This window comes from Anoplopoma fimbria, chromosome 4 (genome assembly GCF_027596085.1).
Source record: "Anoplopoma fimbria isolate UVic2021 breed Golden Eagle Sablefish chromosome 4, Afim_UVic_2022, whole genome shotgun sequence".
NCBI classification, from domain to species: Eukaryota; Metazoa; Chordata; class Actinopteri; order Perciformes; family Anoplopomatidae; genus Anoplopoma; species Anoplopoma fimbria.
The window spans coordinates 17040897-17181923 of record NC_072452.1 but is presented as its reverse complement, the minus strand read 5'-3'; the positions used below and the strand labels follow the sequence as shown (position 1 = coordinate 17181923).

At 40.5% G+C, this 141027-nt stretch overlaps 13 protein-coding genes and 1 non-coding gene across 18 annotated transcripts in view; 9 read left to right on the top strand and 5 right to left on the bottom strand.

The window, feature by feature from the left end:
- zdhhc9 (zinc finger DHHC-type palmitoyltransferase 9) overlaps positions 1 to 2211 on the bottom strand; it is a 25978-nt gene extending 23767 nt beyond the window's left edge. The window contains exons 1-2 of the mRNA XM_054597468.1: positions 1691 to 2211; positions 1400 to 1601 (exon numbers count right to left, since the gene is read on the bottom strand). Coding sequence (XP_054453443.1) covers positions 1400 to 1563 — 164 coding nt within the window. The 5' untranslated portion in view covers positions 1564 to 1601; positions 1691 to 2211. The remainder of the gene's footprint in view (positions 1 to 1399; positions 1602 to 1690) is intronic.
- Positions 2212 to 4378: 2167 nt separating this feature from the next.
- On the top strand, positions 4379 to 8252 carry trmt12 (tRNA methyltransferase 12 homolog). 2 transcript variants are annotated; one of them, XM_054597938.1, is made up of 7 exons: positions 4379 to 4512; positions 4714 to 4882; positions 5003 to 5189; positions 5277 to 5427; positions 5551 to 5660; positions 5913 to 6070; positions 6622 to 8252. In XM_054597938.1, exons 1-7 carry the CDS (start codon positions 4460 to 4462, stop codon positions 6982 to 6984), a joined length of 1191 nt encoding a protein of 396 aa, XP_054453913.1. In that variant the 5' UTR covers positions 4379 to 4459; the 3' UTR covers positions 6985 to 8252. The 2 variants fall into 2 exon arrangements, with proteins under 2 accessions (XP_054453913.1, XP_054453912.1); XM_054597937.1 differs by having other exon boundaries at positions 4991 to 5189.
- A 499-nt stretch (positions 8253 to 8751) lies between these two features.
- sytl4 (synaptotagmin-like 4) lies at positions 8752 to 19990 on the top strand. Of its 3 annotated transcripts, XM_054597858.1 has the most exons (19): positions 8760 to 8789; positions 8895 to 8979; positions 9084 to 9120; positions 10756 to 10928; positions 11525 to 11740; positions 12197 to 12306; positions 12500 to 12614; positions 12708 to 12875; positions 13691 to 13805; positions 13881 to 13971; positions 14114 to 14208; positions 14879 to 14971; positions 15660 to 15838; positions 16219 to 16321; positions 16821 to 16982; positions 17950 to 18055; positions 18138 to 18243; positions 18323 to 18531; positions 19158 to 19990. In XM_054597858.1, the coding sequence occupies exons 4-19, from the start codon at positions 10795 to 10797 to the stop codon at positions 19298 to 19300; spliced, it is 2145 nt and encodes a 714-aa protein (XP_054453833.1). In that variant the 5' UTR covers positions 8760 to 8789; positions 8895 to 8979; positions 9084 to 9120; positions 10756 to 10794; the 3' UTR covers positions 19301 to 19990. The 3 variants fall into 3 exon arrangements, with proteins under 3 accessions (XP_054453836.1, XP_054453835.1, XP_054453833.1); XM_054597861.1 differs by having other exon boundaries at positions 8752 to 8979; positions 13691 to 13760; XM_054597860.1 differs by lacking the exon at positions 9084 to 9120 and having other exon boundaries at positions 8752 to 8979.
- Positions 19991 to 20145: 155 nt separating this feature from the next.
- Positions 20146 to 27368, bottom strand: srpx2 (sushi-repeat containing protein X-linked 2). Its single transcript, XM_054597862.1, has 11 exons — positions 27283 to 27368; positions 27099 to 27154; positions 24469 to 24546; positions 24094 to 24285; positions 23353 to 23529; positions 22898 to 23021; positions 22686 to 22807; positions 22407 to 22586; positions 22162 to 22295; positions 21928 to 22049; positions 20146 to 20575 (listed from the first exon to the last, which is right to left on the bottom strand). Exons 2-11 carry the CDS (start codon positions 27142 to 27144, stop codon positions 20395 to 20397), a joined length of 1356 nt encoding a protein of 451 aa, XP_054453837.1. The 5' UTR covers positions 27145 to 27154; positions 27283 to 27368; the 3' UTR covers positions 20146 to 20394.
- Positions 27369 to 29259: 1891 nt separating this feature from the next.
- On the top strand, positions 29260 to 35187 carry tspan7 (tetraspanin 7). The gene is made up of 8 exons (XM_054597646.1): positions 29260 to 29519; positions 31957 to 32145; positions 32232 to 32306; positions 32398 to 32502; positions 32785 to 32940; positions 33113 to 33196; positions 34182 to 34266; positions 34473 to 35187. Exons 1-7 carry the CDS (start codon positions 29433 to 29435, stop codon positions 34248 to 34250), a joined length of 765 nt encoding a protein of 254 aa, XP_054453621.1. The 5' UTR covers positions 29260 to 29432; the 3' UTR covers positions 34251 to 34266; positions 34473 to 35187.
- Positions 35188 to 36199: 1012 nt separating this feature from the next.
- On the top strand, positions 36200 to 38838 carry mid1ip1l (MID1 interacting protein 1, like). Of its 2 annotated transcripts, none has more exons than XM_054597679.1 (2): positions 36200 to 36304; positions 37479 to 38838. In XM_054597679.1, exon 2 carries the CDS (start codon positions 37575 to 37577, stop codon positions 38079 to 38081), a length of 507 nt encoding a protein of 168 aa, XP_054453654.1. In that variant the 5' UTR covers positions 36200 to 36304; positions 37479 to 37574; the 3' UTR covers positions 38082 to 38838. The 2 variants fall into 2 exon arrangements, with proteins under 2 accessions (XP_054453654.1, XP_054453655.1); XM_054597680.1 differs by lacking the exon at positions 36200 to 36304 and adding an exon at positions 36838 to 36992.
- Positions 38839 to 50114: 11276 nt separating this feature from the next.
- Positions 50115 to 72634, bottom strand: bcorl1 (BCL6 corepressor-like 1). The gene is given in 13 exon segments (XM_054597886.1): positions 50115 to 53731; positions 54491 to 54662; positions 56020 to 56097; positions 58113 to 58258; positions 59296 to 59462; positions 59563 to 59780; positions 59783 to 59828; positions 60067 to 60254; positions 61225 to 61683; positions 62003 to 62135; positions 62419 to 65046; positions 65148 to 65232; positions 72589 to 72634. Coding segments are annotated over 12 exon segments (4626 nt in total). The 5' UTR covers positions 65154 to 65232; positions 72589 to 72634; the 3' UTR covers positions 50115 to 53346.
- Positions 72635 to 78689: 6055 nt separating this feature from the next.
- Positions 78690 to 78762, top strand: trnav-uac (transfer RNA valine (anticodon UAC)). The gene has a single exon. It is a non-coding gene; the product is annotated as a tRNA-Val (tRNA).
- Positions 78763 to 81110: 2348 nt separating this feature from the next.
- cstf2 (cleavage stimulation factor, 3' pre-RNA, subunit 2) lies at positions 81111 to 91457 on the top strand. The gene is made up of 13 exons (XM_054597095.1): positions 81111 to 81207; positions 81457 to 81535; positions 82310 to 82479; positions 82570 to 82706; positions 84287 to 84406; positions 84588 to 84710; positions 85025 to 85172; positions 88121 to 88220; positions 88879 to 89078; positions 89576 to 89700; positions 89961 to 90044; positions 90290 to 90449; positions 91169 to 91457. The coding sequence occupies exons 1-12, from the start codon at positions 81111 to 81113 to the stop codon at positions 90413 to 90415; spliced, it is 1509 nt and encodes a 502-aa protein (XP_054453070.1). The 3' UTR covers positions 90416 to 90449; positions 91169 to 91457.
- A 40-nt stretch (positions 91458 to 91497) lies between these two features.
- On the bottom strand, positions 91498 to 98938 carry nox1 (NADPH oxidase 1). The gene is made up of 13 exons (XM_054597094.1): positions 98838 to 98938; positions 98499 to 98594; positions 97683 to 97793; positions 97234 to 97318; positions 95725 to 95870; positions 95266 to 95459; positions 95046 to 95172; positions 94818 to 94910; positions 94479 to 94720; positions 93759 to 93921; positions 93467 to 93613; positions 93248 to 93372; positions 91498 to 92563 (listed from the first exon to the last, which is right to left on the bottom strand). The coding sequence occupies exons 1-13, from the start codon at positions 98880 to 98882 to the stop codon at positions 92437 to 92439; spliced, it is 1701 nt and encodes a 566-aa protein (XP_054453069.1). The 5' UTR covers positions 98883 to 98938; the 3' UTR covers positions 91498 to 92436.
- A 28-nt stretch (positions 98939 to 98966) lies between these two features.
- Positions 98967 to 108344, bottom strand: xkrx (XK related X-linked). Its single transcript, XM_054597096.1, has 3 exons — positions 107492 to 108344; positions 102071 to 102330; positions 98967 to 100930 (listed from the first exon to the last, which is right to left on the bottom strand). Exons 1-3 carry the CDS (start codon positions 107845 to 107847, stop codon positions 100065 to 100067), a joined length of 1482 nt encoding a protein of 493 aa, XP_054453071.1. The 5' UTR covers positions 107848 to 108344; the 3' UTR covers positions 98967 to 100064.
- Positions 108345 to 112255: 3911 nt separating this feature from the next.
- Positions 112256 to 116142, top strand: arl13a (ADP-ribosylation factor-like 13A). Its single transcript, XM_054598116.1, has 10 exons — positions 112256 to 112275; positions 113392 to 113508; positions 113885 to 113955; positions 114054 to 114306; positions 114479 to 114584; positions 114669 to 114871; positions 114993 to 115101; positions 115476 to 115752; positions 115852 to 115971; positions 116087 to 116142. Exons 1-10 carry the CDS (start codon positions 112256 to 112258, stop codon positions 116140 to 116142), a joined length of 1332 nt encoding a protein of 443 aa, XP_054454091.1.
- Positions 116143 to 117951: 1809 nt separating this feature from the next.
- tmem35 (transmembrane protein 35) lies at positions 117952 to 120068 on the top strand. Its single transcript, XM_054597991.1, has 2 exons — positions 117952 to 118165; positions 118903 to 120068. Exons 1-2 carry the CDS (start codon positions 118046 to 118048, stop codon positions 119266 to 119268), a joined length of 486 nt encoding a protein of 161 aa, XP_054453966.1. The 5' UTR covers positions 117952 to 118045; the 3' UTR covers positions 119269 to 120068.
- Positions 120069 to 121560: 1492 nt separating this feature from the next.
- Positions 121561 to 134469, top strand: cenpi (centromere protein I). The gene is made up of 20 exons (XM_054597661.1): positions 121561 to 121897; positions 123092 to 123229; positions 123786 to 123904; positions 124270 to 124377; positions 124791 to 124839; positions 124963 to 125009; positions 125269 to 125358; positions 125463 to 125588; positions 125887 to 126030; positions 127229 to 127349; positions 127614 to 127708; positions 127866 to 127983; positions 128196 to 128260; positions 129112 to 129221; positions 130173 to 130308; positions 131309 to 131433; positions 131886 to 131934; positions 132463 to 132681; positions 133533 to 133574; positions 133734 to 134469. The coding sequence occupies exons 1-20, from the start codon at positions 121726 to 121728 to the stop codon at positions 133866 to 133868; spliced, it is 2208 nt and encodes a 735-aa protein (XP_054453636.1). The 5' UTR covers positions 121561 to 121725; the 3' UTR covers positions 133869 to 134469.
- The last annotated feature ends 6558 nt before the right edge of the window (positions 134470 to 141027 follow it).

Genomic DNA, 141027 nt, shown 5'->3' with positions numbered 1-141027 from the left:
TGATATGCAAACACGCCCACAGTCAAGAGGGGTTACTGTGTTACAGAGCAGGCTTTTCTGCCAAATCATTGTTCCTGATTTGTCAGTTAAAAACTGGTCAGAAAAGAAAGAAAAATGAGGAAACAAGTGGGACAAGGATAGAAAATGAATGCAACCTAAATGAGAAGCAGCACTGCTTTATGGTCATCATTAAAGCTCATGTTCTTCACTTTAAAAACAATCTCTGTGCAGCCATAGCTGACAGGATTTGGGTTCACAAGCTGCATCAGAGCCAGTGTTCGCACACTGCTAATGAGTCCACTGGGTTTGTGCGGGTAGTGGTTTGAGACAGAAATGCCAAGACAACAAAAAAAAAAAGCCAGCTATCCCTCCTTTAGCTGGAGGAACAGCTGAACAGATATAGGGCTATTAAATATTTAACACCTGAGTATGCGGTCAATCATAAACCTTTCTCTCTGTCAGGGACTGGATTCTGAGCAAAAGGGATCCACAGTGTGTTTGTGAGCTTCTCCAGACAGAAATTCTATTTTGTTACTATTGAAGGTTCTGGGCGTTCAGGTAGCCGAGGCTTAGTCCAGATAAGCTCAGAGCGAGGAGGCAGACTTCACAAGACGACACTGATCCAACGAATCGCTTTATCTTTAAGTACATTTCTGAAGCTTAACAATGTCATTTAACACTATTGCCTATCAAATATATACAACCAAAATAGTTGAGATTAGACTTTCATAATTTTTATAGTTTCTAGTGTATGACAGTAACCTGGATATATTTGTATAAAACAAGACATTTCAATGCACCACCTTGTGTTGTGGGAAAGGAGATTATTTTTCCACTACTTTCTGACATTTATTTGACATAATGATTCATCAGGAAAATGGTTGACGAATCAATCCATAAACATAAGCAAAATAATCTGTAGTTGCATCCCTATACCAAAAGTACCATGATTAATCTACATTAATATGAACAATTGACTAATCGTTTAGTCATCACAGCCATCAGAGCCCCAGGTTGTTTTATTTTGTCCAAAATCCCAAAGATATTTCGTTTATGTTTATAGAGGACAAAGAAAATCTGAAAATATTCACATTTGAAAAACTGTAATTTAGAATTTTTATATTCTTTCTCAAAAACTGACAGGAAATGAAGCTATTATTAAAATATCTTTCAACTGGATTTCTGTCAATCAACTTATACATTTATCAAACTGATTGTTTCAGCTCTAAAGTTGGATAAGGGTTTCTCACTACAAAATACTGCCAGCTACTGTAGGAATATTGGGAATTTGGGGATTTGGAAAAGGCACAGACGCCTTAAAGTGACTTGTGAGCACTTTCAGGAGCAAATCATAATCCATAATTACATTTAATGAGTCAGAAACAGGAAATGAACTCACTCGAAAGCAAAGAAGAGGGAGCAGGTCCCGACGATGAGGAACAGGGTCAGGTAGAAGACTCCCTTCTGCCGGGCCATCATCACCCGACCGTCGCAGCAGAAAGTGTTCTTCCCCGGCAGCTTCTCCCATTTTCGCACCTTCCTGGTGATCATCACCGCCGACATGGTGTCCTTCTTTTTTTGGGTGGATGTCAGCTGTTATACTGCAAAACGTATTCAGACAATAAGATGATGGCTCTCGCAAATATACTGTGTCACAGTCCACTGGCAGAAAAACAAACAAACGACTTACTCAGTGATTTTAAAGATTTCTGCACGAGGAGATGGTTGTAAAGCATTTCCCTTTATTTTGGTTTAAAGTGTCGCAGTCACATCGTTGTTTTCTGATCCATTATTATTTCACAGTTCCCCGTCTTCACTGCAGCAGGTCATTCCCACAGCGGAGCTCCCACGCTGCTCACAACACCGACAATCTCAATCCTCTCACCAGGAGAATATGAAATAACATATATATATATATTAATTAGAAATTCATCCAAATGCTTGTGTCATATGTTTCCTTGTAGAATCTAGAGAATCCAGCCGCTGTTGCATCTGGAGCGCGGACCTTGACCGATTGACATTCATATCATCTCGGGGGAAAAAATCATAAATGATCGTTCAGGCGTTCACAGACATGAGACTGTGACCGCACTGCTGGGAGTGATCCATATGCTCTCATGTATATAAAAAAAGAAAAATCCTTCAGGAATAAGAAATAACCTGCAAACATGTAAAGCTTTTTTTTTTTCCCACCCGCAAGATGCCAGCTCTCGGTTTTAGTCAATGGCAGCAGGAAACACGCCTAGATTGAAATGTCTGATCTTAAAGGGGCAGGACAGGTAAAACTAGAAGGAACAAAGGACACAGATGAAGGTCCTGTTTGGATCACATTAATATGCTGAGGTGATCGCCTGTGGTATTGTTACCCAGGGGAGATCACTGTGAAGGGGTGTATTCATGAATATAATTAATTATGGACACCAGATGCATTAATCCCCCAAGTGTTGCTTCATGGCTCCAGAGAGAAAGAGGTAAACACTGCAGAGCTCCTCAGAGTGTTTCACCTTTTTAATAAAAACACTACGGAAATAAGATGTCTTTGCTGTTTTTAATGTCATGCATAACTTATTTATTGTGTTTCAGGCTAGGCTATTTATTATATTTACACTGACAAAGCAATGACGAGCAGTATAATAGCCGCTGCTGAGTCTCCTTAAAGACATAAAAAGTGATATTATCACTGTTCAATATTGGCTCAGCTCATAGCCTCCTTGTGGCTACACAGAGGCAAGAGGATGTCTGACGCACAAGGAAAGGCTGGACCATAAATGACCCAGAGAGTGCACTAAACATCCCTTACTCTCATTGTGTCATGAAGCTATGGACCAGAGGTAAGAAAGCTACTGTCTGTCTCCATTACTCTATGCTGTTTTCAATCTACTCCAGAGGAGAATATTATTAATACAAGACCTGTCAGATGCTCCTCTGACCAACCTGCCAACTCAGTTTCAAATGTTCTAATGACAGCAGACAGCTAAAAGTCAGAATTTCAAATGTGGTGCCACTTTCTATTACATAAGTAGAGATCAGGGGAAATGGGGTCGACCTTGTTAAATCTTACAAGCAGGCGAGCTAAAAGGAAGCGTTACTGATCTAATGTGCAGCAGATAGATACTGTAAGATGAGATAAGATAGAACTTTATATACCTGAAGGGAAATTGTTGTGCAGTAGTTGCAGTGCAAAATAGGAAAGAGTGCAAAAATTAAAAAAACAATTAACATAAAAATATAAATAAAAGGTGCACCTAACTTTAACCCCCCAAAAGGTAAATGGTTTAATATATTTGAAAGACTTCCAATACCACTAAAGAACAAAGACAAAAATGCATCCAGTATTACAGAGAACATATTAACACGTGTACTAGCACAATGTTTGTATGAAACAATTTCAAATATGACTTGAAATCTCAAGTATTTTATCTCTTTTATATCTTTTGGACTAAAAGTCGGGTTACTCTGGCCTCTGTTTCAACCATTTTGACTTTTTTTTATTTGTTTCTCTGAAGTACAGCCAAATCACTAGAGTGACCTTTTAATGAAATGACTTGCACAAAAAAGCAACAGCACAGTGTTTTCTGGTAACTTTAGTGGTTTTGATATAATATTAGCGAATCCTGGACTACATACAAAAAATAATAAATACATTTCTCATCCTTATAAGATATATAGATATATATATATATTATAATATATATATATATATATATATATATATATATATATATATATATATATATATATATATATTTGGCTGCTGTTACTATAAAGTTATGTTTATTTAATTTATTTCCCATTCTTGTACCTCATGATAGTAACTGATAGGTGTAGATGACCATGATGTTTCCTTTTTATTTACTGTTTATCAACTTTTCATTTCTCCTCTCTACTATGTAACATTAAGTTGCCATCAGCTTTAGTTAACTCAACATCCGGGGCTTTGAGCAGTTTGTCTCCATCTATCGACGCCGACGAGCAACTTTGTCCAAACTGCTACTGCTTTATTCCTGCTGTTCTCCAACAAAAATGTAATAAATTAAAGACATTTCAATCTTTTTTTTTTTATTATTAATAATTGCTCCTCTTTTGCGTCAAAAAGTCTTAGAACCGTGATGTTTTGATTTAACTGTCAATGTTTACAATAAAGATTTGTATTTTGAAACGTCCGTCCTGAAAAACAGTCCGACTAGAAACACGCCATGATTGAACAGTGACAGGTGTAGTGAAGAAAACTGTTTCCCAGTCGGTATGTGTGTCTCCCTACATAAACATGTATCAGCCCGTATGCATAACCGTAACCACCAAGGGGGCGCTATCGTATTACCAGCGGAGAAACACTATCCGAGCAGGGGACGCATTTTGGCACAACACCTGTTCCGGTATCTGTCATTTCGTTGCAGGCTAAATTGGGGGTTTTAAACCGTCAAACATAAATACTTGAGATTTGTTTGTATGCTTGTAAATGGACGCTGTGCCTTGTGTTCGTGTGTCCCAGTGTCATGCGCAGCAAGTCAGGTAATCAGCAATCCAGCTGCTTAAGCTAAGGAAGCTAGCAGTTAGCATGGGAACCAGATACACTGATGGGAACCAAGAGCAGTGTGGACTGAAAAAATGTTTGATTGACAAGTTGAATGTGTTTTCTGTGGCTGTCTGTTGTAATTTTAATAATATTGTTTGAATTCAAATTAATTAATTAATTAACCTCTTATTTTACAGGAGATGTCTACAGTCCAAAGGGGCTCTTGATCTTAGTTTGTCTCTGCTGAAAGAGTCAGATGAGACAGTCCTCTTGCCAATTTTACAATCCTGTCTGCCACAACTTGACCCGCTCTCCCTCAGAACAACAGTGGATTCAAGTGGTACCTGTGAGATAGTTTGGAGTCAGGTAATTAAGATGATATTCAGTGGAATATAATAAATAACAGGTGGCACAATGGTGCAGCGTTTGAGTATTTCTGTGTATCTTCTGTTGTCTGTCCTGTTTACACCACAGTCTCACCTGCAGTTAAAGAAAAAGAGAGGATGGACACGTAGCAATAAACTCGAGAAAATCCTCGGGGAGGTGTTGGAAGCTCATGGTGAAAGATGGACAGAGGAGCTGAGGGAGGACCTCCCTCGCAGCTTCCAGAGGCACGGAGACCTGCTCCTGCTGGGAGACAACTGCTTCTCCCTGCCACTATGGAAGAAGATGGGTACTGTTCTCAAACTCATCCACACCTTTCTGTAGTAATTTGTGTTCCAAAAAATTGATTGCTTTTGACTTTTTTTTTCTTTTTTAGATCAACAGATATGGAGTATGGTAGCCAAAGGACTGGGAGCTAAGCGACTGGCAAAGATTAGTCGAATATCCAGAGATGGATTTAGGTCTCCCGTGGTGATGATGCTATTAGGAGAGCACAGCTGGGTCAAACATGTGGACAATAGGATCAGGTAAGACTCAGTCCTAATCAATCAGTGGTGATTTGCAACATGAAAGGGTCTTAGGCACATTAATGAAAAATAGGACTATGACTAAAAACGTCTGAACTTTTAATTTCTTCACCTTCGTTTCAGTTATGAGTTTGATGTCACCCGATGCATGTTCTCAGCTGGAAACATAACAGAGAAGCTCCGGGTGGCTGGATTTGACTGCAGAGGGGAGACTGTGGTGGATCTGTACGCAGGTGGGATAACTGACAATGTTTTTTTTTTTAACTTAATGATTAACAAAAGAGGAATGATAAAAATGTACATCATACAATGGGCACAATCCTAGATGTTTCAATGGATTTCTCTGATGGATTCTCTCTTCGGTCCAGGTTTAGGTGTACTTCCTGCCCCATCATGTTACTTAAACTGTGTCCAACCCTTGTACTCTTCAGTGGTACTTAAACATAATTTTAATTATTAACTATCACAGCTGTATCCTGTGTCAGGTATTGGATACTTCACCCTCCCATATCTGGTCCACACGGGTGCCAGTCGTGTTCATGCCTGTGAGTGGAACCCCAACGCAGTTAAAGCTTTACAGAGAAACCTCGAGACAAACGGGGTGTCTGACCGCTGCACCGTTCACCAGGGAGACAACCGACAAGTAATGTTTCCATACACATCCCATACTGCTTTTGTTACGTGATCTTGCATTTCAGCCCTTTAAATTAGATTTATATCATGAAACTTGAACTAGATCGACCCAAAAGAAAATTGCTCATCAGATTTTTAATGATTGATTTTTTTTAATGCCATTTTTGGTATTTCTTTTTTTCATATATTTATAACTATTAGAAAGTTGCACAGCAAAATTATTGTACCTATCTTATTCCAAGTGCAGCCTGGTTGTTTTGTATTTGTTTTGCTTAGTTTTTTTCTCTTCAAGAGTAATGCATCACAGCTTTGGACATTTTTATTTCCACAGAGTACAAGACATCTCAATATTCATTTGCACAGTACAAGTAACTTGGTTTTAAAAATCTGATTGGTCATTGTTTAATCTGAATCTCCTGAATACGTCCAATCATTGTAAATCGTGACCTTTAGCAGGATTCACAAAGTCAATCTATTCTATGTAAAAAGGCAGATGCACCAAGATATTTTGTGCATTGACTGTGCAATATTAAATCGCTTTTTATTTTTGTATTTTTTTAGCTCCAGCTGTGTGACATTGCCGACCGAGTGAACCTTGGTCTCATCCCGAGCTCTGAGGACGGCTGGCTCGTTGCCTGTCGGCTGCTGAAGAGGACAACTGGTGGCATTTTGCACATTCACCAGAACGTTACGTCAGCGTTACCGAACACGATCAGTGATGCCACCCAGAGGACTTCTGGGAAGAAAGCTGACAGAGAGGCGTGGCAGGTCTGGGCTGATGACACAGCAAACCACATCGCCTCTCTTTTAAAGGACATCACTGGCGCACGGTGGATAACAAACAACCGGCACATAGAACACGTGAAGTCTTACGCACCTCATGTTCACCATGTTGTCCTGGACTTGGAGTGCAGACCATCCTGAACTGAGGGGATGAACACAAATGCTTTGTGCATTCATAATTTAAATATGCTGCTGTCTTGAGAAGAAATATGCAACTTTGTTTTCTAAAGTTTCCAATGATACCAAACACTAAAACAGCACTTAATTAATCTGTCAGGTAGTCAAATCAGCTGCTTCTCTGTTTTTATAAACTTTTATTTATCCAGGGCAGGTTCACTGAGCACGAATGCAGTTTTTAAATTTCTTTTTAAGTAACACCCACCATGCAAATAAAATCCAATCACGAAGCCGCCAAGCTGTAGCACAACCACAGCCTTATCTGTTGGCCACTGGACAACAGTGGAGGGTTAAGGTGCTTTGCTCAAGGGCACCTCATTGGGGTGTTAAACTCACTGTTTTCCCCTCCGCTGTTTGATCCGTAAAACCCCTTGTGGTTGGCTGAAATGAAAAAACTTTAGACTGAGACATGATCACTACTCCTGACTGTAATTACAGGAACGCACAAACCTATAAAACTCCCCCAAGAAATTAAACAGGACACATATATATTTATATATATATTATATATAAACATACAATATATTTATTTGAACCTCAGGCATGACTGTTCACTTCTGAGCAGGTGGCAAATTAAAGGGAAAATAAACTGCATTAATGAGTGGAGGGACGGAGTGCCTTTGCTTGCATACCTGGGTGTCACTGAATGTTTTCATTCGGATGGAAATGATGTGTATCATATGATATGCCTTTCACAATCAGCAGGTCTGACCCAATTGAACAGCGTTAGGAGATTTTGGACCCAAATAAGGGAATGTCTTCTGGATGACTGGCATTAATCCCTCCAGTAGAAAGCTATGAAGCTGCTCCAGTAGCTTGTGGTGTTTACGAAGACAGCTAATGTTGTTTTTCTCTTCCTTTGTCAGACATTTATATTTTATCTGGGGGTAGCAGGGGGTGAAAGTACAAAATGTTTCCTTGTACAACCTTCCAAAGTAGCCATATTCAACAAAAGCAGTTGGATTTTCATAGTGATCGATGCCCCATATGAGTTTTGCCTTAAGTGCTGTACTAATCAATGAAATAGAAAGTCAGCAGAGATATCCAAGGTCAGCTCTGTCCATTCTCTGTCTAGAAATAAGTGGAGGCACCTGGTTGTGCACATTTAATTAGTTGGGACTAGAAGCAGTGTGTTTCAGACCCCCTTGCACCTGTAGTGTGTTGTTGAATATCAGCCTGTCAAGCTGTCACAGTCTCTGCGAAGCTGTTTTTTAATGGATAGGAAAGTAATATTTTGCACTAATAAAGATTTATATTTTGAATATATTGTGCTTCCTGCGTGTACATGCCTTAACGACGTCTGAATCTGTTCACTGTGGCTTTAGGGTTCTACAATAAACATTTAATATTTAAATCAACAGACGCTCCTGCTTAGATAAGATAAGAGACCATATGAGGTTATTCATTTATAATTTTTTGAGAGATAAATTATCTCACACTGACCTCTTAGATACCAAAGATTTGTTTGAGTCTGGGTGAGACTTTAAAACTTTTTTTTTACAGGCTGTGTAATCATTTGCTTAACAATGTGCTTTACCATCACTTTGCATACGCCTTGACAATAAATAGTAGCATAGTGTTTACGCAGGAAAACCATCTCTAATGCATTCTTTTCTCAATAGCAATAAATGGCTCACTCTTTGTTTTTTTAATTGCCTTTATCACTGAACTTTAAAAGTAAAAGCCTGCAGTTTTCCTCAACTGGGAGGATAAAGGGAATTAATGGACTGTTTCAATGGGTCAAATGTTCCACATCCAGCCCTCCTGTGGTAAGTACGGCTGAGGAAATGCACCTGTCATGGAAAATGTGGAGAGGCGCTCCTGCCCGGCGGCTGCAAACTTTTCTTATCTTCCGGTACTCGGGACTCCTCCAGCGCACAAAGTCAACAGGTTTTTGGAGACAGGAGGCAAAAGAAGAAGCCAAGTGGGAAAGGCAGGGCTCTGCTGCACACAAAGACCGTGAGTACACCAGTTCATGGACACACGGAAATGTTACAATGTTAAATGCATTGAAAGCTCCTCTGCTACTTTTAACCTTTTTTGTTGTGTTTTTTTTTTGTCAGGAATATCTCGCTGTCGTAGTGAGTCGACTTTTAACAGGTGTGTCATTTTATTTATAGGATCTATTTCACTATTATGTGAAAGCACATTTAAGACTTGTTCATGTGGTCAGAGGGTCGAATCGTTTCCCCCAAAAAATCTTCATCCTGCACAGTCGGATAAAAGCAAAGTGTTTAATGAGACGCTACGCCGTGAATATGGAGTTTGCGTCGCTTTAGTTTAATTTCCACTTGGCGACGTAATGTGCGTAAACGTTCGACCGGTTGAGCTGCAAGAAGCACGTTATGTACCGCCGTTAATGACATTAACTAGTTACAAAACAGGCCTTAATGTTTGTTTTAAACGAATTCCTTCTTTATTATCCCCTGTTTAGTGTTTTGTAAAGGATGTTTCCAGTTTGGGCACTATCTCTGTCATCTGGTTCAGACGCATGCGCCATTTCCTTGAAGGTTAAGTTTTACCTTATCGAGTTGCCTTGCAGGTATTATTGAACTTCTGTTAGAGTTAGTGGACTCCAGGCATTCAAACAAGGAGGAACAAAGTTATCAAAGCAGTTTTAAATTGCAGCTTTCCCACTTGTAATGTACTTAACAGGCACAATTCCCTCCTCTCTTTTATTTATTTTGATGCAATTCAAATGCAGTGTAAAGTTTTAGAAGGGAGCATGACAGACATGGGCTGATTGTGAGACAATGTCTGCCTCTGGACATTCAAGAGGCCCTTCACAGGAGAAAGACACACAGACTTTACAGTTGTTTTGCGTCATATAGTGTCTCTTTATAGTTTGTTTTGCCGTTGTTGTGACACTCTTTGCAGCTGTTTTGCATCTCTTTGTGTTGGTTTTATGTTGCTTTGCGATCATTTTAACTCTCTTCCTGGTTGATTCGTGTCTCTTTGGGGGACATTTTCTGGGTAAAGGTCAGGGGGGTCTCTGACACTTTGGGCCCCTGGACCTGTGCCGGGTTAGCCTGTTCAGTAATATATATCCTTGATGACAGGTGACAAGTTAGGATTAAACAAATGGTGAAGTTACTGAACTCCACCCGGTTTCTGTGTCCTTAGAGGGTGGGAACCCTTCATAGTTGCCAGATTCATGTTGTTTTGCCTGTCGCACTCAAAACAAACTTTCAACCCGGGCAGAGGCTTTCTGTGGGAAGTTTATAAATCCTCCAGCATCCTGGTTCCATTTAATCATTTATCATTTTTGGCACGCTAGATTCGGCCAGTAGTTTGCTCATAAGCTGAAGACTAATTCCTGTCCTTGTATAAAATGGAAAACACGCCTAAAAATCAGTGTCTGTTGGCTTACTCGTTATCTAGATTCCCACGGGCAATTCTTTTTTTGACTGGTGGACATTAGGCTTTTAAAATACAAGAAGGAGGTTACAACTGTTGTACTGCAAAGTATGGAGCCAACAGGAAGAGAGAAATGTGGCTCACTCGTTTATTAGTCATTTTATTAAGACCACACAGCTGATTCTGCCTGTCTGTATCTTCATCACAGCAGACCATCAAGTCAACAAGTTCCTCTTTTCACTGCAGAGCTCTACTTGGGTCACCTTACATCAGATCATCAAAACAGCTTTTCCAGTAGTAAAGTCAATTTTTTTTAAATACAGGACTTTGCAGTAACACAGTGGAGAGATTATTACAGATGTTTTGATTTGTCTATAGGAGATCTTTTCGATGCCAGTTAACCTGCGCTGAGGGTTCATGGTCAAAGGCACGATGCCCGAGGTCGCTGACATGATCAACCTGGGCTTCCTGTCTGACTCTGAGCGGGACCTGATCCTGGAGGTGCTGCAGCGGGACGAGGAGCTGAGACAGGCTGAGGAGCAGCGTGTGCGGTGAGAGGAGAGCACTTCCTGTTAATTGTAGTAAATGGTTAACTTGCTAACTGTAGTTTTCCCCACTTATCATTGATAAAGGTACGAAAAGACAGAAGCTTATCACAAATCCGTTCAGTTTAAGGTTATACTTATTCTAACTAAGTCATTCAATTTAAGATATGTATGTATGTATATGTAAAGTTATTTGCCACAGCTTTGACATTTCTTTTAATATTATTTTTGAATGGTATGTGTTCATGTAGGTATTTGGTTTGTTACATTATCTAATACAGTATGTCTGTTGTTTGGTAAAGCTGGTTATTGAACCTCAGTACTTTTTGTATACCATCCAAAATGAGTCCATAGAATCAAGTATAAAAGTTGGGATCGGAAACTTAGTCTGCTTTTTATTCTTGTTTACTTGTTCTGTGATAAGGATGTATTTTAAAATTATGATTTTGATTTAATTCTACTTACTTTTATTAAGGCAACATTCTTGTATAACTGCTTGTATCAAGACAACATTACTTGAAACATTGCACAAAAGGAAAAACGTGAAGAGGTTGCTCAAAGGACGACTTCTCTTCTTCTTTAATATTTGTGTTGTGTCTCAGGAGTTTGAAGACAGAGTTGCTGGATGTGAAGAGGAGGGGGGCCAAACGTGGCAGTGGAAGATACAGCGATCGTAGTTGTGGCAGATGTCAGCAGCCTCTGAGTCGACTGACTGTTTTCTCCAGCCAGTGTAAGATTTGTAACCACCATGTGTGCAACAACTGCCGAACAGTCCTCCCCGAAGGATCCTGGCTGTGCAACGTGTGCGCCAAAGAGTCGTAAGGGATTGTTTTGTTTATACTCTCCTTTAACGTTAGAATAATTGTGTTAGAATAATTGTGTCTGGATAAAATGAGTTTGTCAACATATCCTGAGAAGCTCCAAGCCCATCCTTGTCTCGTGAATATGTAAAAGTCACACATAAATTGTGCTTGTATTTATAATCTTAAATTTGGTCAATGAATATTATAAAAAGTGCCATCGTCCCTCACAATTACCAACTATAGCATATGTTCCTGACTGTAATAGAAGTATATCTGAAAACCCAGAACTGTTATTTTTAACAATGTGAATTGTAACAGAAGAACACAATATATTGCAAAATATTAATGAGCTCAGAGCATGATAGGTAACCATTAACATTTTTCTAAATCTGTTATTTAACTGAAGAATGAGTGTCAATTCTGTTCAATTTACACCTTTTTTTTTAAGAAAGTATTTGTGTTGGATTCTAGGGATCTAAAGAAAAGGACAGGTGACTGGTTCTACGATCAAAGGATCAACCGGTTCTCCATGACGCCTGGACACGACCTCGTGAGAGCCTCCCTGAAAAAGAAACCTCAGGGTGAGTGCAGGAAGAGGAAGTGGGTATCGACTGTTCAGCCGGGAATGTAAACAGCTCACAGCCGGGGCCAGTTGAAATGCCCACACTCACTGGAATGTGGTCCCAGTCCAACAGTAGGAGGAGAGGAGTGTTAAAATACTGCATAGCGTTTAGTTTAACTGGTTTACGATTTAACTTTTGTTCTGTGTTGTAGGGAAGAAGCGTGAGACAACGGGAGAAATTCTGTTGAGAAGTACTGAAATAAAACCAGATCCTCCTGTTCCTGTGCCACGGGTCAAGCAGACAACTCAGATAACAGATGACAAAGGGTGCGTCATCATTCTTAACATCGGTTTTGTCAGTTTTATAAATGTTAATCGATTCTCAGATTAAGAACATTTCAACCTTTTTCATATTTACAGTCCTTTAAACGAGAATTCAGGATCGATTGCGTCAAAGGAATCATTTGAATCAAAGGAGGAAGTTTGGTCAAAGTCAACACACAGTGACTCAGAGTCTGCAGAGAACAACAGTATAAGTAGCAGTAAAACAGGCACAGTGTCCGGCCATGTGACCCCTGAGCAACAAAGGTAAACTCACCTTTAGTTATTCTGAAACGTCCAAACACTAAACGTTAACTTCAAAGACACACTTTAATGGTAGGAGGTCTAGTGTTTGTCCCTCCTTACCCATAGTGGGTCAGCCAGTCTAAGGCTGAGACAGCCATGTAAGCTGTCATTCTAAAATACAAACTGCATTGTAATTTGTTCCAAAATCCTTTTAACGATCAGATAAAAATGTAGAATATTCACAATATTATTTTTTACATTTGGATTTGTTGGACTGAAGCCTAAACTTCATAGCTCCACTTAAATAACACAAAAGCGGTGAAGTGGAGACATGCAAATCATAAATAGGTTATTTAAATTGCAGTAAAAAAATATTTCAATTTATGTAGTTTCATTAAAACTTGTGGAGGTAGTTGTTTTGTTTTGGGCACCTGACCTTATTGTTTGTGATTACACTGTTAAATTGAGAATAATAATAAATCAATACATTCAGCTTAATTGTATGTAGGTGGACGTGGAATCCTGAGAAGCAAATAATCCCAGATCATGAATAGGAGAGCACTTTAATGAACGCTGAACAATGGATGTTTCAGTCTGTTGTGTGCTTTCACGATTAGGAATCTGCCTGGAACCTCCATGCTTGAATAAATAAATAACTTAATTGAAGTGCTGTCATCTGCATCTTATTCGGGTTAAAGTAAAACCAACAGGTTGCATACAAAATTTGCTGAGATGTCCCATTGCCAGTTAGAGACTAATTGGGATGAGACATGTAATTTTACATCTATTAGAATGTGTTGTAGCTGTTATTAATAATGATTTGTGTCATCCCACAGGAGAGAGAACCCTTCAGTTCCTTCCAGCCCAGCAGGGTCCACTGTTTCCAGTCTGAACGCTCCAGTCAAAGTAGATACCTTTAGCGTTGACAGCGCCAACTTGAAAGCTAAAGATGTATGTTTATTTCAAGTGTCAGGTTCATGTTTCTGTGTCAAACCATCTAAAAAAAATTTTTTTCTGTCACTGCAGGCCACAGAAGTAAAACATGTCAGCCCGAGCCCGGAGATGGATGTCGATAGACTCTTCAAGAAGAGCATCAAACGAGACCCAAAACCTCCTGGTTAGCATCTGATCTTACCATGTGTAATTATGTTGTGTTACTTCGCCGAGTCGAATGAAAATATATGTAATATATGTATATATATATATATATATATATGTATGTATCGCAGCTTAATTGCTGGTCTGACTGTTTATAACAGACTTTGTATCGACACTGGACCTGCGTGATGGACTTGACACAACAGAGACCTCGATGGGCAACAGGAGCCGGTCTGTACCGTTCCTAGACAAACCGGTAAGAATCTATTTTTTTTTAATATACTGATTTGTCATGAATCTGATAATTTATTTTTATCTTTCCCATCAACTGAAATGCATAAAAGTGTTTTGTTTTTTTCTTGCCACATTTATAAAACATTTTTCTCTTTTTTTTAACGTTCTGCAACATAATAAGTGTAGGAACACTAAACTCATCTGTCTACTTTAAAAAAATAAATGATATTGTGATCTTTTTGGGGCACTTCGATATACTTCAGGAGAGGTTTTCTACATGTCAAAGAATAACGCAGATTTAGCAAGCCAGCAGCAACAGAGCAAAAGAGAAAAAGTGTCCGTCAAGCCTCTTAATCAAAACCAAACATGTTTAATGGCTACATCAAATGTGGGTCTTTTGAGGCTATTTGCATGCTATCTTTGCTTCTCCTGTGGTGCTTTATTTCCTGTGGTTATTCTTAACACGTCACTGCCGAATGGTGGCCATCCTCTGATTGCAGGAGATAACACTGAACCCGGGCGTTTACGGTTGATGTTTCACATAGTTTAACAGTTTTATGCTTTTTAAATTGACTATATTGTTTTTTGAACAAACCAAGCCTTATTGTTGCTTACAACAAAAGTCTAATGAGAATACAAATCCCACAGTGTGTCTTTGATTAAGCTTCCAAATGTTTATTATGTTTCCACAGGAAGATGGAGAGGAGGAGGAAGATATTGACAGCTTGGTTAGCTTTCATAAAAGGACAATGGCGTCAAGCTCCTACAGCCTGCATGGCTCAAAGGTAAAAGTATTTACATTTCTCACAGCTCGCATTAGTCCTCAAAAGGCTCTTTGAAGAGCAGCTCATTATGTCTCTCACAACGGAATAGATGTTAGATAATCTAGACCAGCATCTATAACATCAGGATATCCTGCAGCAAGTTAGGAAGTGTGAAATTGATGTGTAACGTCTGCAAAATGTTAATATAGTTACCAAAGCTACAGGGGAAAGCAAAGCGGAGGCCAGCATGACTTTCACGAGGTCAATCTGGATTCAGATATTGACAGAAACTTCCTAATCTTTGCAAAATCATTTATCACTCTCTGTTTACCCTCCAGCATTTATTTATTTACAATTGTTATTCTGTGAGATCTTGTTTGGTCTCTTGGTTAATATGAGTATTGTGTTGTAAATTACTTGTTGTAAATGTCAGCAAACTTGTTTTTGCTTGTTAGGTTCACATAGAAACTTTAGTTTATTGTTTATGCCTTGGTTCATCCTGAATTATACTAAATAGCATTTATGTATATTGTATGATTTATTTGATTTTATGTCTATTTTTAACTGTGATCTGCAGCATTTAACATGTAGAGCGTGTCTATCTAAACATTAACCAAATGTCAGTATTTGGTATTAATGAATCTTGGGACAAACACAGGAGTTTTTGATGATTATCTATTTAGGTGAAGTGTATGTATGTTTTCTCCAGAGCACACTGGGCAGCATGATGAGCATTTACAGCGAAGCAGGAGACTTTGACAGTGTGGAAGTGAGCGGAGACCTCGTCTTCTCTTTGAGCTACGACGAACACACCCAGAGCCTCCACGTCCTCATCAAGGAGTGCCACGGGCTGGCCTACGGCGACGCCTCCAAGCAGCATTCCCACCCGTAAATATTAAACAAATTTGTCTCCAAGTGTAGCCGTAATGTGGAGCTCCACGAGGCAAAACGCATCATTTGAAGCACAGTTTGCTCAAACTTTTGGCTTCAGAGGGCAGATTGTGGATTTGAAACAGACACATGGTTGTACTGCACACAAACACACCCCTCAGTGGCTTTAACACAGCTTTGATCAGCGCAGATAAGAAGTTGCTGTGTTTACAAAAGTCTTGATACTCGCATCCCAGAGGTGATTACTTGAGCTTCACAGGAAATTGAATGTCAACAGATATTTTCATAGCATTTAGTCAGGAAATAGGGCAAAAGAACCAGCAGTCACGTCCGGGAGAAACAGTTTGTTCTTTTTTTTTTTTTTTTTTTTGTTCCAGTTACGTCAAATGTTATCTGCTCCCTGACAAATCTCGCCAAAGCAAAAGGAAGACCAGCATCAAGAGAAACACGGTCAATCCTGTCTACAATGAAACACTGAAGGTGATGGTTTATAACGTCCACCTCTCTACCTGTACTGCAACTGTTGACCTTATCGTGTGGACTTAAGGACACTCCCTGATTAGTGACCTTGCGCCATACCTGCTGCAAATAATGACCACACCTACAGAGACTTTAAGATTGATATTGACATTGAAGATTAGAATAGCTTTTGTCAAATATTGATTTTGGTCCAATGTAGCGTCTTAAATACAGGGACAAACAGAAGTGCTGAAGGTGAAGCAGCTGGATGAAACAATGTGTGCAAAATGACTGTCATTTTAGACTTTCTCTTTAAAAGAGGAAGATGGTCATTATTTAGATTGAATATGGTTAATGACATTTCTGATAAGATCTGTATTCATCTTCTGCTTTAATCTATGATCTATGATTTATTTAAAACTCACTCAGCACTAGAGCATTAAAGTTATATAAGGTTTCAGTATTGAGATAGGCCTTTGATCAATCCTGACGTCTTCTCCTCCTCATCTCCCACTAACAGTACTCGATCAGCCGCACTCAGCTGTTCACCCGCTCCATCTTGATATCGGTCTGGCATTACGGTCGGTTCAGCCGCAACGCCTTCCTTGGAGAGGTGGAGATCGCTCTGGACACCCGAGACCTCGATTCCCCGGACACGGACCGGGTGGTTCTCATGGGGAAGGTAGATCAGAACAACTGGATGTAGTATTCTTTAGCATACTGTTAAAGGTGACATCTGAAGTTTAATGTTTACATTGAGTGTTGCTCGCACAATCGCACTATATCAATGGCTAAGGTCTGAGGAATGTGATAAACACATATCCTTCCACAGAAAAAAAACTCTATGAAAGATGCATTAAAAATAATTATTGTTGGTTAACATGATGCACCATGTTATGTTTACTGACAAGCTGTCTAATGGAGGTTAGGAACACCACATGATACCACCTGTGGATGGATTTAACAAAGAGTAAACACCTAAAGGAAAAGGACTTAAAGGTGTTTGCTTATCCTCAGATCCAACAAACGTGTTGAGTTTATTTCCATCCTCACAGAACGTTTGCAAGATTTTTATTTGCTATTTTCTTAAAGGTTTAAAGCCTGCATTGTTTGCATAAGTGTTAATGAGCCAGCAGTCTTCTTCTTCCCTGTCTTTGCTGGCGCATTTCTGTGTTTCATAGAGCATCACTGTGACATGTAGATCAGTGAAAGAGTGTAAAACACTTCATCTGCATGCAACTTTCAACATCAAACAAAAAGGGGGACCCGCGCTTTTTTGCTGCGTATCGCTACAGTGATTAAAAAAACTGCATGGGGTACATGTTGAACTCATGAATATGTATTATAAATATTGTTACCAACATTGTCAATATTATGTGTAGTATCGTTATTCAGAGAAAACAAAAGTCTGGCAATCAACCCTTTGTAAGTGAGTTGTCAAATGGATAAGAAAGAACAAAAAAGGGCTCAAAAACAGCACAATCATGTGTAACAAAATGAACATAGACTGGGTATATAAACTGAGGTTAAAGAGGACCTAGACAGTCTCAAAAATAATGATAATAATAATTTTGGTGTTGAGGCCTGTTTGTCAGTATGTGTGGTTGTTTGGGTTTGTGACCTAAATATGATGTACTTTTCTTAAACAGTCAGCCTCTGGTGTGCATGCTTCAGCTTTTGCTCAGTACAAAGGAGAGTTGGTGATCTCCTTGAAGTTTGTCCCACCTAAAAAGCCAACAACCGAGAAAAGCAAAGGTAAGACTATAACAGGAAGCTCTGACTGTGTTTGATACACTTTCCCTTGATTTTCTAAGAGTGTCCCTCTTCTTCTCCTCAGGCAAAAAGTCTGTGACTGCTGGAGGAGAACTGCATGTCCTTATTAAAGAGGCAAAGAATTTAATTGCGATGAAACCAGGAGACACCTCAGATAGCTTTGTAAAAGGGTGAGTGATAAACTCTGCAGTGTTTCAGTAACATCTTGCATTTCTCTTTTCAAGACCTAACTTGTTTGCCATTCTGCAGGTACTTGTTCCCAACTAAGGCAAAGACCACAAAGAGGAAGACTCCAGTTGTGAAGAAGAACCTGAACCCCCACTACCACCACACGTTTGTGTACAAGGAGCTGACTCTGGAGCAGCTGCAGGAGATGTATCTGGAGCTGACCGTGTGGGACCGAGAGGCCATGTTGAGCAACGAATTTCTGGGAGGAGTTCGTCTGGGCTCAATAAAAGGTAAAAGATAGAATTTATTAAATCTTATAAATACTTTATGCTTTTCCACCTGGCTTCCAAGGCTAACATGTGAGAAGTGCTTGTATGAGAATGAATCAGATTTTTCCCTGTGTTACTAAGACAATTATTCTGTGAGATCTTGTTTGGTCTCTTGGTTAATATGAGTATTGTGTTGTAAATTACTTGTTGTAAATGTCAGCAAACTTGTTTTTGCTTGTTAGGTTCACATAGAAACTTTAGTTTATTGTTTATGCCTTGGTTCATCCTGAATTATACTGCTTCAACCTTTTTGTAGAAGTAACCTTTATTGTTTTGTTGCACTCTAACCCCCTCTAGATGTAGGTGTAAAACTGGAGGGAAGGAAAATTAAATTACCTTCATTAAAAGAGAAACTGTAACCCTATCTACCCTTTTCTAGTTTAAATAGTTTTATTACCAAAGCGTTATTGCCTTTGTGAGAAAAAAGACAAGCTTAATTTTAGATTACTGTTTAAGCACCTCCAAGGCGTCCATGTGTTTTTCCCCAGTGAGTGAAAATTCAGCGAGTAAAAGGAATTTGCCATCATTAATAGTAAAAAAAATACTCTGCACTTCATTTTACATTCATGTAATTTTCGCTCCTGCAGGCTCTGTAAAAACAGGGAAAGTGGAAGTGGAAATGGACTCGGTTGGAGAGGAAGTCAGTCTGTGGGAGAAGATGATGCAGTACCCGGACTCGTGGGCAGAGGGCACTCTTCCACTGCGCTCCACTATGGTGAAGGGCAAATGAGAATAGCACACAGGCCTGCAACCTCGAAAGGAAACCAGAGACTAAAAGGAGGAGAAGCTGTGGGGTCTGTGACAAATATGAGATTGTGGATTATTATATTTTGGCCATTTAATCAGACGAGTAGCTTTTCTACTGAAGGAAACCTGCACACTGGTTGGCTGTTTGCAGACACACAGCTCACTGGCCGGCTGAACATCTGCCTCCCTGTATGGGGTTTATCTTTAACACTGTCCCCCCGACTGAAGGCAGGTGTAACTGTTGGAAATGTGCCAAAACATCACAACACTAAACGTTGGATTAATTTTAAGAGCACTTAAACAGTCATTTTATGTTTTTAAAATTCAGGCTGCATGTATTATTGCAATTTAAATACATGCACGAAACTAATGACAGAAAAAGTGTTGTAATGCGTCACCTTATTATTCTGTACAGAATTACACAGATACGTGGGAAACAAGTAATTTTAAACTGGTATTATACAACACATTATATTTATATTAGTTGCATGAAAAGCCTTATTTTAATTGATTAAATTTGTCTATTTGCTGATTTTATATGTAGATATTTAAATTTTAACTATGTGTGATCAGTCTTGTTTACCTCAAGGTTGCCGTGAATATTCTGATCACCCAATAAAAAATGTACCAAACCCAAAGATGTGCTTGCTCGTCCTATCCATCTGGATTCATAAACAATCTGTCCACTCAGGAGTTCCTCAGTAGTCTTTTGTTGAAGTCATTAAATCATGAAATATCAGATCAGAACAAGGGCTCTTTGACAAAAATACTAATCCACATCATGTATCGCACCTAATTTTATCCATGCTTCAAAATATATTCAATATTTTTTTAATAATGTGTTTTACTGTCTGCATTTGTGATGACCATTTTCTGGATTCTCTGAGAGAGAAAATGGTGCTAGAACTTCAGTGTTGTTAAGTGATCACATTTGAACATGAGGAACTGCCTTCTTGTCCTCTTCTCTCTCCTAATGTCCTTCTGGACCTGGTGTCTGGTTGTTTGTCCTCCTCCCTCATCTTGTGTTTAGTAAAGCTGATGAGTTTATCGCTGTGGCAACCATAGAGGTTTGTTAAATCAGTCACAGAAGTCCCTGTGGAGCTCCAGTCTCTCTCGCTCCTCTTCATCCAGTAGGAAGCTGTCGATGTAAGAGAACAGCTCATCTGACGCCATCGGGGTGATGAAGCGCTCTCGGTCCGATCCGAGGTCGTCCAGCAGCAACATGCTGAAGTAGAATCTGGAGATTCTGAACACTTGTCTACAGAGAGACACACGTAGGGACACATTAAAGTAACACCAACAACATCTCATACTTTGATATCATTAAAGCTGCTATAATCAGTATTTTTATAGCAAAGATTTAGGGGGGTGCTCGTATTGACCGATCCACTGATGATTATAACGTGCAGTTTCCCTCAGCTCTAATGAGCTTCATAATGTCTTTACACTCAAAGTTTTGATTCTCTGGTCATCAAATTTACTATTTTAGTTCACTTTCACAGCTCATATGGTATTTATGGCATGCAACTGTTTCTGGCAAAAAAGGTCTCATAAACCAACAATGACAATGACAGACAAAGTTAGCATTTAGCTGGTGAACACAGTGGAGCATTATGCAGCCAAAGAGACCGATAATTGGTGGAGTTGGTGGTGACCATAACAGAGCTAGAAGAAGAGTGATAATTATACTCAAGGTCACCACGTGGCCAAAAACACAACCACAAATAAAAGATAATGTTGCTCCGAAAGGGAACCAAACAGTAAAGCTATCAGCTTTCAAAAAACAAAATGATTAGCTTAAAGATGCTAAAAGAAGTCTGTACAGCTGAAGAAAATGTATTGTATAAAAGTAATATAGAGTTGGGTGATAATTCTCTCTTTTATAATACACAGTCACCTAATCCATTACTAACATTAAAATATTCATAAGTGTACATTTAATCTGAACTCTATAATGCTACTTTTAATTACATTTATGGTGACATCCTTTAAGCCTAAAGAGTGTTGATCAGATGTAAACAGTTCCCTCTACTTCTTCTACCTTAGTGGTGTCTGATTGTCTGCATTTCCCAGAGTGCTTTGCATTACACTCAAAAAATCTGCCTCAATATGCCAAGGCTGTGTGATTTGTGTGTCAGTGGAGAGACTGAGGAGATTTTCCAGCCTGGAAAAAGTGAGCAGCGCCCCTTACTCCAATTACACAGCTGCTGGAAAAATCTATATCTTTCTGTCTTCTAAGACAAACTCGTCCCTACATGCTGGTGTTTGTGAAGAAATGTGGACATAAAAAGAAAATCCCTTACTCATTGATTCTCAGGAGAACCAGAGCCAGGTTTTGACGATTGATGCTCTGTCAGTCTCGTCAAATTCCCATTACTGCTATGCTGGAATTATGTTGTTGCTATTTTTAAGTGTTAATCCTTCAAGTGGATTTTTTTCCACAGAGGATCCCTTTTTATTAGGAGGCTCCTGACATTTAAATAGTGTGAGGAGAAACAACCCCTTACTGTTATGGGAGTTATATAAAGCCATAAAGGCACACACACGCCAGAGGATGAACCATAAAACTGCTGAATAACTAGGCCAAGTGTTGCGATATCTAACTATTACCTCAAACCCTCGATGACTTCAGAGCTGAGCAGACTTTCTTTAATGCGACCCGTCTCTCGAGGCGGTGAGCCGAGGAGCTCGATGACGGTTACGTGTCGCAAGTCTAATCCACAGTCTGATTTCTGGTTGAAACAAGGAAAACAAGGAGCAGATTTTGAGGTTTATTTAAACTTCCTGTAATTTTTTGTGGGGGAAGATTCATGTGAAATCACTGGCAGCAAAACTTTTCCTCACTTGTATCATGAGGTTCTGCAGCTGGTAGTCTGGGTCAGATATGTTGGGCGCAGACATGATCAGCAGCCTCCTCTTTTCATAGAACTGATCCAGGAGAGCAGAGACTGTCTTCACATCTGATTTAATCTCCATAGCTGCAAACACACACAGTCACATTTGCAGCCTGCATTAATACCTCACACATGTATACTATTGTGTTTATGCTGCAAATTCAAGTATGATTGGAATTTTCCGTGCACACTCACGAACACACTCAGCAGGGCTTCCTCCCCAGCTGCGGTTGAACTGGCAGACACGACTAGATACGCCCCTCCGTTCATATCCTCCGTCACAGTGGTATTCACATGTTGCCCCGTAGTTATTCCCATCAGAGGAGCAGGTGAGGTAGCCGTGCAGAGGTGGAGGTAGAGCTGCACATCTTCTCACTGGAGGGAGGACACAATGCACATTAGAAATCCAGTGTGAGATCCACGTTATAACCCTGTGTTAATGTGTATTTAAACAGATTTCATAAGTCAACGTACCCTCAACACGCACAATAAACTTGCAGGCTGCTCTGTTTCTGGCTTGATCATACACTTTGTATCGGATGACGATTGCTCCCTCTTTAAAGTCGGTGCCTGGCTGCTGGCCTACCAGTATCACACTGCAGAGAGAGACGTGCAGTGAAGGCTGAGTGTTTTAATGCATTTTAAGGTGAACAGGAAAAGGGATGCGAAGAAAAGGAGCGACATACTCAAGTGATTTATCAGCAGTATCTGTGGCAGCAGGGGGGTCCCAAGTCACCGTCGCAGTTAGTTTTCCAGGCTCGGCGACCTTGAGTCTGGATGGAGGACACTTGATCTTTGGAGGATCGGTATCTGAATGAACAGAGATTTTGCAGAAGGAAAGTCATCCAGATGTAGCAGTCATATGGAGATTATGAAGACTGAAAGACAGAAGACCACATTCTGGATTCAGTCCAAAAACCCAAGGAGCAGGAAATATGCTTGTTGTTGTGTGACTTTGAGACTCGACACACACTGGCTTGTGAAAGAATAATTAAAAACTAGACAGCAATACAGACAGCCTGACTTCAGGTTCATTTCACGGCAGTAAGTTAAACCTCTAGTTGACAGTTCAACAAAGATTTATGAGTTCAAACATTTGTTTCGCTTTATGGATCTGCAAAAATAAGACCTTAATATGTACCTTCACAAACTGGCTGCGCTCCGCTCCACGAGCCGCTGCGCTGACAGGTGCGTGAGTGCTCCCCCTCGATGCGATAGCCGGGTCGGCATTTGAAGTCGCACCTGGAGTCCACCATGAAGCCATGAGTGCAGGTGTATCTGCCGTATGGAATGAGGTGCAGCAAATGGCAACGCATCTCTGAAGGAACATCGCCACACATACATGAGTGTTAGGGTCGAAACAATCATATAATCAATATACAGTATATCTCAAATAATGAGGCTGGTGATATTTTATATTAGTTATTTTTGTTGGTTAAAGACCAAAACCAACAATGTGTTGGTTTGTTTCTCAATACTTTTCGACTTCATAAGTCTACCTGTTGCTCTTATTCCTCCAAGCCGATTCATTCCTACTGAAGACTTTAATCTTTAAAAGCGGGTCACAAATGAATACTTCAATTTGAGAATAAAAGAGGCTCAATCATTTCCTAAAACAGATGGGCACTATAGGTCTTAGCAAATGTAATTTAAACACCAGTTAATAGTGCATTTGTAAAGGACTACTTTAAGCAGCGGTTTAATACACATTTAGGACACTGTTGAGCTTTTACAACAGCAGGATGGTGTAGTACTCTGCCCATGTTTATGGTAACAAAGGAACATATAAGTCAGTGCAATGGTGTATTTTGAATAAGTAAAAAAGTAGAATAACACCAGAGTCATCCTCATATATGAATGTAAAGTCTCAACGTCCACATACTGCGGCAGTAGGCCGTGCTGGACCATCGTCTGCTGGCGAGGCACTGAATGGAGCTCTTGCCCACTAGTCGGAATCCTCGGTCGCAGCTCATCTCACAGCGGGTTCCCAATGTGCTCCTGTAGGCGGGGCCTCGAGGAGAGTGGCAGGTCAACTCGCCATTGATCAGACCCGGAGAGTGACACCAGTGCGGGTCTGTGTTTAAAGAGTAAAACACAAATCTGTGTGTAGCAGTAATGGTGGAAAGCAAGGTACTGAAGGGTCTTATACTTGGGGTTAAAGGGACACCTGATAGTAGACAGCAGTACTGTATAGTATCTGATGTTATATTGTCATATCACCCAACACCCGAGTGAGTGTTTGTAGTTCCATACGCACTTGTGTAGTCCAGCTGAGGAGTATTGTCTTCTTCTACAAAGTCATTGTAGCTGTCATCCACTGTGGTCCCAGAGCAGGCTATAAAAACACACATCAGACAAAAACATTAACATTTCTAATGTGACTAAGATTCTCCCCACACAATCTCTTTTCCATAACTTCTTTTCAGGTTTCCTTTAACACAAGCTCATAACATTCCAGTCCATAGACACCTGGATTTGCAATCAGTGCTGCTAAAAAACAACACCTGAGGGTTTTAAACCTGTGAGTCAGCTCAGAAAACATGGAAATCCTCTAAATGATACAAAGTTTACGTTGTTTTCTTGAAAGGGGCAGGAATACAATTAGATATGAGTGCAGAGAAAGCATGGTAAACAATATATTCTAGTTTTATTCTGGGCTTTTATATCGACAACAGCGTTCACCACAAAACAAGACACACAGCATGTTTTCATTACTCCCTCTTACTCATCTCTTTTTCATGTAATAGGCAGAAGGCGTACGTTGTCAACTGTAGGTTACTGTGGCCTCTATTCAAAATTGTGTCTCTCTTCACAATAAATTCCTTTCACTGTTATCCTCCTCTCTCAGCAGTTGTGGTTCAGGAACATAATCCATTTTGAAATGACTCCATGTTTAGAGCTGAGTGCCAAACTTTCCAGGCTGTCAACCTCCACCCCCATCTGAAGGCACTTCCTTTGCTGCAGCTCAGCCCTTCTGTTTTCTGGCCCTCAAACAAACAGAGTCCACTTTTAACAGTTTCTAATAATAATAATCGTCCATCAAATTAAACGTTCCCCTCTCTCTTCTCTGGAAGCTGCTTCAGATTGTTCCAGCGATGTGCAAATTAAACCAATCGTCAGCAGTTTTTTCTCATAATGAGCCCGATGTTCCACTCAGTAACATTCCCCCAGACTAATGTTTCCCAAGTCCCCCTCACAGAGAATTACTCACAGAGGAAACAAACAAGCTAAGCTCATCAGCCTGATGGTCTGCACTGCGGGGCCCAAGAAGAGACAGACATTACCTCGTGCATGGCAATTAAAAGTCAGTATTTTTAATTACATGCAGGTATAACTACCCCGGCGATGAAAGGAAACCAAACACATATACCTAATACCTCTATACTTGAGGTACTTGTGAATAACTTGAACATTTAAATCTATTTTATACTTCTATTCCACTATTTCAGAGGGAAATATTGTACTTTTTACGGGTTAGGGTTATAGGCTATATTTAACTGATGGCTCAAGTACATCGTTAAAGATTAAACCAGTGGTTTTCTTAAGTGTGTGGCTCATGTCAGCTTACAAAAAAGCAGGACTGCAACTAAAGATTATTTTCATTTTCGATTAATCATTTAGTCTCAAAATAGCCCAAAACAGGGCTTAAACTTTAAGATGATTATTAAAATAGTTCAATTTTCTGTCCACAGCTAAAAGACTAATAATTGCAGCTCTACAAAAACAGTGTCTCTCTTCTCACAAGGTTTCATCTTCAATAAAAAACAAAGCAAATATCTGACAAAAATGCGAGAAGTAAATTGTAAATTTTTAGACCAGAAGTTTTTCCTTCATTCCTACTCCATTAATCATGTTACAACTATGATTTCTCTTCTTAGCCTTTGAAGGGGTTGACTCACAGGTATATAGACTGTATATAAAGTAGTTTAAACTGGCTGCTTTAATTGATGCATCAGTATCAATATCTAATATCTGATAATATATCCATCTCAGGGGCCATTTTTCTGCATAACTAGCAGGCCTTCTTTTAATTTATGTAGCCGATAATACTTCTGTTCTTTAACTTTAGTATGATTTTGAATACACGATTTTTACTTGTGAAGCAGTATTTATACATTGTTGTACTGCTACTATTACTCAAGTAAAGGGTCTGAATACTTCTACTACAAGTGTAGAATACCAAGACACTGACACTGCAGCCACACGGTGCATCATGCATCACTCACAGTAATGTCTTTACACAGAGACATGCAGGCTGTAAGCAGAGTGAGTCCATGAGGCCGAGATGAGTCACACCAGAGGAAGGTGTGCAGTTTGACAAATGTTGCCTGTTTGAGTAACAAAGGCTTCATTTATCTCTAATGACAAAGGTGTCCAGCATCCTTTCAATCACTCGGCATTATCATCTGAGGCTTCTGGGTGGATCTCAGGTCACGCTATTATCTCTGCAGGATTAAATGGAGGCTTCTGCACACTTGGCCCAGAGGGGGGACTCCTCACTAATTAACTGGCAGTGATTAGAGCCGAGCTGTAATTAAACCGCCTGGTCAGCAAAAGCAGAGGGGCTCCTGAGGAGGCAGGCAGCTCAACCACAAGCCTTAATTTAAGTTTATTCTGACTTGATTCTGCTGTATCACTTCAGCTCCATTTGCATTCATCCAGTGGCCACAACAATTCAGCACATCTGCATCTAATACAGATGTTATTACTGTTGATCTGAAGGCATTTCCCTACCGCAGGGACTGGAAGTGATTTCATTGTTTGAGTGACTTTAGCAATCGTGATACGATTTTATTTTTTTATTTTTTTACTTTTTATAGAAGATTAACAAATAATTGAATGATATTACGACTAAAGAACGTGTTTTTACTTATTGTTTGGACTCACCTGTGAAGTATAAAATGAACACAGCAACAAAGCGGATGAGAAGCATGTTGACAGTCCTGAAAAAAAAAGTTGTTTTGCTCAGTTTGGTTCAGATCCCGAAGTCCATCCGAAAAAGAACAAAGTTATAATCCAGAGAGAGTTTACAATTAGTTCAGCATACGACTTTTAAAAAAAAAAACTTAACTTTTTTTATTATCCCCGCTGAAGACAATAAGCGCTCCCGTCATACCAGAGTCTCCGCAGTTTTTTTGAGAAGGATCCTTCTAGGTCATCATCAAAGTGAAACACCACCTGGTGGCGCTGTTAGATCTCGTCTGTTAGTGTGTTTCCTCCCAACGCTGCATTAAACATGAGGATTGAGCCACTTCTTTCAGATCCGCCCCTCCCACGTCCCATGAACCCAGAAAGTGAAGGTTATTAAAGACACACATGAACATATCCATACACACTGATACCAGGAAGAATCTTTCTCTTTCATATTATAAATTAACTGATTTCATCACTAATAAGATCCCTGGTGGCTTTTAGTGATTTATAGGCTACATTTTTAATCTCCCCTGATTATTATAGGCTTATCATATATGGTAACTTTGTTGTTATAATAATAATAATAATAATAATAATAATAATAATAATAATAATAATAATAATAATAATAATATATACTTTATGTATGTATAGTACTTTTTAAAAACAAGTATACAAAGTGCTTCAAAGACATGAAAACAGAAACGACACTTTGCAATTACATAATAGATCCCACAGGTCTGTTTTAATATATCTAATGTCCATTTACTCGATTTAATGTGCTTCTTTCAAAGTCTCATTTAGTTTGAATGTGTCCCAGAGGCAGCCTGAAATATGTAATGCTGTAATAGAAATAAAACATATATCCGTGTTCAGCTTATGAGCGCCATGTTATGATGCTTTTATTTACATAGCTAGCTGATGTAATTTAGCTCATTCAACTGTGTCACATCACCAGAGACATAATGCATTTTATTATGAAGTCAGACAGTACCAGACAGGAAAAAAGGCTACTGCCCTCAAAATAAAAGCATGTAATTGAGTAATAGAGTTTGACAAACTTGGTGGTAACAGTGACTCTAAAACATTAAGCAAGGACTCTGTCTGAATTAGTGGCTGGAAGAGATCATTTCTAGATTGTTGGGAAAATTGAGGCACACTTTAACCATGAAAAGCTAAAAACATACTCATGTTAAGGCTAAAACAACGAGAGACAACATCAACATTACACCTTACTATGTCATCATTTTAGTTAAGAAGGTGAAATCGATTACACACATTTAAAGCCACAATGTAAGATAGAAAGTCAAAATCTAGACTTGACTCAAAATGAGGAGCTAGTATTGAGTCACATGTTTTATTTACTGAATCATAATTGACTTTGACCTAACAAAATGATCACATAAGCCAAATGCTGGGTCAAAATTATACAATGGAAAGTCAACTTTTTTTTTTTACCTCTCCATTAAAAAATATAAGATAATAAGGCTTCTCATGAAAGTATATCATACTTTTGATTTACCATGAATTAGGAAAGTATTATGTAATGTTGGAAATGTTGGAACTGTACAATCAACATCACCAAAATGACAAACATTTGCTTATTCCAGCTTGGAAGATGTGAGGATTTTGATGTCAAAATGATGAGCTAATACTAGAGAGCATTTTTTATTTACTATCTCATATTTTGACATAGCAAAAATATAAAATTTATTAATAGAAATGTATAAGATGAGTCAAAATATTTGACCTTTTGATAAAAAAAAAAAAAACATGAGGTAGTTATTTCAACGTAACATTATGTCATTTTTACTTTTAATCTATAATAACTTTACATTCACATTTAATGGGACAGTTTGCAGATAAAACCTCTCTTCATATTAAATTGAACTTATTGTGTGTTTACAACAACGTTGGTGTTTTATTTTGAAGCGGTTCGTTGGTGTTTTATTTTGAAGCGGTTCGTTGGTGTTTTATTTTGAAGAGGTTCGTTGGTGTTTTATTTTGAAGCGGTTCGTTGGTGTTTTATTTTGAAGAGGTTCGTTGGTGTTTTATTTTGAAGAGGTTCGTTGGTGTTTTATTTTGAAGGTTGAACTTGACGATGGTGTGTAACTGATTCTAACCGCTGACTTGACTGGCTCTTTTGTGGCTGTTTTTTCCTTCAGGAAAGTGAATCTGCGTCGGTGACGACACTTCCCCCCTCTCTCCCTCCCAAGGATTTATCCCTGAAGTTTTCTCCCCTTCAGGGCGGTGTGAAGTCAACTTTTTCTCTCTTTTGTTTTCCAGATTTAAAGTAAAATCACAACCATGTCGCCGCCGTCTCGACGGCTTCAGACGAAGCCGGTGATAACCTGCCTGAAGACTTTCCTCATCTCCTACAGCCTCATATTCTGGGTGAGCTGCGTGTCATGTCGCGTTAATGGGGGACAACAGGCTAAAGCAGCAGCAGCGGCTACCAGCGGCGCCAACAAAGCAACCGTCACGTCCCCGACCCCCACAGGGTCTCCCCGCACGGACTTAGATGTGTGGAGTGAATGCGACTCAGTTTAAATAGAGCCGTTTTTTTCAGTTGACTCAAAGAACCACTTGTTGAGAACGTTCCGCCCGTTGGCAGACGTTGGCAGACGTTGGTGTTGTCAGGTTCATCAACGTTCTCAAAAACAGCCGTTAAGTAGCGGTTTGATTTAGTGAAACGTCCCACCTAACGTGTAAACTACAGCGTGACGTAGCTACTAGAAGAATGCTTATTAATGAAACGTCATATTAAACACTTGTTGTAGTTCTACTGACCAGCTTAATTAGTGCTCGATGTTAAACTGCAACATTAGTCGATTAATCGATTGACATAACATGTATCGACCTGTTACGTCATTTCCTGTGAGGAGTTAATGATAGGGTGGTTGTCACCGTTGTTTCTCTTTATTAATCATTTAATCATTTGGTACATGATATTTAAAAACACTGGAAGTACAGGCTGTCAATTCAGCACTCACTTTAGAAAATAAAAAAAATAATAAAGTGAAATGTAAACCCTTATTTTCTGATTGTTTAAGTTTTCATTATTGGAAACTTTATTCTCCATATATATGTTACATTGAATGCTTTCATAAATGCACATTTCACAACTTTTTTAATGTTAACAGTTAATTTGAGGTAGTTTTAAGGAGTTTTAATGTACCACTGATCTACAGTACTGGCACTAACTTAAAATACTATGTTAGGCTACCAATTAAGTGAACTTCATTAAATAGCTGGAGTATTAGCATCAACACTTTCTAATTGCGTTAGGTGACATTATTAACAGTCTAAATCACAAAGATATTCAGATTTATTGTCACATAAGACAAAGAAAAGATGCAAATCTTCATATTTTGAGAAGACAAGAGAAGGTTTCTAGTTGAAAAAGGACTCAAAACAGTCACTTTTCTGTCAATGGACTTGTAAATTAATCGATTAATTGTTTATTAACCAAATTATTAAATTAAACAAAAATCATCAGAATACTTGCTAATGAAAATAACTTCTAGTTGCAGCCATAATTACATGTATGGGAAATCTAAACATGAGCTCGGCTTGAGAAGAAAATGAGCAGACACGTCTTCCCCTCCGTTAATCTTTGTACTGAGCAAACAGCCATCTCAGGCTGCTGCTGGGACAAGGTTTAGGTCAGTGCTTTTATCTAGCAATTTATTGCTCTTGCCTGGTTGAGCTGATCCCTCCCCTCCGGCTAATGACTTGTGTGGGCAGTTAAAAGATGCTGTGACGATCAAACCTCAGGCAGAGGCTGGTGGAGTGTCCCAGATGTGTTTCTACTAAAATGTTGACCCGTTATTTATAAATTCATAATCTGCTGCATCTGAATCCTGTATTTTAAGACTGACACAACAAGGGGTTAAAACATATATGATTGTGAACAATATTAGAGGTTAGTTTTTTTTTTTATTCAATGCACAATGTGAGTCAGAGCTCCAACACCCCGCTTAAGCACATCTGCATTTCCTCCACTGAGAGTAAATTTAATGAAGGAAATCAATGAGGGAAATTGAGTTTTATACCTCAGTATGGTTGTTATTTATAAGTATCCCTGATATTGGCCAGATGCAGTTGCAGATCACTGGTTTATCTGAGTAGGAGTTATTATAATGATTGGAGTAGGAGTTATTATAGCGTTAGTGTAGAGTAGCAGTTTAACAAAACATGATAGCAGAGGTGATGTAAAGAGAGCTGGTGTGAAAAGTTGGGTTTCAATTGAGGGCTGCAACTAATCTGACAAATATTTTCTGGATTTATTTATATGATTGTTTGGTCCGATAAATGGCAGAATATTGTGAAAATGGCCATCAGAAGTTCCCATAACCCAAGATGACTGCCCAGATATTAAATGTACTCTCATATATCACAAAGAAACAGCAACATAGCATCAAAGCTCATATATGAACATGAAACCAGTCACTGTTTTGGAATTTTTGCTTGACAAATAGGTTCGATTCAATTATATATAATTTATTTAGTATAGCACAAAATCACGATTTTGCCTCAGAGGGCATTACAATCTGTACACATGCAACACCCTCTGTCCCAAGACCCTCATATCGGAATTCATTTTCTTGTGTTTCAGTTTTATATAGATTCATTTTTAAAATCATTCAAAGAGAAACACTAAATACTGAAGATTTGATAATGAATCTGTTTTGTTAAAATGCTACTTGACTTTAACTCTACCAGTGTGGTTTTGAGACTTCATTTTCAGGTCTTGACCTTTTAAAACCTGCACATTTTTCTCTCTGGCTCTTTGATGCCGGAGCTGACTCTCCCTGCTTTCTCTCTTCAGTTCACAGGAGTGATCCTGCTGGCCGTCGGTGTGTGGGGGAAGGTGAGCCTGGAGGCCTACTTCTCTCTGGCCTCAGAGGAGAGCACCAATGCACCATATGTCCTCATCGGGACCGGAGCCATCATCGTTATTTTCGGACTGTTCGGATGCTTCGCTACATGCCGCGGCAGTCCATGGATGCTCAAACTGGTCAGTGGAGGTGCAGCAAGTTCCCTGAGATATTCCCTTTAGGTGTGACCTTCATTTAATTGTTTTATATGCATTGTTTCCTTCAGTACGCCATGTTTCTGACCTTGGTGTTCCTGGCTGAGCTGGTGGCCGGTGTCTCAGGCTTTATCTTCAGACATGAGGTCAGTTAATCCTCAAAAACACTCAAATATGTTTTTTAAATGGATCACATCCTCTCCCTAAAATATATAATCTTTGTTTTGAATTCACCAGATCAAGGCAAAGTTAGGCTTTGCCTATAAAAACGCTGTGAAGACCTACAATAGCACAGACAGCAGCAGCAGGAGCAGCACTGCAGTGGATGCCATCCAGATAACTGTAAGTGGGCTGTTTTCCATCAAACTAATGGTGTTGCTCTTATCTGAGTTTACTTGTAACTCACTTTATAAACCAAAGAACTCTAGTTCATATAAGAACTTTTTAAAAGGCCAACTAAACACTTAACCCACAGCACAGAGAAGTGTTGCTCTCTCTAGGTCTAAACTTTTAGGTATGTTGCTCTTGTCACTGCAGGTCTGAACCAAAACATCTCCAGCCATTAAACAGATTTATTGCATCACTGTATTCATTTTGTTGCTTTCTTTCTTTATTTCCATATAGCTGCATTGCTGCGGGGTGAACAATTACACTGACTGGAACACCACAGATTACTTTAAAGAGAAAGGTATCCCTGCCAGCTGCTGTAAAGAAACCACCAACTGCTCATCAGAGATCCTGAAAGACATGAACAAGGCCGGGAAAGAGGTGTACACAGTGGTGAGTTCACTGCCTCACACCGAGACGACACCCAACGACATGTTTGTGTAGTTTGAATGGCTTTAAGATTGTGTTTTTCAGGAACAATCCGGGTAATCGGCTCAAAAACTGTCTAATTCTGTTTGTAAAAAGCTTTAAAAAACATCTCTATAACTGTGTATTTCTGCTGTAGGGCTGCTTCGCACGGGTGACCCATGTGATGGAGTCCAACCTGGGAATCATCGCTGGGATCTCTTTTGGGATTGCATTCTTCCAGGTACATCACATGTTTTTTCAGACACTTGGTCTTTTTGTAGCTTTGGTTACAGAAATATTTAAGATGCAGTGACACAGGCAGAAAAAGAGTCTAGTAGGGCAACATCTGGACGGATGACTTTGTAACATCTGTTAACCTTTTAGCTAATTCTGTTGCATTTCCAGTAATGAAAAAAAATAACGCGAGCATTCAGGAAACCAGACATATTTTTGATACATTTTGGTTTTAGTCTGGTGGGGGACATTTGTTGCATGTCATCCCCCCTTTCTCTCTCCCCACCCTCATTATCTGTCTGCTATATATGGCATACTGTCTAAAAGGCGAAAATGACTACTGTGTTGAATTTTTTAGAATATGACGATAGAGAGGGTTCCAGCGGGATTTAAAGGGGTAGTTCATATTAAATTGTTGTCTCCTTAAAGCGTGTTGCTTTGTGCACAAGAATAAACAAAACTGGGACCCTCTCATAAAAACATTGCTCCATAGTAGTACTAGAGGTCAGAAACTACATTATTTAAAATAGTGCACTGTATTTAAAATCCCAGTTTTTGCTCACTATAGAATAAATTAAGTGTCTATTAAAAGTATTGAATAGTGAACACGTTTTTCACAGCCATGAATTTAAGACTTGGAAAGCAAAAGTGGCAACACCACCATGTTGATTATAACTGCATTGTAAGACAACAGGATGTGAAAGTTGAACCAGATAGTTTATGTGCAGAACCAAATAACATTTACAACCTTCCCTTTTCGCTTTTAAAAAAATGGTTTAGACTTTATAGTCTGTGAGCAGTTATTTATATTCTGTCTGAGCAGTCGCCATATGCACAGCTGTGTCTGTAGGACTCTGCAGTTAAGTTAAACATTGACTTTTGTACTTAGAACTAATAAAATGCTTTGTTTCCCTTTTTAAGATTAATCTGTTGTGTTTTAAATAGTGTCTGAATTGATTAATCTACATTTTGTTAAATGTGTTTCCTCTCAGCTCATTGGGATATTCCTGTCCTGCTGCTTGTCTCGATACATAACCAACAACCAGTATGAGATGGTCTAACAGTGACCTTCCACAGGTGAGACTTGTTATCTGCAGTTATAAAATATTGAGGATGTGAACTGTTCTGAATTGCTGTTCCTAGTTGGGAGACTAAATCATCATGTACAAGGCACAATTTGTGAACAGTGATTTAAGGATCCAATTTGTTAATGCAAATACACATTAGCTGCTTTATGCCGGCGTCTAACAACCTGTCACATGTTTTTCGTTCCGTCTTCGCAGGTCTCTGATGGGCAGCTCCTGATGCAAATTGAGTTGAAAGAATCTCCTGTGATTTTAATTTTGTGTGCGTGTTAGTTGATATTATTTTAGAAAGGGAAAAACACTCACTGCTTCTTCTTTTATTCACCAATGACAAATGAGCAGAAGGGGAAAAAATGTAAAAGGAAAACCCAAAACTGGACGTTATCTGCAGCGTAGTCTGACCAGAAATTTAATGGGACCTCGACATTCCAGAGATCATTTGTCACTCGTGAGATTTAATTAGGGATTTCTATTAAGCGTAGATGTTACTATATTTCAGTTAAATGACCAATTGTCAACATTTCCTTTTCTTGTGCCTTTGTATAATGCAGCTGCCTAATTTTGTAATTCTGCTTTGGAAAAAAAAGTATAGACAATTTGTATAGACAAATGTAAAAGTTCTCTGTAACACTAAGTGAATTTCTGTGTGTGTGAAACCAAAATAAGCCTGAGAGATGGACGAAGAGGTCGCCAACCTGAAATCAAGTTTGTGTGATTCACAGAAAGGACTTGGAAACGTGCCTTACTGATTACGTAGGCCAGTATTGTTGAAAACCAGCATTCATGTGTGCCAGTTACATTCGCCAGACAACTTCTTATCACAGTCTTCAGTGTTAAATTGTTATTCTTCTTATTCTTGTGGATGCATGTGAAATACTTGACAAAAAATAAAGGTTAAATTTAGTATCTTCAACAGCGTGTGTGCTCAGAGATCTGCATGCAGCTCAGATGTTTGTAACATACGTTCAATTGAAGACATGCAAACATATTTTGGCGGATGAACATCACTCCATACAAAATACATCAGGAATTTAGTTTCTCAATATCTTGGGAAACTTTTGAAGTAACTTCAGCTCCATGTTTAAGGATATAACAGATAGATGGTTCAGATGCCTCAGTAGAGTTTGTCGAGAGTTGTTGGTATTAATTCATTTTGATTGGAGGAAATCTAGAAATGCATTAACTGTTTAATTCCCTCAGTTCTAACATCATTGTTGATAATGCAGACTTTTAAAATAAAAAAATAGCTTGTCATTAAATATAGAACGATAGGTCAACCACAATTCACATAGTCTATCATATGTATACATTCTCCAGATGCTATAGCTGGAGAGAGGGGACTGAACTGATGTACATTTCTGAGTATGAAGCCAAAAGTAAGTAATAAAATAAAACTTTTATGACTGATTGTCACTAGATAAGTCTTTGATTATAAGTTTTCTGTTAAAATCAGTAATTTGATTAGAAACTAACGTGGCGTGTGTGTACTCATGTTGAGTTTCCATTTAATACCACCAATGATAACTCAGTACTTTGTTGATATGACAAAATAAATATTAGTCAAGACTAATTAAACACCAAAGGGCCGCAAAAGAAATGTCAAGGGTTGATTGACAAAACGATTAACATGATAGATTAACAAATCATTTTCTGCAAAAGATAATATAAATTACGAAGCTTTGCACAATTCTTTGCAGTTGTTCTGTAACTTAATGGATAAATATTGCTCCAAAAGCCTCTAGAAATTATTCAAACCGAGAAAAAGACTATTCTTGAGATGACTGCTGGACTTCTGCAGGTTCCAGAGTTTGTCCTGTCACACAGCAGGATGATCACAGGTGTAACTAATAACCTCAATGATGCTCTGACACTGCCACACCTTAACATGATTAACTTAATCAAATACACCTGTGCACTGCAGCCATGCATGCAGATAAACATGAAGGTTTGACACCTCAGTGTTGAGGATCAGTGTCAGTGGTTCATGTTGCCGGTGGACAAGCTGGAGCATTTCAAGCTCAGACTTTCAGGTAATACCAACAACTTCCTTTGGAATAATCAAATATTGTAGTGGGAAGTTATTATTGTATATTTACAGTGATTATCAGGTTATTATTGTTTTAAAAAGTATGATTAGTTTCTGTTCAGACACTTGGGGAGGGGAAAAAGATTTAACAAAGTCCAACCACCAGGTGGAAGTGCTGTGTAAGATAATAAACGGAAGCAGCAGAGACATGAGGTGAAACGGGGGAAAAAATACAAAAACCATAAAAACTTCGCATTTATTTTTCATAATACAAAGCCACATACACTGAAGAGCACCGTGGCCACCTGTGCAAACCTGGCTCGGTATCGCCTGCAGGCTGCAAACGGTCTAGAGAGGAGAGGCTGCAGACAGACCTGCACACACGTAATTGACCGGCGGCTGCTCTCTGCTCTCTGATTGGTCCGTTTCGGATCAGATGCTATTAAGAGTCCGCCTAGACCCGAGCTGTCCAATGGGCTCGGTAGAAACACGCAGGGAGGGCGGACTGTATTGTTCATCCTCCACCCCCTCCCAAACCCGGCTCGTCTGGTATAAAATCTGAGTTCAGCCGGCAGACTGTTGAGGAAATTTTGACTTTCCTTCACGGCGGGTGGTGTGCAGATCCTGAGAGGACTTGGTTTATTCAAGCAGCACGCCAAGACTGATTCTCCTCAGGTCACCTCGTGGTTCAGGTCAGTCTGCATCCTTTCATATCCGAGGCCTCTGACGCCAATACTATCCTGTTATTTCTAAAGGCCTCTGACGCGAATATTGCTCTACATGAATACAATTTAAATACCAGGAAATCAAGGTCATAATAATGTGATGTGTTATGTTACAATGCGTCAAATTGAAGGCGAACTTTGTCGAAATACATTTTGTGTGTGTGTGTGTGTAGGGCGTGTGTGCTAGATGTTGGGTTATGCTCTGTGGATGAGGCACAAGCTTCCTCTGTTTCATCACATTTCCTGTCTCGCTGCCCTGAAGTGCGTGTGTGTGGTTATGAGCTGGTTTCCTCTGCGTCCATGCTGAATGCGTACGTCTGTATTTCAAAGTGCATCAGCCTGGATTTGCCTCTTTTGTGTGCAACATTTCATCATTCGCATGACTTTTCTTCTTTCTTTTTTTTTTTTGTTTGTTGTTGCTGCATTCTCATGTTTCCTCTCTCCCTCTTGCAGATCAGCCACCTCCAAAACACACCACCTCTTAACACCGCCAGCTCTACACTGTAACCAAGCAAACCTAAAAGGGGGGAAAAACAAAAAGCCTTCAAAATGATGCAGATCAGCACCGACTCCGCCAGCAACAAGCACTCCCTCATCAACGTCATGCACCGCTTTATTGCCGCCGCCAACAACATGGACGAGACCATCATGGTGCCGAGCCTGCTGCGGGACGTGCCGCTGGAGGAGCGCGCGGCCGGCGAGCTGGAGCCCAACAACAACAACAAAAGCCACGAGCCGCCGTGTCCCAACAAACAGAGGGACATGTACGAGCACTACCTGCTCCTCAAGTCCATAAAGAACGACATGGAGTGGGGCCTGCTGAAGAGGGAGATGAGCAGCGGCGCCAGCTTCCTGGAGATGGCGGTGAAGCAGGAGGAGCAGCAGCAGCAGGGGGTCACCGGGGACCTGCACCCCGACGAGAACACGGACCTGGAGAACCAGTTTCACTATCACCTCAGAGGACTGTTTGGGGTTCTGTCCAAGCTCACAATGCAGGCCGACCACCTCACCAACAGGTACAAGAGGGAAATTGGAGGTGGAAACTTCATGAGATAGAAGTCACTACATTTTTTTCTTTTTTTTTTTTTTCCTCCCCCCCCCACCCCCTTGGACTGCTTGACCTGCACAATGGGGATGTGTTGAAGCCCCCCGCCCTCCCCCATCTCTTCCTGATGGATCTCAAGGGTCAGTGCACTGACCAGGGCGACCACTCTCACTCCTGAGCAGCGGCACTCAGAACTTCCCCCATCAAAACACACCTGAAACCAGTGACTCCTGCATGTGTCCACTCTGCCTGTCTCAGTTTAGAGAGGACACTTTGTGTGGCGGAGGTTTATTGAATCTGTCGTCCCCCATCCCGTCCCCGTCCCCCCTTTTCTCAAGGCCATGTGAAGCGCAGCGCTGGTTTATGGAGAAATTTGCTCTCCCTTTTGTCTTTTTCATTTCAAGTTTGAACATGAATTGGTCATCGGATTGTGAATAAAAGAAGGTTTCTGACTGTAGGAGAAATTGAATGCTGGTTATTCTGTCCCTCCTTTTTTAAAAATAGCATTTTAACGCTGAGCTGAAGGGCTCTTAAAACCTGCTGAGGTTTTTAAATCTTTCCACTTGGTATTACTGTAACATGGTGTGCCTTGACTTTTCTTTTTTTTTTTTTTTTTTTTTTTTTTTATACCCCCTCATGACCTGTTCAGTTACTCCCCATTGTCTGACTGCTTAAATGGTTCATCAAGTGTGCTCATGATGAATTGATTCATTTGTTTGTCCTTGGATATTTCAAATTTTATATTGAAACAGTAAAGCTGAAATAAATAATTGGAATCTTTATTTGCTTTGTTTTTGTCACTGTGAACAAGAAGGATGTTGGGGGTGTTGCAGCCTTTTTTCTTCTTCGTAGCTCAGTTAGAAAAAAAACATCAGTGCTTTGGGCTGCACAGGAATGTGTTATGATGCATCTTGACCTGCAAAAAACATGTAAACTAGTTGCTTGACTCACTGTTCTTTATTTAGTGCAAGTTTAGGAGCTTAAGTTATGTTAAAGGATTTAAAGTGCTTTGCTTAGGATTTACCTGAAGGAGACTATTTAAAGACATGGCAGCTCTAAAGCATAATTTGTTAATTAAACATGTTTGTTACACTGGAGTTTTAATGCAGATAGGCAGTTGTACTTAAAGGCAGCTTGCCTCCAAAAATGTCTTGCGGCTTGTTTGACCTTAAGAGTGCAGTAAAAGCAAATATTTATGTAGGGGGTTTTGACCTCAATGTAGATGCAATTTAGCACCAGTATACTTTTTAACAAATGTAACTATTTGGTTTTAATCTTTAGAAAATGGCTACAAAAATTCTTAAAACATTTGAATGGTAACACTGGGTTTTGTACACGTTTCTTACAGATGAGTTTTTTTTGTTTTTTTTTGTTTGTTTTTTTTAAAAGAACTAACAAAATGAAATTGTGGCTGTATTGTCAAACACACATTACAAAGTATCAAGATGTAACAACCATCAGCACACAGCCTGTTTTTGTTTTATTGGCCATCTTAATCTCATAATTTTGACATTTACAGTCCACTAATCATATCAAACAGTGGGAACAAAGCTGTAAAATGCATTGACTCATCAGAAGTGATAAGACTTTATCTAGGTGAGACAATAAATGTGATTAAAACAGATGGCACAGAGAAAATAATCTTCAAAACCTCTGCAAAATTTTGTCTAGATTTGGAGGATATTGATCACATGTCTGCAGCTTTTTCACAGTGAACATGACTGCAGTGGAGTCTTAATGAAACATTAAATTGATATATATGTTGCTCAAACTGGCCCTTACCAGCTGCCACATCTATCCATCACTGAGTGAAACCCTCCCCTTAGCAACAGCTCCACCACAAGCAGCCAATCCGGTCGCAATGATTTTTTTTTTCTTTTTTCTTTTTCTCTCCCTCTCAAAGGCACAGCGGTGATGAAGAGATTGTGGTGTGATGGAGGGCATCCAAGAAGCCAGTCGAGGGCACACATGGTCAAACAAACTGGTGCTCCTCTGACCCTCAGCAGCGATCACGTCTGGGCTAAAGACTTTGCATAAAACATGCTGCATGAACACTGGTGCGAGGCTGCACTCTATTTTTTTTTTTTTCTCTCTCACAATGGGCCAAACAAATCGCTGCAAATCAAAATGGCTGTGCTGGTCAGTGTGCCTCAGCCCACTTAGATAAACTGGGTCAACCAAACTGGTGACAGCTGGCAAGACAGTAAATGTGTATAGAAACAGGGTTTTCTATTCTTACACCATTTTAAACTGATCTAAAAACGGTTTACTATTGAGTCTGAACTTAAAGCGAAAGCTCAACATTTTAGGAAATCTGCTTATTCATTTTCTTGCCATGAGTTAGAGGAGAATATAGATACCACTGTAGTCTTTGTCTGTTTAATATGAAGCTACAGCTAGCAGCTGGATAGCTTAGGTTTGCATAAACACTAGAGACGAGGCGTAACGGTTAGCCTGGCTTCGACCAATGGTGACAAAATTCACCTACCATTACCTTTAAAGCTCACTAATTGACATATTACATCTTGTTTGTTTAATTTGTGCAAAAAAACATAAATTCGCTGTGTATCAGACTACTTTAGGGCTCAGAGCAGTTGCCAGGCAACCAGCGAAGGCTCCAGGACATTTCTGCTTCTAGTCCAGCACACAATTTGCTTAGGTTTTATTCTTTATTTTTTTGGACACAAATGAAAAAATGTGTTAATTAATGAGCTTTAGAGGTTACCTTCAGACAGTGAGGTAGCTATGTCTCCCCTATGTCTAGTCTTTCAGCTAAACTAAACTAAAATAAGATAAGATAAGATAACCGGCTGCTGATATGTGCTTTTCTTTAACATACAGACATGAAAAAAGTATCAATTCTTATATAACTGTATATCCTATCAGACTATTCATTTGACACTATGAACTGGCTCAACCATGGTTTTAAGAAAAATATAAAAGCTACATATAAATTATTTGTTTAGATAATAGTTACATTAAATGAGTGTTATCTCCTCAAATATATGCTTTCAAATTGTATTTTCCATTGCAGGCTCCAACCAAACAAATCTCAAAGAGCCTGAACCATGACACTGATATTCTGTAACACAGCGCCGACTGCCTGCATGCACAAGTCTCCCAAGTCACGTTCTTGTCTTGAGAAACCCGAGAGCAAATCGCTGCAACCGCTCAGTACATTGCAGACTTGAATTGGCTCCAGAGTGGAGGTTAAACTGTGCTCTTTCATCAATTTGCACAGCAGCTGTTAAGAAAACTGTTTCAAAGTCCATATTCTTAGTTTAGATGTTTGATACTTTTGTCAATGCTGGCGTGTCGTAAGGGGTTTTGGTTTCAGTGAAATGTGACCGACAGATCTTGGGACATGGCAGACATTTGGTGTTGAAAGGTCTCTTGAAGCTCCATGTTGTTGGCCCACCTTGACTTCCAGCATGAGGCTGCGTGATCGCAAACTTGGCAGACAGTGGCAGTACTCATCTCAGCAGCAATATCTGTTACTCAACAGCTGTAAAGCTCCTACCTGACAGAGATAAAGCTTCAGACAACCAGACAGAGCATAGATAATTACTTTGCAAGGCAGGTCAAGTTCACATGATACAGGTAACGTGTAAGGGTCAATAAAGTGATTCTAAATAAAGTTTTATACTTTTTTAGCAGCGCTTTAACAGCACCAATATATACCAGGCAGCCACACCTAAGCCCTGCTTGCTCAGGTCAGCGTTATTCTTCACTTTCCTACGGTAACAGCGCTGCTCCCTGAGTCAACACCTGAGAGCATTCACTGTGTTGTTTGCTTTAATACTCAGTGACGTTTCAGCAAATCTTTGGGTTAACTTTGAAATCAAACAAAAGAGACAAATATGTGACTGTCAGCTTGAAACTGTGAGAAGATTTGGATTCAACAAAGAACACATTTGCTTTATTCGAAGAGGTCTGCGGCAGTCTATTAACTCACTGGCAGTGGTGGAAGTAGTATCAAGTTTCTTTAAAAATACTCCTTAATAAGCATCCAACATGCAGCATTTAACACAAGTACAAAGATATTAGCTGCAACATGTAAGCAGCATTTTTATTGTTTTAGCTTGTTGCAGTGGAGCTAATTTATAGCATCATATTTTTAGACACATAGCCATTAGTTAAGAAAGTTAAAAATAGTTAAAATAGTTGTTGTTTTTTTCTCTGTCTGTAAATATAATATTTCAGTTATTGTTGTTTTTTTCTACTGTTTTTTATTGCTTATTTATAATACTTGTTTTATTTTATTTTTATTTTTTATTTCTTTATTTTTTATTCTTAGCTTGTCTTCTTCTACTATGTCTCTTGTGTGCACTTTACCCTACGCTGTTGTAAGTCTGCAAATTTCCCCGCTGCGGGACTAATAAAGGATTATCTTATTTTATCTTATCTTATCTAGCCATTTGATACACTATACGATGCAGTTCAGCACAACACCACCACTACTAACAACCTCACAAATAAACATATCTGTGGTAAAATATGCTAAACTTTTGACCATATCTTATAGAGTTTGCTCTGGTGGCTGTTGGATACGTTTGAGAGCTCCAGTATAAACTAGTGTGTGAGACCTTAAGTTTATCATAAGTTACATGTATTCTCAAGGTAAAAAAAAGGTTTCCAGCATAGAACAATATTTTCTTCTAAAATATAATCTAGCAGAACTAGCATTAAACAGAAATACTCAAGTAAAGTATCTCAAAATTGTTCTAAAGTGCAGTCTGAGTAAATTAACTTCAGCCGGGTAAACTTGAAGGTCCCCTCCAGCATGTGTCTAACTTGGTTCCCATATAACTGTTGCTTGTGATTAAAACAGGTTTGTTGTTGTGTAATGCTATCGTTTGTATGTTGCCTGCATAGAGTGGAGTCAGCGTTGCTAGGCGTTGCCATGGTGTAAAATTGTCTCATGTGAAAGACGGTGAAGCCCACATTATTGTGGGCTTCACCGACTAACAATATGCTGCCTTGTTGTGCTGCAGGAATAATGACAACCAGCACGCTCACTGATTTCATTAACATTTCTGTGTGTTCAGCATCTCACTTACAGCACAAGAGTAGTAGAAAACATCTGTTAAGAAAAACTGAGTGTCTCCTCCAGCTTTGTATGACCTTATATAATAAAAAAGTAATATTCTGAAAAGAATATAGTTAAAAGTACGTACAATATAACTAGAAATGGATCAACCACATACAAGGAAGTGAAAAAGACTCACTTCAAATGCTCTCTCTAGAGACAATGTTTGGTTTGTTCTTTCTGGGCTACTGTAGAAACATGGAGGCCCAACATGACGGACTCTGAAGAGGTCTGCTCCCTATGTAGATTTAAACAGCTCATTCTAAGTTAACAAGGGGATTATACATTAGTGAATACATAGCTATGAATATTATATTCAATTTCTGCCAATAAATCCCCCTTAATCCAACCCACTGTTCCTTTATATATAAAACTATATCAATGAATAGCTGGTACTTGTACATCTAAGTGGCCTACAGCCATGGTCAATTTATGAGAAAAAGGGCCCCTGGAAACAGACATGTAAAAGGCCCCTCAACCCTTCTACATGGAAAAAAACATCCTGACTGAAAGACACACACAATGTTTTGTATTTTTTCATTTTCTTGTCTCGGGTCATTTCAAAATAAGCCAAACTGCATGATGAATGCTTTAAGTACATTTTGCAAGTAATACTTTTACTTACATTTTTAATGAATAACTTTTTCGTTAAATGAGTATTACATTGTGGTATTAGTACTTTTACTTAAGTTAAGGGACTGAATACTTCTTCCACCACTAGTACTGCAGACCAACTGACTGTTATTTGCAGCCAGAATGTTTTTGGTAACTATTCCTACATTAACATTTTGTCATTTGAACAAGGCCTCGCTATCAAACTTTGATTATGGAACAAAAAATTGCAGATTATGTCTAAGTGTCTGTCTGTCTGTCTGTCTGTCTGTCTGTCTGTCTGTCTGTCTGTCTGTCTGGTCTTTCAGCTTTAGATCAGTTCTCTTGTCAGCATGGAGACTCGGATGTGAAGCCAGGAACACCATGTTCTCTTTTAGGCAGAGGCCGAACCCCTACAACACAGAGCCCCCCCCCCTTCCTCCTCCATCTCCTTCGTCTTTGTGATAACCTGGCCTTGACTGATAGCTCTGAGTCCTCTAGTTTTGGGAAAAGAACCACTCAGGGTGTTGTTTGGGTTACAAAGGACTTCCTCACTGGTGAAACTTGGTCCTCTGACATGGAAGGAGAAAGAACTGAATTCACTCAAAGCAAATGAAAGCCTATTTGTTTTTTCACAGCAGAAAACCCATCTTCCCACGTTGTTACACATGCAAACCCCTGGAGAAAACTACACTCTGTCATCGCTGGTGAACACCCAACCAGGATCAGTATGTGGTGGCTCTGTGCAGAACATATAGGGGAGGGATGTATGAGGTTATGTAAAAGCCGTGTGGGTGTGGAAGTCCAGCTGGAGCAGCTTACAGCCTGACACAGAGCGTCCCTGAGAGCGAACAATCCCCTCTGCCCGGCAGTGTCTGCTGCTCTCACACACTTTAAGTGCTGCTAATATAGGTCAATACAACCTTCTGTCATGCACACAATGTGCACACGCATATAGAGTCAGGTGATTTGTATGCATGTGCTTTTATCTTTGGGTGTCTATTTTTCCAAAGATGAACTCTGTGAGCTGTTTGCAGAAGTGGTAGAAGCACAAAGAGCGTTTATTTAAGTCAAATTATAAAGAAATAGCAAAAAATTCTACTTAAGTAAAATTATGCAAGTATTATCAGCAAAATAATAATAATCTTTATTCATATAGTCCATTTCATACAGACTATGTAGCTCAAAATGCTGCACATTTAAAAAAAATGAAAAATTCTAAAATAAAACGAAATAAATGAAAACAGAAAATTCCCATTTTTAGTACAATTTAAAAAATTCCACAGATGAATAAAGACTGAAAATTTGAAGATGTGGCACTATGTGGAGTGCACATAAAGTGCTGTTAAAAAGAAAGGCTTGACGAAATAGCTGGGCTTTTAAATGAAAATGTACTCAAAGTATCAAAAGCAAAAGTATTCATTCAACATAATTGCTCCATTCAGAGTGTTGTGTTGGTAAAGTGTGATACATAATAATGCATCACATTTTAGACGTTAAAATGTTTTGTATGGAAAAGAATATTCTGAAAAGTATTACGCACAGCTGTATGATGAATGTCGTGGAAAATAGAGGGAATATTTACTCCTAATTGTACTGAAGTAGAAGTATAAAGTAGAATAAAATCTAAAAACTACTTTCCACCGCTGGCCTTCTTGAGTCTAAACAGTGACGGCACTCTGCTCCTCAGGTCCTTAATTAACTGTAATTATCAGGCAGGTGATAACCATCACGGTCATCCCTTGCAACTGAAGTCCTCCGGGTCTGAACTACGAACAGATAAAGACTTGAGGTTTCTGCAGGTCAGAGCCTGTGTCCATCTCTGGTTGGTCGCTGCATTTAATCCAATCTTCGAGACAAGAGGCGTGACAATGGCTGTGTGTGAGTGCGTTCAGCAACAATGCAGCCCTCTGTTATTAGAGGAGCTGTTGGAAATCGCTGCAATCCACAGGAACTACAGTGATCAAATTTCCCACGTCAGAGTGTTTGTTTGCAGCTAAAACTTTATCTTTCAGAAGAAGATTTCGGGGTTATCAAGTTATTTTATTATCATTCTTCGTTGGTAAGAAACTGACATGGAACTGAAATGTTATGTGAAACAAAGAACAGAGAAGTGGCCTCAAAAGAAGAGTTTCTCCATTTTAACCAGATTTCATGTCTGGGCAAGTTTTAAAGGCATGTCTGGCTGAAATGTTTGCTGCATACCTAGACAACACCTATTCTTACACTTCAACAGACTATTCGACTGCTTTCAGTGTTCAATGTCAACGAAAATTTCACTTCTGCTGTGAGCAAATACCTTTCATTCCTCTCAGCACCTTCAATTTAAACTCCTGTTAGTGCTTTGACCTAAACGTCGACTACCATCTTTAAATGACAGTTTAACTGCTTTCAGCTCTTACTCTTCAACTGCCAAGTCTCTCAGAGCTTAAACACAAGCTGACAAATCCACTTCCTGTAGCTCTCAAATTGGAAATTTAACAAGCCTTCATATTAGCGCTCAACTCTTTTCACATTAACATTTCAATTGACACTCAACTCCTATCCATGTTTACCTCACTCATACTGACGCTTCAACTTAAACTGCAACTACCGTACAATATTTCAGTTGCAAACAATTAACATTTCAAGACATTTTAACATATTTTTGCACCTGCAATATTATCTGTAAGCAACCACGGCTCTCCCCTCATTTAATCCTCTGGTTTACTTGACCTCCATGAACATAGAAATACAAAGTGCAAAGGGCAAAGTTCATATTTAGTTTTTTTTATGCACATGCAGGTTGGCTGCAACTTTGTTTGTCCTCAGCTGACACTTCGGCTGCTTTCAGCTTTTACTCTTCATTGTGCAAGTGCTTATCTACAAACTGTCACCTCAACTGCCTACAGCACTTAAATTAGAATTGAATATGCTTTTAGCCATGCAGTTCACCTCCTGTAAGTACTTCAACTTAAACTGCAACTCCCATACAATATTTTTTATCTCCTACACTTCAATTGATATTTCAACTGACCTCTCAGCTCCTTTCAGTGCTTCAACTTCAACAGCAGTTTATTTCACAATCAAAATACAAATAATTTTAACACATTTTAATATTTTTTACAATATCTGCACGTTTCACTGTAGTCCTCTTCTAGTTTGTTGACCTTCACATGGCTGTGAACTCAAAGTTCAAATTATTTCAGTCAGATTTCATTACTGTGTGTCTGTGGGACTGAATTTCTCAGGCATGCAAGCTGGCTGAAATGTTTGGACGAATACCAAAACTAATTCAGATGTCTGAACGAGGTCAAACTTCTTGCAACATAGTGAGGGCCGATGCATGACGGTGTTATTTTCCTTGCCCGGGTTATATTTAGAGTTGCCGGGTCGAAACCATTCAGCAAGAGATAGCAACGGATTAAACACCATTAGATCTGTTAAAAAAATAAACTCAAACAAAGGACATTTAACATCCAATGAGAGCATTATTTCAAAGCAGTGCTGCGGCTTGTATGATTTCAATATATTTTAGACAGACATTCAACAGACTTGCTCGTAACCGGCTGTGTAGAGAGAGAGAGAGAGAGAGAGAGAGAGAGAGAGAGAGAGAGAGAGAGAGAGAGAGAGAGAGAGAGAGAGAGAGAGAGAGAGAGAGAGAGAGAGAGAGAGAGAGCACATTCATCTAACCCCCGCTAACAAAAGAGCCCTGTGTATTCTCACGGGATGAAAGCTAGTTTGATCTGTCTCAGGCACTAAAACATTCCCCAAACGTCCAAAGGACAATTCAGACAGATTACAACGTTTATTCTGGTATGTTTAAGATTCTGGTCGGCGAGCTGTTAATGGGAAATGAGAGAAAAGGGAAGTATCCAGGCTGAGCTTTAGATGCAAGCTAAGTGAGCAGGACTTCCCCCTTCTCTGTGCTTTTTTTTAGTTTTTTTTCCAAAGAGGCCTGTTACGTAACTATTACACCAAATGTCCTCGGTGAACCTGAGGCTCATTATCATAACAAATAATATACAGACGGGTACAAAATAACCATTGACAACCTGAAAATCCTTTTGAGGCACGATGGCATGTGTTGTATGGACTGGATTTAAATGACAGGGTTTCATTTCATTGGAAGATTTGGTAAAAAAAAAAAAAGAAACAGAGTATGGTTTATTATAATATATGGTAAGTTTAGGTCAAGGATATATAAACGCCTCCCATCTGCCTATACATACACACACTTATTGTAGTGTGTATACATAAAATGTGCTGTTGTACAAAACCGTTGCTGCCCCTCAATCCCTTTGTCTCCATGTAAGGCTGGCCTCCCTTCCTCTTTCCGTGTCAGTCTGTCAGTAGGTCTTGTGCAGACTTGCCCTCGTTTTCGACCAATCTGACGCTACTGCCTCACAACAGGTGGCCAATGAGAAGGGAGGTATGGCAGGGGCTTGGTGAAGGGGGCGGAGCTCATCCCCCATGTAATGATGTAATGAGTCAAGATTTCCCAAAGACCCCCTCAACTCACAGACATGTGATCCCTTCACTTGGAAAAGCTTGAATCATCTGTATAAAGTTTAACATGAATTTTTAAGTCTGAGTTGCCAAACTCCTTTTTTTGTGAATTTTAGAATCCTTAGATGTTATTATCATAATGAAAATACTTTAATCCGATATAAATCTACATGAAACAGCCTAGAATCTGGCAGCAGCCACATGATATCTCCACTATGAGATAACGCCCTGTGGTAGCAGTGACTGAACTCTAGTAACCTCATGGGGACTGCACAGGTTTCACTGTGGGTCGGATCAACTGCACCATGGGACCCTGTGAGGGGGAAACGACTGGTATGTGACGTCCCAGTACAATAACACATCACATTCCCACTGAGACTTCCAACAGAGGCCCATATGCTCCAGGGCAAACGTTGTTTTACAGTATATTACAGTGGTTTAGACAGTAGTGGTGGCATTAGGAGAAATATGCTTCTTTTTCTTGATTTTATTTTATCAATGTAGTAAGATAGAAACATAAAGTTCAGTTTCCAAATAGAAGGTAAATACATTTTCATTAGGTAAACTGATTTTATCGGGTAACAATATTATATTTAGTCAATAAACATAAGACTTTTTTTGTGGACATTAACTCTTTGTGTGTTTAGTCTCTCATGGCAGATGAACAGCTGCCCTGCAGGCTAAACGGAGGTCATAATTTTGGCTCACGTGATGCATCCTGGTATTTGGTGCTGTTACTTCACTGCATGAGGCTCCATCGTGTCTCGAACAGCAACAGTTACAAGTTTGTTTTTTTACAAGTGCATTTAGAATAGTTTGTAGGAACCAAAAAGTCCTTTGACCATCGCTTCGGATAAGGAAAAAACCAAAAAACTCTAACGTGGGAAAATAGAAGAAACCTCAGGAAGAAGCAACTGAGGAGGGACAGTGTGTACAGAAAAAACAGTATAATAAAACGACAATACTGACAATCCATATGACAAAATGATACAAACAATGTGAACATATTTTATATGAAAAAGATAGATCCAGATGTCAAGCAGCATCCAAGTTGTCTCCACACAGCTACAACCTGGTCAACACGACCTCCTATCCACCAATGTAACCTGGACAGAGGACGAGCTACGCAAACAAACAAGAAGCAAATCTCATCATTCATGCAGATATGAGAATAAAACAAACACACAGAGGGAGAGAAGGAGACAAGAGGAGACGCTGAATCTCTTGGAGGACGGATGTACAGATTGTGAAATGAAGCACCGACAGCCAGGACGGAAAGAGGGCTTTAAGAAATATATTATTATTGGTGTCTGCAGAATTACCAGGCTTACATTAGAGATTGAGACTGAGACCGACCTGCAAATCAGATTAGTAGAGAATAAGCAACTAATTTAAAGGCCTCAACAGAGTCAGACTGATGTCCATAAGAAGATTGTTCCACAGGAAGGGTGTTTGTCTGAAAAATGTCCCTTTGGCCTTCTTTGTTTTACTCTAGGGACAGATAGGAGTCCTGTACTCTGACAGCAGAGTCCTGATTGCACTCTAAGGTTTAAAGAGATCAGACTGGTAGGAAGGGACCTTTCCACTGACAATTTTGAAAGTCATTAGAAGTACCTTAAAGTCTGATCTGACACGGATTAGAAGTCAATGAATGGTAGCTGAAACTGAAGAAATATGCTCATTCTTGCCGCAGCGTTACGAACCAGACTTCTGGTTCTTGCAAGCAGCAGACCTGACGACAAAACGTTACAATAATCCAGACTGGATGACACAAAGGCCTGAATTAGGATCTGTGGATCAGCCGTGGATAAAGAAGACAATATTTAAGCTTTATTTAGCATCGGTGAAAGAGTTGACTCAAACATAACACCAAGATTCGTAACTGTCAATCTTTCGTATATCACACAGTCGTCAAGTATTCATGTTATTTGATCAAACTGGTGTTTATGTCGAGCTGGGCCAATGACCAGCGTCTCAGTTTTGACATCCAGCTTTCACAGTAGAGGGCCGAGAACAGAGCCCTGGGGTACTCACTTTTTCACATTAAAAAATATTGATGTTCTATTATTAAAGGAAACACAACATGGTCTTTCAGAAAGGTGAGATTGTAACTACACAAGAGCTCACAAGGGCTTGAAGAGTTATTTATGGAGTTTTTTCAGATAAGAAAACAATAGAAAGTTAGATGAAATAATATTAACAGTAAAGTCACTACTAACTCATGTACTTGATACAGTTGAGAAACAGGCAGCAAATTGCTCTATTCACTTTTTTAAGAGAGTCACTGTCACTGGTTCCCTCTAGTGGATAAATACAGTCAGAAAACACTGTATGTCTGAGTTATCAGATATAAAATAAGTCACTTTAACATTTCCAGTCCCGAAAATTTATTTTTTGACCCTGGACAAAACAATCTCGACTAAAAATGTCCACAAACTGTTCTCCCTTGTACTGGAGATTTCCACTGAATCAAACAGTCTTTATCAGCAGATTTAGTTGAGCACAGTTGTCTTGGAGACGTAGCTTCAGAGCATGTCTCATCCACTATGGCTTAAAGTGAGACTATAAATACTAAATCCTTCTATAGCTGCGCTCTGACGCAGTACTGACAGTTACACATCAGCATTTATGTAAGACTTTAGCCACCAAACGCTGTAGCAGAGTGTGTGTGTGTACTTTTCAATGATTAACCCTTTTATTTACAAGAGGAATATTGTCTTAATTCTCCTTTCAAAAATTAAATATTGTAACTTTACAGCTTGGAAACAACAGAGAACGAGACAATCTCAAAGAGTCAATCTTCTGATGATAAAGACTGCGTGAGATGATCGAAAGCTCCAGAACAGACAAGTAAATGGACCTTGAAAAGAGTTTTGTTGAGTCAGCACTCTAAATCCTGCTTTATATCTGTGGGAGGACTGATAACTATGTAGGGAAAAAGTATGCACACCCAAAAAACAAAACAAAAACCAAACAAGAGATATCATGACAAAAAGTAGAATCTGTAAACTGCTCTCAGCTTCGTCAGTCTCTTTTGAATGTTTAGAACAATCGGATCTTCTTCAGGCACAAACAAACATCACATCGCAGACATACAAAAAAGGATTTTACAGTCGGTGCCTGAAAAAGCAAGATGTTACAAACACTGTAGGCTGACACTCAATGCAAATTATCATAGAACTCAGTGCTAAATCTTATTTAAGTTGTTGTCATTTTTTCACCTTTATCGAAAGCTTGACAGTAGAGACAGACAGGTAACATGGGGAGAGGGTAAGATGGGCGATGTGCATCGGACTGAACCTGCTAGAACTGAACCAGTGGCGTAGTGATAACGTAATATGTTCACCCTTGACCACTACTCTGGGACGCCCAGTTATGGTATCGATCATCATAGTTCTGAATCACAACTGTCAATACATCTGTAAGATAAAGCTTATTTAAGTTTGAATGTAAAAAGGTTTTCCTCAGGTACAGCAGATTAATTAATATGATGGTTATTCCTACGATTTCTTTGAGGGGAAAAATATCTGTGATAAAAATAATAAAAATACATTTATCCAATAAAATGTCTGAGACCGAACGGATAATTTGAAATGCGCCTGAGTGAGAGTTCTTCCCTGAATATTCAATTCAGCCATCATCATCATAACAATCCAACTGACAAAGCAAAGAGAAAATAACTATGATTCACAATCATGCTTTATTCTTGTTGATTTCTTATAAAAGAATCAAATAAAAGGCTCTTCCCGCACTGCTCAGTCTTTCAGTCGTGCTGTTTCCCCGTTTTAACTAAACTATACTTTTCTTTACACCTTAACTCTCTTCATCTTAAATATCTTTTATTAGTTTGTGACTTCAAACCAAAACATCATTGATTGTCAACACAAAATCTGTCTTAGCACCAGTACAATAAAACTGTACTTTAGCTTCTTTTTTTTTTTTTTTTTGAAATACTGTTCTTGAATGAGGGAGAAAAATGTCAGAATAAAGGGATCCTAATAAGTACATTTCAAAATGAAGCACCAACCATACAAAGCAATTTTTTTTTCCATAGATAGGCTTGTCTGATACACAAGAGGTCAAATATATTAATGACTATTAAATTAAGCACAACAAACAGTGTAAATAAAACACTGCAACACAAAGCACTCTGGGATCTCATATCGGGACGTGGCTGCAGTAAAGAGGGCGTCTCGCCTCCTCGGACACAGGGAGCAGCCTCTGGACTCCAGAGGTGGGACTACTTTTCCTCTAAGAGAGATCCACAGGATTCTGTATCAGTTCAGGAGGAGTGCGACCTGGGGAGCGGAGAACACTACTATCGGTCCAGCTCTGTAAACAAACTCTCAATCTCAAGGTCCAGAAAAGACGTTATTTCATACCGTGAGCGGGGACGTCGACAGCTCAGTGCTGCCCGCGCTCACTTTGTAAAACGTGGAGGGAAAAATAAACATCAAAGCTACTAGGTCCGTCCAGTAACGATGTCTCAAGGGTGATAAGTGTAAAAAATGGAACAGAGGAGAAAACGCAAATGAAGCTCTGATTACATTTGAATATTATGTGCCGTGGTCTTTCTTTTTCTCTGCAGGTCTCCCAGGTTACCAGAGCCAGAACCATCCGGGCCAGCGGCCTCCCTGACTTAAGTGTCTTAGCTTACGCAAGAGTTCACCAAGATAAAAGTCTTGATCTTCTTGAACAAACTCAAACAAACAAAAAAGTCCTAAACATAATTTGTCCTTTTGCCACAAGAATACATTTATATAACCAAATGATTTAACCCTGATGGCAAGATATACATATATACTACCATGTACATACATAATCAATACAAAAAGGTTTGCTCAATAGTTCTCATGTATTCAAATATACCTATAGATAGGAACCTGAAAGCTGCTTAACAGCACCGACCGCTCCCGTGTGCAGGTCCTTGTGATCACTTAATCACCTTCTGTCTGAGGTCAAAGGTTATAGGTGGAGTGTCATTACTGTCGCTGGAGTTAGAACCCATGACCCTCGTTACATCGGACGGAGAGGTTTCCTTTGAGCTGCTGCTTGCAGGGAAGGACTTGGGTTTGACAACAGTTTGCACGGTGAAAAAGAGAGAGAGGCTATCGGCTGCGAGGCTTCCCTGTGTTTGTCAGCGTCTCTTCCTCCTCCTCCTCCTCCTCCTCCTCCTCCTCCTCCTCCTCCTCCTCATCCTCTTGCAGGATGTCAATGGAGGATCCCAGTAGTCTCTGGAGCTCTGGTACACATCGCACCAAATCCACAAGTCCCGCCTCTTCTTCTGCCTTCTCCTCCTCCTCCTCCTTGTTGTTGTTTTTGCCTTTGCAAGGTGAAGCCAGGGTGGAGCTCACCTGGCTGATCGATACCTGCCTCAAGAGCTCGGCTCGCGACAGACTCACCACCTCCAGGTGAGGGTAACGCGCCCGGAAGATCCGAGCCGACATCTTCAGACGCTTAAGGACATCCGTCAGGAGGAACCAGTTGCAAAAGCTGCAAGAGAGAAATATGTCTGATATTAGCCAACTGTCCTCAAATTATCCTCAAAATATCATGACAACAACTCCACTTCATTTTTGTTGTTAGTTGTGATTTTCTGAAAATAATATAGAAGTATTAACTTGATGAAGATGGGATTTATGCAAACTGACGACCGAGTATAAATACAAAACATCACAATGAAACAATCCAGTGACAGAAAGTCATCAAACACACATTTGTTAAAACTACACACTTATGATCCCATCCCACTAATTGGGACTGAATAATTTAAAACGAATTACAGGTTTTAACACATAAAGAATAAAATTATTCTTGACCATATTCTAAGTTATTAGACTGATTTGGTTGATTTTGGTTTTGGTTGATGCTAACATGGTACATAAAGCAACTAGCGGGGACTTGTTACTCCATCCACATTAGTAATCCAGCCCGGCAGGGAGGACTCCAATTTAAAAAATATTGGGTTCAATTATGAGAATTGTATAATCCAGCTTGACCCACATCCACGAAAGTCACATAACTTTATGAAAGTACCTAACTAAATCACTGGGGTACCCCTTTAAATCTGGTTCACGGTGAAACTGAGGTGACACATGCTAAATTTAGTAGCGTTATGTTTATGGTTGGGGCTGCAGAATCAATGGATGTATTCAAATAGCCATAACTCAGTTGTCAAGTGTGACTTTTTTGGAACCAGGCTAAAAACGTATGGCAGTGATATACATACATATTACATCTTTGTGAACTCACCCCTGGGTTAATGACACCTGAACATGATAGCAGGGTAAGAGAGGCTCCGAGGAGAACTCAAACAGAAGGAGGTCTTTGTCCGAGTCCGGCTCAGTCTTTCCTGTTGGATCCTCCTCCAGGTCCTGGTTCTGCTCAGACAGCAGGAAGTCCCAGCACGGCTCCTGGTCGGTCTCTGTGGGGAAAAAGTCCAGAGAGGTGAGATGAAGAGGAGCAGACTGACAGGATGTTTCTGCGCTGACACGGAGTTTGGACGCCTCCTAGTGGACAGTTTATTCACAACAACTATAATACGTCTCGGACTGAAAGCTGGTGAGCCTGTGATCAGTTAAAGGAACACAAACTTTATCACGTCAGTCGCAGCTTGAAGTTAGTAACTCCCTACAAAGAGGCGTATATGAAACTAAGGGATACATTTTGAAGGATTATTTACTAGTGGACTTTTTTTTCTCGTTTCGGTTTAGGATGATGGATAATAAGCAGAATGTAATTCAATGCATTTACTGATATGAAAACTTGGGCGCGATGAATACGACACAGATACTAATTAAAACTTTATGTTTCATGTGATTTTCTTGCTTCAAAAGTCCAAGGCTTTTCCTCAAACTCTACAATAATAATAAAGCTTCTAAAGCCAAATAAATTAGCCTCCCAATCTCTCATCACTCTGAGAAGGCATCACCAGAAATGACTCAACAGTGAGAGATTAAATTACTATGAAATCAAACATATTTTACAGAAATGTATGCAACATTAACAGACAAAATAAAGACTGGCCTCATGGAGGTAAGATTTGGCAGAGCTAGACATGCAGAACATTCTATGGATTATTATAAAAAGTGTAAACCCTGTGGTGGTCATGCTCCTTGGAAAACAAAAATGATGTTTTCAACACAAAAAACTGAGAATTATTTATTTACAAATTGAATGATTTAAATCTGGAGTGGAACATGACAAGTTTAAGATTGAGATTAGAGTGGTGATAAAGTAAAATCAACATCATTGAATGTACTTTGTTGGAAACTTGGTCTTTCTTCCTTCATTATTACTAAAGCATTGCATTTTAATAATTGTAATTATTAAGTTTGGCTTCAGAAGAGTTAGAGGAAAAAAACAATAATTGTAATAAAATATAATAAAAGATCAATGTCCTTGTTGGGAGGGACATAGAAAAGTTACACATCACCAAAAGTCTTTGTCACTTCAGTTTATCCAGAAAGCTTGAGTCCACTTTCTCTCCAGTCTCCCTCAGTTCTTCCATGAAACTCTAATCCTGTTCATCCTCCACTGGATAACTGGCTCCCTGTGGCTGTTTACAGCACGACTCTGATGCTGGTCCACAAGGCTAACAACCCTGCGTGTCCCAGTGTCCGAGCCTGAGTCCTACAAACTAAAATAACTTCCCTGCAGCCACCTGTTCGTCTCTGCAACAAGCCTGAACTCGCCTCCCTCAGGGCCAGCCTTCTGATTGATCAGTCGACTGGTTGAGTGGCAGACGGAAACACAGATCAGATCATTTCAAGGTTTCTTACCAAACAGGGAGCTACTGAAGAAATCCCAGGGCGCGCCGAGATCCTGTTCTTTGCGTCCTTCCAGGTCCGTGAAATATTCTGGGGAAAAAAACAACAATATTATAGATTAGATTTTGAGTTTACAGTTAGAAGTTTCCATGTCATCTTTGTTTGATCTGCACTATGAGTCAATCTGAAAATATGAAGACAGGGCGTCACATTAATGCTTTCCTCTAGTCAAGACCAAACAAAACAAATCATTAATAGTTGCGATAGTTGTCTGATCAAAATAATTGACAATACAAAAATGTGTGCCAAGTATAACAGGGCTAAACAATAAGGATTTATTAAGCGTTTGTCTTTTTTAGTAGCTCGGGAGTGAGCTTTCTTATCTGTTGTATTGTTGTTTTACAACTGTGCAGCATTTTGGTCAACTGTTGTTTTAAACATTCACTATAAATTAACTTAACTTGAAACTTTAGCACTTTCGCTTCCTTGTCATCGATGTTGAGAGTTGCACATGCACAGTACCAATCAGGCATTTGCGAGAAAATAACAATTTTATTTATCCCGTCGTGGAAACAGGAGTTCAGTCGGGCGGCACACTGTAGTGCGCAGTTTGCCGCAAGATAACCACTAATAAATAATACAATATGTACTGGGACAAGTAAGAATTGACCTCGGGCAAGCTGATTTCTGACCCACTAGCTCGACTTGACAAATAAAAAAAAACATTAAAGTTGAACCCTGAACCAACAAATGAACTTAAGATGTAGTTAATGTTGCAGCCCGTTTTGTGCACGTCGGTGTCATCAGAGCTGTATGTTTTACTGCATAACTGAGCCGTCATCTCTCTGTTTACCTGAGACACATGGTGTGAGACAAACACACTCCACTAAACACTGATACTGCAGCCAAGTAGATAGCGAGTGTTTCCTCACTTTCCACAGCTAGGCCAGGAGCCGGGAGAGATCCTTAAAACACCATCAACGGTGATGTGAAAGTAAATTAATTACAAAGCTAAAGACAGAGTTCCTGTAAACAAGCTGGCCTGAGGATTTCAATATGACAAGTAAGAGGATGTCATGCATGTCGTGGAGTTTCGCAGGAAGCCCGGTGTGTGATGAATCACTTTGTCTGGCTCAGTTATGGAACGAGATTGATCATAGGGAAGGACATTTCAATCATTGGGTCTTAAGGGTCATTCATTTAAAAATCAATGGAAGCTTTTAAACACCACATGCATGGTTTTCTTTTCAAGAAAGTGTTTTATTTAAACTAGCATGGGCTGTGTTTTCATCACAGCACAGCGGTCTCCTGACAAGACTTAAGTTTGATTTATTTCTAGCATATCCGTGTGGTCATGAATGACTCATCTGCTCAATCTCTTTACTGTAACTTTTCACTGATAAAAATCCAGCTGATCATTTACCATCAGTATAAAAGGGATGACTGAGCAAGGGAGAGATGGTTAAAGAAGAAGTCACAGTGAACTGGTTGGAGGAGTAGCTGCAGGTGACGCGTGCTTGCATGTTTGTGTGAACACAAACCTCCGAACACGTCATCAAGCCTTTTACTGTGCTGCTCTTTTCGTATATAAAACCACCTGAACGCGTCTCAACTTTATGGAAATCCAAGTCCAGCAGCTAAAAACTTCTGAATGTTACCTTTCACCAGGACAACATCTAAAGTTCTGGAAACCAAATTCAGCTATAAGGCGACAAAACAATGTGTGGACCAAACAGTTAATGCCAAGCCCTGTGTGGATATATGATTTTGCATTTCTCATGTGTGCAGCATGCAAGCCTTTTAGGAGCTCACTGTGCCAAATGTGATGTAGAGGGAGTGGGCACAGGCTTATTAATGTGTTGACACATTGCTTGATGGGTGACTGTTAAGTCGGCAAATACAACATGTCTCAATGCAATTAGCTTTATCACAGCCTTTATGCTGCGTTGTTTATTGTGTCTGAAGTGTTTGTTGATGATGTGAAAAATGAATTTAACCTGATGTAAAACCTTGAGGTAAAACAGCACTCTAACAATTTGAAAATATGTGTATTTATCAAAATAGTTACTGATGGGGAAAATAGGCTAATAAAAAGGTCAAACTACCTGTGAGGAAGGTCTTCATGCTCGGGCTATGTGCCAGTTTGACCGGCGTGTGTCCGGAGTAGGTGGCCAGCGTCGGGTCTGCACCGTGGTTCAGCAGCAGCCAGACTATAGGCAGGTTATCACTCGCCACTGCATCGTGAAGAGGCCTGAAGAAGGAACGAACAAAACACAACTGTCTTTTCGGGATTGTTCAACTTTAGACACCTGAATCGGTCTGCTGTTTTGTGTATAAGGAGTATCATGATGTACTTCAGTAAAACAAATACTTTCTGTGATTAATTACAATTTGTGTTACGATTATTGTATTATGAGTCAAACTCTTTCTACTGGAAAAGTAAATATGCTGAAATAGGCGACAGGAATTATTATAATTTAAAAAAGCATCTCACTAAAATAATCTCCACTTAATCATGACAGTGAGTATGCTCATTCCTGCTCCTAACACCTGTAGAGTGTGTATATTTTCAGGAGGGTAACACAAAAAAACTAAATATACATTATTTCACTAAAACATTTATAACAAATGCAATATACAGTCTCTTTTAAAAGTATTCACCCCCTTGACTTCTTTCCTATTTTGTTGCATTACAATGTTGTTATATGAGTTTCTTATTTTATGTAATTTACCTGCACAAAATAGTCAAAATTGGTGAAGTGAATTAAAGGCTTTCAAAATGTTTTCAAATAAAAAACTGAATAGCAGCGTGAGCATGTGTAGCCACCCCCTTTGTTATAAAGCTCCTAATTACGATTTGGCGTAACCAATTACCTCCAGAAGTCACATGATAAAGTCCATCTGAGTGCAATGAAAGTGTCACATGATCTAACGGAGCACCATTAAATCAATTCTTACAAAACCGAAAGAATATGGCACCACAACAAACATGCCAACAGAGGAACAATAGTCACGGCAGACAAAGAGGACATTAATCAGAGAGGCAGAACCAAAGACCACTTGTCATTTTAGCAAGCTCATCAAAGACTTCGAGATGCAACAGATGGCTCCAAAAAGCTAGTACGTGACCAGTTACTCTAAACTGAGATTATTTTGTCATGCATGATGTTTGCGAAGGTCAAGAAATAACCTCCATGCTCAAATGTGTTACAAAGGTTACACCCATAATACATAGATGAGAAATTACACTTTTTATAGATTCAACAAAAATGCACCACGAGGCCTCACCGTGTCCCGTCTTGGGCACTACAGTTGACGTCAGCTCCGTGCTTCAGCAGCATCTGGACGATCTGAGTCCAGCCTCGAGAGGACGCTTCGTGTAGAGCTGTGTAACCGGCATTGTCGCGCCGATTGACCTCCCTGATGTCCTTTTCAAGACAGTACTGGACTACATCCTGCAGAACAGAGGAAGCACAGACAGAACGTGGCACATTATGATTCAAAGAGGTACGCTAACATGTGACAATACTACATAAGTAAACAGGTGGATCTTACCTGATAGCCCAAACGTGCAGCACGTTGCAGCAAAGTCTCCCCGGCATTTTTATTAACAATCAGCCGCCGGACCTCCGGAGGAACAGGCTTTTTGGGTGGAGACTCCAAGCTGCTGCTCTTCCCCGATGAGCCTTTCTTACTGGGTGGAGATGATAGCAAACTTTTTGGAGTGGTTGGGACGCTCTCTGCTTTTTTTACGTCGGCGCCATCATTATCCGGGCGAGTGAGGCAGCACGCTTACCCAAGCTGCTGCGTTTGGTCTTAACCTAAAAGACAAATGCATTGATTAGAGCAGTAAAGACAAGGGTTTTTTTTCCCCTCCAAGGACCTGTGTAGTTTAAAAAACCAGCTGCCATCATAAATGTGACACACATAGTGTTTATCTAGCCACAGGGGGGCACTGTAAGCTAATGTATTCATGGGTCGTTGTAGATTACTCCCATCAGCCCTGTATGCTTTGAAAATGTTCTACAGTACAACAAGCAGCCTCAGCAAACATCTTACCTTCGGCTCATCGTTGTCACTCAAGTGCTTGCTTTTGAATTTCCTCTTCCCTGAAGGCTTGTCAGTGCACTCTGGAGAAACGTCGCTCTCCTGGTAGCGGGCCGACCCCGAGCGAGTGAACGAGGGTCTCCTCGGAGGAGGCTCTGGACTGCAGGCGGTGGGACTCGAACACTCATCCACCTGTGGATCTGTAATAATAATAATAATAATAATAATAAAAAGGATTGAAGGTTATGTGGAGTGGTACCCAACAATCTTATCTTTGATGTACTGATGCAGCTTCATGCTCTCGCTCATCTGCCGCACATGGAGCATGAACTATATCAGGTAGTGTTTTGAGCCATCATCAGACTGTATGGGAGCTATTGAAGCAAGGGCCCTTGGCTTAGCAATCATATTTACTGAAACAAGTCTGCTTTCTCTGAGATACTCTGCTCTGCTTTTTGCAACCTTGTGTGTCGTAACCACATCAACACGTAGCTGATGTGGACTTTCTGATATAAACATGGTACACAGTCGGCACCTCAAGAATATAAACAAAAAATTGCAAATGCTGTCTTCATAATCTTTGTCGACGTTTGTCAGATGTTAAATTTATGTTAATATTTGTATGTCATCATGTAATGTATAATACCCTATTAATACTTTCCTATGTACTTTTGTATAAAGATGTACATCCTCATAACATGAATTTGCCGATGTCTAATTTAATGTTTTAACTATAGTAGACATTGGCTAAGTTTCTTATGGTTAATTCTGAATTATTTATCTTTATTACCGAAACATATTTTTTATGAACACACTCAGGGCTCACCACAATCAATCGATTGTGTATACATTTTTTTTATAAATTGTTTAATCTGTCTATCATCTTTTCTGGTGGTTTAACAACATAAATATTCAGTTTACATTAATATAAAACAGATTAAAGCAGAAAATCCTCACAGTGGAGAACCTTGAAATAAATGTTTGATTGGCATTTATGGTTAAAAAATTACTTAAGTGATTAGTCAATTGTCAAAATTGTTACTTTTACAGATTCATACCAGAATGTTATAGTTTTCAACATATCTGTAACTAACAGCTGCACTTTTGATTAAAACTGGGGCTGGAATCTTTTAATTGAAAACTACTGATCTCTAGAGAGAAGCTGCGTACCTGCTGGGACTCCGCTGTCCCGTTTCAGAGAATCAGCTTCTTCGAGGTGCTCTCCATCCTCCAGCTTGTCTTTCTCAGTGATGTAATCCCCGGTCTGATACTTTTTGCTACGACATCGCCGGCGTTTCTTAGGAGCAGGCGTTTCCCCCTCTGAGGTGGCTGTCTTGCCTTTGCCCTGAATCACTCGTTCTGGCAGAGGGGTTGAGCGAGGCCTTCCTCTCGGACGGCGGGCGGGTTGGGCGGGAATCACGGGGGGTGACGGGGAAACTGGGGGAGGAGGCATTTGTGGGGGAGGAGGGGAAGGCGTCGCAAAGCCCCAGAGGTCGAGCCGAGCCTCATCGGCTCGCCGTCGTCCTCTCCTCAGTCTCGGGATGAAGCTCCCTGCAGCGTCGGCCTCCTTACTGGATACAGCAGAGCGACTGATGGACTCAGGAGTCTCTGGAACGCGGCTGCTGCTATCTGTAACCGAGTATATCACATTTGATTGTTATATTCACACAAGCTTCTATGCATAGAAGTTTCACTGACACATAAAACAAAAAACGCCATTGAGACAATATGTGTGACATTTTCTGTCCGGTTCAGACATAAACTACGACAGAGGCTGACTGCAGGCTATTTATCTCCAGAGCTAAAGCTATGAGAGAGTAATCTGCCTGTAAGCTCAATAAAATGCTACACGTCTGACTCAACTGAAAGCATCATTAAATTCGAGATAGATATCAGAAATGTGTCCATGCTGTAAATGTCACAGGATTATAAGAAACAAAGACGTTACCAGATTTGTTGCGGGTTGGTTGCTCCACCTTGTTGGGGCTGATTTTGTCCCTCGGAGTCGGCTCTTTGCTCTGTGGAGAAAGTTTCCCCGCTGGTGGACTCGGCTCCTGCACAGGTGCACATTGTTTCTTCTGCTGGAATACACGGGGGACAGAGTAAGCACGCTGTATTCGATGCTATTGATCACAAAGCTTTCATGATGACAGAGAGCATGAAACAGTCTTACAATACGCCTTTGGAAGTTAAATCCTCAGTCGTAGACTCAGACTTATATTATGAAAGAGAGCTTTGTATCACAAAATCAATTACTAAAATCTTGATCAGATTGGATTGATTGCTGCCTAAAATATTTCAAATTCAACCATAGTGAGATAATAAGATAAAAACAAAGATATTTTAGACGTAGAGATAATTTACCTTTTTCTGACAAGACACCTTGGTCGGAGTGTTTTCTATGTCTTGCTTTTTCTTTCCTGCAGCCTTCTTTGATGAGTCCGGCGCTGTCTTCTCCTTCGCCGGCTTCTCCTTCGCCGGCTTCTTAAGACTGGTCTTCTTAAGACTGGTCTTCTTTTGTTTGACGGCGGCAGCTTTTGCTTTGGTTGGCAACTCCTCTTTGGTTCCGTTTGTTTTCTTCTCAAACTTGTCGCCTCCCGTCGCACGCTGGCCTGTGAGAATAGATGCGACCATGCCGTCCAATTTTTCACTGGCAGGACTGTCTGACGCCCCAATTTCTTTCTTCAACATCTCCCCCTCTAACACCTGGGCTAGTTTGCTCTCCAGCCTGTTCCCGTTTGTTGATGCATTGCCAAAGAGGTGGCCAGCAGGCTTTGAGAAGCCTTGCTTCGCTGGTAGGCCGGCATGTTCTCCCTGGCTGGTGTTTAACTCCGCATTATTCTCCGAAGGCTCAGTGGCGTTTGCTTTCTCGTGCCTCTTCTTAGCTGGAGTCGAATCCTCTTGGGATGGCAAACCAGCCCATTTTCCCCCAGACCAGTATGCTGGGTATTCAAGAGCAGATGTTTGTTTGGGTTTGGTGTCTTGGCTCCCAGAGAGTGGATTCAGAACATCAGCTTTTCTTGATGCAACAGGTAAAGTTGGAGCATTTCCCTCGCCTGTCTGTGCTGTCGTGTCGAGAGCTTGCTGCTTTACGATGGACGCCAGGTTGGACAGGGGAGACTTCATCCTCTCCCACTTCTCATCCTCAGAGTTGGACGGGCAGTGATGGGCGCTCTGAAGCTTAGATCCTTCTGCAGCTGTGGTACCCTTCGTCTTTGGAGATCCTTGTGCGCTTTTTCTCTGAACAGACGAGGCCTGGTGCGACATATTAGGCGGCTGCTGCCAAGCTGGACTGACGACGGTGTTAGAGTATGGCACCGCTGCTTTGCCAGCTCCAGATTTCTGAGGAGTCTGAGCGCTGGCAGAGCCTGAAAGGGCGGTCGTTAGTGCTCCTTTAGAGGTACAGTTCTTAGTTATGGCTATGCTGCTGTTTTTAACACGCTTGACACCGTGTTGGTTGCCCTTCGTCACACAGGATGGCTTCTTTCCTCCTGATGACAGATGCTCTCCTTGGTCAATTATAGATATAAACTCCTGCTTTGCAAAACTCTGAAATTCATCTGCAAAAGTCCCTTTTCCGTCTTTGCCCCGTAGAGTAGAAGCCAGTATCGGGCTGGCCACACCAACATATGTTCCAGGGATGTTTTTTATGGGGTCTTGTGAAGACCCCTTACCCCAGGTTGGTTTGGGCTCTTGGACCTGGTGGTTCTGAGGCCTATTTAATTGCTTTTGATGCGATCCATTTCTGTGTGTGTTGGGTAGGATCGGGTATTGCACAGCTGAGCTATACGTTGTAGAATTAGCCTTCTTTGAGTTAAGAAAATCTCTCTGATTTGACTCATTATTAGGAGGCTCGCTAATCGTTACTGGGGGGTCACTTAAGCATTTTGGGCGTTTCGATTTAGCCGATAAATCAAGAGGTACGTCTCTCGGTTCAACAGGACAAGCTGTATGGTCGTCTGAAGCAGAGGGAGGTGTCGTTTTAAGAGAGCCCGTGGTCGCCTTGTCTACGCTGTTGCTTTTCTCCACATGGTTCAGCAGTCTGCTCTGAGAGGTGATGCTGGCCAGAGCAGAGCCACAGCAAATGGCAGCAGTGGGAGACAGCGTGTAGCGGGTGGGTGCTGCGGGAGTTAATGAAGGGTGCTGCAATGGTAGGGCAATAGCTGGTGAGGCCACAACTGAGGCTAAAGATATATGCTCTCCCACAGATTTGGATTTCTTATTGGCTGAATGGTTAGATTTAAGTTTTGACGATGATGCGCCGGCTTTTTTCTCTGCAGCTGGAGTCCTGCCCACCGAGAACGGATATGGATAGGTCCGCAAGAGAGGTGTCCCTCCGACACCTGAGCTTTGAGGCGGAATCTCTTTCTGAAACTGACTGGCTGTGGCTTCTCTCAATGCCGCAATCTGACCCAATGCTGGTGGAAGAGTGATTTTACAAAGTGGAGAGGGGAAAGTAGTGGAAGGAAGGAAGGTAACAGGCTGGGCTGGTTTAAACATGGTGGAGCACTGAAACCCAGGTGGTGCACTTTGCACAGATTGTGTTTGCGGTTGTGATTTCTTACTGGATGTCACGTTGCTGTGCGAGGGGCTGAGTGAGTCCTCCCGGCTGACTTTTACGCCACCCGACCACTGAGGAGTGGGGAAGACCCCCGCACCATCCGCCTTGAGTTTAGGGGCCTCTGCCCTTTTGTCTGCTCTCTTCTCTGAGCCGCTGAGTGCTGAGCCGGACGACGGTGCATTGTGGGGCTGCTGAGGTGGAGACAGCTCAGGGCTGTGGTTGTAATTGCTAGTGTCCAGGCAGGCTTTTGCTGTCTTACAGTCTGTTGTTGGTGTGGTCTGGTTTTGCTGACTGAGGGTAACATCTCCTCTAAACTCAGGGGGTAGCGTCTGGGGGGGGTTTCCCACCATACTAGCAGACGCTTTATTTGGAGCACTGATCTCTCTGCTCACCGTGCCTCCATCCCCTACATTCATTAGTGTAGGATCCACCTGAGTAATAAGAGAAGAGCATGAGGCCGTCGTTAATTGCATAAGAAAAAAAAAGGATGCTCTAATCTAGAAATCTAACTAATGAAAAGAAAAACAATTACCTGCATAGGTGTTTCTTTAACACAACATGCCTCAGCGGTAGCTGAGTCAGTCAGGAGAGAGTTTTCCTTGAAATACAGTGAAATGCTGCAGAACACACAAGAAAAAGACCAATTAATATGATGACTGCTTGTCTGTACTGGTTTCAATTACAAAGATGAGTTTCATTCAATTCTTCATGAAGGGACAAGACATACTCTATGCATCAGTAAATGATTCAGAGTAACCAACATTGGGAAATCAAAAAGTTGCTTTCTTTCAGACGGGCTCGGAGGCCAGATATGTTACAATTTCCTCAGAGCAGAGAGACAATTCATAGAGCAGACAGAAGTGTGGAGAATTGAAGAATGTATTTGTTTTGTTGTTCCCTTTGATGTTATTTGTTTGCTTGTAGGGAATACTAACAATTTGTCGGTGTTGATCAATCTGGAGAGGGATTTATCTTAACTGAAAATAGGATATTCAGTGAATGAAATGAGACTTAGTGCGTTGCAACATGGACAGATTATGAACCGACGGGCCCGTGGCAGAGACACATAAAAGGACACAACTCCCAAACACCACATCGCCCCTTCGCATTGCTCGCAGCCAATCTCTGCTCTATTTCCAGGTTAAACTTTACTGTAAAGTTCTGTTGATAGTTTAAACTATTTTGTTGGTACTGGAGATGAGGAGACGCTGCCTATATCCACTTCAAACCCTCCTGCCACAACAGATACACACTGACACTCCCTCTCCACACAAATCATACTAAATAGCATATGATACAAAATATGAAAGGAAATCTGTGTTATAGGTTTTCTTTCTTCAAGAAGGGATTTCTGCTGTCAAATATCTAAATTGCCTTAGTATGCAGCTGTTTTGGGTTAAAAAAATATATAGTAAAAACTAAAGACTATCTTGCAATGGGATCACACTGGCCGGCAATGGACCATTCCTCCCTTCTAACCACCCTACTTCTTGCACCCTATAACCACTCTTCCAAATCTGCCATCATTTTGATCTTAACTATAAACCTGTTAAGTTTTGTGATGCCAAATCGGGCCACGGGAGTAAAATGTGGAGGCCCATGGTTCCTTCCCCACCTCTGACCCCCCCGACTTCTGACACCCCTTCTTGGACCACACCCATCTATGAAAGTATGGTCCATTTTGGTCGCAACTACACACCTGTACAGTTTGGTGACTGTATCTTTTGAGGTTATAATGCTAACGCGGTGAAAAAAATCTGTCTACAGACGCACAGAACTATAAACACTTGGGTAAGCACTCAGAACCGCTACTGTGGTTGTAGCTGCTACTGTGGATGTCTCCAGTACCACATTTAGCAGTGATGACACACACACACACACAGACTCACAATGTGAAAACAATACCAGCATCACTGTCACAGCGGCTGGTAATAAATACTAGAGTGGGTCTGTATCAGCACATACTAAACATTAAAGGATCAGGATAGAAAAAAGTTAAATTCCCAGTGTTGACTGAGTCCTATGACTTAAATGAAAAATGCTTATAACAGTTAAAAACAGGGAGTGCGGCTTGTGCCCTTTGATCCCTAGGGCCCTTGTTGGGCCCACTCAGTAACCCATCCACGAGGTAATCAGCTTTAACTGCTCAAATGATCTTTTATTAGTCAGTGGCAGCCTCAAAGTGTTATGCACACTGGAGAAAATATGGATGACTGGAATAGAGCAAAAGTTTTGTTTCTTATACATCACTGGACAGTTCATCATGTGTGATTAAAGTAAAGCAGCCGACCTCAGTTGAAAACTGTTTTAATGTTGGGTTCATGCAGTGTGATCTAAAATTAGACATTAAATTCCACCCATTGCTCCTCCATTAAAAACTCACCAAAAAAAAGAGGACATTTTCACAACCAAATCCATACCTTCCCCTCACAAAACACAGCTAACCATCCACACAATAATGGATAATAATCAAACAGCTCATCTATCCTGATATCATCTGTTAACGCACATTTGAAATACCCTCATATACACAGACGACACACGGCACCCTGGGTAGGCTATGTAGGTGGAGGTGAGCGCATCTGCAAGTAAATGAGACGACTACAAAACGGTACTGGAGGCAACAACAACAAAAAATAAAAAAATCTATGTCAAAGCTTTTGGTTGGATGGAAAAATGTTCCAACCCCGGAGTCAGTGAAACATAACGACTGTGATGCACATAATGACTGACACACACCGATCTCTGCGGGAATCTGCCGGCACGGACTGAAGCGATGCAGATACGGCTCTGCGCGAGGCAGGGTCTGCATCCATCACCCGCACAACAGTTTGCTTACAGCTAGTTTGCATTCATCAGCTCCGATGTAGGCCACTAAATGTATGCAGCAGTCCGGCAAACACGCCGTGGGCAGCAGCACCGCTCACACAAACAACAAAGTCAAGCCTGACATCATTTTGGAGATTTAAAAAAATAAATAAACCCAGATTGTGTTGTTGTTGTTGTTGTTGTGGCTCACTTCAGACCGGTCAGTTCACTGTTCAGCCCCACACCGGGCACAACACACACATGTACCACTGTCATGTGTGTGTGGGGGAGTGAACAATGCATGTTGTGGCACTGGGGACACTCTGAAAACATTTTTTTTTTTTGTCCTATTGTTAATATCAGCACAGAAGAACTCTGGAGAGCTCCGGAGACGGAGAACAGTCTCCATGATGAGAGAGGACCGGCTCCCCCAGGTGATCAACCCGACAGGCAGCACGCGGAGCCGGTCTCCCTCTACGGGCATCACCTGGATGACGTAGACAACGTTGGATTGAGACGAAGGACGGTGTTTGGGCACATTTAGGGTGACAGGAGCTGGAGCTGGAGCTACCCCCACCCACACCCACCCACCCCAACATCCGAGGGGCTGCGTCGGAGAAAAACACAATGTGGCAATGTGTCACATCTCCGCCCGATAAGGTAAGTCAATACCAATGCAAAGCCGGACAGAAAACACACAAGGGGGAGAGAGCCAGCCAACACACACACACACACACACACACACACACACACACACACACACACACACACACACACACACACACACACAAAAAACTCCCCCGTTTCATCAGCACGCGAGCACCGCGACAAAGTATCACTGTCTGCTACAATGACTCACAAATAAGAGAAACAAAGTAGCCAGCTGGACAACTCACACAAGGGCCGGCTGACACAACTTATTACACACAATTGTGCTGCCGGAGTGCCCCCCCCCCCACCACCACCACCACCCCCCGAACGGGAGGGGAGAAAAACAATGTATTTAACTCCACTGACCACCACGGGAAGCTCGAGGTTCGTCGGCTCCCCCTGCGCAGCGGAGTCTACTCCCGTCGGTTGTGCGTGTCGAGGCAGGCTACTGTTATTTATCCCCGGCCGACCTTTAATGAGAAGTGCTCCCGTCTCTGCTGTCGGCCCTCCGGTGGACCGACCGAGCCACTTCGGTGTTTTGGGAGGCATTCACCGAGCCTCCCCGTCCCCCACCACCACCACCACCACCTCCTCCTCCACCTCCTCCTCCTCCTCCACCACAAGACTCCCTCTCTGCTGAAATATGGAATAAATCCCCCGAGCTAAAACAGCAGGCGAGATAAAGACACACACACAAAAAAAAAAAAAAAAAAAAAAAAAAAGAAGATGTCTAATGACAGAAACAGTTACGAACCCGCGGGTCCAGATGGCATGTGAACGGCGCACGGGCTCGACTCGGATACGGCCGTGTCCAGACTCACGCGTCTGCCGTCCGCGGCTGCTCACTAATCTCGACGGTTTTTCGGTTCTAAAAGTCCGGGGAGGAGGGAGAGGAGGAGGAGGAGGAGGAGGAGGAGGAGGAGGAGAGGGAGAGGGGGGGGGGGGGTCGTCAAGACAGTCCGTTCCGTATCTCCAGTCTGGTGGAGAGAGAGTGCTCGGTGACAGCATGGGAGATGTAGTGCTCGGCTATCCACGCCCAGGATTAGACGCTGGAGAGGCTGGGAGGGGTGAGGACTGCAGGTACCGACATGCAACGCGAGCTTCTCTCTCTCTGTGTGTGTGTGTGTGTGTGTGTGTGTGTGTGTGTGTGTGTGTGTGTGTGTGTGTGTGTGTGTGTGTGTGTGTGTGTGTGTGTGTGTGTGTGTGTGTGTGTGTGTGTGTGTAACGGTGCGCTGAGCTGAAGAAAGGCTTATCGGGGTAACGAAGTAATAAACTGAGTTTGGTGTAACCGCACGGAGTGACCTCTGTGAGTGTTACTGCGCGTCTCTCTGTGGCAGGCAAGTCAATTAACAGAGTCACAGCAGCAGTGGGTGATGGTGGCTAAACGGAATTGGCAAAAAAATACCAACAAAAAAAGGAGAAAAGAGTGGGAGAGGTTTTTGGGTCTGTTGCAGTGGAATTAACAGGAGGAAGCAATGCTCCAGTAGCTGGAGGCTCTCCAGTTGCATGCTGTAAGCTGCAGACTGATGCAGCCGGGAGAAGATGCAGAAACACTAAAGCCCCCTCTGCTGATTTCTGAGTGGGATTTCTAAACCCATGACTATGAGAGACTTGTTTCAATAAGTTTAACTCATTGCTGTTGATGCCATGGATTGGAGTTAAAAACCTGACGACCAGCTGTTTTATAAAAGCTTACTTTACATGGACTGGTGTGTATGATATGAGCTGTGTAACCATTCCCACATTCGTTTGCAGACCAACGGTGATAATAGCAATCCGTTGGGCAAATATTATGATTCTGATATTTGCCTCCAAATCCTTACAATCTTTAATTGTAAATACAAAAAAAAAAATCCTAAATAACTAGAAAAGATAACTTATGCAGTGACATGGAAAAACGTTACTCCTTTAGATTCATGTTGATTGACGATAATGATGGCTGACACATCCCAGCAGAACCACATGACTTTTCATGGTTTTCTTGGTTTTTTCCAGGCCTGGGGTTTTTCTATGTTGTGAAAACATTTCCTCAGCAAAAACCCCTGATAATCACTGATTAGGAATATGGACAAAAATGAGTGCCACTCACTCTGGGGGTGCATCATCAGTTCACTGTCATTCAGGTCTTGCAGTGCAGTGTTTGCGAAATCACATTTCCTGTTCTCACCGGGTCAGGCTTTAACTGGATTCACGCACACACGGCTCTCTACAGAGAAGTGGGCTCCAGCTTTGGATGCGTTTCACATTGCGATGTTAGTCCTTAGTTCTCTACCAGACTTCACACAAAATCAAGACATGCGATGCCAGTTCATGAAGACAACGTCCTTCAACATAAAGGCCTACTGGAATAATCCAAACATGCTTTTGTCTGTTTCACACAGCAGAGGACAGACGGGCTATTTTATAAACACAAGCCACTAACCAGGAAGATGAAGCCGCTCTAAAGGGAATATGATACAATGAAACCTCTGTGAGAGGTAATCTCTTATTGACATCATGACACGATAATTTAATAAAATCAACTCCTACCTAAAACTTTTTCTATATTTCCCCCTTTGAACAAGTTGAACAGTTAAACATCGGCTCAGCTTCTCCTTAATTGAAGTCTGACTATGAATTAAAACCATTTAAAACAAAGAGAAGGATTGGAGAAGAATCGATGAGGACCAGGCTCATATTTGCAGTTATTAGTTGAAAGGCGACACATCTGCAACTTCCAGTCATAGACAGGTGAACAGATAAAAGTTTCCACATCAGTCTTTTTCGGATTTCCACCTCAGTCTTTTCTGATTCCCCCACAAAGACAACAACCACTTAATATGTAGCCCTCCTAAATGCCATAATCACATTCAGACACAGCAGCAGCAGCAGCAGGCCTACAGGTTACTCTGCTGTAATGAGGCCACTTGTCTTACCTGAGCAGTGTGTAGGCCTGCTGTTTATAAGGGTACCCACTCCTCTAGGCCAACAAATTTCCTACTTTTCTCAACACTTGCGATGGTGAGGAAATAACCACACACACACACACACACACACACACACACACACACACACACACACACACACACACACACACACACACACACACACACACACACACACACACACACACACACACACACACACACACACACAGGCTGACCCACAGAGTTGTGTTTACTACCGTCGTTCCGGAGCAGAAACAGGCGGTGCAGGACACCGATCCCGTCTAGCGGTATGGTCCGCGAGCTCAAACTATTTCGCTGCTTTCCTCTCGCGGACTGGGGGATCTGCGCGTGAGAGCTCTAACGTGCCCTTCGCCATTCGCTCCGTAATGGCTGCGTGCAGGCAGACAAATCGTTGACAGATGGCCAAAATGTGAAATAGGGGAAAACCCCCCACCCCCCACCCCAAAAAAAACGCCGATCGGTGAAACAATAATCACTGATGCCTGCTCCGGAGCACCGTGCGTGGCGGAGAAGGAGGACAGGAGTGTTTCAAAGTCGGCGGCTGACACATCGCATTGTGTCTGAGCCCGGCGACCCGGAGACCTCAACGACCGCCGGAGCTATCCCGGTAGTGACCGGCTGCAAGGGGGGATCCACCAATTATACACGAGTTTGGTTCACATGGTCCACATGGGATGTCTGGAGCTGTTGGGGGGGGGGTTAAAAAAATAAATAAAAAAAACTTGTTATGCATGAAATTATGAAGCCCTCGAGCAGAGATGTGGTATTCCGCACATGATGTGACAACTGCGATAGCACAGATGGAGGCACGTTGTTTAGTCCGGGGCCTGGTTTCATAGAAGGATCGTCTTCAAAGTGGGCATTCGTGGTCCTCTATCTGGGAGTCATGTTGGGAGATTATCGACCCCTGGTTTAGGCCGCCATGGTTTACAGGCGACGAGGATGTCCCGTCTAAGTTGGTGGTTCACCTGGTCAGAGCCGAGTGTCGAGGCTGGGGGAGTTCAAACACCGAGCCGTGTTATTCTTCCATCTTGTGTGTATAAGTGATGAATTATTCCACAGTAAAAAACGGGAGAGAGGATGGGTAACCGAGCACAGAAAACAGTGGCGGGTGATGTGTCTTGTTTGGCCCGATGCGCCGTCCAGAGGATGTTAAATATATCTGCCTCACATTAAAACGCATCACTTCATGTCGCCTTTACTTACTGTGTGTTTTTTTTTTAAATTTAATGTTGCACAGCCAGCCAGCCCTGCACCCACAGCCCACAGCGGAGGACTCAAGTGTGTCATCTCGACACTCAACTTGGGCTGTCCATAGGCTCCATGTGACACGATCCTACATAATGCCGCGGGATACCAGCGAGACATCCCCGCAACTACACCGCGGCTCAGCCCCCCAGGACACCGACAACCGGGGGGGGGGGGGGAAATACACACAAATCCAGGTCAAAGTTTGGTCAGAGTTGTGCTCGCCCTCACCAGCGTTGTGCAATGCCCCCGTTAATGCCCCCTGCTCGCCCGTAACGCCTTTGTTATTAGTAATCGCATGGCATTGCACCGTCTTACCTTGCGCTGCGAGCTGTCTGCAGCCTCGACGCCTGCACACAGCGCAACAAGCTATTGTTGTCTGCACAGAGGCGTCCGTGTGGGGCCGGGGATGTGATCTTTAAAGTAGAATGAATACAGTATGCAATTTTTTCTTCTTTTTTTGGTTCGTCCTCGCGATCTTCCCTTATTGCCAGTTTTCGGTCTGCAGCAGCTGGAGATGAAAATCGCGCACCCTGGGTCCTAGCGCCGGGTGAAAGCCCTACAGGTGAATAACAAACAGGCTGGTGGTGCTCGGGGGGTCTGAGGCTTTAATTGCAGGGTTTCTTCGCTGGAGTCTGATGAAATAGTCTTTCTAGGGCAGAGTTTTCTATCCCCAAATATTCAACAAAAGATTAAGCTATTCTGCTTGGATTACTTATAAATATGAGCTGAGTAAATGAATAATCTTCAAGTGTGATTACACTGAGGAGACATTACTTTACCAATATATTGATGGTCTGCTGTCACACTGAAATGTGTCATGTAAACAAAGCACCAGTTTATTAATGGCACAGCAACTCAAATATAATTTCAAATGGGGCCATATTTGTTTAAAAAGATATATAATATAATATAAGTGTTTATAAATCAAAGTGTCCAATAATCGGAACGTACAGTAACCAGTCAAAAGTTTGGACACACCTTCTCATTCAACTACTTTGAAGAATCTAAAATATAAAACATATTCTGGTTTGTTGAGCATTTGTTTGTTTACCAGATAATTCCATATGTGTTCCTTCATAGTTTGGATGAGGTGTGTCCAAACTTTTGACTGGTACTGTACACCCACTGGTGTATTAAAGCGAAACGTAGGCAGCAGTTACATTGAGTGTTTCATATTTTATTACCATGGCTGGATTACTGAATTGGCCTGTCTGACATAGATTCATGTGGCCAACACGTCAAAGTCAGTGCATCTGTCTGAAGTGACTTTTACAACATTTCTTGTTGGAAAGTGAAAGAGCAAACTAGGTACATCTGGATACGTTTTTTCTTACGGATACTGCTTCAAGTCTTTCAATATTGATCTATCCATACCATCACAAAAAGACAACGCTCCACCGACGTGGTAACTGGTCAAGCAGTTTACATAATGTGTGATATCAATGGCCTATATCTGCTGACAATAGCTCATTAAAGATATATCGGTATAAGTGCCTATATATATATATATCAGTTGAGCAAATTAAATTGAAGTACAGGAAAGCCAAATATATATTTTTAAACAGCGTCACCGTTCTAGAGTTTATACATCAGAGCATAGTGCCAATTTTTAAATGTGCTACCACTTACATTGCTATGGTCGCATATAAAAAAAAGTCAAGAACCTTATAAGAAATTATTATTTATGTTATGCATTGGCTGATAAACCATTAGGGGATTTTTTTAAACTATCAAAAATCCTCTACCGATTGGGCAACATTATATATTGCCTTTCTGGTCTTTGGTCCACTCAAAGCGCTGTACAATACATGTCAACAATCAACCTTTCACACACACATTCATACGCTGATGGCAGAGGCTACCACACAAGGGGCCACCTGCTCATCAAGATCTAATCTATCGCTCATTCATACATTTTGTAGTGTTGTGTAGTATTTGGAATAATATTTTTGCAAAGGGCCGTTGGTGTGGATTTGCTGTGGCAGGAAGCTGGACATGTTTTAGACGATCTGTCTTCATTTCCTGTGTGAATGAAAGTGCAAGTGCAGTTTTCTGAGGTGGGGGGGGCTGAGGGCTTTAAGGTGTGTGCTCAGGGGACCATTGCCTGACAATCAGTCTTATTGTGTTGTAATTTCACAAATCAGAAACAGCTCCTCCTTGTTCTCTTGGCGACATGACATAGACGAACTGAACGAGACAAATTAGATTTTCGAAAAGTGGGCTACAAATATAGACGTTGAACAAAACACAGGAACACAAACAAGCCTCATAATCATCAACAACATAGACGCTGACAACGCTAGAAGAATCAAGTTTTCTAGCATTACTTTGTCTAATTCTTTAGCAGTATTTACACGCAGACCTCCAACAGATATACTTGTGCTAGACACTGGAGACCAGGATATCCTGGCAACTTCTTAGAGGCTTGTGAAAGTCGTTTAAGTCAATGAACAAATCAGGGGCTGCTGTTCGTGAGTTAAAGGCCCAGTTAAAGGGTCAAGACTTAACCGATGGGAAGTGAGAACCAAGAAGGAAGCAGGCATTGGTCGGAGCTTGCTATGTCTCAAATGCAACAAGTCTATGATAAAGTGAATGTTCTCACTTTAGCCTTTTGAAGCTCTGCTGCACTGTTAGGTTGAATCCCCCTAATTGTGCCTCAAGAGACTAAACTGGAGAAGAACCTGAGATGTTCTCTAAAGGTTCTGACAAAGCAACGCTGTCAGAGGAACCACAGCAAACTGAAGGCGTCTGCAGACAACCAGATACAGTACATCATTTAGGACCGCTTACTTGGCCATAAAGGGACATTGCTTTCATTAAAGTGGAGCTAAAAGACACCACCCATCTGAGTAGAGTGCAAGGCTGGGTTCTGCATTTTGACCTGTACAAGCCGGTTATTTTTTACAGACACCATCACTGTCGCTAAACTTGTGGTCATTTAACCCAAAATACAAAACAGCATATGTTCATTCACTGCTTGTAGCCATGGAGATAGTTTGTATTTTATGTGCCCAGCTTTTGAGATGATTACTTCTGCTATTCCTACTCAAGGAGGCTCATTTAATTTAAGGAAATGTGTCATAAAAAACTCAAAAGTGACGCCTCTTTATAGAAACAATACACCTTTTACTCTGGATAATATACAGACCTGTGAGCAAGTTTCATTGGAAATACTGTACGTTCTAGTGAAGAAGCAGACCCTGTGGAAGCTGTTGACAGTGAGGTCTCTGGATTATCCTGAGTAACTGGGACACTGCGGCTGAGTTTTAAAAAATCCTTTTCAAACTCTTTCAGCAGCACAAATAAAACTGTACTCACTTTCGTTCTATTGGAGGTGGGTTAAGAAGTTTCAGAGTTATTGTATTTGAAAACACTGGCACATAAAACTGATAATAACCTGTGTGGCAAGACATCACCAGGGCTGATTGATGAAATGCTTTTGTGTAATTCTAGTGAACTGAGAGGCAGGTGATCGTTCTTAAGTTGTTTCCTAGGAAGAGCATGCAGACGGGACCAGTAATAGTAGACGCTCAGGAGAGGAGGCAGCAGATGCTCCTGATAGAGACGGCATGAACTGTCTGAGTGGACTGAGATGGTCCCTGCAGGCCAGCCTCTCGGCAGGGTCTACAGCGTTATAGGAATCACAAGAGTGTGCAAGGAGAGGGCTGTCAAAATGGCTACAGTCATGCAACAGTAAATCATGTACCCTTAAACTGGGAACCCACTGTACATGAATGTCCGATCGTAACACAAATTTAGTCCCAATGACTGATTTCACTGGTCTGCACTAGACAAGGCTAACACTCACAGTGGGCACACCTTGTCTTGTGTCTAACCCGGGTCAGAGCGAGGCTGACGTGGGTCGAACCGTACAGATTGACCCCTCTTGAATCACGACATTGCATCCGTCTATATAGGTTATTAAAGGTGCCCTGTGGAGTTTTCTACCACAAGTAGCACCATGGAGCAATATGTTCCCAGAGTGGGTCATGTTTTGATTGTATTGTGCATGTGGACGAGGACGCACGTGCATGAGTGCAAGCTCGATGGCGCTGCTAGACTTGAGGTCAAAGAGAACCTTTCACATCCCTGTTGTTGTCCACTGATTGACAACCAGGGAAGGTAATGTGCCAACAAACTTACCAAGGAGCCGAAGACGAGAAGCAAATATGGATATAAATAATGCACAATTCAAATTATTATTATTCATTCTTTTAAATCAGCGTTACAAATGTTTGTTATAAATGACCCCAAGGATAAGCTCAATGTTTTTTTGTGAGGAACACTGAATTTAAACTAACTTTGTTAACACAAAACTCCTCAGGACACCTCTAGGGCAATTCAAATGAGGTCTGATGGCGGACAGGTTGTGCATTTATCTAGATTCACAATCACATGTTTCATACTATAAGACATAACTAAGGGTGCGACATTAGTTTTTTGACAGAAAATTAAAGAACAACAATTTTTAATAATCCTTTAAGTCATTTATCAAGCTACATTCTCTGGTTGCAGCTCCTCAAATGTGAGTATTTGCTGGTTTTCTATGTTTTCTATGTTATGAATAGAGCATTTTCAGGCTTTAGCTATTTGAAAATGTCAGACTGGACTTTAGGAAATTGTAATGCAAACATTTAACTATTTTCTGACATTTTATAGACCAGATGAGCTTGATCATGCGAGGAAACTCAATAGATTGATTGCAAAGGAAACTAATAGTAAGATGCAGCTCTACACGGATATATTTTATCTTTGCCTGGACTATAATGAATTCCAAATACGATATAGGACAACAGGTAAAAAACATTACTGCTTCGTATAACATTCACAAGTTGCATGTATTGTACATTGTACACTGTCAGTCAGATTCAAAGCTTGTGGCGTTGATCTCAGCACGGGATTGAAATTTGATCCTATACACACATGAATCTGACTTGTCTATTAATTGTGCCCCACTGTGTTGGAGCCGGGATCAGGGAGAACACAAGCTCCGGCTGCCTCTCAAGGCGTCCTATTGTACACAACATGCTAAACAGATGCAACTGTCATCCCCACATTTAACCAACGCAGCCTTACTGCCCTTCCTTCACTATAAGGAAGCTAAAGAGCTGGAGGCAAAAAGGCAAAAAATGGAAGGACGACGCTCAAGGAGGACAATTTAAGAGACGAATGAGAGGAAAACTCTGTGGTGTAAAATTGTAGGACTGGTTAGGCCATTGCTGATTTCAGACCCCACACCGGTAAACTAAGGAGAGACGGACATTTAAAGAGACTTTGACACATGCAGCCTGAACCTCAGAGGAGGAATTAGCAGAAAAAATGTGAGTGTGAGGCTCAGAAATTCAGTTTTGAACATCGTAACACATCCATTTGCTGCAGAGACCACAGCAGAAACAACTGATAGACTCACATAGTGCAGGAGCGCTCTTGAGAAATGAGTTCTGTTTCATGCATAGATGATAACAGTTTGCAAACAAAAACCCTTTATGAGGAGTTGTTGTTGAAGATGCAGATCTATAAATACATCTACTACATTCATTTTTCTGTTTACAGCCTTTATTCTGAGCTGGACTAATGACTAGTGCATTAAAAAAAAGGTGACAAGTGGCTGGTGCACTAAATGTAGTTCAGAAAACAATTTTAACTGGCCTATAGCGAGGAAGCTTGCACCTGTTGATCAACTTTAGAAATGTGTTTGAGAAATTCTACCATAGTCTACTCTCTACAGTGGTTTTCTTTTGTCTAAATGCTACACACAACCCTTGATGTGTAACGTTTAAACCTTTGAAATGGGCTGTGCATCAGCTATTCAATATACAACCTAAACACTCTGGTTACTGCAGTGCAGTTAATGTATATGGGATTTATTTTTATATAGTGTAAAGGGTCATGTGGGCCTACAGTTAAGTCATATAGTGAAGTTTGATTTATTATATATATATATTATATATTATGTGTCGGACAGCTCCATGACAGATCTTTCTCTTTGACTAAAGATAACCCCTGCTGGTAAGATGCACCAGACAGAGTCCTGCTTTGTGGGAAACAGCATGCTATTGTAAAAAAATAAAATAATAATATCCCAAGTTTGAAATTGCACCGATTCATATCAGCTCCGGTGTTTGCAGGCTGGAGAAACGGGCAGACTGTAAGCGACCTCACGGCAGGCAGCGCGGTTGATGGACCTTGTGCTCGGCCACGGAAGCAAAACGTCCCACGACAGCAGCTACCGCGAGGTTAGGAAACCAGCGAGGTGACCGACGGGGGAGACCGAAGCTGACTCTGCTCATCACGTGTGCAGTAGAGAGACAGAAAGACGAGCTAAAGCTGAAGTTCACACGAAGGTGCAATCAATGTCAGCGCATCATTGACGTTATCAGGGATAAAGACAGATCTGATCACATCCTCGGACAAGTGGTTCCATAGTGTAGCGGTTATCACGTCTGCTTTACACGCAGAAGGTCCTGGGTTCGAGCCCCAGTGGAACCATTCCTTATTTTCTCTCATCATCGTCTATCTTCGAGGTTGAATTAAACGTCGACGTAAAAATCATCGAATTGATTTGACGTTAGAAAATGCTTTACTATGTTAATCAGTAATCACATGCCAACCACTGACAAATCATTCATCCATTTATGTTCAACATCAATCCAATATATATATTATTCGCAATCCACTGTGCAATATTAACCCTTCAGTCTGTTCATCATATCTTAGTCATTCTACTTATTTATTTTACTTGTTCTGATCGTGTTTTTTTATTTGTCTGTTTGCACTATCCACTCTGCCGCTGTAATCCTGCAAATTTCCCAACTGTGCGACTAATAAAGGATTATCCGATCTCATCTTAAAATACTGAACAATTCTACATTTACAAAGATATTGTTCAGTTGATTGGCACTTTCTGAGAGATATTAATTTAACTATGTGTATACTATTGAGGTTGTAGTCTGCAGTGGTGTTGAAGTGGCCTGCATTGTATTGGGCAGTCTTTCTAATGTATTAGGCATAATGTTAGAATCACATTTCAATCAGTTCAACAGTATCCCTAAACACAACCTCAATAATAAACATTTAGTAAATAAAGTAGCCTAGTTGTAACACCTCTGTGACTGTATCGACAAAAACATTATAACTTTCTTAAGCGTTAAATGTGTTGTATAGGTGTACCTACTGTAATTAAGTAGCCAGGGAGTGTTTTTGTGGTTTGTGTGAACAGACGTGTTGAAATAAAAGCTGTATTTTGTCTCACGTGATTATGACTGTTTTCATACAGAGTCAGACATTACACTGTGTGTTGAAGCTATTATGTCTCCTTATTCTAGCACATACCACTTGTCATTCCAATATAACGTATTTACTACAAGAAATACAAATGGCATTTTATACTCACATACATGTAACACACAGCAGTACTTAAGAACTATTTCAAAATAATGCTGAAAAAACCCCTGACACAAAGCAGGAGAAGATGACAAAAATACCAAATCAGCTATTGGCATATACTGATATAATAAAGTTTGCTGATATACTGGCACCTCTCTAGAAATTAGTTCAGTGTGAGTTTTTGGAAATAGAGATAAACAAGCAATTACAAAACTGGAACCATAACTCAATGTCCAGGTTGTTTTATGCAGCTATATATATCATTTTACATTTTTTATTCATTAAACATAAAATGATGTTACTTTTCCTGAAACTATTGGTAAAAATATTAATAAATTATAGGATAATCAAAATCTCAAAATCGTTCCCTGTTTAATTAAAAAAAAATCCTGTCTCGTTTAGATTTTAAAGACAACTCTCCTAAAAAATATGCAGCCAAAGTAGGACACAAATAATGTTCAAATTGGCTCTCTTAGGATACAATTATGAGCAACAAGAAAGCCCGTCACCTTAACTGGCCATTAAAACAGAACCTGTTATTAACACCTAATTATTTTATAGTGAAAATATTGACCAAATGCCTTAAAATTAAAGAGATTTATCTTTATATCAAACAAAGGTGTCTGTTAATGTAAGTGTGGATGAAACAAAACTGTATTTATGTCAAAAGCAGGAGACAAACTTAAGATGTTACTGCTTGTTTAAATAATACTTTTTTTTGTAGAGCCCATATTCAAAATGCATCAATTAAAAGTGTAATTATAAGTAACCATGGGAGCAGGAGTGTGATTGTTCAGCCACCATACCTTATTTTAAAACAGGGCTCGCCTCCTTGGCACTGCCGTGGTTCCCTTGAGCAAGGAACCGGACCCCATTGGTTCACTGCAAAGAACAATTGAGCCAAACATGCATTTTGTGAGGACAATAAAGGTTAATGTTCTTCATGTAGCTTCATATAAATCCTCTCATATGAAGCTGCAGGCCTCACTGCTGCTCCAGCTTCAGTCTAACCTGCACATGTTCAGGGTTAAGATTAACATTAACACATAAACTACTTAAAGGTGAGGAAGCTTCATAATCTTCATAACAATTACTCACCAAATGCAGAAAACTGGATGTTGAGGAGCATGCAGAAGTGTCTTTAACTTGTTTTACTTTAAGCTGAGGCTCATCAGGTGAGAGCGTTGCACTGTGCCATCTATTCATCCTCCCAACATATAATCACTTCTTTGACCCTTTCTGCTCTTCTGTTTATTATTGTTCATATCTACTTGACTATTAAAAAGAAGAAACAAACACGAGCGGGTAGTGTCCACTGTCAAAAGGTTAGGAAAGGTTGCACTGTTTGTATTTGAATGTGGCCTTTTTTTTTTTTTTTTTTTTTTTTTTTTTGCACAACCGGATATGGTTTCAGTGTATTTCCTGGTGTCACATTCATTTGTGTCCCCAAAATGGCGAACTTAGCCGCTGCTGCTGCGGCTGCGGCTGCTGCTGCCATCGCCGCGAACAGAGACCCGGCCGTTGATCGCTCGTTACGATCAGTGTTCGGTGAGTACGATGCCGTTGCCTGGTTACCGGCGGTTTCAGCCGTTAGCGAGTTAATCACGTGATGAGACAACGGCTAACGGATGAGACCATGCTACCGTTGCTAGCCGGCTAGCGATGCTGCTAGCTCTGCAACCAGCGAGGGGACACACTTAACTCTAACACAAACGAATGTTTTGAGGTTGAATGAAATAAGTTTGTCTCTTTTTATTGCCAACTAACTTTTCTCATGTGTCATTATAACTGTTTTAGTGGGAAACATCCCGTATGAAGCTACAGAGGAGCAGCTGAAAGACATCTTCTCTGAAGTGGGACTTGTTGTCAGCTTCAGGTGAGTTCATTACAGTACAGTACATTACAGTACAGTACATTACAGTACAGTACAGTACAGTACAGTACAGTACATTACAGTACAGTACACTACACTACAGTACAGTACATTACAGTCATTTAGCAGATGCTTTTATCCAAAGCAACTTACAATAAGTGTATTCAACATAGGTATTCAAGAGAACTACTAGTCACCAGAAGTCATAAGTGCATCTCCTTTCTTCAACAAGCATCTAAGAGCATAAACCAGAACAAAAGTATAGTGCAGAAACAAACTAATACGAATACAATAAGTGCAACAAACTAATATGAATACAATAAGTGCAACAAACTAATACGAAAACAATAAGTGCAACAAACTAATACGAATACAATAAGTGCAACAAACTAATACGAAAACAATAAGTGCAACAAACTAATACGAATACAATAAGTGCAACAAACTAATACGAAAACAATAAGTGCAACAAACTAATACGACTACAATAAGTGCAACAAACTAATACGAAAACAATAAGTGCAACAAACTAATACGACTACAATAAGTGCAACAAACTAATACGAATACAGTAAGTGCAACAAATTAATACGAATACAATAAGTGCAACAAACTAATCCATCACTACGTCCTGGTACCACAGTACACACACACACCGACAACAAGCTCGTGCACCTGTATGGAGGCCAATGTCTTTCACGTGCACATTTTGAATGCACTGTAAACTCTGAACCATGTGGACTATCAGACAGCATGATATGTGTCCTTTGTGCTCAGGTTGGTGTATGACAGGGAGACCGGGAAGCCAAAGGGATATGGTTTCTGTGAATATCAGGACCAGGAGACGGCCCTCAGTGCCATGCGGAACCTGAACGGGAGAGAGTTCAGTGGACGGGCCCTCCGTGTTGACAACGCAGCCAGTGAGAAAAACAAGGAGGAGCTCAAAAGTAAGCGCCTATTTCCAAACTAAGGTGTTTGATTTTATGGAGATATGTCTGTTCAAAGCTACAGTAATCTTCTGTTTCTGTCTTGCACAGGTTTGGGAACAGGAGCCCCCATTATTGAGTCTCCTTATGGAGACAACATTCAGCCACAGGAAGCCCCGGAGTCCATCAGCAGAGCTGTGGCCAGTCTCCCACCTGAGCAGATGTTTGAACTCATGAAACAGATGAAGGTAGGCTGGTTTACTGCCTCCTTTGTTAAAGCATGTATTTCAGCTTTTTCTGGCCTGCAACTAGTATGTTAGATATAACGTTTGCATATCCTTTCCTTATCGACCATCCTGAGTACCACTTAACCTCATCAGTCCCAGGAGAATGCCTGCCTTACACTCACTATTTAAAAATAGTTTTTAATATTAAAAACCACAATGGTCTACATCACTGTCAATCAGCATATCAATAGTCCTTATAAGCAAATTGAGCTGTCATACTTGTGTGCTACTATTGGAATCCAATCAACACAAGAGCATCAAATCTTGAGTCTTTTTTTATTTTATTTGAAATGATGCATTTGTAAATAATTAAAATTCTAGAAACTTCCCCACTGAAGTCAGAATGGTTAGAAACATGGTATGATTTAGGTAAAACCTGAGTAAAATCGACTTTTACTGAATCTTTGTTAGTTTGTTTTATGATATTTTGAGTCTGTTGTAAGACAGTAATTTCTGTGCCTCTCACCAAAAACCTTACATATGTCCCTGATCAGTTACTTTATTATAATAACTATGTTTGACTTGAGAATTCTGATAAACTTATTTTTCTACATGTTTAAAAAAATCCATCATAAATCTTAAGTGCAACTTCTCTCATCAAAATGTTATTATTTTTAAAATGGTATACTGTTTCTGGAAAATAAACTACAAAATATGTCCATATTTTAAGATAATGAAAGACTTTGAGAGGCTGATAAATAAGTAGTACGAATCCACTTTTTCTTGAAAGGGTTAATAGGCAGTTATGATGCCTAGTATCTGGTATTATAAATGTATCTCTGGGACTGTGGCATTGATGCATTATTCTGGTGAGTTTGTGCTCAGAACTCGAGATAGTTGGCTTCTTCAACAGTAAATGGGGATCTGTCATAAGTAACAAAACAAATGATAAATCTTATATAGCTGTAAGTATTATAGGTTTCCCCAAAAGTAATGTTTTAATACTGCTTACTCTCTTTAGTCGCCCCCCCAAAAAAATATGGTGACAAGTGTTTCTCTCAATTTGAATCACCTCCAGGATGACAGCTGTATGCAGATGCTCTTCCTTCCCTTTCATTAACAGAGGCAGTGCTGTTCAGTCTGTCTCTCTCTCAGCTCTGCCAGAGAAGCCGTAACTTTGCACATCTGGCAGTCTGCTTCATTAGGCTCAAAGAAACACCACACTGCAGACATTTTTTTCCCTCCGACTGGAAAAGTGTTTTGTCACACCAAAGCGCGTGTGAGTGGGACAGCTCCATATGTTGATCAGCGTGTCAGTGTTTGGGCTCGGATCCTGGTAGCACCGATACTGTTGGACATCTTTGTTTAATGTTTTGTGCTGATGCTGCCACTTTGGTTGGTTACGGACATGCATCTCAATATTAAGTGGGCAGCAGAAACTACAGGGGTATGTCTAACCTGTCAGGAAGTAAAAAATCACAACAGGTTTATTTTAACGAGGAGCTCTTACTACGTAAAAGGGACCTTTTTTTTTTTGTTTGTACTCTGCCCAATTTCAAATTCAAGATTCTGTTTGGTGAAATTGTGATTTCTCTCTCCAGCTGTGTGTGCAGAACAGTCCCCAGGAGGCGAGGAACATGCTGCTGCAGAACCCTCAGCTGGCCTACGCTCTGCTGCAGGCCCAAGTGGTGATGCGGATTGTGGACCCTGAGATAGCCTTGGTGAGAGCAGACCAGATTGAGAATGAAGAGAGTTGGCAAAGCTTGCATAATCTTATGTTTAATTGAAGCAATGTTCGTCTGACTGTGGCCTTGTCATTAGTCAACGGAGCCGAATGCTAGTCTGCACTTTTGAACCGTTGCACATTTTATAAAGATTCTCTTCCATTTACTCCATACACAGAAAATGCTCCACCGTCAAACACCTGTCCAGCCTCTGATTCCCAGCGGGCAGGTTGGAGGAGCACCGCCGGTCAACCCGCCCTCTATTCCGCCCAGCGTGCCGGTGTCTCAGCCGCAGCCTGTGGTAAATGCAACAGTCCATCACTCTTTAAAGTCATTGTCACATTGAACATTCTGTTCCACAAATTAGTCCTGCATCATGCAAAAGGAGAGGATTTTGCAGCTGGTGATAAATAAATATTGATGAGATCCGTGTTAGAGAGCAACGCTGCTGTTTCTAGTCTGCTAATGTCATAATTTACGAATTTACTTACAATTAAACCAAGTTGATCAACTGAGTCTCAGAATTCATTAAACATGTACGTTTCATTCAGTAAAAGTCAAGATGAATGTTTATGTTAAATTAATTATGTTGTTTTTTTAAAATCATATGATCAGCCTGGAATGCATGTCAATGGAGCCCCTCAAATGATGCAGCCCCCCAACATGGGTGTTGTCCCTGGACCAATGCCTGTCCCAGGCCCGGGACCAGGACCAGGCCCAGGACAAGGACAAGGACCGGTACCAGGGCCAGTCGGACCTCCAGGTAATCATCATCAACCTGCATGCTTAGTTACATCTCCAACTGAACTGGTTGTGGTAGCGTCGTGCTTTTATACAATTCATCACTAAGGTCATTGATGGTTCATGTGTGAGGTGTGACTGTTTCATTGAACTCGTTCTTCGTGCAGAATGATCCCATCTGAATTGTTATTAAGGATAATGATTAATAGATAATTAAGGATATAATTAATTTTACGTGTGACAAATAGTTCAACAGTTTTTTTTCATGATATGTGAAATTTAGGTCAGTATAAGATAATGTGAGACCTTTTCAGATAGTAACTTAACATTTAATAATCTGTAAATGTCCAATTAAGAATATTGAATAATATAGTGTTAATGTAAATACTCATGATTATTCATGTGCCACACTCCAGCTACCAAGTGTTTTAGTCTTGTAAAATGAAACAAACAATGAACATAATGATTTGTCTGCTCGTTGCCCCAAAACAGCATCAATCCTATTTTTGTTATGCAGTTTTTCCAGTGAACCGCCACACTGCAGTGTTTTGTTTAAGCAGCAAAATAGATTTGGCATTTTTTTTAGTTTTCTTTGGCATTTATAATTTATTCAACTCAAAAGTGACATTGAACTGTCATGCAGCACTGCGAGTAACCTTCCCCGTCATCACTCTTTTAGCAGCTGCAAACAAAGCTACAGTCATGCATTTTTATCAGTACAATGTAATGCAATGGTTTGGCTGTTCTTCAGTTTAAAGCAGATTTTTACCTTTTTAATTTTATGTTGAAGCTTTGTTCATGTCATGGCTCACTAGGATCACTAGGTGTCACCAGAGCCTGATTAGTAGTCGAGGCGCTTTAAGAGATTCTAATCAGCGTGACTCTTCTCTTTTCATTCTCACTAAATGTTTGATATTATTGTCTCAGTCTTTTTTAAGCCTTCATGCAACATATTTAAGTTAAAGTTCCATCCTCATCTTCTTCTCTGTGTATTTATGTGTGAGTGTGTGTGTGTGTGTGTATATACACATTATTGTCATGAGCACGCTTCAAAATGCGTCTAAAGTGCTGCTCTGCCCTCTTGAGTCTTGTGTCTCCTGTTCTTCTCACTTTAATGCTGGCTCAGGAAACCTTCAGCATTCTCCCACAGGATCGTCTGGGCAAGCTGCTATCGAGCGGCCTCAAGGTATCACTGTACTACTTCAGTCCTCCAGTCATGTCGCAGGACGGCTGTGGAGAGGCCAGATATGTTGAAATGCACAGCACTGCTGGGGTTTAGTGTTGGCTTTGTACAGTTTTTTTAGACTGCATGTCCACTATTATCAAATATAAACCCTTTATTCAGCCATTTAAGTTTTCTTTTAAGCCTGTTTGTGTGTAAAGATATTGACCTCTGAGCATCATTATAACTGAAGCACAATGTGTTTCATGAGGGTCGGGGGGGCTGGTGGTGCATGTGAACAGATGCAGGTTTTGCAAGGATGCAAATGTTATTTGCATGTGTACTATGTCAGTGTTAATGCCAAATGTTTAAATGTATATTTTGTGAGTATTATAGAAATCGTTATTGTTTTAGTTAATTTAGAGTCATATCACTAGAAAAGTTGCACATGTTCTCAATGAAAACTTTGGAATGAAAGCTCTTCTGGATAAAAACTCTGGGTGATATGAAGAAAAATCTGAATAACATTATTTTTGACCTAAAACCTTGTTGACCATTGGTGCTTTCACAAAGTATTTCGCAGTTAGTTTTTTGAAAAAATAATAAGTAATGTTGATATATTGACTAGATGGGTAAAGGGAAAAAATATACTACAACAGTCTTGTAAGTTCAGAAAAATATATCACTTTCTATGATGCAGCATTTAAAACCAGCAAAAGACAACACTTATGCCAAATTGGGATATTACGATATCCAAAATCTAAGAAGTATTTAGTCTCACAATCACAGAGTCAATATCCGGATTCTAGATATGCAGGGATTTACAAAGATGTGATTGTCTGGTTGATTGTCTTCTGTGACTGGCAGTAAATGTGGAAGAGTGACTCTGCTCTTGATGCAGGTTAACAACTTGGTGAACCAGTCCCGTAGTGAGAGTGAACCACAAACTTTGAGTCTCAGAAGAGAAATGGCATTAAAACCTCTCGTCTATATTAAATCCCTCTGACTCTGGGGGTTACTTTACGGAGTCTGATATTTGTATTGAGGGAAAGTTTGTTAGAGACTTGAGCTCTTACTGATCCAGACTGGTGGATGAGGACGACAGGAGATCTCCTGACGTCATATTAGATGTAACATGGGTGTTGAGGCCACGTGTTGCGGACGTTGGGCTTTGATTTACTTTAGTCACTGTAAGATCTACACACATCAATTCACCTTTATCAAAACATTGTACCGTATGGTTTACATCCCTGTAGGCAGAATGTATTCATGCTGTTTAACATGAATTTAACAAAACGCTGACATACCCATTGTGCTTTTTCTGCATGCTTCCTGTCATGGCGTTCTCACGGCCAAATAACACCAGAGTCACAAGACACAAGTAGGAAAATGCTCTCAAGTCAGGACTGTGTGGGAATAGAAGTTTTTGATGTATTATACAGGTTTTTCCGTGTTTTAAACCTGTAATCTCCCTCCTAATATCGATGGGATTGTTTAGCTGTATTCCCGTGTTCCTGATAACTCTCCTGATTATTCCCTGTGTGTTTTGACATCTTGCTGTGGCAGTTTGATGTGGTCACTGTGTACTTTGTGTGTTCATCAACCCCCAAACATCCCTGCTTGTTTCCTGAGATATCTAACCTGAGCAAACATCACCTTTTGTAGTCGTGTGTGGTTTCACTTCACGGGAATTTCTTTTTATTCTACATAAGTCATGAAACATTTCCTGGTCAATGAATAGAAAAAAAAAAACGTGTTTGGGTGGCGTGTTTTTTAAGTGATTGAATGTTTAATTTTTCTCCCCTCAGGACCAGGCGGTATCCCACCCAGAGGCCTGCTGGGAGACGGTCCCAATGATCCCAGAGGAGGAACTCTACTATCTGTCACAGGAGAGGTCATAGAGCCGGGGTGAGATATTCACCCACATCACATCAACCTTAAAAGTTGAACTGTTTTGTGTGGCTTTCAGAGGCGTGGTAATTCAAAATTCAAGCTATAATCCTCAAGTTTTCATTCCTGTTGTTCTGGTTAACAATAAGGTTTTAATACTACAGATCAAAGACGTCTGGAGGCAGCAAACACAACTCTATAACAGAGAAGAAACCAGGGTATCTGTTGACAGAGCTGCCAAACAAACTGCTGTTGTATTGATAAAGTAGTCGGTCAATAATAATTGCAACGGCAATCTGATTTCATGCTGCACACGGTGTGATTAGTATCCCACACAACAGCAGGACGCAGTAATGTTGGTCACCTCGCTGTGAAGCTGGTGGTGTGCAGTCTGTCACACACAACTCTTCATCAGATTAACTAATTCCTTGTTCCAACCTTACCTTGCAAAAATGAAAGGAACGATATCTTTTATCATTTTGATGAAGGATAAAGAAATGCATTTGTTTTTTCTCTTACTGCCAACTGTAGATGGTATCAAAAGCTGGTGTTGAATTCATTCAAATAATAACTTATTATAGGTTTTACTTTTTTGAGGCCCCCAAAAACTGCTATTGTACTTTTGCCAGTTTCATTTTCTAAAGATGATTATTATTTTGTGTTTGTGTGTGTTTAGTCGGGGTTACATGGCAGCTCCACCACCCCACCAAGCCCCACCTGTGCACATGGCCCAAATGCCAAGTGGACCCCCTCCGGATATGAGAGGCCCTCCGATGGATATGAGAGGCCCACCCATGGGCGAACCACGCAACATGATGGGTGACCCCAGAGGGCCCCCTATGATGGAGCCACGCGGACCCCCAATGGAAACCAGAGGTAGCTGCTCTCATTATGCGTCATAGTAGGAGAATGTATGAGAGCTTAAATTCACTTGTGACGATTGTGTGCACGTAGTCGACGTTTTGTTGTTCGGTTTCAGTCACGGCTGGCAGATGAACCAAAGGACACCAAACCAAACAAAAGTCTTTTTGTCCAGCAAGATTATTTCCCACGATAACAACTTTTGTCTCGATTGGACAAACACGTTTTTCTTACTGTTGTGGCTTCACTTCTATTTCCTTGTATTTAATACATCCTTAATCATTTTTATTCCATTTTTCTGTTTCTAGAAGCCAGCAAGACTAATCTCAGCTAAAAACACTTTTTTTTAACGTTACTGTGTTTTATGTTTCATGTAATGATGAACTTTCTTTTTACTTCAAAGGGATTTTCATGCAAAATTGTCTTTAAAGTCTGTAACATACACACAGTGATTCCCTCAATACTCAGCGAGGTGTGAACAGTACGTGTTTTTTTTTTTTTTCTTTCTGCAGGTCGTGACCCGAGGGCGATGGACGCTCGTGGTCCAGTGACGAGTCAGAGGGTTCCCATGGCAACGGGAATGCAAGTCCCCGTTCCTCATAGCATGGGTCCCAACGCGCCTCCACCTGCAAGACCGGTAACAGCTGCATCTAATGTCTTATTCTGTGCCAAATGTTTTATTTTATGAAATTGGCTAAATGTAAATTAAAAACCAATAGTACGCATAAAACTGTAAAAGAAAATGTTTATTTGATTAGGTGAGGATGAGTGTAGGCTATAAATACTGTAATTATTTCAAGACCTCTTTTTCTTTTGTTTTTGTAGAATACAGTCTACTAATATCTGTTCAAACTGGTTACTCATTACCCCCTGATGAAGCATATGTTTGTCCTGCAGGGTCCTGGTATCTCTGGCGTTCCTCCATCAGGAGGAGGATTCAGTCCGGGGCAGAACCAGGTCTCCACACAGGACCAGGAGAAGGTGGGTGTCACTTTATCAGTTTATCAAGCAAAATGCTTATCTCTTTTTTGCATACTCATTCACTGATTGCAAGTCATGTAAATGCAGCATGGGGATGTTCTAACAAAAAAAGGCTTTTTAAGGAGGAACTCTGATTTTGCTGTTACCAGTGAAGATTTCTTGATACATCAAATGAGCACTCCATCATTTTTTGTTCACTTGCACATTTTCCTTCCTGTTTGACGTTTTTGTTTGTCCCTTTCTAGGCTGCCCTGATTATGCAGGTCCTGCAGCTGACCCCAGAACAGATCGCCATGTTGCCCCCGGAGCAGCGGCAGAGCATCCTCATCCTCAAAGAGCAGATTCAGAAGACTGCAGGAGGGGCACCTTGATGGTCCGACTGAGGAAAATCTTCAAAATTTTCAGGTAGGCCAAGATGAAGTTTCTTCATTCCCTCCAGGAAATTCACTGGTTTTGAAGCATTCGTTGAATTGTCATGGAGCAACGGTGTAATTTCTGACATGTTAAGCTTTTGTTTATACTCGTGAGCCTCCGAAGACGGCAAGGGAGCTCACAGCATGAAAGGAGGCGTTTATAGTCTGTGCGCTGCATTATTCTCCGAAACTCCAGAAGACATACAGACAAAATGTACTGTGTAGAATCAAAATGACGAGTATAACCCAGAGATATGCCACTAGACTGTAGGTGTAGCTGGCAAAAAACACAAACCAACCTCCACAATGACGGGGAGGGTTTTTAATTAACTGTTAACTTATACTTTGTACAATCCCCATAAAGAAACAAGTTAACTATTACATGCATTATAAAGAAACAAGGTTAAATATCCTGTAAACAATTTGATTTGGCTGCAAAATACATATGCAAATTAAGATTTTAAGACCTGTTTCTAAAGCATAACAAACAGAATTGACCTTTGTATAATCCCTAGACATGTAAATAGTGCTTTTATCAGTTAACTATTAGTGACAGTCACGTGATCTTGCGCGCCAAGTTATAAAATAAGAGGTGCACGACCAAGCGCTGCGACCATTTGCGGCTTCACTACACCGAGTATAAACTGAGCTTTATTCTGATTCCCTTCCTCCTTTTTATTTATTTTTTAACACGTATTACTTTGATTTCAGGACTCTCAAAATGCTCCATCCCGCTGACTCCGTCACCTTCATCTCCAACCGGTCTGACGTCTCATCTTTAGTTTAGAATATTGTATAGTTTTTTTTTTAAGTCATATTGTCTGTTTTCTGAATGGAAGAGCCAGGTTGTTGCTTGTGGTTTAAAAAACAAGTGGGACATTTGAGTGGATGATGAATGCTGAACAGATAAAAAGACAATGAATTGATTGTCATGAGGTTTCATCTTTTTCCTCCAAAGCCGACTGTTTTCATGTTATCGGCTGTGGAAAATGTCTGGATATTGTTTTGTCAATAAAACACAAAAAATATATTGTTACATTCTTTTATTTAAAATCAGTCTGGAATTGTATACAAGACGGGATTTAAAAACAGCACAAATCGACATATAATAAGAATTGTTTTTGTAACAGTAAGTCCTTCCAAGTCTTGGTGGATGATTAACCAACAGGAAGTCATCCTCCTGGTTTACTTCTCGTCTATCACTGATAAGGAAATACCAGTGTAATTTGATGAGTTATAATAAACCAGTCTGTTTCCAAGAAGTCCAGGAAAACACAACCTGATATTTACAGTATTTACAGTGTATTTGATTGCGGGCGATTTCTGTCTTGAGTCAAAAGTATGATGGAAAAGAAGAGTCAATCAACAACTTTGATAATTGATTTAAAGTGGCCCTATTATGCTTTTTCCCTCTTCTTTAGTGTGTTACAGGTCTAATAGTGTAAAACCCATTAAATGAGAAATCAGAAGACATTAACTTGGGATTTTTGAAACTATGAAGATTATTGGATAATGGAAATGCTTGTTGGTTGCAGAGCGGCTATAGTTTTAAATTACAATATAAATCCTTCTTCTACCTGATGCGTTAACAAGTGTACTATATAGACGAAACATTTGAGGTCCTGATGTTTTGTAACAGTTAAATATTTCCTTATAATCTATTAAGTCTCCATTAAGCCTTCACCAGATGTGCATCTTTAAATTGGCGATACAATGAGAGAATGTCTGAGTGTGTTTGACTGTAAAAACAATGACTCATAGTGAATTTCATGGTTTCGTCATGTATGAAAAGGAGGGTCAGTCCCTGAGTAGAGGAGATAAACAACTTGCCCAGCCTCTTTGTCAACGTGTCAAACACACCCAGCTATTGCAGCATGTTGCCGAGCAGCTTTGTCATAATTCCTGTTCTTAAAATTCTCTAAAATAGTTTGACCTTTTAAAAAGGCCAAAATGCTGCTTCCTTGTCTGTTTTTTTCCACTCAGAAATTCTCCTTGTTGAAGTAAAATTTGGTCTTCCGGGGATCCACATCTGAGTATTTGACACATTTCTTTTCCAAGACTGTCGCTAGAGCTGCAGGGCCACACAAGAAAGTTCCCACCACAGACCTGAAAACATGATGCAGAGTTAAGAGGTTAAAGTTTCAATGTGGAAAGTGCATAACAATGGGTGGAAAGTATCAGAGTACAATCCACACAAGTAATAATGATAAACATAACTTGCAGAGCACCTTTCATATAAGATATGCAGCACAAAGTGCTTTACAAAAAAGGAAAATCGATATAGGATGAACATAGGAAATTAAAAGGGAAAATAACACACACGATGAAATTGAATTAAATTCAGTACCCATATTTGCAGAAAATACACAAGTTAAGGTAATATTGTACTTAAGTAAAAGTACTTGAAGACTTTTCCATCACTGTGTACATAAATTATTTCAAACCAGCTGCAACAGTAAAACTCTTCACACACATTGATGCATCAGTATTAACAATCTATTTGTATTATACTTAATAATATGACACTTTTTTTTCTGCAGAACTAGTACTTGTACTTTTGATAAAGTCGATTTTGGAGTTGATCATTTATTGCTTACTTACTTAAAGATTGTAGGATTGTGAATACATCATTTTTACATGTGATGTAGTATTTTTACATTGTTGAACTGGTACTTTTACTAACTTAAAGGATCTGAATACCTCTTCCACCACTGATCAGTCAATCTCCTGTATTTTAATGAGGTATAAAAGATATTTGGAATGAATTTCAAAAGGAACATTTTATCTTACGTGGGGTTTTCTTTGCGGACTTGTTCAAACTCCTTGTCCCAGGCGGGTCGGCCATAGTGAGTTTTCTGTTTGAGCCCAGTGACCACGTCAGTGTCCTCATCAGAGTGAATCCAGGCGTGAGTAGCCTGTGATGAAATGTGGGAAACAAAAAAAAAAAAGGATGAATGAGAGAACTTGAACACTCGTTTGTCCGGACTGATTTGTGGTTCACACACTTACATGGCTTTGGTCCCATCCGGTCAGATAGAGCTTGTAGGTGAGGAAGTCCACCATCCCTCTCTCCTCCATCTCTCTCTCCAGACTCTGCAGCAGGTCGGCAAACCATTCAAAGGCGTGTGTTTCCCGGCAGAGCCAATAAAAGTAGATCTGAAAACCAGGAAGTAGATGCAGGTGTGTTGAGCAATAATCCTCTCACAAAAGAAACGCTGATGACTTGTTCTTCTTGTTCATGAATGAAATTAATAATAGCAGGGTTTACAGGATTAGATTGGGACATGATCCGGGTTGTTACCTTTCTGGTGCGCAGTTTAGGGTTGGAGATTTTGAACTTGTACCAGATGGACTTGAGGATGGACGCGAAGGGAGTGATTCCGATGCCGGCGCCGACCAGCATGCTGACCTCGTAGTCGAAGACGTCCTCGCTGGCGGTGCCAAAGGGTCCGTCCACACCCATTCTGAGGAACATCAACAATACATAACCTGTTATCAGTTGCAATTTATCTACAGGTGACTGCTAAGGCATTAAAAACATGTTTAACTCATCATCATGTTAGTTTTCATGCAGCTTTGCATCACATTACAACCCCCAATATAACTCAGCCTGTAGTCATGATTGTTCTGAAGCCTTCTAGTTGTCTTAATCTGAGGTGCAAAGGTCATTATTGACCTTAAAAAACAGCAGCTGAGAAAAAAAGTATGCCGCAAAAAACCAATGCCACATACCAAAGCATTTAGAGCATAAGCTAATTTGTGACAAGCGTCCCTGGCTTTGATTTAGGTGATCTGTGGGTGTACGGACAGCTTGACAGAAAACTGGCTCAGGTTTTGGCATTGTGCAGCCAAGTACCAGATCACAATGAAGCTCAACAACATGGTAAATAGTCATTTAAGTCCAAACAGGACATTGGAGACAACCCAAGAAAAATCTGACCCCAAACATTTTTTTAACCACAGTGCCTGAATTAAATGTCTTCACTGTCAATCTAGTTTTATTTTTTTAATGATCACTCACTTGGGTCCCTGTGCTCCCTCCGGTAGCTGCTGCATGATGTCAATGAGTTTGTCTGTCCAGTCCCCAGCAGAGCGGATGTGCACGGTGAAGAAGTCCTCCTCGGGGGCGGAGGTCATGGTGAACGGATGCCACTCCAGCTGGGAGATGGCCGGGCAGTTGAGGAAGACGTACTGGCCCACCTCCATTTTGAAACCGTCCTTCATCAGCTGCAGCTCCAGCACCTTGGATGGATGCATCACAATCTGAAAGCAAAAAACAAACAAAAAACTGGTGAAAAAGCCGTCACATTATCTGCCAAACAACTCAGAAAGGTTAAGCTGAATACTAAATCAAACGTACCTTCCTGTATGTGACGGCCTGCATGTAACGAATGAAACGCAGCAGACGTTCAAAGATGTACAGGACCATTGGACCGATCACCCACCACCAGGTCTAAAAAAAACAAAATGATTTTAGAATTCACACATGATGCATGTGTTTGTACTAGTAGTTGTATAAATTAGATCAAGGTATGAGGAGTTGTTTCAAAGGCTGGTACAGACTAAAAATACATTTAAAATGTCAAACCTGTGCCGGCCCTCCTGTGAACTGAGGATAGGGACACTCAGGATTCCGTCCCCATTCAGCACTGCGGTCTTTACATAAGGTGAAATTGTGCGGGGGATTTGTCGTCACCTGCTTCCTCACGATGAATCTGCAAACACGACAAACCAGTGAAACCTGCTTGCAATGACATTAATAACAAAGCTTTAAAAAGGAGAAAAGAAAGGCGAGACTTTCTCCTTACCCAGCTCCGTGAAACACGAGACCAGCGAAGAAGATAACGAAGAGGTGGTGGGTGTACCAGAAGACTTCGAAGTAGCTGCGTCTGATGACCTCCATGGAGGAGGTGATGATGAGGATGAGGGCCAGAGTGATGATGACCCCCGTGAGGCCGGCGATGGTGGTGAAGACAAAGTATGTTGGGGTCTGCTGTGCATCCTGAGACACAAGAGGAAGAGGAGAGTGAAATCGTGAACACAAGACTTGTTTACAAGAACAAGAGGATAGAAGATGGTGGAGCAGAGATAAAGACTAAGAATTGTATTTTAACACACAGACTATAAATAACATTTAGAGTTTTTTTATGTTTTGGCAAATTTACTCAACTGGTAATGATCGTTCGATCCTTCAACTTATATGAAAGCATGAAAAAACTACGATATGCATGTGTTTAATTTCATTATAATAAGTTGCAATAACTTACAACGTCTGTGGTGCGGATGGGGTTCAGGTAGGTGTTGTTTTCCTCGTCTGCCAGGTTGGACAGAGCAGTGCTGAGATCATCATAAATTCCTCGTCTGCTGTTGTTGTACCACTCTACGTTTAACAGATGGGCGATCATGTGAACGGCTGTCGGGACACAGAGAGAGGAGACACGTTATTGCTGCTGCATGATCAATCAATCAATCAATCAATCAATCAATCAATCAATCAATCAATCAATTGTATTTAAAGTGCAGAATCATCATGCAACATGGACCCAATACACTTTACAATAAGAACAAAGCACATCAAATTATAAACAAAAGTAAAACCACAATAAAAGCATCAGAATTAAAGGAATGTTAAAAAGGATGATGGACCCGACTAAGTTTTGGTGTAGGCTGTAATGAAGAGAATGTGCTTCTTTAACACGTAATGGAAATCTATTCCAGAGTTAAGGGGCCCGTTAAGTAAATTCTCTGAAACCGACCTCTTTCTTTTTACCTGAAGGAAAGACCCAGCATTAAGAGAGAGTGAAGACAGGGTGCCTGTGTGTATGGTGTAATTAGCTCAGATAGGTAAGGTGGTGCAAGACCATGCAGGGCCTTATAGGTTAAAAATATGAACCTTAAAAGTAGCTCTAGCTTGTACTGGTTACAAGTGAAGAGAGGCCAGAATGGGTGCTAAGTGTTCACATTTTCTAGATATTTGCAGGATTCACGCTGCAGCATTCTGAACAAGCTGAAGACCTCTAGTAGAACAACTAGGAAGACCAGAGAAAAGGACAATAAAATAATCAAGTCTGGAGAATACAAATGCATGGATTACAGTTTTAGCAATATAAGCTTTGATTTGTTTGCTTCCGAATCAACCTTGTCAAAATGTAATCATGAACCTATAAGCACTTTGAACTCTGTCTGTCTGTCTGTCTGTCTGTGTGTGTGTCTGTCTGTCTGTCTGTGTGTGTGTGTCTGGTGAGGAGGACGCACAGGGACGCAAAGACAATCACATTTGAAAACACTAGAATCTATTTCTGTCATCTCATTTTCACTTCACCACCAGGAAGGACTGCAAACTGTTTATCTTCCTTATTTTTTATTTATTTATTGTTTTACGGTTCTCGATCACCCTTAAGTAAACTATCTGATAAACACTGCTAAGCTGGGGGCCGGCCACGTTTGCACTTTGTGGGGAAAAAAAGTGTATTGTATTTATGCACAGATTAAAAATAAAAATAAAAGATCTCATAATCTGAATACATTTATAAGATTCACTACTTATTTCTATTTATTCTATTCTGAAGAAAAGTGTTAAACTTCCACTCAAATCTGCAACTATGACACTGTTTAAAAAAAGTACAGACATAACTCTGTCCAACTTTGAATGTTGAGAGAAGATTTTAAAAATGTTTATAGTGCAATAAATTAAGATAATCCTTTATTAGTAAATTTACAGGATTACAGCAGCATAGATATAGTAGATATAAAGATAATTGCTTTCACAAGTTCACCTGTCATCAGAGCGATCATGTACGCCACCAGCTTGTGGAAACTCAAGTTTTTGTCTAGTTGTTTCCTCATTGTTCTTCCGCAACACTGAAAAGATAGAGAAAAGGAGGTGGAAAGTCAAAAACAAAAGACAAAGGACTTATTTCCAACGCCGATACTGACACTTAGCTGAACTGTGTCTGTTCAGGGGGGAGGAGTCAGGTTGATGTTATGGAAAACATGAATTGTCTTTACTTGTATATCACCTTTAATACAGAGATTCAGCCCAAGGGAAGAAAACTAATTTGACAGAAAACTGGACACATTGAATAGAATAATAAAATAAATGATTTGGCATTATGCAGTCAAACGAGTTTGTATGACAGCATGATAATACGCCTCTATTTCAAGTTAATGACAGTGATTTTGGTGCACCACGCCCTTCTGTGACATTTGGGCATCATGGTCTCACCACAAAGGAGCCTCGGAGAAACGACAGCAGGTTCCTGCACACCGGGAGGAGGATCAGCATGCAGTTGAAGTTGAGGACCGCTGCAGGAGCTCTGGCCCAGGCCAAGGCAGACTGAAATAAATACATGTTGATGTGTTATTATCAGTGGTGGAAGACGTTCTCAGATCCTCCACTTAAGCGATAGTATCGATACTACAAATTTAGATAAGATAAAAATAGAATTAATCCGGAAGAAAATTCTTGTGCCAGTAAAAATGACAACAGATGAATAGTAAATAACAATAGTATGAAAATACAAACATGTATGAACAATAGAATAGCAATTATTAAGTAAAAGAAATAATACTGACAAGTAAAATGCAAAAAAATGACAAGTATAAGTTTTCTGTTACATGTGAAAGTCAAGAATTTAAAATCCTACTCTAGTAAAAGTACTAGCGGCATTTGCATAAAATATACTTAAAGTACAAAAAGAAAAAGTACTTGATGTGTATTATTATGTTCGTTACTTCATGTTGCAGCAGGTAAAATTGGAGCTTATTTTAACTACTTTATATACTGCTGGGTAGTTTAAGCAAGTCCTATAACAATACAGTATCATTTATTAATTGTTTTGTATTTGTATTAAATTTGTGCAAAGTAACTAAAGATGTCAAACACATGCAGAGGAGTAACAAGTACGATATTTGCCTCTGTGATGTAGTGAAGTACAAGTATGAAGTCGCATAAAATGGAAATACTTAAGTATAAGAACGTCAAAATTGTACTAAAATGGTTAAAGAAGCATTTTAGCTGAGCTCTGTTCTCCTGACTCACCCCCAAAAGATGACGCGTGTAGAAATAGTCATCCCCCAGATCGTAGAATTGATAGAACCAGACGAAGAGGAAGATGTTGATGCCCATCCAGACCACCTGCAGACACAGCCAACGTCATGTTTCCATACCAGAATTAACGTAGTCTTTCACAAAAATATGATTTAAAAAAAAAAAAAAAAAAAAGATATAATTTGCGTTAAAGGTGCAGGACTTTGACCAAAGACATTCATGTTATTGTTTAGATTATTGGGATACTTTTGCGCATAGAAGCTGTGCGTAAATTCGTTCATCTTTGCGTTTTTTAATTGAATTCCTAACGTGTAAAGAAGCAGAACTCACCAGTATGAATGATGTGAGTCCATGGTTGATAATCCAGTTCCCCATGTTGAGCTCTTTATCTCCACTCAGCAGCAGCAGCAGCAGCTTCCCTGCATCTTCACCTGGACTGCGCTTTTATTCTCCACGCTGCCGTCAGGACTCCTCCCTCCTCCGCAGGCGTGAAAGCGACGCAGTACACAAGGAAACGAAAGCTCACGTAAAGTGCGTGGTTGAGAAAGTTTGGAGGCGAGGCATCCCTCATGGAGCTGAATGGCCACATTCCTACCTACTGGAAACTGAGTCTTGGAGCCAGGAATGAGGAAGTAGTCTTTACAACACACGGGAAGTTTTGCTCCACTGGGAGGCGATGCAATTCGTTTAATTGGGATAATGTCTTATTGTGTGATAATCAAGGAGTGGGTAGTCATAAATGAAGTCAAAAGCAAGAACAAATGTGTCAGATTATTTTATTTAGACTTCAAGTAAAACAACAGTAGTCAAGGCACTGAACGAACAAACAAGACAAAACGTAAAAAAATGGGCAAACTGTTAAAGCACTTTGTTAAAGTAGAAGCTAATTCATGGTCAGTCGGGTTAAAGCATCATCAACTGGGAGGTTAAACTTAGACCAACAAACTAGATATTCCACACTGTTTTTTCAGTTGAAATATTTGTATGTATTTTTGCAAAACTAAAACCTGTTCTTGCAAATCAAAGCCACCAGACTGGGCAGTGAACAATACAAGGCATTCGTCACAGCAGGTTTATGTAGTTGGGTATGAGGAAGATACATTCGCCTGACTTTCGCAGATGCGAACGTTGCAAAGGCGGCGTTCTTGGTGTGAGTTCCCTGAGAGGAAGTAAACTGTGGTTGCCCCGGTTAGTCTTTCAGACACTCTTGGCACGTTTCCCGTGCACCTGGCTCAGTCCTGTACACGACCCGCTGCTGCTCTCTGAAGGCAGCCTTTGTGCATCGCTGCACGTCTTCGACATGCTGCATTCTTTTGTGTTCTGATGCCTCGCTGAGTGTACGTAGCCACCCTCAGTAAAGACATCAGGAGTTAACATGAATCCCTCTCACAACCATAAAGTTTTGTGCACTTTAAAGAAATAGGTCATCACCTTGCGGACTCACAAAAAAAACACAAACATTCTGGTTTTGTGGTGCAGCCTGCAGCGCCAGTTTCGATGTATTTCTAAACTGTATTTCTAAACCCACTGTTAACCTAATTCTCCACCAAGCCTTTCTCAGGCTGCTTCCATCGTCTCGTCAACAATGGCCGTCTCCGTCTCTCCCAGCTGACTGGTGAGGTCGAGAGGTTGTGAGTTTTTGGGGTCCAGCAGCTCCAGTGGCTCCTCCGGCACCAGCACCATGGTGGCAGCCATGGAGTAAGAGGGCGGCAGCTTCCCCCGTTGGCCGCTCGCCCCCCTCCTTCCCGTACGGCAGCAGATGCAGTGCAGGCAGTCGTGCACGTTGTACTTGAAGAGGCGTCTGCAGGGGTGGCAGAACTGGTAGAAGAGCATCATGAAGAGCAAGGACAGGCTGTAGCAGATCAGCAGCTGGACGGCCAGCAGCGGCGCGCACACGTACTCGTAGAAGTCCGACTTGAAGAAGTACCAGAGCGTGATGAGGAGGAAGTTCTCCAGAAAGCGGCCGGTGTAGTACATGGCCAGGCGTGCCCACCGCTGCTTCCTCTCGATGAGCTCTCGATGGGAGAAGTCCAGCTGCACCGCTGACCAGCAGAAGACGTTGATGCAGGCGTAGAGCAACGTGAACATGGAGAGCACCACCGTGGTGCCCAGCTTGGAGAAGTTCTTCTCCACGTCCTGGGTCAGCGAGCCTTTCCTGCACCAGAACTCGACCCAGGGGAGGAAGAAGAAGAAGAGCAGGTTGACCATGCCGACGAGGATCACCCAGTGTGTGAGCGCCGTGCTGAAGAGGACCAGAGCCACGATCCGGGTGGCGATCTCCAACCCGCGCCACGCGATCATGCACAGGTAGGCGAAAGGGCGCAACCGCACTTTGTAGTTGTCGTATCTGATCTGGATGGCCAGAGTGCTGCACACGAGAGCCCCGTACGTGATGGAGATGAGGGTGATGATCATCAGAGCCACTGTGGAAACAAACACAAGTCATCTGTTACACTTTCATCAACAGCATCACATCACCACTGACAAATGTCGTGTCTTTAATGGTCTCAAGCACAGAGAACTGCTCCTATTATCAACATAAAGTCATCATTTAATAATACGATATAATATAATAATCAAACACATATTCAAAAGCATTAACTAACACTAAGGATAATATAAAATGGAAGTCATGTTCTTTCAAATGTAGAAAGATTCATAGTGAGGAAAATAAAGGTAAAAAACATTCATGCATTTATTTAGTAAAAACCCTGTTTAGAGTCACATCTTTGGTCCAGACTGAATAATCTGGTTTAATCAACAGACTTAATGTATCGCCATCAAATTCGGTGCAGACATTCATGGCCCTCTAAGGATGAATTTGAGGATCTCTTCATTCCTCCTCTAGCTCCATCTTCAGGTCAAATTTAGAGATTGTACCCAATACTTTACACTAAATACCTACAAAACTAAAGACACTCCCATCAGCCTCAGCTGTACCGTTTATTGCTTATTAGAAAATGCTAGCATGCTAACACGCTAAATTAGGATTGTGAATATGGCAAACATTACACTTGCTTAACATTAGCATGTTAGCATGCTGACGTTAGCACTTAGCCCCAAGTACTGCTGTATCTATACTGTACATACAGCTTTACAGAGCTGATTGCATGGCTGTAGACTCTTAGTCTTGTTTAATAATGACTTTTTTCAACTGTACTCACTGACTTTTACCAGAGTTTTAGTTTGCACAAATCTACAGCTTTTAATTTGATATTTTCAACAAAACAAATATATCTCTTTATACACTGGCTTTTTAATAACAGTGAGGAGAAATAGAGAAAAGGCCTACTAGGTTATATGAGGCTATTTAAATTCTTACACCCTACTTTACGACATTTACATTCACTGGCAGTGGCATTTCTTTTTATGTGGACAGTGTTAATTCAAGGTGATGAGTCATAGTCTCAAAGAGCAGCCAACCTAAAATAATTTCATAATTTCATAATTTTTTAGAGCTACTTCAACCTTGCCAGAGTGCAACACTGTTAAGCAGTGATTGTTTTAAGACACTCATAAAGTGGAACAGTAGCGTGGACCTTAACCCCTTCATCATTTCTTACATCTCGCAGGGAGTAAGTATTTCTCCTGGATGGTGGCGTACAGCTGGAGCGTCAGTTGCGGCGCGGAGCCCAGAAAAGCCTGGATGACGGCGGTGCGCTTGAAGGCGTTTCTGTGAGTGGCCAGGTTGCGCTCCGATTGGCCAATTTCCCACTCCATCGGCGTCCCCTGGCCCTTCTTCAGACTGATCTTCCTGGAGATGGTGACATAAGGCTCCTCCTTTTTACCCGCCTTGAAATAGACCACCAAAGCCTCGAAACACCTGAGGATGAAAATAAAAGAGTGACTAAGAGTGGAGTAATATTTTCACGCCAACAGAAGGCAGTGCAATGTTATGTTTCAGTTACCACAATGCGACATGATGTCTTGTGTTTTAACGTATAAGGGCATTCAAATCTATAAAGCAAACATACGAGTAAAATAAAGCAAAATAACAAAGGTTACGTATCAGCAATTTGTTGGTGCAGCTTGTTTTAATATTAAATATTATACACAAACAACACTTGTCTCAGAAATGTTATCTCACATTAGGGCTCAATCATAATAAACACACCTATCTCTGTAAATCACAGCTAAACAAACACAAGAACAGCACACAGAATCCACCAGAGGGCAGTCAGTAGATAGAAAGGAAAACAGTTTTCCCCGGACGCCTGACTGGATCAACAGAGAACCTCTGGGTGTGGTTCTCCTAACGTTTGCAAGGTAAATGCTCCCTGTGTTCAGCCTCACAGGTCCAAAATCAACACTATTCATGAAGAGGAAAACACGTTTTTGAGAGGTTTCTGTGTAGACTGAAAACTTAAAAGAAAGTATTTGAACGTTAATAGTTGGATTTCTGGCAAATGTATTTATTTCTAGAATCAAAAATATATAAAAATGCTTCCAGACTGTTTTTTGGAGGCCAAAAGAACAAATGTTTGTAGAATAACTTCAGAACCAACTGTTCAAGCTGCAACAAGCAAACTACCTAAACTGGAAGTACAAGGTCTCCACCTGCCAACAACAAAATTTCAGCATTATAATCCCTTAATAGCAGTTGTAATCTGACCCAAAACTCCCACTGCAGCACATCTGCATTCAAAACACACAAGCCTCGCCCTCTGAGGATTCCCACTGCAGCACTACATCTCACATCACTGTGCTGGAATGTCATCTTTTGCTCCAAAATCTCCAACTTTGGACACAAAGACTTGAATCCCACATAAATCTATTGCTCCACGGTTCAACTATGTGCCGCCCAGATTGTCCAGAGTCAGCGGTCGAACATGTTGCTTCAGCTGCTTCAGCTGCTGCTAGAACCGAAAGCTGTGCTCTTTATTTGCTGTGTAAATGTGGCACAGTGCCAAGATTAGGACTCTCGTCCCTGAACTGTGTTTGACCCAAACCATAGAGGCTGGCAGGGGCAATGTTGTTGTTGTTGAAGGCAATATTCACTCCCAGACTGATAGCCACAGACAGATGAGGGTTGTTCAGCTTTACAGTTCAAGGTCTACGATATGAAAACGAGGAGGCAAAACCCTGATTTGCTGACATCATTTCTGTGGAAATCTGGCAGCACAACGGCGCTGAAGAGTGAGGGTGCACGCTGAACTTCAGCCAGCGTGCACTTAGGATTCAGACTGAGAGGCAGACTGAATTTCACTTAGGAGGAAGGGTAAAAGAAACAGCAGGGCCGATGAATGCATTAGTCAAGAGAATCAATATGCTTCTGAGGAAGCCACTTATGGATTTATAAAAAGGAAACATACAGGTTTTTCTGCTCAGTATATTTAGTATAAACCTGCAATCTGGTCCCTCGGCGTGTGAATACGGCAGTCTGATGAGACAAATACCACACAAACAAAGAGGAACCTCCTTTAAAAAGAAGTCAACAGACTCCTGTGACAATTTAAATACTGATGTTTTACTGACTAACGTGCGGCAGGGCATTCAGGAAATTCTTTCAGCAGCTCTTTAGCAAGATCCTCTAGTTTTGGTCGCTTGGGATTACCTCATTGGGCTCACACGCTGCCACTGTGAAACAATACATTAAGTTCTGCATGCCGAGACTGGCCTGTGTTGGCAGTAATTACCATATGTAGTTTCAGTCCCTGCTTTTAGTATTTAGGGAGACAAGTCAGGACAAGTTTAAAATAACCCGACCCCATTCTTAAAGTTGCCATATTGACTCTGTGGATACTGTTTGTCTTGATCTTCAGCGAGACTCCAATGTAACCAAAACAAGGCTCTTAAAAAAGGTTCATCGTGCAGCTATGTGTTAAAAAATGTGACTTGAAATTCCTCTGTGTGTTTGAGTGCGCAGCCACGATATCAGCAAATTACAACATCCCTTAGTCACACAGGAAACCTCCCATCTGAGGCAGGAGGGAGCAGAGGTGATTTGTTTGCAGCAGCACAGCATGGGACAAGAAGAGCTTGATATAAAACAGAAAGTAAAGAACAGAACAGAACTAAATGATCTGTTATAGCAACCCCGGTATTTGTTTACTGGCTTCACTGCCGCATTAGAAGCAAAGAGACGTCATGGCTGAGTGCAACGGATGATAACGGCATAAAACTCACATTAGAGACGCAGGATCACTTTGATATTGAAAGATGTTTCATGGTCATGGCGGTTCAACGAGCAAAGCATTCTTAGGTGGAGCAAAGACGTGTGCAGCACCATGAACTAGTGTGTAGCTGACAGAAAACAGCCGCTTTTGTTATTTAGCAGCTTACTTTTGTTCAGAGGACAATCCTCGATAGTTTTTGTCCATAGTAGCAGTGAGGCTCTCTGGATGACAGCTTGGCAGGTAGCTCGGTCCAGACTGAATTAACTATTGGATAGATCGTCATAAAATGTTGCACAGATATTTAAGGTCTCCAGAGGATGAATCCCACTGACTTAGGTGATCCCCTGACTTTCACTCAACTTGTGTTCTTCAAATGTTGTTGCTAATGCTGACTCCACTTACAATGTGCTAGGAAGAAGGTGAAGAAGAGGAACACTACCAAAGCAAAACTCACACGATAGGCAAGTTTGTACATAGAGTACACAGTGTACTACATGGAAGTGTACTAAAGGAGGCACCTATACTGAGTCACAGCATTAGTCCCGTTTTTAATTTGATATAGCTTTTTGTTTGCTCCAATACCAAAGTGACTTTAAGTCTATTAAAAGAGTACCAGATTTAGCATTGCACTCTATAACATCACTGGACTCCCAATGGACGGATTTGAAAATAAATTATCAAAGATGCAGCAGAACCAGAAATATCTTTTTTTTTTTCATTCCACACATTCTTCTTCCTTGTCAAAACCTGTCAGCTACATTTCCCACAATGCAACTCAGCCAATGTAGCCTCAAGCCGAGATGAGGATTTCAGAGTTCTGGTTAGATCACCCCCCCTAGATTTTATTTTTTTTCCTTTTTCAAACTTGTACTCTCAGTCATGTAGATAATAATGAATAATTTCCACATCAGTGTATCAAACGTAAAGTTCAAGCTCTGCAAGTTCCTCACAGCCAAAATGTGAACGACGCATTTTTCAAACACTTCTTTGTGGAGTGTTACTCCTGCTCCAGACTGAAATAGACTCTGCAGCTGCAGGTGGTCGATCCAAAAGGTCTGTTCTCCTGCTAAATACTCTGTGGTACATTGTCCGGATTTGTGAAGCAAACAGCATTTATCACAGCTGTTAAATCAGAAAGTATGTGAGCCTTGTGCTGCAATATGAAAAGATGGGAGTTTTATCAGTTTTGACGCGCTACATAAAACAGAGGCTGCACTGAAATCAAACTTGTTAGCTCATCAGCGATCATTTCCTGTCTCCTGAAAGCCATTTCAAAGGGTGCTTCTTCTGTAGCTCTCCTAGATCTTTATTCATACATCTTTATTTATCTATCTTTTCTCTTATACCTGCAAGAAGATTAAAAAATATATCGGACTTGTTATATTTCAGGATGCACTGAAAGCTTAGCCACAAATCAAGTCATTTATAAGCCTTTTAACAACACGTTCTCCTGCAAAGCCCTCTTAATAAAGCATGTTTACCTGCAAATAAACTGCAGACAAAGTTGAATTTCTAGCCCTGTAAAAATAACACACCCTTCAACTTACCCTTATCATACTGTTAGTTCAGAGTACCACCTCAGGGCTCACTGTTAACGAATCAAAGTTCAGAGTGAAAGAAAGCGTACGACTTGTATATTTGCGTTTCAGAGTATATGAGTCTCCGCCTACATCTTCCTGTGTGAGTCACACCAAACAGGTCTCTCAGCTATAAACACAATACCTTCCTCAACAAGAGCAATACACTTCCACTGCCTTGATATCTTAGAATAAGGAAGTTGTAAAATGAACTTAAAATTAATCTATAACTCCTCTCTTCTTGAGCGATCCGACTGGTCTGCAGCACCGAAAGGCCTTCATCCTGATGAGGTCATAAGTGTGAAGGATGTGTCAGCAGGGCGGATGCTCGCTCATCAGAAACATCTGACTGATCGTTTTTTTAAAGGCCTAGACTGCAGCGGGTTAAACTCTGACCAAACCACCAAGGGAGACCCAGAAATGGAAAAAAAAAAGCTCCTAATACGTGACGTTTATCTCTATTCAACACTTTGGACGACGTAGGAGGTTGTTATGTTCAGCCGTCCCTCCTGTCCTTCATGCTGGACAGGCTTTCCATCCGGTGTGATGCCGTTACTGGGTGCCAAATCTGATTGTCATTCAGTGCAAATAAATCATGATCATGTATCGGTCTATCATAACAAATGAATGTGCTTGATGAAATGTAGATGATGAACTGCAACAGATGGATGCTGATGGATGGTGACTGACAGTCAGTACTTCTGTGCACTCAACACAGACTGTCAATTTGTATCCTGTTAACTGTTCTGCACTGTGAATGGAAAGTGGAAGTTGCAAGTCCAGTAAGATGTCAGAAATATGTGGGGCTGCAAGTAAATATTATTTTCATGTTTTGAGTCCAACATGTCAGAAAATAGGGAAAATTCTTGTTATAATTTCCAACGGCCCAAAATGTTATTCAGTTTATGTCAAAGAAGAAAAAGCATAACATCCTCACATTTGAGAAGTTGGAACAAGCAAAAGTTTAGAATTTCATCTTAAAAAATGACAAACTAGTTCATTAATTTACTTATCTTTCCAGCACATAGGGATGTGAGTAATGAATAATTATATAGAGTTCTTTTGCAAATTTGGGAGACCATGACTTTTCATGGCTTTTTCTTTATGTTTTAGGTGATTTACTACAAATCACTGGCTGAAACGTTGATTAACGCCTTCAAGTATCTGAAAACACTTTGTTCTGGGGAAAAATGTCCAGGACTATTTAAAAGTGTCATGATTAGTAGTGAAGTGTCCTTTGAAAATAGCAACCCCCCCTCCTACCACCACCACCACCTTTATCCTCACCCACCTAATGACAGGGCCGAGCAGCAGCAGGTGCAGGAAGAGCACCAGGGGCCGGTCCCGACCCAGGTCCCTGTGGATGAACGTGAGCGCCAGCTGGATGAGCAGAGCCGGCAGCAGCATGAAGGCGATGGTGAAGCTCATCCAGATGACGTCGTCGGTCTTGTGGTACATGCTGCACAGCACCGCGGCGGTCACGAACTCTGCGCAGTAGAGCAGCGTCGCCAGCACGACGCTGAAGGGAGGCATGATCCGGCTGTGATTGACCACCAGCACCACTTGGCGATCCGCCTCCGTGGAGCACTCCTGCGGGTCCAAGTCGGAGATCTCCCTCTCCTGCTCCTCCACAGTCACCTCGCACATGTTGTTATTGGATTTGTTGAGCTGAATTTGTCTCAGTTTGCTCCAAAAACATCACTATTATTATTGTTGTTGTTGTAAAAGCTTCCCCTGTTCCGCCGTCTCCCCCAACTTTCCACCAAGTTGATCATCGCTGGTTTCACATCGCGTTTAACTTCCACAACATTAAAAAGAAGCCCTTTTGTTTTGTTGTCTCGTATGTCCTCGTACGTGGCGTTACCACCCTGTCAAATAGGAAAACCTCCCCACTTTCCGCAGTGACAGGAGCGCTGTTCCTGCGCCGCCGGAGAGCCGAGGACCGGGAACGTTGAGCGTTGTCATGCAGCCTTCTCACCCGGAGCCCCGCGTCCACACTGGGACCTGATCGGCTCTTTAAAACCAGTTAAATAATGCTTAGAAACACACTGGTTTCGTGCCGCTGCAGAGTCGGTGTGCAGGGGGGCATGGGGGTCGGCATACTTGCGCTTTCTCTGCCAGCTGCTGTGTTTCTGGTCCGCTGATGCTCTGTCACTCCAGCAGCTCTGCGTAAAGTCAGGCAAACGATACCGGGGCGATACCGGAAAGGAGTGGGCGGCTGCCTTCAAAGTAAGAGCGATTAGAGATAAGATAAGATAGACATTTACTCAATAAGAAAGACGTTTCTGTGCCAAGATTAGACACTTAATGGGCATACAGTAACCAGTCAAAAGTTTGGACACATCTATTCATTCAACTACTTTGAAGAATCTAAAATATAAAACATATTCTGGTTTGTTGAGCATTTGTTTGTTTACCACATAATTCCATGTGTTCCTTCATAGTTTGGATGTCTTCAATATTAATCTACAATGTAGAAAAAAGAAAGAAAAACCACTGAATGAGGTGTGTCCAAACTTTTGACTGGTAAATATATATAACAGAAGGGTAGTGCAAAGTAAAAAATTACAATACATTTAAATGAATTAATAAACTGCACAGAAAGGTGCATTTACTGTGTTATTATAAAAAAAAAAAGCCTAAAAATGTACAGTATGGATAAAAAGAAATCACAATATAGTTATAATAACAAAACATCAAAGGGAGGTGCCTCTGCTTGCAGTGCAGGCAGATAAATCAATTAAAATGGAAAAAAGTATGAAAACAGTTGAAATATAAATAGAAACTGAGGAAATGTGTATAAATGTATCTGGTGCATGGCCGGGCTATTTCAAGCAGCACGGAATGTGATATCTTGCACAGGTCACTTTGACTTTGAGTACTATACTGTACTGCTGCTGCTACTACTACTACTACTACTATTATTATTATTATTATGCAAATTTCCCCGCTTCGGGACTAATAAAGGATTATCTTATCTTATCTTATCTTATTACTACAACTAGCAAAGGTCAATGTTGTAAAATTTCAGTCCATTTTTAAATAACTACAATAATCAGTAGGGACAAATAAAGATTTATTGTGAATTGAGAGGAACAGTACTAAGTTATTTTTACATTTAATTCTCTCTGGACTACTTTTAACAAACTAACTGCTACTGTTACAGTGAGAGATGCACTGTCGTTTTATTACATCCAGTATTTGTCCTTTGAAAGTGGAAGCACTGTGTAGGGCGAGCAAAGACGGATCAGTTTCTGTGCGCTTCCATTTTTAGTTTCCACCAGCAGGGAAGACTTGGCCTTGTTATGAGGACTTGAAGGCCTGCGAGTGAAACTGCCACACAAACAGGTGCACACACACACACACACACACACACACACACACACACACACACACACACACAAAAACACATTGAATCAACGATTGAAATTTCACTCCATCCTCTCATTCTCTTTTCATAAAAGGCATTTCTCATTATTTTACTATTTGTTAGGCTCATTAAACAACGATAACTTTGTGTGACCCAGAACAGAACCAGTTTGATGTTTGCTCAACTGCTTATGCAAACAAGGATCCTCATGCATGAGAAGGATGCAATCTGTAGTGAAATACCCAATATTTCCATTGCAAAACTATTCTCTGTTGCTTAGTTTGATGTCAACATGAACTCTAGATAAATCTTATTTTGACTGAAAAATAACTTTAACTTCCAGTTTGGTAGCTGTAAATTTCCCAAATGTAGTTTTTCTGTTTATATTTAACTTAACTGTGGTACAGTTTCAACACAGCACAACCAAAACACGCCAACCTCTTTCTGTCTCATCAGATTTCATCACAAGTCAGTGGTCGACACAACCCATGAAGGCGCATCATCACTTATGCATGTGATTGGTGAAGCAATGGTGTGGGTCAGTGACTTCAGACTGCAGAGGCTGTGTGCTCTGTGGAGACATGGGGTTAGTGGGAGACGGAAACCTCATTACTGAACACCAGTGATGTGCAGAGTGTTACCAGCCAATCAGCTCAGGGATAGATAACACCCATAGAAATAATTACACTGTTTGTCTATGTTTCAAATTCTCTAAAACAATCATTGCCTATCTTAACTATTTTTAAAGTAATGGGTCTAAATTAAGGGAAATATGCCTTAGCTCTGTTGCTGAGAGTCAGATGCTTAGATACCACTCTGGAGTAGATGTTAAATATGAAGCTAAAGTCAGGAGATAGTTCGCTTAGCTTAGCTTAGCATAGCACAAAGACCTGAAACCATGGCGAACAGATAGCTGTCTGTCCAAAGGTAACAAAACCCACCTATCAGCACCTCTAAAGCTCAACAGATGACAAGTTAGATCTTGTTTGTTTAATTTGTACGAGTAACAATCCTCTGTTTTACTGGGGTTGCTAGGCACATAAACAACCGTGTCCTGGCTATAACTTTATATTTACCATACAGACATGCCATTAGTTTTATTCTTCTCATCTTATGTACTTCAAGGCAAGAAAGCAAATAAGCATATTCCTAAAATATTGAACTATTCCTTTAATGTTGCTGTGAAGTAGTCCAGCTGTAACCCAGATTGCAATATCAGCAGTCGGGGGCTTTTTGAAACATGTTTGCAATGTGGAGAACAGAAGCAGAGGGGGTGTGGTGCTCAGCTGCTGCTGTTTTTGCCGTGTGTGTGTGTGTGTGTGTGTGTGTGTGTGTGTGTGTGTGTGTGTGTGTGTGTGTGTGTGTGTGTGTGTGTGTGTGTGTGTGTGTGTGTGTGTGTGTGTGTGTGTTTGTGTGTGTGTTTGTCAGCTGACGCAGGGCTGTGGTCAGTTCTGGGATGAGTCCACTCAGCAGAAGAGGGCAGAGCCTGATTGGACATGGGTTTAATGACATAATAAGATAAGGCCTGCACACAAACCATCACAAACATCTATGATTTCATTGTATCTGCAGAAGCTCTGCTTTGTAGTCCACTCTCCATTTTCATTTGATTTTCCTATTTAAACATTAAGGAATGAAGAAAAAGAATTGCTGTGGATTGGATTTCATAGAGGATGCAAATACAAAAATATGTATGTTCATATTTGAATAGACTGCCATGTAGCCTCAGCCATTTATCTGAGCATGTCAAGGACTTGTAAACACAGGCAATACTATTTACAGAGATTACAATTTGCTCAGCAGTCTCTGGCACTGAAAATAGATCCTGTGATTATGAGGCCATCTAGTGGCTCATGCTGCATTTCAGAATGTGTTGGACTGGCTTAATAATTGTAATATCCATTATGTAATGTGTTAATCCTCTGTTAAAGTTAGCGAACCACTGTTGCAGCTGACAATCAATGATTAAAGTCAGATAATAAGATTTATTTAACTTCAATTATAAATTTCCTGTGTATGAAATGTGTCTATAATAAATACATTTCACATTCCTAATCTAATGTACTTTTCACCTGAATTATGATCTTGTTTATTTCCTTCTTAATTATCCACCCTGAAAAACATCCTTTTAATTGTATCTTTTTAGTTTATTTGACAGAAACATTTTTCATTGATCAACAGGAAAACAAATAAAAATAGTATAAAATGCACATAATAGTACAGTACATACCCACCAATCATTCTTAATACAAACAAGGAAAAATACCTTGTATTCCATTTATACCAGTAAACTCTGATGTACATTGTAGTGCGACTCCAGCTGACCGTCACCATAGTTATGATGTCATTATCTCCCAGAGTGACCAAAGTTGTGCATCCTTAATCTGCATGCTACCACTTTCAGGAGGTCACAGCACGTCACACATCACACCACAAGACAAATTTGTTTTCCTGGACAGATACATACACCTTTGTTTGGTCTAAGTAGAATAACCAGGCCATCCAATGGGATTAGTGATTAGCTCAGAGGACTCTGGGATTGGTTGGAAAACCAAGACAACGTTTCCCAAGGTTGGACCTCCCACATGGGGTGACTAAAGGCTACTAAAGGCTTACTGTGAGCCTGATTAGTTTGGTAGAAGGAGGAAACAAGATGTTAGTAGAGGAGAGCACCCAAACAAATGCATGGACATAGACTTACTTCTGTAAGTATTCTTTCCATTTCTTCTATTTTAATAAACGTTGCAAATTTTGCCCATTTACATGTGATTAAGTCAGTCATATCAGGTAATAGTAGTTTAGTGTCCACTGAAGTTATCTACTGTATGTCTACTGTCCTGGCTTATCTTTTAAATCAAAAGGTTTTTTCAGGCTATTATTTCCGCTCATTGGGATTTTCATTGCACTCTACTGGATAATATTTTAGCTTAATATTCCAGTTTCTCATTTTATCAATGCTTTCTACAAAAAATATATTAATATAGATATAAACATAAATATATTTAAAAAGTATGGACCAGAACCGACCATTCGATTGGAACCAGAAACATCTCAGTAACCAGTTTTACTCAGTATGTGTCAAAATAAACATAATTATGTGTATTACACACACACATTTTTGAATATACATTTAATGTTTTGTTTTTTTAATTAACACAGAACTTATACATATATCTTTTATATTCATGCAGTCCACGACTTGCATGTACAGTACAGTGGACTGATGGTGTATTTATATTGACACTTTCATACTCAACTTGCTCGAAATGATTTAAGCTACCAGTGAAAAATACTCTTCTCAAACATAAACATCCTCACTGAGTGCACACTGCGATGACCTCACTGTCTTTTGCAGCCATAACAAATGGGTCACCTTGTCAACATCACTGTAAAAGCAGGTTGTTCTAAACTGGCTTTATCAGATTACGGAGCCTCAACAGATGCACTGGACAAAGGACTGTGTTTTTTTTAGCACATGGCCCGACTACCTCAGACACACCTGCTGCATGTGTATTTTAAGACTTGAGGGGACCCTTCATGGCAGAAAGTTTCCATTGTCATTGATTATTTTGATCCAAGAACCTTGTGGAAATAAGCTTTGAGACGAAAGTTAGCTCGAAATGCTAACACAGTTAATTAGAGAGATGTAGAAGGAGACATTAGGCAGTCAAAGCATCACCCAGATCTCTGACCATCAGTAAAAGTCTCCTAAATCCACAGCAGACACAAAGCATCACCTGACTGAGACCCCCAGAGATTCAATCTTCGGCCCTATTTTTGTGCGTGGGTGAGTTATACTTAGGTTGACCATCTGTTTGCAGGTACCAGTTCCAAAGAAGATGGTGGCCTCTGTGCTCACCTTGCTCACCTCAAGTAAACATGTTCAACCTGATGAGCAACTGCTGCACCTGGTTCTCCAAAATACAGGAGCCGATCAGGTAACGAATAACACATTTCTTAAAAAATTTGTGAAATTCACAATTATTCTCAGAAAAATTCAAAAGGTCATGCATGTGCTGCATTTTGCAAAACTTGGATCTTCCAAAAAGTTAAAAAAACCATCCACACACACACACACACACACACACACACACACACACACACACACACACACACACACACACACACACACACACACACACACACACTTTAAAGACAAACAAAAGTAAGCAAGCATTCAGTACAGAAAAAAAAAAAAACAAATAGTTGCCACCTGACGTGATTATACTGTTACTGCTTTAAGTTACAGCTGTCAGGTAAAGCTATATGGTGCTTCTTTAGGTGAAATTCAATACTTTGCATGCTTTTTCGCAGGAAAGTGACCATTTTGGTGGTTGGTCTTGACAAAGCAGGAAAAACATCCTCCATCAGAGGGATTCTAAGAGGTAATTCAGTTACTTTAAGACCAATTTATCACAAAAAGTGTGTTAAGCAGAAACACAAAAAATGATATATCTGTATATTAACTTCCTGTTCTTTTCAGTCCCCCATGTTGCAGAAGCTGGACCCACCCATGGCTGCGTCCGAAGTGAGCTGAGAATGGAGAACTACCAGGTCAGCTTGCTGGACGTGGGGGGGTCCGCAGAGTCGAGGGGAGCCTGGCGGGGCCTCTATGGAGAGGCCCATGGGATCATCTTTGTGGTGGACTCCGGTGACAGGCAGAGGATAAAGGAGGTCAAGGAGGTTCTTGCTGACCTGCTGAAACAACCGAGAGTGGCGGGAAAACCTATATTAGTGTAATTATACTCAGCATCATACATTACAATTGTGACCTAACTAACATCATGTACAGTGTAAACAGTGTCCTCTGGTGGCTGATGAGGGGAAACACTGAAATAAGTAATGACTGGATAACTGTGAAGCTAAAGTGTGAGTGACTCAGGCCTCTTCTGAAACCTTTTTTTTAAGGTTGGCTAACAAACAAGACAAAATGAACGCTTTGCTGGGAAATGAGCTGATTGAGATTCTGTTACTGGAGAAGCTGGTCAACCAGAGCCGCTCCCTGTGCCATATTGTAAGTGTTTAAATTCAAGAATGCAAACCCAGGAATTGAAGCAGACTATAGATGACAGACAAACCTTTCTGTTTTCGCTCTCAGGAGCCTTGTTCTGCCTTAATGGACCTGCGGCGCTGGTCGGACAGAAAGACTCAACGGGGCCTTCGCTGGCTGCTGCGTGCTGTTTGTCTGGACTACCCCGAGCTGTGCACTCGTGTAGCCCAGGACAGCAAGAGGCCTCAGGAACCAAGAGAGGGCGAAAAGACCTGGAAAACAGAGAAACTTCGCAGAAAAACCAAGGACCGGTATGAAAGCCTTAACAGTCAGCTTTCTTTTACATATGCACTTATTGTGCAGATCAGCATAAACCTAAAGCATGATATTTACTTAATCTGACCTTTCATTTTAAATGTTTTCTCACTTCAGAATGCGATCCAGCAAGTCAGATCTCCGCCAGGTTCATCGGCCAAAAGAAAAGGAGAAAAGGGCAAAGAGTGAAGGAAAGCTGCAACCCATTCGAAACATGCTGCAAAAGGTCAGGAAAATATCTTTCTCCCTTTCTTCAATCTACACTCAGTGGCTAGGCTATTAGGTACATGTATGAAATCTAATGCAATCAGCAGCTAAGCCATAAATTCGGCCTTTACAAGGATAATCACATATTATAATGATGTTTAATATTGAGGATGTAGTTTGCAGTGGTGTTGAACTAGACTGCATAATATTGAGAGGTGTTTCTAATGTTTTGCCAAATGCATTTACAAATATTAGGGGGGAAGAATTTTGTCCATCATTACCTTATGTTTGTATTTTGTTTGTCATGATTGTTAAGTCCTTGATTATGTGATATAAAATGTATGTTACAATTAATGAATGGTGAATTTTAACTCAGAAGTCTTCTATTTACAGGAAAGCACTCTCAAAAACAAGCTGAACACAAAAAAGAAGAGAAAGAAGCCCGTTGAGGAGAAGGAAAGCAAAAAAGAGCAAGAAGAAGCAAATGAGCAGGAGGAGGAAGAGGAGGGTGACGGTAACGGAGGAGAGCATGAAAACTCTGGTCACAGAGAAAAAGCCAGCACCGCCCTGATCCCCCCGAAAAAACGCAAAGCCAAACGCAAAACAAAAGTTAAAGAAGAGACTCTGGACGTGCCTGAATCACTGGACAATGACGAGAAGCCGCCTAAAGGTTGAAATCAGTTATTAATGGCCTATATATATAGTATATATATACTTTTCTTTGTCTGTATAAGATTGTAAATCTAATAATAATTTATCTTTTATCTAGCTAAAGGGGAAAAGAAGAAAAAGAAGAAGAAGGTTGTAAAAGTAAAAAGGAAGAACAAGATCAACACAGAGGAGATGTCTGAAGCTTACTCTAAACCTGTGGACCTGTCTGCAACCTTTGGTGAGCCTCATCCACTTCCTCATCTCCATTTAAATGTAGAAACACTTTAGGAAGTGAAATTAAATCACAGCTTTGATTTTAAAACAACATTACCTGGTTCCCTGTTCCCTCACAGATCTTTACCGCAAGGCGATGCTGGCTCTGAGGGAACGTCAGGATAAGGGACAGTGAGAGCAAATCCTAAGACCTGAGTGAGGATGTGGTACCGGCTGTAGGAAACAGTCAAACTGCATCACTTCAAAGACAGACACACGGATTCTGTTTTGTCTTCATCACTTAGTTTATATACTAGACATCAGACCTGATCCCTGAACCTTTGGAGTGAAACTGCATTTCCAATGTGTAATGAAGGGCACTTCTGCATAATGATGTATTAACAATCTAAAATTAAAATAAAAACATGTAAGATAAATAAATAACAATGTATACATTTTCAGAAGTTAAAGATTAAATTGTTTACAGCGCCAAAATGTTAAATTAGATTTTTTTAAATGTATAAATCTATGTAGTTTTGACTGTAAGGGAACATTGATTTTTGAACTGTATCCTTTTTTCTTTTTTTTTACGGGTTTTGAATGCTTTCCAGAAATGAACACAGCACTGGGTAGAGTATTTAACATTGTTGATAATAACAATAAACATTTTGTCACTACTTGCATGGCATATCTATGGTGTTTACAATACAACAGCGGCAGGTATTTTCTCTAACAGCAAATTAAGCATGTGTGCTACAAATTATTTAGATTTAAAAATATAACACAGAAAATAAGTAAACAACAATATTGTTAATATACCCTAATAAGCTGTATTCTATTGCCCCCCCCCCCCTGTTTTTTTTTCATTTAATAATGTTTCTGTCAGATCTGAGCCCCATAATGTTCTGAACACAAGACATTCCTCCATGGCAGCCTTTCATTCATCTTGGCCATCTTTTACAATCCACAATACAGTTCCTATATCTGGAGAAACTCTGTATTTTACCAGACGGCACAACAGATTTGAGGATTAGTGCAGCAACTGCTAACAATATTGAGTGTACTGTTGTTGCCAAATGCAATAAGCAATGACAAAAATAGTTAAGTTGACTAAACATAAACATAACTTTGTGGTTTGTTGAGTGATCATGAGGAGTTTTTCTTGCAAAACCATCATGGCAAACAGTTCTTTAGAAGCTCAGTGTCTTCACTACTCACTGGTGAATGTGTGACCTTATTTTTCATCATGTAAGATTTCTACCACCTATAAAATCACCTATCATTTATGAAGTAATCATTTTCCATTTTTCTTTTTTGTTATTAAAGAGCACAAACACGACCTAGATTAGGTCATCAATCGAGGAACCCCTCATATTTCTTTCAACTTGGCCTATTTTTTAAATTTAGTTGTGTGAAAGAACAACATAAGAGAAATGAACTGTTATAGATTTTAATATAATTTTTTTTCTTTTTTGTTGAACTATGAAGCCTTTTGTAAAAAAAAAAATATATACATTAAAGTATATCATGATAATTTAAATGAAATGGGACCCACTTGAATCACTGGTTTAACTTAGGGAAAACAGCTGGCCGATAAGAACAATTATCAAAATGCATCTACATTGATGATTTTATATTATGATTTTTATTATTATGATTTTTTTAAATCATAAATGTTAATTTGTAGTTTCAGGGGTTGTTGTGTGCTTACTGGAGTGTTTGCTGGTTGCTTGGTTTTTTTAATTGTTTTTAAATAACTTTATTGAGACATTTGTTCCCACATATAAAACAAAGACACATACAAACAGCAAACAAAAAATGTAATTCATATTACGCCAGGGAATCTAAAAGATCACACAATAAACAGTCCAAATCATACCAACAACTCAGCAAGAAGACTTTCAATATCAGTCAGCCCAGCGAGGTCACAAGTGTTGAGTATGTGCACAGTGCTCATAGCTTTAAAGGGACCGGCGCGTCGCCATCTTTGTCGTCCTCCCAGAGGCCCCTCCCCCTCCTGGTGCATCTCTTCACCGGGAACCCGTCCGTCTCTCGCTCACTTCAGTGGGAAGCGCCTGCTGCACGCACGCTGCAGAGAGATGGCCTCACCAAGGACGATTACAATCGTGGCCCTGTCTTTTGCTCTGGGGTTGTTCTTCGTGTTCATGGGAACCATTAAGCTCACTCCGAGGCTAAGCAAAGATGCATACAGTGAGATGGTGAGTGAGTCCATCTGTCGGGGTAAAGGCCATTGTTCTGTGCTGGCTGCAGACGCCAAAGGCTCTCAGGCTCGAATAATGTGATGCTGACCTAAATAGGAAAAGATAGGAAATATGAATCAAAAATCGACTTGCTCTTCTTATCTGCATCTGTAAAGCATTTGCACATTTCCCAGAGGAGATCCATGTATGCATAGAGCAGGCACCAGTAAGGATGCGTCGTGTTAACGTGCTATAATTCAGATGAATGACGCAAACGAGCCGGATAATGAACCCATTTAGAAGTTTGAGCGTGTTTAAATTATTATTAAATGGGTTGTTACTGCTAAGCTTCTCGTTTATCATGAAAAGCAACAGCTAAAGAGCAATGGCGGCTCATTCCAGCAAATTTTGGGAGTTGCACCTGCCAGTGCTGATGTTGAAATATGGAAGATGATAGCTGACATGCATTTAGGCTTTCATGCAAAATCCAAACTAATATGCTCATATGATGTTTTCTTATAATAGTTAATGGGTTTTATTGAACCAGGAAGCAAAAGGTGAAAGAGTGATTGTGCAATCACAGTGATGAAATAAAAGCATTTGAATGTTAAACACTTGACCTGTGTGACTGAATGGTGACCTGACATTACCTGGTCCTTAAATGGCCTCAAAAAAAAGACACCCATGAGAGTTTGTGTGACCTTTTGTTAAATGTGAAAGATATTTAAATACGTCTTTGTACTTTGTCCTTTCAGAAAAGGGCATACAAGAGCTATGCCAAGGCATTGCCAGGCCTGAAAAAGATTGGCATCAGCTCAGTCCTGCTTCGCAAGATCATCGGCTCTCTGGAGGTGGGCTGCGGCGTGGTGCTCACCCTCGTTCCCGGCAGGCCGAAGGATGTGGCCAACTTCCTGCTGCTGCTGGTCATGCTCGCCGTCCTGTTCTTCCACCAGCTAGTAGGAGACCCCCTGAAACGGTACGCCCACGCTCTAGTCTTTGGTATCCTGCTCACCTGCCGACTGCTCATTGCACGCCAGAGCGATGACCGGCCGGAGAGAGAGGACAGCAGAGAGGAACAGCACGTTAACGACCAGGAGAAGAACAAGGTCAAGCAGTCTTAAGATCTTCCTTCTACCAAGCCACAACGAAGGGAACCTCTTGCGCGCCTATGGATTGTAGTAAATCGAATTTTGAAGGAATCAGTCACTCCCAGTAATAATACCCCCACACACCCATCTCCTGTCCCATCCAGCTAGCTGACTGATTACTCTCACCTATTCCTCTGCACTCTTACTGTGAAACTGAGAAACTCCCGATCCAGACATCCTCTACAATCATACCTGTGGAAACACTCTTGAGCTCGACTCATTGTCTGAATAGTGAATCCAATTCCCCCATTTATTCCAGTCCTACACTGTGTTTAATGTGTTTGTGTTTTTAATTAAGTATTCATTTCGTTTATGTTACGAATTGATTTGGGAATGCTGTTTGTCATAAGAGACACTTTCTAGCTTGTTTTTCTAATTTGTTTTTATACTGTAAGAAGGAGAGAATGGTGATTTATGAATTTCAATTGTTCAAGTGTGTTTCATTTGGCCAAGAGTAGAGAAAATGAACGAAAATGAACGCTTTTGAAACAATTTTGTACTAATTATACACTAGTATTACATATCCACATCTTATTTTTGTGTTGTGTTACTTGAAGGCTATTTAAGAAAGAAAAAACATGAATCCTCATTTTTCATCTAAGTAGGCCCTTACATTTTTTTGTAGCAGTGCGCATGAAATCCTTTCTCCCAAAGTTAATAAGCTGCATCCCTCGTTCTCCTTTCACATCAGTTATCACAGTGAAGTTGTTTAGCTGGAAAGTACAGCAGTTGCTGCCTCAGGTGTCCGCTGCTGGCTTGTGCAGCGGAACAACCAAATCAAAAGTAATTTTGCCTGTTAAAAATTGAATTTTACCTTTTGTAATTCACAGTTAGTCTTTAACGTATTCACTGTCTCTTAAAGATTCTGCCGATCAGTTTGGTTTTACTAAAGTATTCATATTACAGTTCTGCTTAGAGGATTATATCTCAATTAAAAATCCTGTCAGTTAGTTTTAAGATTCACAATATTTCTGTAAACGATATACTTAAAATAAAGAATTGGAGGTAAAACGGACTTAAGTTTGTTTCATTATCTCTCTTGCATGTCTTTTGGTCAAAACTATTACATTTGCAACAATGGTTGCTGTTGTGGAATTTCTGTGTTTTAATCTTATAATTTGCTGACAAGTAAAATAAATCACATTTTAATTCAATGTGAGATTAATGTAGCTCTGAGGAAAAGGAATCATTTTTATTTTGTGAATATACCTTTTGATGATTTCTGACTGCAGAATTTGAATGAAATTTTTAGGGAACGGGCTGAAAATGTGCTTGGTTTAGTGCCATTTCAACAAAGGAAAACCCCAAAATGCATCACAAAGTCTCACCCTACATGGGCAGAAAAAGCCCAGGCACATGGTAGACCTTAAACTGGGGATGAGGGGACAGACATCATAACTTAGACACTAGGGACTTTCTGTTCTGTCTCTTCCCATTAATAAAAAATAAAAAAAAAAAAAAAATAGTGATTTTTTTCCCCCTTCGCCTCCCCTTAAGCATGACAACTGGACTAGGGGTCAGTTACAGTTTACAGCGTACAGTTTGGGGCAAAGTCACTGGTGTTTGCAGAACAGCTTGAACAACATTAAAACATAAAATAAATACAGCAACGAGTACATTTTTACAGAGACTGCACATGCTCCAGTTTCTCATATCTGTCATTTTCTGACCATTTGGTTTTGAAGTGTTTATAGTTTATGTAGTTTTGGTTTTATTTGGCCTGATTTGTAGAAATCCATTGGTCTATTAATCAATCAACAAATCAGTCAGTCAATTGTTAATGCCCTCTTTAAAAGGTTAAGGTTCTCAAATGGTAATTGGTGTCTTATATGTTATTAAAATGATTTTGGGGGGTTTTGGACTGTTGGTCGGACAGTTTAATAGGTAACATAGGCTACTTGAGACGGACTATATTTTCTGACATTTATTTTCTGACAATTATTATATAGAAAATAAAAAGACGACTTATCTAAAATAGAAATACTCATTATTGGCAGCCTTACAATAAAATTTAGGTGACATGAATTTAATTTGCGATGTTCACAGCATAGAAAAATTACATTACAAATTCTGAACCAAATAATTCTCAGTGACCCTGTTATTTAAAAAAAAAAAAAAAATAAATGTATTTATTATTTATTGTCTGAAATACTGAACAGTTTTCGACGTTATTCGACGAAGTCTTCTCTGCTTGATGTACTCAGATGAGATCATGGATGTTTAAAAAGAGAGAGGACCAGCTACATGACTGTTGTAGTCCTTCTCCTTGGCGCTTTGACGCATACGGACTACAACTCCCGAGAAGCAACCCAGCGGAAGGACCATACTGCGCAAGCGCAGACCAAACGGTCGCGCGGAGGATTTGAGTTTTGTTTGAATGGCTGAAGACAGAGTGGAGCACAATATTTACACGTTTTTAGCAATGTAGAAATGGCAGCAAAGCTAAGCCTGTCGGGGCCGCAGAGTTTAGACCAGTCGTCTCTAAGCGACCAGTCCGTGTCCAGCAGGAGTAACAACAGGAGTCTGAGAGTCGCAGAGAAGGAGAGGAAGAAGAGCGAGGCGGAGGACCCGTTTGTTCTGGCCCTCAAGTACTTCTCTGACGGTAACGCTGAAACGTTCGATAGCAGATGGTTGCGTAGCTACCAACGGTCACTTTACTAACGGTAGCTGTTCATAGTTGCCGCAAAGTCAAATAGAATGCCGAAAAACAGACACGGCCAAAACGACGTTAACATAAGTTTACGTTACTTTCTTATTGCATTGTGGGTGTACCGTAGCCTTCGTCACAGCTAATGTGGCTAACTTAGCCTTACTAACTTATTAGCTCTCCACTATAAGACGATCCTAAACAGAGCTAGCCTCAGCGTTAAGTCTGTAACGTAAATTGAGTTAAAACAAAGACAATTAAACTATTTATAAAAGATGAATATCGGAGGAGCAGCCCCTGTGACGTCATGTGTTGCCACTGCAGATCTGATATGTTGTATTACCAGACACCAGTGCTCATAGTGTGGACATGTGTCTGTACATCTCTAACCACATCACCTGAATTCATTTGGTCAACCCAGCAGTGTTCTTTGACTGAGTTGACACTCTAGGGTCACACAATTTGGAGGAACAAATCCTACATTTGGTGGATATTTCCCCCCCACATCAGTATGTAGCCAGGTTGCATATGATTATTGTTTCAGCAGCATTTAAATGACTATGTTTCAATAAGTTATGGTGATTATACCGACTTTGTTAAATCCACATCACAAAGTATGTTTAAATATTGTTGCTCGTACCCAGGAAAGATGTGTTAAAAATATGTTAACCCAATCCGCTACAGCTTTATCCATACACTTATAAATCCCCCCAAAACGCTTAATTTCTCCCCCCTCTAAATAACTTAATCACATTTCTTGTCCTGTCATCAAAAAAGACTTCTCTGGGATTATTTACTGTATACTGAGCAGGTCCAGGGTTTGTCTCTAGATGACGTCAACACTGCAGTGTGTTTAAATGATACTCAAGGAGGAGCCACAAAATTCCTGAATATTTTATGTTGGATTTTACACTCAGCTACTGTAAAAGTGTTCCCTGTGCTAGCGAGTAACGATGTGAAATAAACAGGTTTCCTGGGGGAAATATTGGAGTTTGTTCTTACAAATGGTTTGTACAGTAACAACTCATCAGCTGTCATTTCACCCAACATTAACATTTGCAGAAAAAAACATCTGAACTTGTTGACAGTACCTCTTGTTTGTGTCAAACTATGTGAGTATTTTAACCTTTTAAACCTTTTATCCTTTAGTTGAAGCAGGTACTCCAGTGTATGGGAATGATGAGGTTGAGAGGAACCTGGTGCTGGTGGAGAAGGTGGCCTACAGTAGAGGACTTTCCCCGGAGGCCATCTCTATTATGCTCGAGTTTGCCATGAGCCTCCGTATGGGTAAGACAGCCACCTAGCAGCAACGGTGAACAGATTATAATACCATTGAATCTCTTTGGCGTTTAACCTGTAGAGGGTTATAGAGGGCTGGAGCCTTTCCCATCACACAACAAGCAAGTGTAAACCTTGGACCAAGTCCGTCACCCTCTTAGTGACAATCAATTCAAAGCCAAACATTCTGCCTTCCTGACTTTTGTTTTGACTGTGGGTTGAACCCAAGAAACCTAAAGGATCACATGCAGACATGGAATAAACTCCACACAGAGGTGGCAGTGTTGACTACTGAGCCACTGTGATGTTCAAAATGTAATGTGTTTGGTGCAGTTTAATTGACAAGAATGCTAGAGCCAAACATTGCTTATGTAGTAGATATGGTGTCCTGTGAGCACGTATTTTCCCCACAATTGTCTTTCATTCTTCCCAAAAGTTTAGGAACAACCATGCAAAGTAGAAACTGTTGATGAATGACTTCGAGAGCTGGCATTTTTTCTTTTACACTCAATCTTAATATTTGCTTCTCCTAATTGATTTTGTTTCTGTGAATTTCTATGTGTAGGGACGACTCTATGTGCCCGGGTGCTGAAGTGTCTTATTCCTGCCTCGGTGGTGCCACAGGAGGCTGTTGTTCGAGCGGTGGTTTGGCTGGGGGTTGGAAAAATACCCCTCAGCACACAAGTAAGTGCAAATTTGATTCGTCCAAATTCTTCAAAAGTATGTTGGAATAGTGGAAATATCACCCTCAAAGAATAATTGTATTATTGGAATTTCTATGTTTGCATTATTACCATTTTTAACAAAAATAGATGATTTGAATCTCTTGCTATCCATGCTTTTCTCAATATTTTAATAATTCAGTCAAAAACACTTTTTATTAAGTGAGTGCTGCTCAGGTTTTGAAAATATAGTTTGAATTTAACAATATCTGAGATGGGTGAGTGTTGATTCACCTGCTTTGATTCGGTATGTGTCATCTTTAAGATTGCACGATAGTTAATCCATCTGGGTGTTTCTTTTTTTGTTTTTGCATAAACAATTTTCAGATTCTTTTCATAAAGTGGGTGTTGACCGTGTTTGACATGATTGATGCAAAGGACCAACTTCGGGCTGTCTATGGCTTCATCTTCAGCTTCGTCACAGAGGAAAATCTGGTATGTGTGCTGATGATCTTTGCATTGTTGTTGTATCAAATCAAATTTGTGTACTATTCATTTACACCTCTTTGAGCCACAAAATTAAGGTTTTACAGCGCTAATTTATCCTTTATTTGGCATGCATTTATTGTTTGCCAGAGCTATTTTTAAAACAGATTTGAAATGACAAATGCCTCACTGTTTATGGATGCCGTTCCTCATTCGAGGCACAGACTTGGTGTGATAAATAAAGGTTATTTTCTGCCTGACTGGACAGGATAATATGCATATCTCGTTTAGGCATATAATACATTCATTATAAAAGAGAATAGCGCTCTCCTATAATGAAAAGACTGCAGCAATGATATTTGATATGGATCCACTGAAGAACTGCTGGGATGTAAAGATATATCTTTTTCACATTATTTCAGTGTCCTTTTGTCTGCCATCTGCTGTACCTTTTGACCAGAAAGGAAAGTGGTGAGTCAAACAATTTGATTTGTAATGCTATTTGTTTTATTTTACTCCATTAATTCTTCTTTTCAGTATTCATATCACTTCTGTAAGCATTCTTAACTGCTTAATTTTTTTTTCTTGTTGTAGTGCGGGTCTTCAGAGTCAGGAAGCTACTGGAGCTACAGTCTCGACTGGTAAATCTCCTGCTGATCCAACACCCTCTAGAGCCATTTATCAAAGCTACTACATTATTGCCTTATTCAGTAGGAACATCTATTCAATTAGAAATCACAAGATGGGTTTATTCTACATTCTGTGCATTGTTCCCATAAACAGCTACCCTTTCATATTATTGGTTAATGTATTATCCTGGATTATTAGGAAACATAAATCACAAATGGAGATTCTTAGTACAAAGCTCTCATATTGAGTATATTAATATTGTTTCCTCAGGGGAGGCAGCCGTTCCTCTTGAGCCTGCTGTCACTTTACAAAGTGTTTTGTCCTGAACTGGTGATGCTCTCCATCCCATCACGAATTAAGGTTTGTACATGGACTGTGCAGTTGATGCTCATTCTGCTGTTATAATCAATGACCATCACCTCTAACGCACCAGCGGGATTGTTTATTTTTTTGTTTCCTTACAGAGTGGGTTTAGAAACCACAACATGCCCTGGAAATCAGCGCTGATTGCTGTCCAGAGGAGGGACGGTGCCCAGGTTGCCTCCAGCATCAGTCTGGCCTCCACAATTAAGACCAACCCCAGGAAAAGGGTATGGAAGTGTATTTAAGTTATCAGACACACTGCTTACAGAGTCTGCATAACTCCTGGTACACTAGAGTTACTGCTGCTGCTTGCCATTCCAGCATTTCAGCAGCCCCAATCTGCAAAATGTATAAGTCTGATTGCAGGCAATGACATGGTCTATAAAGTCTATGAAGTATATTTCTTCTAACTAAGGTGTTTATCCTGATATAAGTCTTTTATTAATTTCAGGAAATTAAAACAATATAAGCCAGCCCAGGCTTTCCTTTATTCATGTTCTTGTTTTAATGTGCTTTCTCTCTCAGAAACACTGCCACCTGGAATTGCCGGTGTTGACTTCTGTAGTCAGTAAAGAGGCTCAGACTGAGCCGTCCTCCAGCAGAAAGGTGGTCCCTCTGGTGCAGGTCCACTCCTTTGCTCAGCTCCTGGAAAATATGCAACGGATAGAGGTAATTTCTGCTGGGAAAGTTCTGTTCCTGCAGGGTGCTGCCTCTGCCCCTTTACTTTATTGCTTCTTCTTAGTCTTTCACACCATCTGCTCCCATCTACCACAGCTTCCACAGTTTACCTGTTAGTCCCAGCACATCTGGACCTCAAGCCATAACCCTGTAGCTCATTAACTATTTAAGCAGCAGAGTAAAATGTATGCCAGTTCTCAATGCCATTAGGATTTGTAACCACAGTCAATCTTCATTGTGATGCATCCTCACATCCACATGGTGGTGCTGTGTCATTGTTATCATTTAGTTTGTACATTATAGTAGTATATCTACCTTTTTACAGATATGGTGGTTTATTCTGTCCTATATGAGTAATTAAAGCAATAAGCCTGAGATAACATAAATCTGAGCACAATGTATTGAACAAAGTTTTATAGCCAATGGTCATTTAGAGATGCCTCTCCACAAGTATCTATTTGCCCTGCAGATTCAGTGACCTGATAAACTAATACAAGTCATCCTTAATGGCTCACAGACCGTAATGTGTCATGCTACATCAATTCTCCACCTGCAAAGCCAATGCAAGGCTTTACATCAGCGATAGCATCAACTGTGTTTATTGCCAAGAAAGCTTTACCTTTTCAGTAGCAAGACAGATGATTACAGTCCATCTCACTCATAAAACGATTAAGCAAAGGCATTGACAAAGGCTCATTTATTATTTCCCTCAGTTCCTGCACTCCTGTTATCAAAAGCAGAATGGTGCTTTCACAGTTTAATGATACAGTTGCTACATAATTATTGGAGGGCTTATCTGTCCATTCACAGTTTGTCTTCTCCTCATTCTAATTTATTTATGATATTGATAAAGTCCCCATATTGGGAGGAAGCTGTTAATTCACATGCGGGACTGTAACAACTATCCAGTGTGATGACAGAAATTTCCCTTTGCTGTTATTATGGGGATTACTGGATACTGAAGAATTAGCTCAGCAATGGACTGGTGGCTCACTGAATGAACGCAAAGACATGAGCATCAGTTTATTCTTATTCTGTAGCAGGTAAACTGATCAATTTGAAATTGATTTGAGGGTTGAAAACATGATTTCTCCGTACTTCTTTGGATTCATGGTCGTTTGATTATTTTAAGCCTCTCAATCATACTTCACTGCATGTGTGTCCTATTTCTTAATTTTACCTCCACCAGCTGCCTGCTCAGATGGGCTCACTGCTGGGCTCCAGTCTGGCACTGCAGTACCTGGACTGTGTACAGGATGAGTCTGCCCTCCTACGCCTCAACTTCTGGCTAGGCTACGCGCTCCACGAAGGTAAGGTGGGGGTGGGGCACTAACAAACTGTTGTGACATCTTCTGTCAGGAAGATTCATTAAAAGTAAAGCCAACCTCAAGTTGAACCCAAACACATAAGCTAGTTGGCATATCAAAAGGATTCTTTCAGAGAGGGGTTTAAAAGAGACTGTAAAGGAAGTCACTGTGTGAAGATGCTTCAAATCTGGATTCCTCTGCTGTTTTCTTTTTATTCCCTTGACTTTATCACTCACAAAATACCCCCTTTTTTTTGCTATTTTTAAGAATTCTTGTTCTGTGGCGATGGAGGAGCCTCCCAGAATTCAGAAGAAGCTCTGCAGTTTTTGAACAAGTTGCTGTCCACACAGCACTTTCTCCAGGTGAGCCTCCCATTTCAGGCCCTGATAGCTACTGCTGCACCTCACACCTGTCACTCACTATCCCCCTGTATCCATTAACCTGCCCCCACATGCCTAGCTGACACTGCACTGTAAAACCACAGTCAATGTTTTTTAATTCGTCCCTTTTCTCCACCAGGAGGGCTTTTCCTGTTCAGAGGCGTTTCTCTACAAATTTCTCAATGTTTGGGACGGTTCCCTCCTCCGCCCGCAGATCCTTGGCCTGCTGAGCAACATCCCTGTTGTCCCCAGTTCCCGTAAGTTTTCCCATTGGGTTGTGTCTGTCACCACGTTTAGTGATCTGTCTTCATTTCTATCTCTGTCAAACATACAGACACAACATAGCCTTGCTCTCCACTTGAATAAAAGTTTCAATGTTAGCAAAGCCTGCTTTATTTTGTCACATCCTTGGAATTGAATAGAACTATATAGCTGGTAAAACTGTAACCGTCTGTCTCCCCCTCTTCAGAAATCAGACGGCTTCTGTTTGAGCCCCTCATGCAGCTCTTCTTCACATCCTCACTGTTCTTCAAGGTGAGTTTGAGTAAAATGATCTCCTGCTACGGTACTTGAATAACAAAACCTTCTTAAACCGCCATAAGTTGATAGAAAAGATGAAATGGTGTCTATGTAATTAAGCATTATTGGCCATGTATTCCTTAAGTGGTTAAACTACTATGCTCAGTAGAGATGGGTAATAAGATTTTAACTGTACTACTACTCTTACAGATACTGCTTATCAATCTGGCACTTTATCGATATGCTGATCTTTTCTTTTGTTGTTGTTTTACGAGAAAAAAACCAAAAGAATTAGGAAAATAACAAAAAACATTGATTAATTTTATCATATGTACTGTTTAATAATTAACCTTCTTAAGTAGCGGATGCTACAGCATTGTTTTAAATAAATCACTATGATACACTATAATGTTGAGATGGTGTAAAAGCACTTGTGGCAACGAGCAATGTCAGCATGAACTCTTTAAACAGACGGTCCAGTGTCTGTTATGTCGTTCATTGTCACAGGGTATCTGTGTGTGCGTGATAGAGAGTTGGCCCCGCCCCTCGCACATACCCAAGGCTCCATTTGAGACGTCTCTCTTTTGGATTGTGAAGAGCAAAAATTCATCACAGACGAATGTCTTAGTCTTAGTGCAACTTAGAAACAGAGTTGGTTGGCAAGAAAACCTTTTATGTAGCCTAAATAATAGGAAATCTATGTTTATGATTTCTCCAATACCAAGAGCAGAACAAGTAACATCTAAGCTTATCAATACCAGGGTCTTTAATAATTTAGTGCTGGCGCCCAATGCCCATTTTTAATACCATGTTTCAGTACGCATCCCTAATGCTTGGTGCTTTTCCTCTTTATCATGTGTCTGCAGTGCGGACTGATGGAGTGTCTAAACAATATGCTACTGAAGTGGCTGACCTGGCACTCGGTGTATGCCCTGGAGGACGACTTGGACATCAGCCTCAACAGCCACACCTCCATGTGAGTCTCTCATCTACTTCCTGCTACTTGTTTATGCTCTGAGCGTAAAACCTGAATCACTTCATTTGAATTTACTTGAGAGCATAAAGGTTATAGCTTGTAGAGCTTTTGCTTTCAAGCCACGAACTCGCACCTAATCAGTTCTCAAAGATGTAATAAAAGTTATCAGGTGTTGCCTCATTTATTTACTGTGAGTTGCACTCCTTGTTGTAGGCGTCCCAGTTGAATTACCCATTTTTGTTTTAAATGTCATGCAATTCATTTGAGTAATCTAATTTTGACATTTGTGAAATGTTTTACTCAAATTAAATCACAACCAAATACATATACTGGTCTATACAGTAATGCTTTAGCTTGAATTCAAGCCATATATCATCCACTAACCCAAGAAACATAGGCAGACATGTGTATTGATATGTTTTCCCATTTAGTTTTAAGCCCATTTAGCTATCAAATCATTTAATTGAAAATAGTTTGTGGACAAAAACAGCCCTAATCTCCAGTTAAATGATTTTCCAGCTTTCAAATGAAAGGGGTGGAGTCAGTGTCAGTTATGTTTAAATACCTGGGCTTCATCAATATTGATTCCTCAAATGTTTAATCCCACAACAAATTATCCAATAAGAGTAGGGATCCATTTTTTAATTCACTGCCATTTTCAAACTCACCTCTGGTATTAAACCAGAGTACGACTCAGAGATTACATTTAGGAATCATTGATTGCGTATTTGAGGACACTTTCTAATCATCACTCTTGATTCAGTTTGTCCTTTGTATTGTTATGAATTGTCATGTGGCTGATTTGGGAGCTCTCTTGTGTGCTATCAGAGACCTGAGTCACAGCTGGAGTAATGCTCCAGGGGCAAATAGGCTGCTTGGTGTTACAACTTTCACTCCACATCATTCTGGTTAAAGTGTCTGTCTGACCCTCTGCTCTGCCCTCTGTCCTAGAAACATGACTCTGTCAGGGTTCAAGGATTCGGTGATGGAACTGGTTGACTTTGTGGGTCGGCTGGCCTCTCTGGGCCTTCAGCTGGAAGGCTGCCACTCTCTCCTCCTCAGCTTCATCCTGGACTTCTATGAGACGGTAAATGAGCTGATACTAATGATTGAATCTACTTTTGTGGCTTGTTTAAGTCATGATGCAACCTGAGCCTGGGCTGTACTGGTGCTATTTATCCTCTCCACTTAAGAAATGGTTTTGACTATCGTTACTTCACTTGGATGTTTGAGCTTCGCTGTGCAGAATAATGTATGAGCAGAGTTTGAGACTTGATGCCTGTTTCCACATTCGTCTGTTCAAGGGGGGGGTGCTGAGTTTAATATGTGAACATGATAGCATTTGGTAAATTGCTACTAGTTTGGAAGCCATTTATGGTCCACAATGTAAGTGTGATGAGGAAAACTTGAATCTTCTAGTGCACACACACTAAGAATGAACTTCACAGTGAAGTATGAGACATCATGCGCTCATCAGTTAAAAGTTTTAAAATGAAAAAGATTCATAGATTCTGGATTTTTCAATGAGGGGGAACAGCATATGTTGAAAAAAAATAATCTAAATATTATTCAGAGTAGAGTGTTTTTATTTCTATAAACTTCTCTGGATTGGACTTTTAACCAAGACTCTCCTGGTCAACACAGCAGCACATAGAACATAATAAATTAATGTTACAAAACATACAAGAGAGAGTTGAAAAAAAGATTGATAAAATATGGAAAGAACGGCCATAAATATGACATGGAATAAAGAGGTAGATTAGACATTCTTGAGAATGAATCCATTCAGGAAGATATTAAATATCCTTATATGCCAACCAAATACACATGTCAGAAACCCTGAAAGGAGGTTTGGCCTGTTTTCAATTCAGAGAGCGTGTTTTTAAAAGCGTGCACTGAGATGAATTGATTGATACGTGTTACAATAAATACAAAGATAGGATGCCAAGAACAGCTTCATCGATCAGCTTCTAAAAAAGCAGAGTCATGATATAAGCTTCAGCAGTGAGATGTACTGTATGTTATATTATCTACTATTCATTCTTAACTATCTGTCGGTGTTCATTCATATTTTGCTCCTCCCCCAGGTGTGTGACACGTTTCTGAAGTACGGGCTCCCCCTCGTGGTGATGCCTCCACCTGGAGTGTTTTACCCAGCCCTGTTTGCCACTGACCCTGTTAGCGTTGACAGGCTGGCCTACATCATGTACAGGTGGGGACTCTTCACCTCATGCTTCAACCCGCCACCACGCGTACAGTAGCACCCTTAATGTAGCATGTCATATGCCAATGCATATTTGATGACGGAACAGAACATGAATTAAAATGGCTAAATTGTACATATGTGTTAATGCATGATTTATGATAATGTGAGTCTAAGAGGCGATGCACTTAGGCTCTCTTCTCCTTTTTATCTAGAATTCAAGCATCATTTGTAACTCTAGGGCAAGCTTTAATAACACAAATCCTTACAGTGTCGGCTAATTGACTACTCCCCAGGGCTCTGAAGTCATTCTGCCAAAGCTGAGCGTAAAAATGTCATGGTGAAAGAAAATTGGAATGTAATTGCATTATATATTTTTGAGAGGCCATTGAAAACAAGCCGTTTTGCAGTAATTTGTGAGCACAGGGGTCACAGTCTTTCTCGTTTCTTTCTTTGTTCAGGTACAAGGTGAACTTGACATCAGCCAAGAGTCAAGAAAAACTCACAGAGGTAAAAAAAAAAATTTACTTGACATACAATGTGAAGCAAATGATTTTCTGTGAGCAGTGACTTGACTAGAAGAGCTAATTAACCTTTTTTCTCAACCCATGGATTTTGAATGCATTTCTTGTGATTGCATTTACATTTTAAGATATTTAGCTGGTGCTCACTTCCGAAGTGACTTGTTTTGATTCGCTGTGGTTGCTTTTATAGATATTCCATCTCTTGGAATTCACATGCATCTATCTTCAACAGCTAACCTTTAATACCTTCTCAGATGAGGACTTAATAAGTAGTTGATTTTAATATATCTGTCACTGCGAGCTGTGAATTTACAAGTACATATCAGGAGGACAGCGTGCTCCCCTGGAAATGTCAGAGGCACTTTTTATTAAGAAAATGGACTTGGTAAATGGCACGCAAGTTAATCCGCACAACGGACATCAGATGTGAAACTTTTCAGATATGAAGAGTGCTTTTTTTCTTCTCCTCCTCTTTCATCTCATTCTGTGGCTCCCTTTTGATCCTGTTTTTCAGCAGGCCTTTCACATCAGCCGTCAGACCTTCCGTGAGTTCAACCATTATGCGGTCGTCATGGTCAACTGCCTCTGGAACTCCAAAATGTTTCAACCGGACACGGGTATACAGCTGGGAGAGGAGCTGCTGCTCAAGAGCAACGTGCCACAATACTGGACGAGCTTCGACCTCATCCACCACCCTGCCTTCATGAGCTACGCTGTCGACTTTCACCAGAGGGTGAGTGTGGAGCGTTTTGGGATATTTTGTGTTTTTACAAGAAATCTGAGTTGAATCCTACCTGCTGCACACCACAAAATACTGTCTACCAGGCAGTTACTTCTGGGTCTGAAATGTGAAACTAATGTGGGAGTGCCTTAAACTAACATTCTTTCTATTACACGTCAGGGGGCTACTCGTCTGGTTGCATAAATAATCTGATTGAATAGAAGTCTATGAGAAAATGAGCCTACTTCTCACTTGGTTTATTACCTCAGTCAACATTGTAAACATGAGTTGATGATCTCAAACCCTTGTTTCAAGTATTCTTCAATACAGCGTGATGTTCATTTAGTAAATGATGGTCCCATTTAGTGTGAAATACATAATAAAGCAGGGGATGCTTTAGGGCGTGGCTACTTTGTGATTGACAAAAAAAGAAAATGTTGAACGCCGAAATGCCGAACTCGGGGCTTCCAAACAAGATTCAATAAACCAATGGGTGACATCATCACGACTTTGTCCACTCTTATAAACAGCCGTCGCTACACTGTATTACTGTGTAGCTCTTGCTTATTTTCAACCCATAAGAGGAGCTTGATGGATCAGTGTGCAGACAGTCTGTACAGTTTGGTTAATGAACTTACATGCAAGACAAGGAGACAAATGTGGTATTAATGCATCTTTCATGGAAGATACATTAATACAGAAGGACATTTTATTATTAATGGGTGCAGCAGGAGACGTGGTTTTCATCATGTTTAATAATACACGTCTTTTTTTGGTTCGGTCAAGCTGCAACATCCAGCAGTAATCTTGTGCGATTTAGCAGGTTGGACTGACAATGAATATTAATGTTCTTTCTTTATCAGTGTTGGCCGGGGAGAAAGGACATGGACCTCAATTCCATAAAGGTATGCGGACTGTCCTTTTTTACGCAGTTATTAAAAGACTTCAAATGCAGTTTGATGTGCGTCAGTCATATTTCAGAGATTACGAGCGATTGCTTTGATCATAGAAACCTTTTGATGTCTTAATGTGATTGGTGGTGTTTCTGTCTTTGTGTGTTTCAGCACGCCAAGCCGTGGAGCTGGTACCTGGAGTATTTGTTCAGTCAGGGTTATGACGGCCTTAAACAGTTTGTTCAGAGCAACATCAGCCGGCAACTGACAGCCGGCGACGGGCAGGGCGACAGCCAGTCAACATAGCAGAGGTAGACACTCAACTCAGTGGAGAGGAAAACAAACACTTGTATCTCACCCTTTTTTTTAATAGACTTGTACATACTTCATCACCTCCAAGAGAGCAAGCGATCCGAGTATCTTTTTATGTACATAGATGTATCTGTGTTTATTATGTATTTTTACTTATATTACTCTTCGTTTAAGGATAATACACCATAACACCCTGGTGGCCATTTGCCAGAAGCGTTGTCAGTAGTGTGTTTAAGTTAGCGGATCATCGGTAACGCGCATACATCGGTCAAGTCGGTGAGAAATATCCACAAAATCTTTTTACAGCACAGAAATAATTTCTGATCCATATATAAGTTGACAAGATATTTAAAAAATAGTAAGAGTAAGAAAATTTCAAATGATTCCTTTTCAATATTTTTTATTTTCTTTGCAATAAAATCATTCACTTTGTTTAGCGTCGACACACCGACCTTGAAAACTGCTTCTACATTGTAACATTTCATTTTTTGTGTTGTATTCTTGTACAGCTTGCCATTTGAAAAACCTGACTCTTGCACCTTGTTGAAAATAAATAAGTGTAAGACTTTTACTTTAGAAGCAAATAAAAATCAATCTGTTGTGTCTTAATAACATCATACTGCAGTATGTCACAGTTTGCAACTGTCTTGTTCTGGTGCCCTCATGGAAATCTGCCTCTTTCGAATGGCATCAGTAATTTGAGAATCTGCTACATGGATGAGTATCCTTGTGTATTCTTCAGTCAGTCGCTCTGCCATCTGGAACACAGCATTTTGTTTAAACGCAGGGACCCATCTGGATGGTTTAAAAGCCTCTGGCTCATCGTCGTCTTCTCAAAACGCTGGATGAAGTCATTGCACGCCAGGTACAAACCGTGATCAGCTGTCTGTGGAAAAACATATAGACCCAGAACATATCGAGTACTTTGTTGTGCGTCAATATTAAACCTGCTTTCTATAGTTGTAATTTGGAAGCAACACAAAAGGATCAATAACCTCTGCACGTACCCAAAAAATAAATAATGCAACGTCACCATTTTATGGCTACAACTCACTATTATTCTAACTAAAAAAACAGGGCCCATCATCTTTAAATGTTTTTTTTTTTTTTTTTTTTTTTTTTGTCATGCAACTGCCCCCGAACCCAAAGATATTACAAATTAAATTATATGGAGGATTTTAACGAGACTGAACCATGAAATGGTATGAGCTTCTGCTCGATTTAAGCACATGAACCACTTATAAACATTGATTCACTTTCTGACACCCACTAATTGTTTCAGTTCAACATTATTTACAAAACCTGAGATGAGGGTAAGTGTGTTTAATTATCTATTTTACTTTAATCTTAAACCATTAACTAATAAGGATTAATACTTATTATTTTGGTATATCTTGATAATAATCGCCTACTATTTTGGTCAGAAAGGACCAGTTTTGGAAATCACATCTTTTCTTCCCACGTGTTGTTTGCCTTATTGAAGTTGTCAATCCACTGTGGGAAGACGATGAAGAGTTGCAGAGAAGATGTGCTCTCCCAACCTTGACTGAACCTCATCCTGACACATTTCTTTGGACGCTGAGAATGAATCTCCCTCCCTCCCCCTCTCCCCCTCTCTCCCTCTCTGAGCTGTGACTTCAGAGCCTCCCTCCTGCAGCTCTCATAACGCACCAGAGCCACGGGAAGTTTTTTCTGGTCATTCTTTTTGATTTCATTCCAGCTGGTACCGTGCGGGTCCGGATAGTTAAACCCTGCAGGTGAAGCCATCGCTGGTGTGAGCGGAGCGGAGACGAGCAGCCGGCTGATGTCAGAGACACGGAGCCCGCCGCCGGTACCGCGCTGCTCCGCCGCTCCACGTCCCCATCATCATCATCATCATCATCTGCTGCTGCTCTCCTCACACTTTCTCCAGCCTTCATTCACGGAAGTAGCTCTTTCTCGCCTCTTCGCCAACAACGCATCGGACTGAGCCGTGCCAGTCCTACCTGAGCCAGATCCCTTCCTCCGGTTAGAGAAAGGTAAGGTTATTCAAGGCTGATTCTTTTTCAGTGTTTTGTGAAGAAAATGTGTTTGTGGTAGAAACATTCAGGGCAATCAGAGGAAGCTGGTGTGACACTGTGACAGGCGTCTTAAGCCGCCTTTGGGTCACTCCTGTGCGTCGTCCTGGTCGCAGTTTGGCATCTGGATACAACAAGGCGACATCCGTGTGATGGATGCTGTCTGCCGGGATAAACTACAGCCTGTCCGTGTTCTGCTCGGTGGACCTCGGAAGAAAAGGTGCACAGCTGGACGTTTTTTTTTGCAGCAAGTGGTAAAGCATCCTCTTATTTCCCTCTTTTCCTTATTTGGAACAACATGCATCTCACAAACTAAGCGAACAGGACGCACAGTTTCTCCATTCACTGACTGCGTCTCAAAGGGAAGTGGATATTTACCCCCACTGATTTAAATGTGCGCTTATTTTCTATCTAGAGCACAGAGGAGTACAAAAATAAATAAATAAAAAAGCCTGTCAGACCTTTTTTTTTTTTTTTTGGTTTCCTCGCAACTCTCGGTTCCTACAGAAAACTCTGCATTTTTAAGTCTTTTCTGCATCATCAGTGTGTGTGTGTGTGTGTGTGTGGGTGTGTGTGTGTGTGTGTGTGTGTGTGTGTGTGTGTGTGTGTGTGTGTGTGTGTGTGTGTGTGGGTGGAGACTGACGTGTTTAGCCGGATTTTAACTCTGGATGTCGCGAGTAATTATTGTAACAATTACACGGTGTACGTCTTAAGCCCCCCAGACTGTTTTTTTGAAGGCCTCGGGAGGAAGCAGCACAGTGTGGGATGATTTAGGGAAATATTTGTAGGGGAGGAGTAATCCTGCCTCTGTGGATGTGACAGCAGTAGTAGCTTATATTTAAATTCCCACCCCATAAAAACACATGATCTGACCCTGTTCTCAATCCTAATGGGATTAACAGGTGACAGCAGCTATATTAAAGTTTGTTTGCATCACATATTTGACAGTTTAGCTGTACAGGCCTATATTTAAAGCTATTTTGCTGTCTTTCCGTTCAAAACTTTAAATATGTGGATGACCCTCAGGTTGATATAGCCTATTGACCTTTGAGAATAATCAGTTCATCTTGTGAGTTGTTCATTTGTCAGTGTTGTTGAGTCCAAATGTTGACTTTATATTCATTTTCTAGAGTCATTCAAACACATGAGCAGAGATTCCCTTCATTAAAAACATAAGCATCTCCGTTTTGGACATCAAAAGCATCCCTCTGTCTATTTCTCACCAGGTTGGTTTTTTTTTTATTCTTTCATCTATTATCATAAAGCTCCATAACTCTTGGTGTTCATAGCTCATTTCAAGATGAAACTGAAGGTCTCTGGGAGCTTTAAACAGTTTATTTTGGTAAAAAGAAAAAGCTGAATAGCGTTTCCTAGCTGGAAGGGTGCATGAAGTGACATCCTGCCTCACAAAGAGTTCCTCTAAAAAATGACTTTCATGTTGTCATTATGCGGGACGTATCAGCGTCATCAATCTGCTTTCATTTAAAATAGCTTCCAGTAATCTTCGTGGACAAAATTCCTCCAATAACTACAATGAAAGATGATTTTCTTCAGAATCCAAAGCCTAACAGGAGCACATCAGAATTGTCTTCGAGCAATCCAATTTGATGTGATGATAGAATTGCATGTCTTTTGATCTCAAACACTGCTGCAAAATGTAAGAAATAAGAGTAGCATGTCTGCAGATTGTGTGTTTTATAATGGTTAACAATAATTAGCATGCGTTGTGATGACCGTAGCAGCTTGCGTGTTAGGCCAGTGTGTTGCTCTTTATAACCAGCTTTGGCAGAGTTTTTCTCAAGGCTTCACACAGTAGTGAGCTATAATTGTGAACGGTGCTAAAAGGATTACGAGGATGTTCCATTGTCGCTGCCTCTCTCCATCTACATGCCTCCTGGTCATGTTTCTATGTTATGCATTTTCAACGCTCTCCCTCCAGCTGTGTGTTGAAGAATATAGATTCAATCTCGCGGCATCATCTCATGTTCTCATGCTCATCTTATGTCCTTTGTTTATCCTTAAGAGGACAGTGTCTTTGTCACTTGTATCAGATAATAAGAAGGCAGCTCATTTTGTCTGGTGAACCGACACAGCCATCAGATGAACAAAATAAAAGATTACCTCTTCATTGAAACCAACCCTCTTTCAAATGGGTTCTTTTGAATATATTTCAAAATGGATGACATTAAGCCGTGACAGAAACGCTGGTATTGTTTGTATAGTCTGTGTGTGAGTGTGTCATGTTAAAACGTGGTCTTGGAGACACCTGCTGTAGCAGGAACTACCACAGAACAGGTTTTGAATACTTTGCCAGGTGTTTTTTTATGTCTGTGGACAGATTTTGTCTCTGCGATAGTGTGACAATCGTTCAAGATGCAGTCCTGAAGTTTACAGGTGTGTAGTTGAGATAAAAATATGAAGCCAGAATTTGAAAGACCTGTGTAGTCAAGCAACCAAACCACCAACCCAAGATGGTCTCCAGTTTCACACCAAAAAGTGGATATCGTTTCAATATTTTTCGTTCAATCGTTAGTAAGTGTTTAGGCTGGTCTGGTCCAGTTTGCTTTCATGCTGCCATTTGGATAAGCAGATGCTGGACATTTAAACCATTCTCAGCTACATTTAGCTTTCTCATTCAGTCATTTATCCTTATCTTATTACTTCTGTTATTTATACTTTTAGCTAAATATTCAGCTAAGTATTTGAAACCTTTTACTCATGACTTATAGCTTCATACACAATATAACGTGCAATGAAATTCTGTTGGTCATAGCTCCGGGAAGCAACTCACAAATAGAATAAAATACATAATTTTACAAAGAAGAAAAAAAAACATACAACATTTCCCCCCCGAGCTATGAATGCCCCTGATTGGAATCACTGTGTGAGGGCTTTTGTATTCTAGACTTTCTCGACTTTCTGTGTTTTTCACAGTTTTTGGAAGTGTGAAAGGTTAATCCCAAATACGCAATACTTCAAGGCGAGGAGCTTATTTCTCTCAGGGTTTGTTTTCATCTCCTCTGATGAATCCTAAACATGTATTTTGGGATTGCATTATTTATACTGTTATGTGGGGAGAAAGCTGTTGTTAAAGATTGTCTCGGACATGTTTTTCTTTTCCCCCTTTTTTTTAATTCAGGAGAGTGATCTGAAAATGTCATCCTCTGTTAAAGTCTGCCCCGGGTCTTCAGTAACTCTAGCGGAGCATTAAAAATTAGCAACCTACCAACTGCTGTAGTGACATTACATATTCTCACCGAGAAGATTTTTCTTTATTTACAACAAAAAGGTGACTGTAGGTCAGATGCTGTGATTTCTTGCAAGCACCGTGATCATGAATAATTAGTCTGGTGTCATATTTTCTTGCTACACAGAGGAAAGCTGTGATGAGTTTACAAGTCGGGACCTCAGTGTGACCTGGTGGAGTCAAACTGTCGCAGTGCTTTAATCACATCAGACCCCAGCTTTGACCCCACTGTTGTCACCTTGTCCCTAGTGGGGCAGATAAAGACCTCAGTGATTTGTTTGTCAATATTGCCTTGTTTTGTTGGACTGAATTTGCAGTGAAATAGCTTTGATGACTGCATTCTTCTCAGTATGTAAATGATCATTTCTGTTTGTGACATTTTTCAAGGCTGCCCTTCTTTACACAAGCATAATTAGCAATAATGTCTGCACACAGTCGGAATAGCTCGAGATATCACAGCTCATTTTACTCCTTTCAGAAGGTTCCTTTTGTTTCTCACTCTTGCACATTATGAAAAACAGTTTCCACTAAACTTAAAAATGCCCTGGTTTAGTCAAAGTTTCTCTGTTTGCGTTATTTATTCTTTCCTTGTGTGATGTTTTAATTTCAAGCCATGCATGCAGAGAACATGTCAGACTGATTAGAGGAGAAAGGCGGAGATGTCTTTTGTGGTTTGTTACACTAATGCTTGGTTTACTGCTAAGTTTGTAATTTCACATTACAAACTTAATTGTCACATCCATGTATTCTCAGTTATAGGATAATTGATTAGTGTTAACAAATCCAATGAAAAGACCAAAACCAAGGATTAATTGATCCTACTAACAATTGTTGTTGGTCTACCCAAAGCTTGATTTTTCTTATTCCACTTGGCCTCTTACCTCATTTATTTTGTGTTGATTCCATATACACTGTCCTGGTGCCGTAAATATCCACAAAAGTCACCTTTGGAAAATCTTCCAAAACAAATATATTTGTTCCTGTTTGTGTATTTATTAAAACCTAGCCCAGCTGATGAAAGTATATATTTGTGACATGTTATTAAAGAGGGCTGCACGGTGGTCTTAGTGGTTAGCAGTTTCACAGCAAGAGGGGCCCGGGTTCAATTCCCAGGCTAGACAACCTTCAGTGATGTGGGTTTGCATGTTCTCCTGTGTCAGCGTGGGTTCTCTGGGTTCTCCGGCAAAATTTCCCACAGTCCAAAGACATGCAGGTTAGGTTAATTGATGACTCTGAAATTGCCCGTGGATGGTGTTAAGAGAGACAGAATAACACGTTGTTGATTTTGTCTTCTCATGTTTTTGTCGACATCAACAAACTTACAAATATTGCCAGCTTTATCCTTTATCAAATAATAAATTAATAAATATTTAAAAAAAATTCTAGATTAGAAATTGCAAAATAAGAATACTATTCTTCTTTGAATAGCAATCAGTTTGGATCAAATACCTTCAATAAACAGGTGAGAACAGTCCTGGCCGCAGACCAGCTGTGTCCAACATTCCTGTCCGACTAAAGAGCCACTGGTCACAACCAAACACCTCAGGCCCTCTGTGAATAGAAATATCTCCGTTCCCTGTCAGGTGGCTGTCCCTCCTGAGACCCAGATGGACGGATAGTTGTTGTACAGCTAGGAGCATCATCATCTGGAGCTCTGTGGCCGTAGGATAGGAGTGCTCAGTCAGGCAGGCTGCAACACTCCCATCATCTCCCTGCATCTCTCAATCATCCCCACCCTGAGCTGAGAGATGGCAAAATGGACAAATGGGGCAAGAATGGGGATGGAAAAGCAATTTACAAACTCCATAAATTCCTGAGCCTGAGGTACCTATCCTTTGCCATCGTGACT

Bases quoted from the DNA above. Each gene is read 5' to 3' on its own strand.
- trmt12 (XM_054597937.1), top strand. From the start codon at position 4,460: ATGGACGCTGTGCCTTGTGTTCGTGTGTCCCAGTGTCATGCGCAGCAA. The intron at 4,883-4,990 runs GTAATTAAGATG...TTTACACCACAG, and splicing joins GTGAGATAGTTTGGAGTCAG to TCTCACCTGCAGTTAAAGAA. The intron at 6,071-6,621 runs GTAATGTTTCCA...GTATTTTTTTAG, and splicing joins ACCAGGGAGACAACCGACAA to CTCCAGCTGTGTGACATTGC.
- sytl4 (XM_054597860.1), top strand. From the start codon at position 10,795: ATGGTCAAAGGCACGATGCCCGAGGTCGCTGACATGATCAACCTGGGC. The intron at 12,876-13,690 runs GTAAACTCACCT...GTCATCCCACAG, and splicing joins GTGACCCCTGAGCAACAAAG to GAGAGAGAACCCTTCAGTTC. The intron at 16,322-16,820 runs GTGATGGTTTAT...TCCCACTAACAG, and splicing joins TCTACAATGAAACACTGAAG to TACTCGATCAGCCGCACTCA.
- srpx2 (XM_054597862.1), bottom strand. From the start codon at position 27,144: ATGCTTCTCATCCGCTTTGTTGCTGTGTTCATTTTATACTTCACAG. The intron at 22,808-22,897 runs GTATGTCGCTCC...CTCTCTCTGCAG, and splicing joins ACTGCTGATAAATCACTTGA to TGTGATACTGGTAGGCCAGC. The intron at 22,296-22,406 runs GTGAGTGTGCAC...GTGTGTTTGCAG, and splicing joins AAGCCCTGCTGAGTGTGTTC to CTATGGAGATTAAATCAGAT.
- tspan7 (XM_054597646.1), top strand. From the start codon at position 29,433: ATGTCGCCGCCGTCTCGACGGCTTCAGACGAAGCCGGTGATAACCTGC. The intron at 32,503-32,784 runs GTAAGTGGGCTG...ATTTCCATATAG, and splicing joins TGGATGCCATCCAGATAACT to CTGCATTGCTGCGGGGTGAA. The intron at 33,197-34,181 runs GTACATCACATG...GTTTCCTCTCAG, and splicing joins TTGGGATTGCATTCTTCCAG to CTCATTGGGATATTCCTGTC.
- mid1ip1l (XM_054597679.1), top strand. From the start codon at position 37,575: ATGATGCAGATCAGCACCGACTCCGCCAGCAACAAGCACTCCCTCATC.
- cstf2 (XM_054597095.1), top strand. From the start codon at position 81,111: ATGGCGAACTTAGCCGCTGCTGCTGCGGCTGCGGCTGCTGCTGCCATC. The intron at 84,407-84,587 runs GTGAGAGCAGAC...CTCCATACACAG, and splicing joins TGGACCCTGAGATAGCCTTG to AAAATGCTCCACCGTCAAAC. The intron at 88,221-88,878 runs GTGAGATATTCA...GTGTGTGTTTAG, and splicing joins GGAGAGGTCATAGAGCCGGG to TCGGGGTTACATGGCAGCTC.
- nox1 (XM_054597094.1), bottom strand. From the start codon at position 98,882: ATGGGGAACTGGATTATCAACCATGGACTCACATCATTCATACTG. The intron at 95,460-95,724 runs GTAAGTTATTGC...CTTGTGTCTCAG, and splicing joins CCATCCGCACCACAGACGTT to GATGCACAGCAGACCCCAAC. The intron at 94,721-94,817 runs GTACGTTTGATT...TTTTGCTTTCAG, and splicing joins AGGCCGTCACATACAGGAAG to ATTGTGATGCATCCATCCAA.
- xkrx (XM_054597096.1), bottom strand. From the start codon at position 107,847: ATGTGCGAGGTGACTGTGGAGGAGCAGGAGAGGGAGATCTCCGACTTG. The intron at 102,331-107,491 runs GTGGGTGAGGAT...TTTCATCCTCAG, and splicing joins CTGCTCGGCCCTGTCATTAG to GTGTTTCGAGGCTTTGGTGG. The intron at 100,931-102,070 runs GTAAGAAATGAT...TTGTTTCCACAG, and splicing joins ATACTTACTCCCTGCGAGAT to TGGCTCTGATGATCATCACC.
- arl13a (XM_054598116.1), top strand. From the start codon at position 112,256: ATGGACATAGACTTACTTCT. The intron at 113,509-113,884 runs GTAACGAATAAC...GCTTTTTCGCAG, and splicing joins AAAATACAGGAGCCGATCAG to GAAAGTGACCATTTTGGTGG. The intron at 114,585-114,668 runs GTAAGTGTTTAA...TTTCGCTCTCAG, and splicing joins GCCGCTCCCTGTGCCATATT to GAGCCTTGTTCTGCCTTAAT.
- tmem35 (XM_054597991.1), top strand. From the start codon at position 118,046: ATGGCCTCACCAAGGACGATTACAATCGTGGCCCTGTCTTTTGCTCTG. The intron at 118,166-118,902 runs GTGAGTGAGTCC...TTGTCCTTTCAG, and splicing joins AAGATGCATACAGTGAGATG to AAAAGGGCATACAAGAGCTA.
- cenpi (XM_054597661.1), top strand. From the start codon at position 121,726: ATGGCAGCAAAGCTAAGCCTGTCGGGGCCGCAGAGTTTAGACCAGTCG. The intron at 127,984-128,195 runs GTAAGTTTTCCC...CCCCCTCTTCAG, and splicing joins CCCTGTTGTCCCCAGTTCCC to AAATCAGACGGCTTCTGTTT. The intron at 130,309-131,308 runs GTAAATGAGCTG...CTCCTCCCCCAG, and splicing joins TCCTGGACTTCTATGAGACG to GTGTGTGACACGTTTCTGAA.